The following is a 131,956-nucleotide window of genomic DNA, read 5'->3' on the forward strand; positions in this document are numbered from 1 at the left end:
GTTTATGCACATCCAATTTCAGCCCTAGGACCTGGCAAATGGTTTCAGCCATGTACACAAGCTCATTCTTTTTCTTTTGAGCTCTCTCTCTCGACGTAGGGAGTGCAGGAAAAGCAAATTTTTGGGTTAAAGGTCATTGATGTACTAATGAATACATATTTGTTATTGTTTTGCTCAATCATATCTCGTCAGTTGCGGTAAACATTTACTTTAACGATAATGTTGGATGGTATCAAGAACCTACTGGTTTGGCAATTAAAAAAAGAAGAGCATTGATAATTATTCAGTTTTCACAGAGTAATGTGGAGCATTTATCTGGTCTGTGACCTGTATGATCATAAATTGACTCTCTAGGTTTTGGACTGCTAGTTTGACCAAACAAAATACTCAAACATCTCATTGTGAGCTCTGTTGTGCATTTTGCATTGGTTTAGGCTAAACTAGTCTGTAAATAATTTTATATATCAAACTTAATACAGTAGGCTGCAGTCCTTTAAAGGGTTTATTATTTGTCAGGATACATGCAGGATTAATTAAAGCTATGCTTAACTAATATATTACATTTATAAACAAGTACATTTTAATATTAAGTAAGTCAATTGTTAAGATTTTTTTAGAAATAGATAGATAGATTGATAGATAGATAGATAGAAACCAAAATTAGGTCAAAAAGAGTTGTAAAATGACCACAAATCAAACAAATTTGTGACAAATGTAATAATATGACATAAAACAAGCCAAATGTAACACAAGTACAAGACACAAAATCAAGATACAAAAACAAAGAAAATGATCACAGAAATTAAAAAATAATCAACATGAAGTTTGTATTAACCAGAAAGAGCTGAAAAACTATGATAAAATATATTTACTAAGTAAAATAGGCCAAAATTACCATCATGGTGGTCATCACAGGCCAAAGGACTAAAATGAGACTACAGAAAGTTACAACTTATTATTTTGTGTGTGTCGGTGCAAAATTAGAAACATATTCAAGAAGTGATACAAAGTTATAGAAAGCTCCTGTTTGAGATACAAAACAGCAACATGTATATAATATATGCACTATGTCTCATTTTCACGTGAGAAGAGACCCCTTACACGTCTATGCTCAAGAGCTCAATGTTTCCCAATCATAATATTTGCATTACAGCTGAATATCATGTTGTAATGTGTGTACTATCCCAACGGATACATGTTTCTCTCTGTGTGTGTTTGTGTGTGTGTTTCACGGCAGTTGTAATACCCTAAGGATATACTGTTTCCACCTGACAACCTTACAAATTCATTAATTAAAAAGAAAAGAGGTGGGTGAGTCCTTCTGCTTTTGTGCACGTCCCCGTCACTGTTGTGTTTGCGGGGTCCTGGGTTCCTCCCTTCCCCATACTCGCACCCGGGGCGCGTACCCGCCCAGCGCAGTGTGTCCGCCAGGGGGCAGCTGTGTCTCGGTCTGAGGCTGCGCCGCTCCCGCTGCATCACAGAGAGGAAAATACCACCAGATGGCGGTTTAGGATTGCTGCTCTTCTCTGAAGGCGCGGTTCCGCTCGCACGGCCAATTTTCAATATAAATATACGAACTATATTAAAACAAAAATCGATTGTATATTTCGGAAGGTGATAATCGATTTGGCGATGGTTGTTAAAGGTGAGTGTCTTGTGTTTTTGTCGTGTTTTGTGCGGTGGGAAGGGAGACGGAACACAGATTAAAGATGGTGGACACAGACAGGGAAGACTGGTTGGTTGGGGGATGGGCGCTAGCGGCTAACGGAGGTGAATGTGCTTTCTCTCTCTTCCTCAGTTACATTATAGCCTAGCAGAGCTATTAGCTTTTGAGCTAGCCCCAAAATTTCGGTAAGACAACTTGCTAGAAGGGCAAGTGGTTGTCGCAGAGCCGGCCTCTTTTGCCATCATTTTCCATCCGGCGCAGGAGTTAGTCTTGTCAACAAATAAAGAGCCATACTGTGTGACGTGTTTTCTTGCTCTTTGCAGGCAGCATTCAGAGCATCACCTTCTCAATTACACCGCGTTATATGAATGTACAGTAATGCCTTCCTGTTAAGTGGTGCTTTCTGTGGTTAGGTTTGTCGTCAACTCAAATGTTACTTGCCACGTTGTTGTTTGCACTGTTCTCATCAGACAACTGTCAGTTCTGTTCAAAGCATACGTAGAAACACACAACGTGAGATATTAATGTGCACCCTGTTAGTACTTTTTCCTGTGTCAGCATCAGAATTCCAGCTTCTTGTCTTGAAGTTTAAGGACTTTTTTCCCTTGTGAAATAATTAACATGTTACATATTTCAATTTGTGACAACAAATGGATTTTTTTTTCATTTAAAATTGCAGGATTGAGTCCTGCATGTTTTTCTAGATTATTATGGCGCTTCTTTTTCCCCTTCCCGCCCCCTTCCGTGCGGGAAGCAGGCAACACTGAGCGGGGAAACGTGAGTCAACATAAGGGGGGATGGGCTCCACTAGTTTAAGCCCCAGCTCCCCTCTTCACTGACCCCTGTACAGCTCACCCTGTGCGGCGATGATAGCGGGTCAGGGTGACTCCTGGCAGTTGCATGAATCTTAGGTGATTGCATAACTGCTTTGTTTACAGTCAGCCATGTGATTTCTCATGTAGGCTTTCGTCCTGCTTCCCTGCCAACTTATCCTTTATCACTTCACAGTCCCTTAACCCAGTACTGCACAAATCACATTTAATTTAGTCTGCAGAGAAAGGTAAACATTGTGTTATTATAAGTTTTGCTTTAACAGTTTTAACCCTGCTTTTGTGTCAAACAAACAAACAAAAAATGCCTCTTTGTTAATATAATAAAAAAAAAAATCAAATACAGTATCCATTTTAAACATGTCACAAATTATTGTGACCATTTAATATGCATGTGGAAATCATATGAGGTTTCAGTTTTACTGACAGTTAACTTGTTCCTTGATATACACCATGTTCAAAGTATATCAAATTGGAAATTAGAGCCACTACCACAAGGCAAATAAAATAGCTAGGGTCCATGATCGCGGGCATATATACTGTCACTAATCATAAATGATGCCAACAGTTAGAACTAACAGTTGAGATGAGTATTTATGAAGTACTGTCTAATTGTTTATGCATCATGTCATGCAAATTTTCTGATTGGAACCATGTAAGTAAGGTTATTAAGTGGCTTGCTAGAAACTAGAAGCTTTATATTTTGTTCTTGAAACTTCATCTGGAGAAGGATCACATCTGCTGAGCATAATTATTGCAGCAGATTTTGTGATTTTGTGTGTATTTTGCAAATAAACGGAAAAAAAAATCACAGATGAATCGTTGGAATCCATTAGGGATCCTTTGGTGGTAACATGTCAATTGTCATTTTAGTAAAAAAAATGTACAAACACACTCACTGAGTGTACACCAAGAGGTTGACCCAGCTTTCACATTCCCAAGTTCTCACTTTAGTTGAGAATCCCTGGTGTCTCATGAAGTTCCCAGCCCTCTGGCCATAAAGACCCAAAGGATTCACCACCACATGTCTTGGTACCAGATAGCACTGGAGCAAAATTTCACAATATTTGTTAGGTGCTTTTAATATTTGGTCTCATCAATGTACATTCACCTCTGTTTGAAAGGCAAAACAAGTGCTCTGTTTTGCGGCTCATAAAGAAGAAATCATCTTTGCACAAAGTACTCTTAACAGTTCAATTTGTCATAAAGGATCCCATCTCTTTGATATTCACACAGTCTTCCTTTCTTATACACCACTCTGTTTTTGCCTGTGGCGTGGAGAATAAATCAGTTTGAAGCAGACATTCAGTGACATTTCTTGCTGAACACAGTAAAGGTAGCTGATATGTAGTGTCTGTCTTTTGTTGAAACCTTTAAATGACGTTAAGAGTGAACAGAAATTGTATATTTTCCTTGAATTACATGGCTCTTTGCTCTGGTTCTTCCTATTTAAAGCCAGTAAACAAAAATTAATGGCGTAATAGGACTCAGTAGTATCATAAACAAAGGGCAGTTTTTAATTAAAGGTTTTCGTAAAAAAAAAAAAAAAAAAGTCAATATATAATGCTTGCTTGTTTTGAGGAGAGCAGGTTTCAGCTATTATCTTTTTGCTGGAAAATGTTCTTCCTAAATAGGTCTTAATAGTAATTGGACACTAATTTTAACCTAAAAGTATTTCAGAGTTTGGTTTACTATCTTAAATAATTGTACATTTGCAAACTAAACATTCTGTATAATGAACAGAGCTATTTGACAGTAACTAAGCCTGAGTCTCTTCTTGCTCCACTGCAGTGTGCTTTTTGTTTGAGCTATATGCTTGTAATGATACAGCTCAGGGGATTATGTAATGGGTTTGACATTTGTCTGAGCTCATTAAATGGTGACCTTAATTCAAGATGCTGGCTATAGAAAAGAGCAGCATTTCTTGTTCATTCTGTTGTCCAGCTTTCGGTTGTTTCAGCAGTTACAGAAATGTCACAAAAAAAGCAAATATTACTGTCATCTGTCTTCATTAGTTAGTTTAAAGCTGTGCAATAAAACACAAGTCATGTAACTCATTTAAAAAGTGGATGATGAAAATGAGAATGTATATTATGAGAATGGCAGTGAATACAGAAAATTTCCAAATGGTGCCACCAGTTTTCCACCAGTTTATGTTTGGATTATGAGAAGCCATTGCATAGATTTGATCTACCATTCAGAAATGTTTTAGTCCACCAGTAACTCCAGAGGTATCGTGATAATCATTGAAAATTTGATGATAGAGATAGAATATAGATATTAGATGTAGATGTGATTTTCTTTTTTAAATATATGTGCTGCAATAATGCCATCATTTGGTTCGCACTTCTAGGAAAGCCATACAGCCTGCTTGTGCCAGTATGCAAACAAATCCACAGAACCCGGTTTAAAATAATTCTGCCACTTCTGGTTTGTTTAGGATTTGTTTAGGCTCTATTCATGATGATGATTCCTGTTGTGTTGCATCGCTATGAACATAATATGAAGTTGAATATGAGATTGCTGTGCTGCCACTTTATAAGTTAAAATCAGAAGAGGTAACCAAGCAGTAAAGAGAGAAAAGACACTAAAAAGTTACAATGCATAGTTTGTTTTTGCAATGGTTACTGTTCTATGGTAGCCCTGTGCAGTTTTACAGGTAGCACAGTGTGTACCTTTGGCAGCATTCAAAGCATTAGTTTTTTTGCAGAATCATTAAATGTGTTGTTTATTTGTAAAAGACTGATTAAAAGCATTTAGATCAACTGGCCGTAAATTAAACTGCATTACAGATGTTTGAGGTGTGCAGTTGAGGGCATGATGTTACATTTACTGATCAATACAAATAATGCCATTAGTTGTTCCATCATGTAATCTGTATTCAAGGAGCTGCAGATACAAAAGCCAGCAGAAGGAACCAGTTATCATTCACAGCACAATATGCAGTACAGGCTAATGGAGTATTAGAGAAAAACAAAAGTGAAACAAAACTGGATTTGTTTACAAGATGACTTTAACAGCTTTAACCACATTATTTAACATTTGTTTCCAATACCACTGTTTTTTTCCAGCGCACCTTGAATTATGATTTATGGTTATTGTCTGTGGGATCATTACATTGCATGTTTGAAACTGTCGGCGGTGTAAAAATGCGGAAGACTACCAACCTGAGCGTGGTAGAAACTGCCCGGCTGTTGGGAAACAGGGAAATTGCCTCTTGTCAAATAACACTGCAATGTAATGTTGACATAATGAGTCATATTACATGATGGCACCAGATAACAATGTCATCACCATGAGGCAAATAAAGCTTGTTTTTAGGGAGTATTTGTTAAAGCCATTGCATTCAACTGTCAAGTTGAGCACTAATGATATTAGGTGTGTTTTATCTGTGTGTTTCAGAGTGTTGTGATCTCTCACTGGCACTGCGGTGTGGCTCAGTGGTTTCTAGGATGAGCAGGCAGGCTTTACCTGCATCTGACATTAAAGTGTATTTTGTTGATGGCAGCTAAGGCATCTGTCACAGAGCTTTTTTGTTTGTTTATTTTTTTTTTAAATAGAGTGGATTTATTTTCTAAAGTCAAGGCACATTTTTGTCTTTTTAAGCCTTCTGTTGTTCTTATCCAGGAGCTTGCAGATACACCTTTTCTACCATTTTGAACCAGAAGCTAAAGCTTTAGTTTAAATATGAATAGTTTTTCACAGAGCAATGAAAACAGAAAGTCCAATAGTAGGTCCTGTTCTGTAGCATTTTACACATAGCAACTTCACTTTTCAGGAAAAAAACAACAAAAAAACACCTCCATCAATCCATTACTCTCCCTCCTTGTAATTTATTCATAACAAACAGAGGCAGCTCAGTCTCATATAAGAGTGTCCTCACACACATCAAGCTGGTGTGTGACAGCATCTTCGTTAAGGGTTGCAACCTCTGCACACATGAGGTCAGCCCATTTAGCCTCTGTTACTGTTTCTTGTCAGCTCATCAGAAACGGATAAACTTTGACTCCCTTTTCCAGCTCTGTGCTTTCACATTTGACATAATGCACAATGATGATCCCCAAGCTGAAAAAACATGACAGAGGCTAATGCCCCTGATTATCCATTTTGCAGTCAAATGGAAATTTACTGCCAACATAAAGAATACTTTCTACCTTTTGGGTAGACAAGGCTTTTTTCCAAAGAAGTGCTAAGTACTTGCACAGTAAATGCAGTTTTTGAGTCCTATGCAGGGTTGTTTTGTTAATCCTGCTACTACTCGTTCTTGCTGGGCCTGCATTCTCACAGATGCAGATAATTCACTCACTAGTTTCACTCCTTTTTTTTCTGCTTTTATCTATTAATATGTTAAACATATTTTCAAAGGAGAGAAAATAGCCAAGATGCTAATTTCACCTGACTGAATTTTTATTGTTTAGTCTTACTTTAATACTCATTTAAACTTGATTCATTGACACTATCACTGTGGGTACAGCTAGATAAGTGTTGGAGCTGGTGTTGCACGGGAGCCATAGTTTATTCTTTGACTATCTGCTCCCACAGTGGCAATGTATAACTCATCCACTCCTGTGGGATCCCAATCCCATTTCAGACCTTTTGCTCTTTATTTTACAGCCGCGCTCATTGCGATGCCTTCTGTTTACCGCACACAACCTATGTGTTTTTATTGTGACATTTTATAAGAAACCTTGTTTAAATCATATTTTTCTGATGACCACATATTCATTATCACTTGAAGTACCACTGCGTCATGTAATTTTCAGTGAGCAGTTGTTTTTCCAAATTCCACTAATGAGGTAATTTCACTTCCTTAATTTAAGACTGCTATTACTGTTAACTTGGTTTGACTCTCTGGTTGACAATTGTTGATATAAGCTTTCCATTGCCCACATGTGTAATATTCTCTTCTCTTCCCAATCTGACATCTAAGTGTTTTTAAAAACCTCTTCATTTGAAATATTTTACACCAAGGGTGCCCAAGTCTGGTCCTGAAAATCTACTATCCTGCAACTTTTAGATGCAACCTTTCTCCAGCACACCTGAATCAAATGACTGGCTTGTTACCAGACGTAGAGCTGAATAACATGTGGATGAGGGACTTCAGCCATTTGATTGAGGTGTGTTGGAGCTGGGGTGCATCTTAAAGTTGCAGGATAGTAGGTGTCCAGGACAGGACTTGGGCACCCCTGGCTTACACACTGAATGTGCTGATGTGCTACTTGAACAAAGAATTTGTGGTAAAAATGGCTTTGCACTGTTCCATTAAAAGAGATTGGAAAAGTAACATTTCTAAGACTGGCAACTATTTATATATTTTTTTTAATTTGGACCAAGTGAATTTATGTGGTAGCTACTAGACTGTTGTCGATGTTGGCTTTATATAAAAAAAGAAACCCATAAACATGGAATTTCATCTTTCAAGTTGCCTCATAAATAAGTTAATAACTATGACAAGTATATTTCCTTATACAATTTGTTTGAATTGTAAGCAAGATGAGCAGTCGTTAGATGGAAAAACATTTTTTTTATTTACATGAAAAGTATTAAATTCTTTGGTAATTTTGTATATTAGTTTCAAGAATCTTGTTTCTAGCTGCATTGCCCAGAATTACAGAATGATTGATGGTGTTGAAGAAAGTTAGATATCTTTTTTGTGATTAGTTGCTTGTACTGTAGATACTAACAGTACCATCATTTTTACATCCCCTCGTTCACCTCGAGATCTGTAAAACAAAACTCTGTATGAAAGCCTCAACCTTGAGGTTGTTCCACATAAGAACAGTATAGTCAAATATATAATCAGAGGGTAAAATTGACTTGGAGCAAGGATGGTAACAACATTCTTATCAGCAATTATGCAATCGCATCAGCACTTTAGGCTTCATTCAGGTCCCTTGTCAGGCTTTTCCTGCAACTCTGGAGCACAAAAGCTGAAAGCTGCTTCACCAGATAGTCTGTGTTTGTCATTTTCCTAATCCCTGACTGGAAAGAATTTTCTTTTTTTTTTTTAAACAATGTTTATCTGTATAGATGGGAAGGAAAAGTCCTGGATTTGTATTCAATTGAGAGGTGTGAAATGTATCTGTGGCTCCTCTGGGAGGGCAGTCTGTTATTTTATGAATAAAAGACAGGTTATGATGTATTATTGATTTCTTTTTGAGGCGTTAAAGTTTGCCTCAAGTTTCAGAGGCTGAGACTGATATCCTGCTTATCAAGACTTAAGAGATTTTTGTCTTGGAGATACGTGTATTCTTACTATGGCTTGGAAGGGATTTAATTAGTTATTTATGTTCAGTGCAGCCTGATCTAAATTTGGCTCCAGACCAGACCTGCAAATCCTAAAGGTGTCATTTACACAGGCAAGGTTAACAACTAGCCTTAAGCAAGAGGATACCACCTCCTCACCATTATCTGTGCCTGCCTTTTTTCTCAGCGATCAGTACGATTTGTCCACGGGCTCATTTAGTATTGATTTGATGGCTCTTGCCAAGTCAATTCTCTGGTTATGGAGGGGACAATGAAGTGGTTACCAAAGAATCAGAAATGCAGCAAACTGGGCTTGTAGATGCAAATATCTCACAGGTCTGTACTTTTTTGTTGTTTAGTAGTGCAACTGAAAATATTTTAATGGAACATTTTGCAATGAATTATACAGAAAATCCAGTGAGATGAAAAAGCTGTATATCATGGGTTCGTGGTTGGGTTAGTTTGATTATATCAGTTTCACAAGAATTCCATTGTTTCCCATGAGTGAAGATTTAATGATGAGACATTTGTTTTGGTTTTTTGTTTTCTACCTTGCACTGTGAAACATGTATTTACCCATCTGCTCTTTCAGCCTGTGTTCATTGGATTAAGAGACTAAGCTACATGCAGCGGCGGGCTCCAACAGATTATTTACCCATAAACCCTTTCTTATTCCCTACTGACTGCATGTTATCTCTCTTGCATTTTCCATGTACAGAGTATCTTTGCCAAAGACAGAGACACTTTGCCAAACTGCTTTCTAAATTCATTTACAGTTGCAGTGAAGATGGGGCTAAAACTATCAGAACACTAGAAAGAGCTTTTTCTGGTTTAATTTGGCTGTTTAAGGGCAACACATCACTCGTTAACAACATACATTATTTTGGAACTGGAAAACTTTCAGATCATCCCCATGCTAGTTTATATTTTACAGGTGGTGTTTAACCTTTCTGCTGATGTGTATCTGTTCAAAATATAGAGGTGCAGTGTCCAGTCCAATCTGGTTCTTGCATTTATTTGCAATATATGCAACTAAATCTTGACCCATAACTGCTTTTAATACAATACATATACAACCTTGACTCGGTTATGTGTATTTCCTTAATATCACCCAGTATAATACTTCCCAGAATGTCTGTTCATGATGGTGAAGCCAAGCAACTGGTTTTGTGCTCTGAGTCCGACCACACCTAAAATCTACAACCAACCACAAAAAAAAAAAAAAAAAAGAAAAGAAAAATGCTTCTAAAAGCTGTTTAACAAAAATAAAAATGCTCCAACTCTAAAATGGGCATCAAACTAAGGCAGACACCAAATAGTTTCAATTATATGTTAATATGTAGATTATATCAAACAGTTTAACCCAAAAAAAAGCAAAGATCCATTCATCGTCTTTCTTGAAAACTCAAGATAAATTTACTTTGCCAATATTAGTTTAAGTAGCACTGCAAAATTTTACATTTGACAAGCCAAAACAAAACAGTCTTATATTTTTACCAATGAAATGACTGATTATCATCATGTTTGCTAAATACAAGCATGTGTTCTATTAACATTCACTTTTATAGTTTTCTTAAAGTGGTTGCTTTATTAAATCTGTTGTATCTTCACCTTTTAAACCCTCAAATAATCTCTGGCAGACAAAGTTATTGTGCTTCAAATTTTCTTTTTATTAATCTTTTAACTTATATTCTGGCCAAGAGTTTTATTATGTTGAAACTGTTTTTAAATTAACATTCTACTTCAGTGTCTGGCCTTTTTCTTTTGATTCTCTTAGCTGCAGTCTATATCTGAACAGTCATTTTTTCCCCTCAGCCGGTTGTACATTATTGCTAGATAGCAGCTTTCTTTTTATTCTTTTTTGCTTTGACATCTGGCTGCACACATTAGCAAGCTTCTCCTGCTCCTGTGAAATCTTCGACATTCTGCTAGATGATTAGGAAGTAATGATGGGTGTGAGGACTAATGGCCTTCACTGGGACTGTGTCACAGTGTGTTTGTGTGTGTTGGTGTCCTGCTCCCATCCGGCTCTCTTTTTTTTTTTTTTTTTCCTCTTACTCTTTATTAGAAGTGAACGTGATGAAGACTGAAAATCTGGGCCAAGGTGAGAGAGCGCAGACAGATGAGAAAAACAAATTGGTGTGTTTCTACGCCGCTCCCTCTCCAGCAACACCCCCCCTCCCTCACTTGCACGGCTGCCACTTTCTCCCTCTTTCCCCCGACTTACACCTCCACCCATTTGCCCCCAAGCCCCCCTTCTTCACTCCTCACTCTCTCGGCTCCATTTTGAGTCTGCTGAAAGCAGGCAGCCATTGCACAATGATTGGGAGAAACATTAATTTCTTCCTCTCCTTTTTGCCCTGTTTATTTTTTTCTTATGATCTATTTATTCTTTTTTCACAGAGGTAGTTTTCATGAGATTATAGGGAAAAAAAATCTGTTTTCAGTAGAGATCTTATTAGTGTATGCAGTTCACACAGCATCTTTCCTCCACCCCTACTCTGCCAAGATCAGTCTTCGTGTGCGCCAGAATATGAGTATACAGTAGTTTGTGGCAACAACAGATGGATATGTGTGTGTTTTGTTTTGTGTGTGTGGACCATGCCTCTCTGTGTCGGATGGTTAATCTCCCCTGTGACATAATCATAATCTGGTTAAACCAGGCGGTCACAGTCAGCCTCAAGGCTTTGCTACATTATAAGGCCGAGGATCTTTGGTCTCAGCATGTATGGAAGCTGGCAGCATGATGAAATACAGTTATTGTCTTGGTGTTCAGCTCATAGCTGTGGCCCAGTGGGACCAATTGTGGTTCAAGCTTACAAGTCATACTCTGGTTAACCTTAATTGTTGAGGTTCTGTTTTTTTTTAATGTTGGTGTTAGAGGGGAGCTGTGCAGCATTCCTATTTGTTTGGACTTCATTTTAAGCGGCTACTTGTTCTCAGAATACAGACAGAATAATCAAAAGGTGGGAAACAGTTTCTCACACCTCAGTTAAACAGTTGATCACATCAAATTAATTTTAGACGGTAGCTATTGTTCAGTAAACCCGCCGCTTTCTACTTCCCCTGCATCACAAAGCAGGTGTAATTAACAGATATTGTACCAAAGGAAATGTTTTTCAGGCCTTTTTTTTTCCTCTCTTAGCTTGGCTTTGACATGATTTCATTTTGTTTTGAGCTTACAAGTATTAGTTTTAATCCACCTTCTCATGCTGCTCTGCTTTTCTGTAGACGATTTCTTGGAAAAGAATGTCAGAAAACACAAGTATATGAATATCCTGATGAAAGAGTATTTGACTTGTGATGCAATTTAGGTGCCAGCTTGTGATTTAAAGGTGATCCGTCTAAAAGATGTATAAATTTTGTCTCACACTTCATTTTTGTTGTTGGTTATTCATGCAGCATATACAAATCACATAGGCTGTTGTCTGCTCTTGTCTGTTTCTGTCCCTTTTTCCACAAACACATCAGTGGCAGTGTATTTCTTATTCTTTATTTCCCTCTGAACTGAAATATCTGGCTTCAGTTTTAATTGTATTTCTTCTATCACAGAAGAAATGGCATTTTGTGTTTCATCACTTAAGTTAGTAAATTAATCAGTCTAATCAAATTGGAGCCTTTTGAATTGAATCTGTAAAAAATTAATGTAACAGTATTGATGCTCAGCTGTACCGTGAATGAGCAAGAACGGAGTAAGTCTGGGAATACTAAAGCCCAATTTCCATAGCTCTTTATTTTATTTATTTATTTTGGGGATTTGAAGAAATGAAAAGGTGAAAATAAATGGTTTTAAAAAGAAAAATAGAAAATTTTACATTTAAAAAACAGACGTATGTGCTCACAAAGATTAAAATAACTCAACAGTTGATTCTAGTCTGTGCCAGCACATAATAAACACAAGACTGAGCAATATCCTCCCAGATATTATTCCATATAATCAGAGAAAAGTAAAATAGAATAGTAAGATTAAAGGTTGCATAAAAGAGCTCTCTTCATTTTCAATTATTATAAACTACAATTGTTTTTTTACTTCCTCAGGGTTTGGTCTGGACATTGATTCTCAAACTAGGGGGAAGAATTTAGCAGAGGAACTGATGTTTTGACAATTTGTAGTGTGTCTCAATTCAGTATCTGGATACTTTGAAGTGCAGATTCATCAGCTATATACGTCATCTTGGTGCGCCAAGCACTGTCCCAATTCGAAGGAGGCTCCTGATACACCCTGCAAATCTGCACTTCGTTTGGCCTCAAACGAAAGCTGCTGGTGATGCATCCTTCGCGGCCTCTTCCAGAATTCATTGGACCTGCAAAGTATTGTGGTTGCTTTGCAAAAACAACATCCACACAGGTCCCTGGTTCTTCGTTCCCAAATCACATGTCCAGCTCCAAAACAGGAAACCACAATACTCTGGAACACTCTTATTTAAATATCCAAAACAAAACACAGTTATTTCAGTTTCCCCTACACAATTTTGTAGACATGGTGGTTCTGTTGTACAGGGACAGCCGACGCTGATGCCATTGAATTTTTTTTTTTTTTCTTTCTAACAGAGACCAATCAAATAACAGGCACCATAAAAATAACACTGAAATTTCCTAGTCTGGGATTAATAAAGTACGTCTGATTCTAATTTAAATTATGATTCACTAATATGTACATCTAATGTGTCAGCGGCACAATTTGCATTCTGGCTGTTGACATTTTATTTTCCTTGACGTCTGAAAAAAAAATAGTTTTAAGGGAAATTCCCCCAAAGTAGCTCATTGATGCTAAGCTGCAGACATGCAGCAAGGAGATCCCCCTGCAGCTTGCTTCTCAAACCAGTCTTGCATGAACATTGTGGCATTGATGCGGTTACCTGAGCAGAGCTCTCTTCCTCGGTTGCCTTTCGCTTTTTAAAAAAAACCTCATCTGAAATTGCAACCATTGGTTAATACATTACGGTATAGCCTACATTGTTTAAGCTAACTAGTGTCAACTTCATTAGCCCTCGGTAGCCTTGGGAACATTTACTTAACTTACATAGCTGGTCGTCATAAATATCTTTATTGGAATATCTATTCAACTTGTAAAATCTAAAGCAACTTGTCAGCAGCTAGCTTTCCTCTCTACTGGACTTCACACGTAATAATAAGCTTGTAGGATGCTCTCAAAGTAAAAAAAAAAAACAAACAAAAAAAAAACTACAGAATGAGACATCGTCTTTTTTTCTTATCTTTGCTGAGAGTTGCACATGCGCAATAAAGTCCGTCAGTGTAAAAATATGGTGGCAGACGAGGGAGCAAAACGGCAGCAGAGGACGTCAAAAGTCTAGGATAACTTCAAAATAAATAAAATACACGTGAGATTTGTAAAGCAGACCTTGCGTACCACGGAAGTACGTCTGCAATGCTTGAACATTTAAAGAGGAGGAACATTGTACTTCCATAACAACCTCATGCAAGATTTCAAAGCTGAAAATGAAATAAGAGCCATTTATAATAATCATGAGATGCATAATCTACCATGATCTACCATGATCTACCATGCAGCTCCTTCCGTTGGGTTAGAAGATGCATTATAATATCCGAGGAATTTAAAATCTGTACTCATCCTTAATCTACTAGTAACCACATTAATCTGTAGCTTAAACTGAAAAACTCTGGCCCTCTCCTCTGAGTGATTTCTTTGCTTTACTAAATTTGGAAAACCTTGAGAGGAACATGGAAATTTATTCAAATTAGTAAATGTGTTCTTCTGAACATCTGAAATGTGGAGATGAAGGCCATTATGCTGCACCAACTGTCCTGCTAGTTTTAGACATTTTCCTGCACAGCACACTTGATCCATATGATAGCTTGTTTTCAAGTTCTGCCCAAGCCTTTTAATGACCCTTTAATAATTTGACTCAAGTGTGTGGCAGCATGTAAACATGTAAAATCTGCAGGACAGTGAAAAATATTCATATTTTTAAGGGGCTTGAAATAACTGAGATGCGTACAGAAAATAGTAATTGTGTTATTTAAACTGAATTAAAAAAAAATATATTTTAATTAGAACCAGTACTTAAAGGTCCAATAAATAATACTTAAATTCCCAGCAGCTGGATTTTTCAAATAAACAGATCCAGTAAAACCGCGTTGTTTACAGTGGGTCTGGTCCCAGTTTAACGTGATCATGGCAAAGCCAGTCATTCATGGAAACTGTTCAGTAAATGTCTCACTCATGAACAGTGGAGTAGAGCCAATCTGATGAGTTATCAATATTTTAGTACAAAAGCATTAACAAGCTAACGTTTATGCTGCTGTGGCTCTAACCTCGTTGCTAACGTAGATGCTAACATTAGCTTCATGTTACAATGACTGACCTCTTCAGGCGTATTTTAAGGTGGATGAAGGTGGATATGGTGGATCCAGCCATAGATGTTGCGGTTGGCTGGTCTTATTCTGGTCCCTCTTTATTAAGTTTTAATACCCAAAAGTTACAGCAGAGCTGAAGCCGCAGCTATGTTCACCTGTGCTGTTTGTCAATGATTTGATTGAGTACACGTGCATTGCGGACGCGTCTGTTTGTGTGATGTTACGTCTAGAGAAATGACAGCAGACAACAAAGCCATTAGATAGGAGATCGGACTGAGATAAGTCTCCTGTAAGACCCCAAAAAACACTATATTTGTCGCTACTCCTGCTTTAACAAAGAGGGTGCTAAGGGTCTAAATATAGCAACAGAGTCACTTATTTGGCAGCATAAGGGTGCAATGGGGGCAGGTCTACTTCCAGTATTTGCCCGGATTCACCTTCAGAAGTCTTTAGGAACATGTGAATCACTTTTTTTTTTCCAAAGTCAAAAATCAATATTCTATATATTGTGAAACCACACTCTGCTTTGCTCTCCCATATTTCCTTGTTCACTTGATCAGCTGAGCGACACTGTGCTGTGTTAAATGATGTTATCCGCCTGGAAACGTGTGTTCATGCAATATTACAATATTACATTATTATTGCAATATTACATTTTCTACTGGTGTCAAAAACTAAACCGGTATTACAACGAAAGATTTATTGCCCAACCCTACATTCCGCAAACAATATAGCCTCGGCTAAATCAGTGTCGCCAATTTAGCTACTTTGGTGCTATGTTTAGCAATTTTCAGACCCATCTAGTAACTCTATTTCAAAGAAGCGACTTTTTCTAGTGTTATTGGAGACTTTGGACACTGACGTGAAAGCACATTTCCTTCTCAATGAGCAGCGCTTCTGCAGGCCCCTCCCCCATCCATTAGCACGCATAGCTTCAGTCACAGTAGGATACATTCACCTCTGCTCCATGACCAGACTGAAAATAACGTGCAGAAGGAACTGTTTTCACTATCGCCAAAAAAGTGAAAAAGGGGACTTAGAAGGCAGCGTGACCAGAAAATATAAAAATGGATAAATACAAAAAGGAAAAACATCGGGCTAGCCTTCCCCAGATAGAAAGGGCTCAAGAAAGAGAAAGATTTTAAAAGGGATGCTTTAGTTGCCAGGGGGTCAGTTTTTTTTCCTCAAAGTTTGTGAACCACAGGGTTAGGACCACTGCTACCACAAAATTACAGTCACAAGCAATGCAGCATAAACTGACATCTTCCTTTGACACTATTTAACCTTGTTTATTTTCTTCAAATCACTTAGAAAGAATTATAATTTTATGCAGCTCTTAAAAAAATCACTTAAGCTTTGCTGGTGAATGGAAACCTGATATGCATCACTTCTCTCACTTCTTACTTTCTATCTTGAATAACACACTTCCTGCAGACACTCTTTAAATATTAACTCAAAATGCTGAAAGTTTTAAACCGTATTTGGTACTCTGTTTGACCCTCAAGCCAGCCTCACCCCACATCCCACCCCCACCATGATGTATTTTTTACAGATCTCAGCTTTGCCTCTTGCAATCAGATACCAGCATGTGGAAGATCTCCACCCTGTCTGATGGAGGATGAAGCATTTTCATTAGATAACATAGCTGGTGCAGGGCATGAATAGCAGAAGTGTTCTGGGATAAGTGAAATATTTAAAGTTGACATGTTTTACTAATACTAAAACTGAACTGTGCAGCCATACAATGTTCATACTGGGATGGTTATATTCAGTGAACTGTTGACTGGATGCTGGCAACTCGCCAGAGTGCTTCTAAAAATTGAAAAAGTTTCAGATTTGCATGTTTTCCTCTAGCGGTTTGTAATTGCAGGCACTATACTATTACATTTAATTAAAGGAATGCATCAGCTGTCACTTACAACCACTGATTGACATTAACAATGCTCCTAAGTCATTTCTCTGTGTTAAGCGTGTCTGTTTGTTATGCTTTAGCTCACCATCACTCAGTATTGCAGGCATATGCATATGACCTTGGTTCAATTTAAGTGTTGCCAAAAAAAAAGCTACAACTATTACATTTCTTTTAAACCATTAGTTTTTTATTAATTCATTTATTATTATTATTATTAGTAGTAGTAGTATTTCTTTGACTATGTGAGGCCTGGCTATCATACTGACCTTAGTGGTCTTCAGCTTTATTTAAATTAAATCCTTTTGAGGTCATAGACTCATTATATTAAGAGTTTGATGTGGATAATTGCCAGTGCTGAACCCGCTATTACATTCCATAAATCATCGTCTCCACGATTAACTCTTATTTGTGTCGCCAGTATGAAATATCACACAGCGTTCGCAGAAACAATAAAGCTAATTGGCAGCCTGTGCAGTGGTAGCTGTGAGAAATTTGGCTCTTCCAGTTCAGACTTACACATTAGGTTCTTGACTTGATTGCAGTTTGATTTTCTTGCTGTCACCTGCAGCGATGTACTTGATAACATCAGAAGTCTGAATGGCTATGTATGATTACAACCAGGTGCTTCTTGAAAAGTTTTCCTTCTACACATTTTAAGAGTTTCAGCACCCGGCCATTTGTTTTTTTTTTTTGTTTTTTGTTTTTTGTTTTAAGCAAACATGCATGCAGTCAAGACAGAAAGAAAATTTGCTGAGTCACTTTGGCCTCCCATCTAGAGGGCTCTCTTTCTCATTGTGTGGCAGTAGGATGACCTTTATGCCATGAGGTCCACCAAGATTCAGGTTAAAGTAATCTCTTTAAATCCACCCAAGCTTAAGTATTCCTCAAGTGGTTAGTATTTACCCCTGATGCTGGCATAGTACTCTATGGGGATAAATCACACAACAGCAGAGACACTGCCTCTGCCTCTTAATCCTTACATCTTCATTCTGCCAAAAAAAATGTTGTGTTAAAATTGCAATGCAGAGAATTCACAGCCTGTCAGGTAGGACAGGAGGATGTAGAAGTTGGTTTATTGTTACAAGTAAGTACTGGGGCTTATTTGGGTGAAATTCTCCTGAAGCTGAAAGTGTGATTTTTGATTAGATACTGAGTGGTAAACTGCCAGACTATTTTTATGAGATTTGTGCTGGATTTGTTTCTTTGGAAAATAACTTTGTAAAAACAAGTGCTTTGGAGGCGATCACGTCAATCTGTGCAAGCAAAATGGTAGATCAGTTTATAAGAGGTGATCAGGTGGCATAATTATCATACAAGGTGTGAAAAGTTAATCAGCTTCAGCCTAACCTTAATTCCCCATCAGCTCTAGTAAGTAAGTAAGTTGTTGTGGTGTAGAGAGACTGAATCTCTATCATGTGGCAGTCGGATGAAGCTTTGCTTTGCTTATGGCTGTAATATAAAAGAAGAATCCTCTCCCTCTACTTTAAGCTGAGTAGACAGGGTTCTCTGAGTGGACCTTTTACTTGTAGAAGCTTTGCTTTTAAGGTGATTGATTTTGTTTCCATATTGATTATTTTCTTTTTAGTCAGCCCAAATGGTGTATTATTGTTCAGTTAAATGTGCTTTTTCCTCCTAATTTTACCTGTTTGAGTTGACATGTTGAGGGAACATTAAACTTGTGATGTTTACAATGTGTTACTGGACTCTTTGCTATGTTGAGCAGAATTTCTTCTCAGCTCTACAAAAGTGTTATTTATTTAAAAGAAACTGCCCGTTTATGTGGTAAAGTTTTAAATTGATGAGTCAAAGCCTCGTATGGTGAACTCTCTGTGCACATCACTCTTGCTATGTTGAAATGCATAAAGAAAAGATATCCTGCATCTGCACAAACCTTGCAAGCATGCATGTGTGTAGTCTGATGATTCTTTACTTTTTTTATTGGTACATTTCTGCTTCTTTGGAATGAATATAATAGGTCATAGATGTTTTAGTGACTTTTGTTGACCTGCATTTTAAATAATTTGGAGTTCAGTTTTGGTAGTTTCACTGGTGTAAAGTTTGAATTTCTTTCTACTTATCTTGATGTTTTGGATCGTACCTGCGGTCTTCAGGGGCACCACAAACCATATTTGTCTAGTGGACAGCCTGATTTTGTTCTCAAAATTTTATTCTGGATGTTTTTCTTTTTCATCTTTTTAAATGTTTTTTTGCTATTTCTTAGTGTGTTTATTTCATATAAACAATTTGTATTATTTATCCCAGTACTAGTCTACTACACTCTGCTTTTAATTAAACATTACTGGCTCATTTCCTGTCATGTAATGTGAGAAACCAGGCTCTGCCCCTTCCCTCTTTTGTGTTATTAGTGAGTTATCTATTCCTGTTTTTTCACAGTATCTTTCAAACCCTGCGCTATTACAGCTCTCAGTGGTGGAAACATGGACTTGCTGCTCTACATCTCTTGAGATGATAGGCAATTATAGCAGATGCAGTGCAGGTTATGGCTGTCAGAAGAATCAGCCAGCAGGGACCCAACAGCAGGAAGTTGCATGTGGTGTATTGTGTGTGTGTGTGTGTGTGTGTGGCTGAGTTGGCTGTGTTTTTAGGAAGAAAAAAAATGCAGCCCTAGATTTTCCATTAAATAGACTAAGCAGCATGCAGCTGAAAGCAATAATCTCTGTATTCTTCCAACCTGTTAAATCCTCTGTGGTATCTTAAATCCTATTTATGGCAAAGAATGTACATTTTTTTATGCATTAAACACCTGCATTTTAGTCTGCACATTTTTACATGTTTTTGTGGCTGGTTATGAAAAGCACACAAAAAAGAATAGATTAATTAAAAAGCCCTTAAATCTAAAAAGGTTTTACATTTGCTATAAAGAAAAGAGAGACCTGAGATTTGGCAGAGCGGTGAAAATTTCTCAGAATGGAGAAAACAAAAATGGTACATTTTCATTGTTGTCTTCATTTGTTTTCCACACTTGAGATTTGATAGATGCTCTTAAATTTAAGTAATCTTTTCACTCTTTTGCAACAGCATAATGGTACCTGACATAATTGATGCCACCCAATATATAAATATGATTTAAGCTTCTGGTGGTGATTTTATTTTCTCTCTCTCTTGGTAAAATATGCATTGCATTTGATTGATTTTGATCAGTTTCACCCAATTGGAAATTTGATGTAGAGGTGCTGCAAATATGGGTATATCAGGTCTGTTTGAATGAGATAAGCTACGTGCATCCACACCTGTCATGTGCTACCTCTGAGAGGTGATGCAGGAGCACAGAAGTGTGACTGACTGTCCACTGTATGAGCTCCCTGTAGGAAAAACAAAAAGAATGTAAAATGAAAGACAATTTTTTTTTTCTGTGAATCAGTTGATGTACGATGCTGGGCAGTATTTTGTGACCATGTTTATCTTTGTCATAGTTCAGCTGTACTTGAAGTTCAGAGCTGTTACGATTTGTTTGGCTTTGTAGGCCATTGCCATTTTACTGTTATATTTTATAGTAAAACTAGTGTTGGTGTTTATTGTTTTGCTTTTAGCAAGATATTATATGAAAAAGAAATCTTGTCAAAGCTGAAAATCCCAGTGTACTTGATAGCTTTGGTTAAAGGTATTGTGTAAAATTAGATTTATAGGTTTATTGATTGTACCGACTGTAATTTAATTTACATTTTGCTATTAGTTTAGTGATATAAACTTAATGTGAGATCAGAAAGGGGAAGTCAGTTTCATAAGCCATCTAGCCATTTGAAGAACTTGAGTGGAGAATAAAGGCAGCTTAATTCTTCTTCATCAAACTGAAAAAATTAAACCATGAGCATTCAAATTAAACACATACATAGCTACTTTTCCCCTTCTTTTTAATGTTGAATTAATCTCCTCCAAATTCTTCTGGTTTAGCTGTATGAAGATAAAATTTAAATGAACCCTCCAGTCATCTGTCCCAGTTTTATGCCATTGGATGGCATTGCTAATGGAGCAAACCATATTTTATTTTTTGCTAAAAAAGGATCAGTCATTGGGATTGATATGGGAATTCAGTTAAAACCAGGGCTGGGTGATTTATCAATAAATCGAATCTTCCATTTATTTTTATGAAAATCGGCATTTTTTTCCATAGTTAGCAGCAGACTTAGCCCTCCCTCCACACCAGAACGGTGTTTGTCTGACAGATTTTCAGTGAAGTGACCCTTCACTCATTTCTGGGATTTAGCTGTACGTATAACTGCAGTGAGAAATGCTGCTCTCTACGAGATGCAGAAGTCAACTTAACCCATAAACCCAAGTTAAGAGACAATCTTCATCAGGGGAATTATTTCTGCAGTGGATCCTGTATGATAAGGATCAAGATGGAAAGAGATCACGGATGCGTTGTGCCGCATATTTCTATGTAAGATATGAAGTCGTTTATATGGTGGAAAAGCTATGACTTTTAATGCTTTATTTTTGCTGGCATTCATGTATATAAACGTTTTTAATAAGTTTACGTTTTGTAAAAGAGAAGAGAAAAAAAAAAAAACGATTAAAATCGGAAATCGGATTCGGTTATAAAAAATTAGGAGATTTTATTTTTAGGCCATATCGCCCAGCCCTAGTCAAAACCAAGCGGCAACCTCCAGAGGTGAAATGTGAAGCCTATGCGGAAGTGCAAAAAACTGCAGTTCACCCCTCATCTGCTAGGGGCTGGCTCCAAAACAGAGCAAATTCCCATAGACTCCCATGTTAAAGAGACCAACTTCACAACAGAAATAAACATGTTTTTAATGCCTGGTACAAAAATCCATATTAGGATTAATAGGTCAAAATTACCTTCATGACAACTGTGAGGGGGGTGAATTTTTTTTCTAACTCATCCTTTTGTATGTTATTTAATCTCAACCAAGATTTGCCGAACCAGATGCAAAAAACAGGCCCAATTTATGCTTCACATTTGTGAAACAGCCATAAAATGCCTTACCTTTGCTGTCTTGCCTCAAAACTTATATCCATCAGATTACAAATGCCGTTATTTTAATATATTTAAAAAAAAAAAAAGAAAAAGCAAACTGTTACTCATTGTCTTTTGGGACAGTTTCCGTTAATACGTTAATGGGATAGCGCATTAATGTGCCCCGCTGCACTGCCCCCGCTGCACTGGCCAGCCACATCATAGAATTGCTTGCTATGGTCAGTTGTCAGTGTCTGACAAAAGCTTTGTCTGCCAACTGATTGACATGATTTATCTTCAAGACATTGTAGTTTCAGTAGCTACTTTAGTTACTTAAGCTACTTCGCTAAAGCAGTCTACAAGTTACACATTACTGAGTTTTTTAAGCATTTTCTTAGGTCAGTTTCTGACATGCAAACACCGTTTATACATTTTGTTGCATTTAAATGACATTAGAGTTGCACACTTTGGAGATTTTGGCCATGTTTGAAATTGGAAATATTCTGAGTTACATGTATTGTTTGATGCCACCAAATTGTTGCAGGTAAGTTACAAAATATACATATTAATATCTGGACTTTTCATCCTGGAGTTTATTGGTACTTTGGTAATACCATGCTTAGCATCTGGTTAGCACTAGTTTCTGATACCCATCCCTAATCAATGCTGTCTACTTAAAAGGTTGATTTGAAAACTACTTTATTTTTATGTGTCACTGACTGGATCTGTAACTGGTCCCGTTCTGTGTTGCTCTCCCCCCTCACTGTGGTTCCTCCTGTCTCCACTCAGCCAATCAAATATTTCATCACTGCTGGGCTTATGACCCTCACTAGTTGCTATAGCAACAAAGGCCTGCCTCCCAGAGAACATGTCATGCATGTTAAGTGGCCCTCAGATGCTCACTCGTTGTCTCTGCCTTGTGCTCACTCACATACAGTACACACACAAATGCATGCACACAGGATAAAGTGACTCTGCAGATTACAAGTTAGCATGTGGTGATGTCTCAGAAACAGCTGTCATAACTGCTGTCAGACGTGTCTGTTTCAGCATGAGAGGCCACAGTTAGATGCTAAATTTCTTATGTGCACCTGTGTATAGACTGTACAAAGATGCAGTGGCCTTTGAAAATCTGACGTGAGGTCTTACACTGCTGCCATTACTACATCAAATGTCTTAAGTTTTCAGTCATTGATTACTACTGTATGTCGGCTGTTCATCTGAACACATTTCAATTAATCTCAAATTCAAAACTTGTTAGAAAACATTTTTAATATAGCAGATTGCCTTGCAATAATCTAAATTTCTGTTGTTAAAATTAAACTTCTGTTCTAGTATATATATATTTTGTTATAATTTTTTCCACAGCTTTTGTAATCTGATGTCAGTAGTAGCACTAATTATATTAATTGTTCATTGTCACATTTCACAGGATTATGATGTCCTTTTAATGCAATCCCTAATCCTTTATAGAATCCTGTATTTTTAGTTCATTTCTCATGAGTTGTTTTAATTTGGACTTCTTTTATTTGGCTGAAGGTTCACCAATATCTTTTTGTAGCTATGCATATAATGCAAGAAATGCTTGATGAAAAATAGTTTTTCATCCAACCAACTTAGAGTGACAGCTGATATTCTGGATTCATCCAGTTAAGTGTCCAAACCTTTTCCACTGTTGGCACTTTTCTTAACAAACCTTGCACCATATGCAGTTTATCACTGGTGAATAACACATTTAAACATTTACTTGTTTTGCCATAAATATAAGAGTTGTAGTATCAATTTGTAACAGCCTGTGTTGCAAAGATGAGCTAGTTCTGAACATTTTGTTCAAACATTTAACCCTGCATTTTCTATCTCACCTGCATGACTCCACCTTAGTTTACAGTGGTGACATTAAACCTTTTTTTGGAGAGGTCTAGACTGTGAGATTTTTTCCCAAACTTACCTGTCCAAAATGGAAATCTAACTGTTAAAAAAGCTTGACGGGGATTTGAATAATTGTTATTATAACTGTTGTGATTTGTGATGGTACATGTAATGGTATGCTAAAACATTGTTACCATGGATATACACTACTGTTCAAAAGTTTGGGGTCACTTCCCTATTGAATCCCATGGCAAAGTGACCCCAAACTTTTGAACAGTAGTGTAGGGATAAATAAAAAAAAACTATATTTATCCAGAAAGACATGCAGTAGCACTTGCAAGTGACGGGCTTTTATCATTTTTTGTTACTTGTTGTGTTAATGTTGCTGTAATTACAATGCACTATCTGGCATTTCTTCCTAAAATATTTATACTAGCAAATTATGGAATTTTAAATTTTTTAATTCAACTTGTATTACTATAAAATAAATAAATTAATTAAAAACAAACATAGTAATTGTCAGCTGCTTGGATAGGAGTACTTCAAATATTTACAGTTGAAATATTGCCATTATATTAATTAAATTGGAAATACTTCAAATAGTCTTGGCGCAGCATTGGAAAGTACAAATGTTTGAGTCAAGCAGCCAGCCAATTCTCTTCATTCTTTTTAACATTTCTATAATACTTATTTAACAGCTTAACAGTCATTTTCTAACTGTTGTGATCCAACATAATTTTGCCACTGAATTTCATTTACAGTAAAAAATCTGTTTTCTTGGCGAACTCCAAATAAAAGTTGCCTTTTTCTCCTGATCGTAGCCAACATGGAGGAACTTCTCTCATGTGGTGGGAGTTCTCTATGACATTTCACACATTTCACTTTGTAATCATGTTGGCTGTTTTTTTTTTTTCTTCCCTAATTAGTTCTGTTTTAGTTAATGGACTTTTTTTTCCCAGTAACTTGGCCAAACTTGCATAGTTGGAAGAACATTCAGAATCCAAATCCAGCTGATTGCTTTTTATCCTACTGCACTGTTAAAATTGAAAATACTACAGATCAGTGGTAAGACTTTGGTCAACAACTCATGAACACAGCGTGTCATTGTTAGACACACTCGGTGTAAAAGCCCAGCAACGTTTATCAGTATAGAAAATAACTCAACTACACAATACTTTCCATTTAGAAAAACACAGAGTTTATTTGCTCTGGGCAAATATTAGTGTTGGCCCCAGTTAGGGCTGAGATTTTAAACATTTGCCCTGTTACATCTGTTTGATTTCTTTCTAAAATTGGGATTAAATGTGTCCTGAGCTTCTGTTCACATATGTTTCATTAGTTTAAGTGAAATTGTACTGAGAGGCTGAGAGGTGCAAAGTGAAAGCCGTTTGCAGTCTCTATCTGGCCCTCCTAAAAACTGTAAAGCAGTTCTGGAGCCTCGCTGCAAATTATTCATAGCCTCCTGTTGAAGCTGCTGCAGTCTTATGTGTGTGTTTGTGTGGGTGTGAGAAAGCAAAGGGGGAGAGTACTAGAGTCTAGAAAATAAGGAAAGTCGGTGTGCATTGAGGATTATTTAGTTGTTGGTCGATAATAGGTCAGGCAGACTCCCAGAATATGCACTCACAACCGCAAAAACATTAACACACTCACACATCCCTTTTCTGTTTCTTCCTGTTTGGCTGAGGACTAAGAATAAACATGACGTTAGAATTGATTCAAAAATTATTGGCGTCAGTCCCCTCTGAGACATATAATCTGATAATAAAAAGGAAGAAGCATGCTAGGATAAGAAAACTCAGGGTTAGCCATCGGAATATAAATATAAAGTGTAGAGGGGTGATGGTGGAGGTGGATGTGGGGTTGGAGGGGATAGTTTGTGGGTGGCACTGTGATGAAATTATACAATAAATCCTGCTTCCTTGTTTTATATGCTCTTTATCACCTGAGAGTTCATGGATGTGGTATAAAAAGATTTTCTGTTTACTTATTTTTGTGATCACTTATTCGTCCCTCAGATGAACATTTTGTCTTGTTCAGCTCCAGCCGGCATTTAGAATAATATGAAGTGGGTTTGAGCTGCAAATCGAAATTACTCAAGATGATTAGAATAGATCAGAGGATCGTTCATCATCATCACCATCATATTTGGCCAGTAACAGATTTACTTTCATCTACTTCCCACCTACACAGCACAGATAATTTAGGATTCAACATTTACTTCCTCACTGCTTTCTTTTAAAAACCACTAAACTGGCAAGATTCGGTGATGTGAGGGTGGTAGATCAGTAATTGGATTTATCACAACAGTTTCATGTTTCCATCATTCAGGAATTGAGCCTTTACCTAAATATTTGCCAGCATGTAAATTCAAAGATTTATTTTCTTTAAACAGTTTACAGATGTAGCATCCCTGGGTCCAGCTTTGTGTGCAGAAGTTATTCTGAAAATAGTCTCAGAAAAAAGCTCTACATCTCTTACTTTTTTGCTGAAAATGAGCAGCAATGTCAGCAGAATCCGCATCTGTTTGTTGGCCTCTGTTAATGTAGCAAAGTTGTTGAAATCCATCGTAAGCTTGTGGACATGTGAGCAAGTCAAATCCAAACTAATGACACTGCTTTAAATCTCTTCTTTTAAGTTTAATCCTGAAAGTTTGAAAAAAGAGTTGTTTATGATCTCATATCACAACCAGCTAAACACTGTACAGGACTTCAGACTAACAATTGTAACCTAATAATTTGGAGACTCTTAATAATCTGATATATTTCTCACAGCTAAAGGACAGCCGGTGTGTTTACTGTATAAGTGTGTGTGTGTGTGTAGTGGAGCATGATGAAATGTGGGCCTCTCATGCCCGTGTCATTTCACACTACAAACACTGTGGAAGACAGTATTTAAATACACACTCTCTTAGCCTGCCCCCTACTGTTGCCCAGACCAACTTTCAAATACACATGCATACACTTTCACACACTCTGGGGAAAATTGACCCCTAAAATCCCTTATGGGTCATCAGAATTATGGCGAAACTGAGGTGGGTCTTAAACAAGCCTTAGTTGATTTTTTCCAGCCCATTTTTTTTTCATTAAAACCCAATTAAGCAGATTGGAGATGGACTTAAGGCAAAGGACTTTGTGGAGCATACTGCCATCTTTGTCTGAGTTGGGTATTGCTTGACTTCATCTTTGACACATTAGTTTTTATTCAGAACAACAAATACGGTTACGATTAACAAGCTGCAGGTTTTGTGAATGACAATCTTTTTTATCAGATATGACTGGATAGATTTTTTTTTTCCCCATTTAGGTTATAACTTAGGCTTCTCCCATTTAATGACATTTCTTTCCCTTATTCACCCCCTTGTTTCCACAAAGCCAAGAGGTATAAGCAATGTTATGCCATTATTCTCCTAATTTAGAATAGGAAGTATAAATTAAATTCATGTGCTGTTTTTTTTTTTTTTGTTTGTTTTGTTTTAAATCCTTGTGGTTTGTTTGACTTCTACTCTGTGTACAAATCTTCTCCACCTGACTGACAATATTTAGCTATTGTAGTTCTCAAATTGACCAGTTGGTGTCCTCCTTGCACCATTTTTCACCTCTACAGACTATTTTTACCAAAGTGAAAGATTGAACTGTCTCTGCCTTCAGTGACATATGACTTAATATCAGCTTCCACATGTATGTTAAAGCTGGAATCAAGCAAAATAGTTGTTGCAGATTTATTTCTAAATCAGTAATAATTCTGAACAGTGCCAATTGGCTTCAATGTCTTCTCTGTACTTGGCAGTATACCTGCATTAGTCTGTGTGGTAACTGGTAACAGGCTATAAAATGTCCATTTTCTTTATTTTACCAGGAGCAGAGGAGAGTTAAGTGCTGGCAAGTTGACCACAGTCCATCCGGGGCCTGTCGTCCCTGCCCTTCCAGACCTTTCCTCCCTTCAGACCTCCATCCTGCACCTGCATCTTCTCACCTGAATCAAACTCACTTCTGAAAACAAAACACAGGTCAACGACCAAGATGATCACCTCTGAGCTTCCTGTCCTACAGTGAGTGACATGCATAAAAAGCCTAATGTTTCATAATGAGCTTGAGTTAATTTGGCTAACCTTTAATTGGCTAATCTATGCATTCATTTTATCATATAGCTCAAATTTCTATTTGCATGTGATCTTACAGTGACACACTGAAAAATATGATTTTATGATAAGTCATTTTTGGCTATGTGTGAAATGCATTTGGATGCTTAAAACTCTAAAAATCTTCTCAGGGGTGAACGGTGCTTAAATGATATGGGGTACGCCCTGAATTTTTTAAGAACTAATATTTTTGAATGACTCATTACACAGTCTGCTGTTTAATCTGGAGGGATATGATGTCTATGAGTGTCTCAGGAACCTTGTCCCCAATGTTTTGGGACTGGATTTGCTTTGTGGATGAATAAAAGCCTTTAATGCTAATAAATGGTGTATTTTGCTTTTTCAGGGACTCCTCCAATGAGTCTGGGGCAACAGATGCTGTCGGCTTAAGTTTGAACATGACTGACATGGATGATCCAGAAATTAAAGGAAAAAAGAAGAGAGGGAGGCCTGGAAAACAACCAATGGTATGAGACTTTCTAGAAGTTAAAAACGAGACGTTGAGGAAAAGCAGGTTAACTGTCACACATGTCTGTATTTGTTAATGAGTTTGTACGCCTTTATTTTTCCTTAATGATTAATGTTTCTCACCCTACAGACATCCAATAAGAAGCCACGGAAGACACCGACAGACAAGACAACGAGCATGAGCAGAGGGCGAGGGAAAGCAAACGGGGTGGCTCAACATAACGGAGATGGGGGAGACCCTGTCACTCTGTTTGAAGTGGTCAAACTGGGCAAGAGCGCTATGCAGGTCAACTATTTTCATCAATGAGTTTCTTTAAAAGAAAAATGTTGCTTTCACATTTTTCTCTATTAATTATTGTAGAATATGTTGTCCAAGTTTTCGAAGTTTCTTTGCTTGTGTGAGGATACAGCTGATGAAAACAAAGAACCGAGATGTGGACAGTTCTCACTGTTGGGATAATGTGTGTTAACAGTCTGTGGTGGACGATTGGATCGAGTCGTACAAACAAGACAGAGACCTGGCACTTTTGGACCTCATCAATTTTTTTATCCAGTGCTCAGGTTGCAAAGGTGAGACAATACAGCCGTCTTTATTTAATTGTGTTCTGTGCACATGTCTCAGCCGACTAAAACAGCAAATCTGAATGTTCTGTAACCAGGCACTGTGAGGATTGAGATGTTCAGGAACATGCAGAATGCAGAGATCATCCGTAAGATGACAGAGGAGTTTGATGAGGTAACTGTGTCTGAAAGCTGTAAACACTGTCATTCTTCACATGTTGTGGAGAACTGATTATAGCCAAAATAATCCTGTAAAGTGTTTTTAAAGCTAAAAATGTCTAACATCTCACTATTTGGATGCATTTTTGTTATGTTAGAATATGAAATGTGGTGAACAGAGAATGAAAAATAGCAGTGGCTTACAAGATGAAAGAAGTTTTGACTTCCTTTATTGGTAAAAAAAAAGCGCTCTTAACCCAAAAATGAAAACAAAACGGAAGTTTCATTGTGATTCAAAACAATCCCTTTAACAGCCCCTAAGCCTACACACACATCTGCGACACAGATTTAAAGTTTAGGCTGAGTAAATCTGAAAACATGAGACCTCAAAGCCCAAATCTGACATGACCAATTTTAATTGCAACCTTAAGCTTTTGCACAGTTTTCCTGCTGTCTGAGCGGGAAAACAAACTAATTCTGTAACTATACCTCTGAAATGATTTATTAACACTCTGTTTAATGAAAGCCTGCCTAACCCAGAATCATGTCAATCACTCTGCTTTCTTCAACAGGACAGTGGGGATTATCCTCTAACCATGCCAGGCCCAATGTGGAAAAAGTTCCGCTACAACTTCTGCGAGTTTATTAGTGTTTTGATTCGCCAGTGTCAGTACAGCATCATCTATGATGAGTACATGATGGACACCGTGATCTCACTCCTCACCGGACTGTCCGACTCTCAAGTGCGAGCTTTCAGACACACCTCCACATTAGCAGGTATTCCTGAAAGCAGCAGATAACAGAAAATACTTTTTTCTTAAGTGTTCATGACCAAAAGAAGCTAAAAGTGTAAACCCAATCCATGACACTGATTGTGTCATGTTGTAAAACATAATAAGAGAGTTTATTCATATTTTCTGTCTCCTGCAATTGCGCAGTGTTATCTGAACTTGTTTACAGATGTTTTTAAGGTGATAGAAGTTTCCCACAAGGTTATTAAATATATATTTATGGCTGAGTTTTGTGTGTACATTTTTGTCTCTGAATAGCGATGAAGCTGATGACAGCGCTGGTAAATGTTGCACTGAATCTCAGCATACACCAGGACAACACACAGAGACAGTATGAGGCTGAAAGGAACAAAATAGCTGGAAAACGTGCCAATGAGAAGCTGGAACTGCTGCTTCAGAAGAGGAAGGAGGTTGGCTTGTGTTTTCATAGTGTGTTTTCACTGTGAATGCTTTGATGTATGAACGCCTGACTGCTGATATTCATTATATTTGACGGTGTCTCCATGGGCCAATACCATGGCCTTTTTTTCTTTTTCTTTTTTTAAACACAAAAAGGATGGTGTTTTATTTTATCTATTTTTCTAAGCTTTGCACTCACTGATGATGTTAGCTTAATTGTAAAAAAAACAAACACAAAGTAAATGTTAACAATAAAGAGGACAACACAGTCCTGTTTGATCTGAGCAGAGAGGAGACTGGTGAAGTACATTTAAAGCTGATTTTCTAATTTGTAGATGTCTTTAAATGGCCAGGGGATGTTGATTTGATCAAATGAGTGAACATTTCAAAGCGTTTATGTCCCTTTTATTGCTTGAAATGTTTTAGATTATTTATCTGCTGGATCTTTGTGCTTAACAGCTTCAAGAGAACCAAGATGAAATAGAGAATATGATGAACTCCATCTTTAAGGGCATCTTTGTGCATCGCTACAGGTACATTTACTAATTCATGTTTTATGGCTACCAAAAATTATTTAAGAATATTGTTTATTGTAAAAATATGCTCTTAAAAATGTATTTCTTTTATTTACTAGGGATGCTATTGCTGAGATCAGAGCCATCTGCATTGAGGAGATCGGTGTGTGGATGAAGATGTACAGCGATGCATTTCTTAATGACAGTTATCTAAAATATGTTGGCTGGACACTACATGATAGGGTGAGCACACAGTCACACAACCGTTTGTCCCTTCTGCTGGTTTTTATTGTAAGACATGGTTGATAGTTTTGTGCACTTCTCCTGAGTTGATTTAGGGTGTGATGATATTTACACAGACCTTAAGATTGGTAGATCTTACGCCCATCCATACAGGCTTTTATGTGAGATGTTTGCTCACCTTGGACCACATCTGGTTTTTCAGCAAGGGGAAGTGCGTCTGAAATGCCTGAAGGCTCTGCAGAACCTCTACACAAACCGGGAACTGTTCCCCAAACTAGAGCTTTTCACTAACCGCTTCAAGGTAAATGCAAGCAATATGAATAAATGATCTTTTTATGGCACTAAACAATTGAACTTTTGTTTTGTTTTTCTGATTTCTTTTGTGTTTCTTGCTCATTCCCGCTGTTCTTCAATTCTGTCTGTTTTTGCAGGACCGGATTGTATCAATGACACTGGATAAGGAGTATGATGTGGCTGTAGAGGCCATCAGGCTGGTTACACTCATCCTGCAGTGAGTTGCATTGGTGCTTCTCTGCATACCCACTTTGTAACATCATTTTATATTAGAACTGTAATCACATAATCATTACAATCCTCTTTAACAATAACTGACGTCAATGCACCAAGTTAGAATATGACATTAAGCAACATATAGTTTATCATGTCTTAAGTATGTTGTTCTTCAGTTTTTTACCTGCAGAGATCATCACATCTTGGATTTAAAGTTGATTCCACCACAAACCAATGCATTTACAAAGTCTATGATACATTATTATTCATTTTGACATTACTGTGCCTATGAGTGAAGCCAGTTTGATAACGCAGGGGCAGTGAAGACGCCTTGTCCAATGAAGACTGTGAGAACGTGTACCACCTGGTTTACTCTGCTCACCGGCCTGTCGCTGTTGCTGCTGGAGAGTTTCTTCACAGGAAGTGAGTCCAACTGTAACATCTTTTCACCTTTTAACTATGAGTGTGTCATGAAACTTTTCAGCTTGTCAGTGTTTCCACGTTATCTGATTTGCAAACCTTTCCCATCTCTTCTGTCAGGTTGTTCAGTCGACATGATCCGCGGGCCGAAGAAGCGCTGGCTAAGCGAAGAGGGAGGAGCAGTCCCAACGGGAATCTCATCCGCATGCTGGTGCTCTTTTTTCTGGAGAGTGAGGTAACACTTAAGATGAACTATGTACTTATGAACATACAGAAACATGCACAGCCTATCACAGTACACTACTCATGTTTGATTATTTGGTCATATTTATGTCCCTTTGCTGTGAGAACGGTAATATAAATCTATAAACCTGTCACATTCACACTATAAATACTAATGTCAAAATATTGTTGTCATGTTGCTCCTGACAGCACCAGTAAATTGCACAATTGATTTTCTGTAGCCACACTGTCAGAACTGCAGGGTTATAAATTGTCACTATTATGTTCGTGGGTGTTTTTATTTGTGTTTTCTTCTTGCATTAATTTTTGAGGACTATGTAGAAAACGTTTATTCAAAGGCTAACAAATATGCCCTTATTTCTTTTGATTATTCATCATTTGCTGTGTCTTTACTCTGATTTTTAGAAGATTTTCAGTAGTAGTTCCAGTGCTGCTACTGGACAGTTTAACTTTGAGTAGATTCAACATTTTCACTTATGGATCATGAACAAAAAAAGAATTAGTTTTATTTATTTTTATTTAAATATTAGTTTTGCTTAGTGGCCTGAATAAACCTGCTTCAAGTCTCTTCAGATGTGTTTTTGTTCGTGCAGCTCCATGAGCATGCAGCTTACCTGGTTGACTCGCTGTGGGAAAGTTCTCAGGAGCTGCTGAAAGACTGGGAGTGCATGACTGAACTCCTGCTGGAGGAGCCGGTGCAGGGAGAAGAGAGTAAGTCTCACACTTTCACATTCAATGCTTGTTTTCTGTGGAAGCCTGTAAAATGTCTCCAGGCTGCTTCACATGAAGAACATCATTACAGCTACAAAACTCCGAGAACACCGTTGATGATCTTCATCTCTCCTTTGAGCTCTCTCATTTCTTACATTAGTTGTTTTTCACAGTTTCTTCCCTCTCCGCTTTGGTTTTTACTCTGTTCCTCTGTCTTTTCAGTGTTGTCAGACAAGCAGGAAAGTGCGCTGATCGAGCTGACGGTGTGCACCATCCGGCAGGCAGCGGAAGCACACCCACCTGTTGGAAGAGGCACAGGCAAACGAGTGGGTCATCTATACACACCTTATCTACTCCATACTTGCTTATAGGGTTCATTTTGCATTTTGATTGAGTTGAATAAGGGGTGGAAAACTGAGGTGTGTAACTTTTTGGGTTCTATGTAAATTAGTATATTTTGTTTCTCCATTCTATTGTATTTTTGTTATTCCAGGGCTGCTAAGTTTCTGTTTCTTTAGTTTTTTTAAGTGATTTGTTACTATGTTCTCTAGGTACATCTGTTTTTAGCATAAGGATTTGTAATTTTTCTTTTTGTTTGTGAAGGTGCTGACAGCGAAGGAGAGGAAGACCCAGATAGACGATAAGAACAAACTCACGGAGCACTTCATCATGGCACTGCCAATGTTATTGTCCAAGGTGAGGCTTTTATTAGCTTCAGCCATCAGTCTACAAAGGCTCAGCGAGGAGCGAGCTAGTGACTAATGACTTGGCTGGAAGACTGATCTGTTTGTGGACAGAATTGATTGTGGTGTTGTTTATGTGGACTTGAGAGGTGCACTTGAATACTTGCTACTTTGGTCAAGTGTGTTGGCTTAATATGGACATTTTAATTGAGCTGTTTACCAACTGAATTTAGATTTATTGATTGGTCTCCCTTTTTATCATTTTCTTCTGTGTGCCTTAAACCTTTTTCTTCTTTTCAACTTTCTGTTTCTTCCTCCCAGTACCAGGCAGACTCTGAGAAGGTAGCCAATCTGCTGCAGATCCCACAGTTCTTTGACCTGGACGTGTACAGCGCAGGTCGCATGGAGAAGCACTTGGATGCCTTACTGAAGCAGATCCGGCTGGTGGTGGAGAAGCACATCGAGATAGATGTGCTTGAGGCCTGCAGTAAGACCTACAGCATCCTCTGTTCGGAAGAGTACACTATCATGAACCGTGTTGACATCGCCCGCTCCCAGCTCATCGATGAGATGACTGATCGATTTGCACACTCGGTTGAAGAGTTGTTACAAGAGGTACGAAGAGCCAAGAAGCAAGTTAGGTTTGGGAGGAATTAGTAGTGAAAAATATTTGTTTTTTATGTCTGATTTGGCAATAATATAAATCATTTGCAGTAATATGTGTTTGCTGTATTGCAGGCTGAGGAGGCAGACGATGATGATATCTACAATGTATTGTCAACACTTAAGCGACTTACAGCTTTCCATAAGTAAGATTTGCTCTTTATTTTATAACTGAATGTCTAACATTTCCTAAAAATCTTTAGGTTAATTTCTAAAAAAAAAAAAAATTAAAATGTTGGAGTTAACAGATACTAAGAGACAATAAAGTGATTATTTGTGTTTTAAAAAATAAAAGAAAACAGCTTTCACCAAGTTAATATGATGAAATCTAATGTATTTTTTGGTCCTGTTTCCTTTTTAGTGCCCATGACTTGACACGGTGGGATTTGTTTGGGAGCTGCTACCGGCTGCTGAAGGCGGGCATTGAACAGGGCTCCATGCCGGAGCAGATTGCCGTCCAGGCCCTGCAGTGCTCCCACTACTCCATCCTCTGGCAGCTGGTCAAAATCACAGAGGGTGTTCCCGGCAAGGTGCTTGAATCACCTCACACAAAATGCTTTAACACCACACACGCAGTTGTCAGGTTTATGTTTAGTCTGAGCATCAGTGGGGCAGAGGGACAGGCACTTATCTTTATTTCTACAGGAAATCTATGTCACTCAGACAAACCAAACTCAGGGTTCAGATCTTAATGTTTATTTTGTTGTACAACACAGGGGAAAAAAGGACATCTACTTCGACTGATGGTGCTCCTGGTGTTTTATTGATTTTTGTTAAAAGTGCTCATTATTTGGGACAATTTACTAATGATGTTTTTTCTATCTGGTGTGTTTGGTGTGTGCAGGATGACCTGGTGGCTCTCAGGAGAGTGGTCAAGTCTTTTCTTGCTGTGTGCCAGCAGTGTCTGTCCAATGTCAACACGCCAGTGAAAGAACAGGTAAAAGAGAAAGTATTTGATGTATGATATGAGCTTGACTGATGAAGGAAGCCTTCGTTTTGTTATCACCATGTCCCTCCAGTTTTGTTTTCATCAAAGCGTATTTGTGCCTCTTGCTCAGGCTTTCATGCTTCTCTGCGACCTGCTGATGATCTTTAGCCACCAGCTTATCTCTGGTGGGAGGGAGGGCCTCCAGCCACTGGTGTTCAACCCAGACAGTACTCTGCAAAATGAGCTGCTAAATTTTGTCCTGGACCATGTCTTCATCGACCAGGATGATGAGAGCCAGAGCATGGGTGAGGGAGATTTTTGTATGTCTTTTATTTGTTCCGTTCCATGTCCATCACATTTTTTTTAGAGCTAAGGAGGCTGAAAGGATAAGTAGAAATCACACAGAGAGGTGGCTTATCGAATATTCATGACATAAGTTTGAAAATTTCACCCTTCTCCCTGCCATTTCACTCCATTTCTGCCTGCGTGCCTGCAGAGGGAGATGAAGAGGACGAGGCCAACAAGATTGAGGCTCTCCACAAGAGGAGAAACCTGCTTGCAGCTTTCTGTAAACTCATCATCTACGACATTGTAGACATGCCTGCTGCGGCTGACATCTTCAAACACTACATGAAGGTGTGTACATCCGCGCTGACTGATAGAACTTGACATTACCCGAACAAGGAACTTAAACACCAATGCAAGGCTGAATATGACTGCATTAGGATAATGGTGACTTATTAAATATGAAAAACTCTACTTCTAATGTAGATTTTTCAAAGTGGTCATTTTTATGAGAAAACTTGTAAGAATATTGAGTGAAATGCGATGCAAATCTTCTGTATGTGCATCATTTTAACTGCTTCTTGTTTCTGCCTCAGTACTACAACGATTATGGCGACATCATCAAGGAAACTCTAAGTAAAACCCGACAGACAGACAAGATTCTCTGTGCAAAGACGCTCATCCTCAGTCTGCAGCAGGTGAGACACTGAGAGCACTGTTTCCTGTCTTGTACAGTGCACACCAGCATTCGCTTACATGCTGCTGTGTGCATGTGTTTGTGTTTCAGCTGTTCAACGAGCTGCTGCAGGATCAAGGTCCCAACCTGGACCGAACATCGTCTCACGTGAGCGGCATCAAGGAGCTGGCCCGCCGTTTCGCCCTCACTTTCGGTCTGGATCAGATCAAGACCAGGGAGGCTGTCGCAACGCTACACAAGTGAGATGAATTAATGAAAAATACTTTATGAGATCCTGAGCTATGTGTTCTCTTTGTAAACTAAGATCACTGCAGCTGTCTGTCTTTATGAAAGTTGGAGTTGTAGCTGAGATAGATTAAAAAAAACTTTACCATGGTGTATGTTTACCTATACCTGTTTACCTGTTTCTTATTTTCATACTGTTTTTGTCTCTTTTTCTTTTCTGTCGTGCCAGGGACGGAATCGAGTTTGCATTTAAATACCAGAATCCTCGAGGATCAGAGTTTCCACCTATTAACCTGGCCTTCCTGGAGGTCCTGAGTGAATTCTCCTCTAAATTAATCCGTCAAGACAAAAAGACAGTGTAAGAACTGCCTTACTTTCCTTCTTTTCAGACAAAACTAAAACTTTTTTTTCTCTTTCTAAATTCAACCTGATTAAACTGTTCTATGTTTGTGCGTTCCTCCTCAGCCACTCTTACCTGGAGAAATTCATGTCAGAGTCCATGTCGGAGCGTCGGGAGGACGTGTGGTTGCCTCTGATCTCTTACAGGAACAGTCTGTTGACAGGAGGAGATGAGGACCACATGTCTGTCACGTCAGGCTCCAGCAGCAAAACCGGCTCAGTCCGCAGCAAGAAGGGACGACCGCCGCTGCACAAAAAACGCATCGAGGGTGAGCAGGCAGCGCAGAGTTTGTCAGGTCTGGCTTGCATCTATTACAGAAAAGACACATGTTAATAATTACATACCACTGGTTTGCTGAAACTTTAAACTATGTGTGTGTTTAATTTCAGAGGAGAGTAGTGTGGAAAGCTCGTGGATGATGCGAAATGACACCTTACAGACACCAGGGGCCCTGCAGACTCCACAGCTCACCTCAACAGTCCTCCGAGAGAACAGACCAGCAGAACACATGCCGGACCCAGACTCCGAACCGGGATCAGAAAACGACTTTGTGCACAAGTGCGTTCATGTTCTTTATTATTAATGCAAAAAAAAAAAAAACGTATAATTTACACTGATATAAATGTTTTAAATAGTCTTGAAGCATAAGACAAAAGCGTCTTTCATTGTTTTAACAGTGATTTGTGTAAATCTCTGTTACTGTGATAATGTTCGGTCCGTTTGTCCCCAGTCCTCAGATGCAGATGTCGTGGCTCAGCCAGCAGAAGATGGAGGAGGTGAACAGAAAGGACCGAACGAGCATGAACTACATCAAGTCACGCAGCAATCAGGGCGTCCGGCAGACTGTGTAAGCTAAAATTTGCTGCACAAAGTGATGCTACAGAATATGTTACAACCAGTTTTATTAAATCTGGTTTTTATTGAACTGACAGGCGTGGGCTGATGGAGGATGATGCAGAGCCCATCTTTGAGGATGTGATGATGTCATCGCGGGGCCAGCTAGAGGACATGAACGAGGAGTTTGAAGATACCATGGTGATCGACTTGGTCAGTAATAGCACTTACTGTATGAACGGCTTTTAGAACGATTGTCTCTTTGCTAAAATCTAACATACCAGTTTCTCCTTTTCCTGATTTTTTTCTATTCCCAGCCACCATCAAGGAACAGACGTGAAAGAGCGGAGTTAAGACCGGACTTCTTCGACTCAGCAGCAATGATTGAAGATGAGTCGGTATGTCTCATCCTGCTCTTCCCACCCCTAAATGAGCACTTTTAACTTAATAACCATTATAATCACCCTTAATAGTCATAGTAAAAGACTAAAAGGATCTCTAGAAAACTTTAAAATAAATGTATTCATTTTATGACTTTCTCTTCCCTCTCCATTCTTCCAGGGTTTCAGCATGCCCATGTTCTGATCTGGAAAGAAGAAACATTCCTTGGATCTGAATATGGGGTTTTAGGATGTCTAACTTGGATCACCTGCCAATCAAACTCTTAAGAAGAATAAACAATGTTCAAGTACATATCTCTTTCTCTAAGACATGATGGAAGGATGCTTGTCAAGCGGATCTACTGATGGATCCCACAACAGCTGGATCTCACCTGGAAGCGAGGATCTGCTCGGTTGTTTCACCCAGCCTGGAGGTTCCACAATCTACTCTGAATTATTCAAGAGCTTCATCTTGCTCGTGTTCTTCCTCCTCCTTCTTTTCAGTCTGTCGGTTTAGCTCTTGTTAGTCGTGGCAGCCGGCCCATGAGCACTTGCAGTTTTTACAGCTCCCTGTTACACAGATGTACAGTTGTTTGGCTCTGCTCGGGGTCAGCATCACTGAGCGGCATGACGCTCTGTACAGTCCCATCCCCTTTTCTTTTGGTGTTGCACTTCAATCCTCCTGGTAAAATCCGGCCTAGAGAGGATGTCAGTACTAAATGTTCTATCTCTTTGCTCTTCTTAGCACCCACTGACCTCTTCTCTGTTTGTCACCTCCCGTATGTGGTGTACGATGTGTAAAGTGTTGGTGATGATGATGGTTAAGTAGTGGCACATACACACAGATGTCAACAGCTGTCAGCCAACCTGGAGGAAAAGACATAACTGTCTTGTGTGTGCTGTCAAAGCAGAGAACATGTTGACTGTGAAGCTGCATCTCCAACCAGTCTTTGACAGAACACCTCCCCACACACACACTCAGTAACGGCTTTTTAAAGTAAAAAGAAAAAGTAAAAAAAAAAACATATTTTCAATCCTGTAGCTTTAGTACTAAAGTTTTAAATCAAGTGTGTTTTTGTTTGTCTGATGTTTGTACAGTTTTTTTCTTGAATATGTATCTTGTTTGTTGCCAAATTGTGGCCTACATACTTAAAAGTATATTCCATCCCTGTCCTCCCTTTCACCTTTAAGTCATATCAAGACGGTTACCAAGGATACCAGCTTTTAGGTGCTGTATCATTTGATTGTAACCATTTCACAATTTAAGTATTGAAGCAGAATATCGTTTGTTTTTGTTTGTTTTTTTTCCATTTTAAAGGTTCAAACAAGTCACTTACATTTTTGCACCTGCCAACAGTGTTAATGGATCCAAGAGGTTAAAGATTTGGTGTTGTCATTGTTCATATCCAGTGCAGTGATGGATCTTTGTGTCTGACAGATGTGTTTGAATGTGTTTTGAATGTTTTCAGCCATACCTTTATTCACCCTCTTGTTGGGGTAATCAATCATTTATAACTTTTACTCACTGGCTGGATGGCAGTCCTGTAAATATCAGAGACAATTGGATCTTTTCTGCAGTGCAGTTGACATCAGTTGCCCTAAAATACTCTTAAAAGCCTGTTTTGTTTTGCCTTTTGTTTTTTTCTGTGAACTTAAATTCTTTTTAATAAAATCTGTAATCAATATATGATCCAGTGTTTGGGATTTTCCCCAAACCTCGGGGTTGTTCACCAGGGCTGCAACGGGTAAACGTTGTGTTTTTTGGACAGATTATGTATAAAATCAACCTAGCTGGCAAATTTCCTAAATTTCTACAGATTCTCTGTGACTTCAGCCTGATTTCTTTTGCATAGTTTAATTAATCACAACTCTTTCAATGTCCCACAGCTTTACCAGGAATTTGGAATATCTCAGAACATGAACACAGACAGGACGAGCTAACTTCTTACTCCAAGCCTTATTTTATTAAAGCCAATTATCTGGGGATAACACACATACTTGTCAAGTCCTTTTACAACTGTGTGTAGACTTAAGATCAACTATTATACGTGTAAAAGTAGTGCATGGTATTGAGTAGATGATTTATTTACAGATGGCAGAACAGAGGCTGCCACAGAAAGGCACAATTCCAAGTTGAATGATGGAGGGTAAATATACCAAGTGCATTTGAGAGCACAGAAAAAAAAAGCCTAAATACAGTACATGAACACCCTAAACACAATCAGGACAAGACACAACAGTAGTTTTCCTTTCTAACATGTAGTTTGCTCTTTCAGATACAAAGAAAATAACCAAAAGATCAACAACAATAACCAATATGGCCACTGCTGAAAGGATAATCTTGTGTATCTGAAGAATCTTTTAGTTTGGGTCACTTTAAAAGTTTTAGGTTTTGCCATCAACATTTTGCATATCAATAAGTTGTAAAAATACATGATTTGACTGTGGCTACAGGGCACCAATAATTCTTCCAAATCCAAAACACTTCTCTGGGTTTAGTTATAAACATGAGCAGTGAGGTGCCTTGAACAATTCTTTCTTTGGATGCTTTCAGTGGAGTGGTAAACAGTGAGGAGAGACAAATATGACCACTAACTACATGTGCTTTACAGGCTTCCAAAGTCGTCATTACAATAAACCGTTGCAGTTCATTTTAAAGTAAAATAATCCCACTGCAGGTTTCTTTACATAATGCTAAGGTACAGCCAGTTTAGTTGGGATTTACAGAGGAATGTTGGCGTGCTTTTTCCAGGGGTTGACCTGCTTCTTACTGGCAAGCACCTCCAGATCATTGCAGATCCTCTTCCGAGTGGTTGCTGGCTCAATGATGTCATCAACAAAACCTGAAACAAGCACAGTTCAGACAGATGTGTGCGGTTTAACCATGTAAACCAGATATTAGGAATTAGCATTGTCATGTCTGTTTCGCTGAAAGCAAATTTACCTCTGACGGCAGCTGGGAAGGGGTTGGCAAACTTTTCTACATATTCAGCCTCTGCTTCTGCCTGGTTGTCCTTCCCTCTAAAGATAATCTGAACAGCACCCTTTGGGGGAAGAAAAAAAAATACAGTACACACTGTCAACTTAAAGGGAAATGAATGTTGGGATAAATAGAAAGTATGAGTGTAATTATACCTTTGCACCCATGACAGCAACCTCAGCTGTTGGCCAGGCGTAGTTCACATCTCCCCTCAAGTGTTTGGAGCTCATTACATCATAGGCTCCTCCATAAGCCTGGGATACAAAGACAAAAAGACAAACCATGTTTAAACCTGCAGTAAGCATGTTTAAAAGCTCAAATTCCTGCAGCTGCTTTACAGTAAAAACATTTAAATGGAAATAAATATATATTTCATTATTAAGCATCTACAGGAGGTGGAGCATTAAATGGTACATTACTTTCATCAGGTTAAGAACTCCTTTAGGTTTTCAAATACATTTCTTCCCTCATTATGTTAACGCACCTTTCTAGTGATGATGGTAATTTTTGGTACAGTAGCTTCTGCATAGGCATACAGCAGCTTGGCTCCATGTCTGATGATACCGCCATACTCCTGAGCCGTACCTGAAATCCAGCACAGACGTTGGAAAGGGAAGATGGGTTTGATCTGAGGTGATATATTCTTAACATAGTTAACTTAATATTCTAATGGCAAAAGGCTGGAATGCAGCCTGTTTACAAGAACTGAGATATTTTCCAAAAATACCTGGCAGGAAACCCGGAACATCCACAAAAGTGATGATAGGAATGTTGAAGGCATCACAGAAGCGAACAAAGCGGGCTCCCTTCACTGAGGAGTTGATGTCCAAACACCCTGACAAAGAAGACATGCTTATTGAACAGCCAAAAAAAATCCAACCGAGTCTTTCCATTTGGCTTCTGTTTTTGCTTACCGGAAGCCACTTTGGGCTGATTACCCACAATGCCCACAGTGCGCCCATTCATTCTGGCAAACCCCACCACTATGTTTTTGGCGTAAGCAGGCATGATCTCAAAGAAGTCCCTCTCATCCACTATCTGAACAAATTTTTAAAAAAAAAGTAAACTTTTACTTCATGATGCAATGTTATTTTCATGTATATGTCATATTGTGCGTTTTTGCACATACTGTGTGAATGATGTCCAACATGTCGTAGGCTTTCGTTGACTCAAACGGGACAATGGTGTCCAATGACTTTACCAGGCGATCGCTGGAAAAATTTTGACAAAATGTGAAATACAAGTCAGTTTTGTATGATGTTATTATTGTGTCTCATTCCTCAGTGAGGAGAGGGACGTTCTAAGGGCAGACAAAAGATTTTTGCAAGCACATCACTGAGCTTCATTCTCAATGGAAAAAAGAGTGCAGTAGAAACCGGTTCTGATTTATTGTGATCTTCCAGTTGTTATGCAACGCTGCATTATAAACAGGCTTGATTCTGAGAGGAATCACCACATGGTCTCAGAAACACCTGAAAAGCCGTCAGCACTCGGTGAAGATGTTTCATCGCTGCACTCACAACCACAACTAAGAATCCTAATACGACAAGTATTAGAGCAACTTGTAACATAATCCAGAAACATTGCAACTCTCTCTGGGCCTGAGCTCACTTCAGATGGTCTGCACTTAAATGCAAACATTAATTTCTTAGGAGTAAACAAAAAGGGGAAACTCAGTGTTTTCATCACACAGCTCAGAAACCATTATCTGTAATGGTTTTGGGAGATGCACTGATGCACATTGCATGGGTTGGTTGCATATCTGTGATGCAATCATCAATGATGAATGAGATATAGAGCAGAGATCATCAACTCCAAACCTCTTGGGCCAGTGACCTACAGGTTGTCAATGTTTCCCTGCTGCAACACACCTGACTCAAATAAGGCTTGTGCAGAACTTGACAAGCTGTTGAAGGACCATTTCATTTGAACCAGGTGTGTTACAACAGGGAAACATGGAAAACCTGCATCAAACTGGCCAAAGAGTTCCAGATTTGGTGACCCCTGCTATAGAGGAACATATGTTGCCACCCAGACGACTTCTTTCTCATAGAAAGTTTCATGTTTCAACAAAAGAGGTTATCTACTGTTAAACAACTTAAATCCAATGTCCAACTAAAGTGAGAAAACATTTTGCTTTCCAATCTACTGCAGCCGATGTCCTCTGTTCCTAAAAACCTAGTGTTGTTATAAGAGGATGTTTCATCACTTGGTATTTTGTCTGTATAGTATACCATCTTTAGTTAAATACAGGATTAATAAATAAATAAAATATAAATAATACAAAGGGCAAATCATTACGTTTTGTTTCACAGTTTACACAGCAGGATGTTTTAAATAAATAAATATAAAAACTCTATGGCTGTTGGGTACCTGGGGTCATGGCACTCCCTGATGGGGGCAGGGTCCTGATTACTGAGCGGCAGAAAGTTAAAGAACTCTCGCAGGTTGAGCAAAGCCTCAACGTCATTCTCAAAAGCACGGTGAGCCACACCTGAAAGCAACAGAAAAGATGAACCCTTTCAGTAGATTATGCAGAATTTTGATCTAATAAGTAATCCTGCATCTGCTAATTTTTATTCGTTTAGAAAAGAAAGCACTGGGGTTTAACTCTGTCTTTCTAATGAAAGCAAGTGGCTGCAGCAGACGGGACATTTGCAGAACTCGTAAAAATCCAAATATTTAAAGACTCTGACCAGATACTGTGGTATGAGTTTTAGCTCCACCGAGCTCCTCTTGAGTCACATCTTCATTGGTGACTGACTTCACAACATCTGGTCCTGTGATGAACAGGTATGATGTGTCCTATACAAGAACAATTATCAGGTATGTGTGAATATGTGCATAATCTTACACACGGAACTCTCTTCAGTCAAACCTTCATACCACTTTACATGGTAGCATGGAAACACATTATTTCCTCTAAATGCAATTTATTTATTAAGCAGCCTTTTACCTTAACCATGAAGGTGAAATCTGTCAGGGCAGGGGAATAGACAGCTCCTCCTGCACAGGGACCCATGATGAGGGAGATCTGAGGGACAACTCCTGAAGCCAACACATTCCTCTGGAAAAAGAAAATGTTTTGTTTTCATTTTTCATCAACAGCAGATGAAAAACCAGAGTGACTGCCTCTAGCAATGATAAGTTTGAAAAGTTCTTCAACAAATAAACAGACCAGGAATATATCTGCATATCCAGCCAGAGACTCTACTCCCTCCTGGATCCGAGCTCCTCCGGAGTCATTCAGCCCGATGACGGGGGCTCCAACTGTCATGGCCTGGTCCATGATCTGAGCAGACATTTAAAAAAAATGATGAGCTAAAGTAAAGGAAACTTGTAAAAACTTATCAACGCAAATATATCCACAGAGCCAAAAACAGTCACATATTTTAATAGCTGAATGGAAATTCTGATATGTAACGTTTGTCTACCTTACAGATCTTCTGTGCATGAGCTCCAGACAAACTGCCACCAAAAACTGTGAAGTCCTGAGAGAAGAAGAAAAGCAGAAGAGAGAATATAGCAAGTGAAATTAAGCTCTTCGCTGATGCAGCCATGCATTATCTTGTGTACAATAACTGCAGACTGTACCTGGCTGAACACGTAAACCAGCCTGCCATTGATCCTCCCTCTGCCTGTCACAACGCTGTCACCAGGGAACTAAGCAAGATGCAAAGTAAAATCAATCAACATTTTTTATTTCCACTGTACAGGGATGATGCTGCAGATGTGACATGTTACCTTGTTACTGTCCTGTTCCATGCCAAAGTCAGAGCAGCGATGTTCTACAAACATGTCTGTCTCTACAAAAGACTCTGGGTCCAGAAGGAGCTCCATTCGCTCCCTGGCTGTCAGCTTACCCTACAACACAAGAGTTCAGTCAAAACAGTGTCTAGTTACTTTATCCACTACTTGTTTTTTCACAGGTTTGTTTTATAATTCTGGATAAGGACACTGAAATATAAAATAGCTCTCAGTGTTGACAGATATAATTCACTGCCACAAAGCCAGAGAGAATCGGCATGTTAGATTTCTATAACATATGAACTGGGTGACAGTGATTAACATCAAAACCGTTTCATAAACAGGAAAATCTGAAAGTTGCTATTAATCATTTTGGGAACCCCAGCACGAAACCCCGATTTCACTGTGTTAGAGTTGTCGGTCCTGGTATTTCTAATACCATTCAGATCCATTGTTATCGCTTTTTAAAGCAGAAAAAAATGCACACGTGTAACTCATACTTAGCTGACTTTACCCTTTTATGTTGTGCATCTATTCTCTTCTGACCTCCCCCGACGAGCGCAGCCTGTCGTTTCTTTTCAATCCTCTCCCTAACGGACAGGTGGCTGACAGAGTACCAGCGACAGTCCCGTTGGAGATTAATCTGTGGCATCGCAGCTGATGCCGCGCCATATTTCACTTGCGTTAAACTCCTGAAAGAGACCCTTAAACCATTCATTAGTCCGCAACTACTACGAGCGACATTGAAGGCCGCCATCTTTGCTGTGCGTGCTCAGGAATGACAGCGTGAGATTAACGAAAGGCAAAAACCTGAACCAATAGCGTACGGGGGGCGAGATTTCACAGCCAATCAGAAAAAAGACATTTCTTGACAAACTGAACATTGTAGATCTTCCCTGGGTTTTGTTTGTCAGGTAGATCGTTAGAGGTAAATTGGGAATAATAATAATGTTTGTTTGTTTATATAGGATTTATTTTTCAAATCTTTGGCCCATTTGTTCTTGGTGGTGAGTTACACGAGAAAAGAAACTCAGGATAACAGTAACAACATCTATCAATATGACATATCAATTAGAGAATCAGTATGAAAAAGGCTAGTTCAATTCTAATAAACATACTACTTATCAGTGCCTTTCTATCTAAATATACTATTCACAACTGAAACAACAATGTGACCCCATAAATAAATAGTGACATCAAATCAAGGATATATATCAACCTCAGTATCCACCAGCACCTTATGGAGCATCTGTTAGACATTTAAAATTTCTGTGATTTAATTCCAATTTTTAATCCTTTAACAGTAACAAGCAAACCAAACCACTTTTACCCTATGTGTTACAGTTATCATGGTTGTCATTATACGATAACTCCCTTTCCTTCAAGATAAAAATAATGTTTGACAGCAAGAAAAAGTGACGGAATATACGAGGAAGGCGCTTCGATAACGGGACACAACAGACCACTACCACTAGCCTTAGGAACACGACGGTAACCAGGGTAACTAATCCAAGTCTCGCGTGATGATCATGTTTGTCGAGAAGGGTAGACGTGAGGAAAAGTGGAAATCGAACGATTGATGCACTTGTAAAACGGCGAGTTCGCTATGTTTCGATCAACGTTCGATGAGTATTATAGTAAAACGTACCAAAATCTCAGACCTCTGGGTTGCACCTTGCATTTTGCACCTCGGTGTGAGGTATAAGACGGCCCAGGGGGTTTGTGATACGGTTGGCACCTCGTTAGCTAATTTGGCTAGCCATGCTAACGCTAGCTGGTTAGCTTTGTTTACATCAAGTGCGCCTGGCAGATTCTGCTAGTTAACTTTAAACCAGACTAATTTGTAAACGAAGCAGCGGCTCAACTTTCAGTTGATCGCCGACGAGGAGACAGAGTTGGGTAGTAATTGAGCTGCATGACTATAATCGACAATCTGGTGTGTAAAACGTTTGATGTACGAGGCTAACATTAGCTTCTCAATGCTAACCTATTGATCATGGGTCTTTCGACCATTCGATTTATTGTTACCCCGTATGCTGGTTAGCGGATGTACACTACTATAAATTAGTGAGCAAATGCTCCAAATTAGTCGAGTCTTTGTTTGTGATATGAAAGACGTCGTCGATAAGAAGTGACGACAACGAACCGGTGATGCTAACATAAGCTAGTCACCTGCCGAGCTAGCTAACGTGCGTGTGTAGTGATACTGCTTCACCATGTTCGTTGTCTCATAATGTCTGGAAGTAATTCACATTTCAGTCTTTCCAACAAATATTTGGGCGTCTAACTGTTGCATCGCCTGGACTCTCATTCCTTTAACACCCCACGACTTTGCTGTTTGCAGCCGTGTCGCTCTGAGCGACCGGATATTTCCCCTGGACAGTGTTTCCTCAAGGCTGGAGGAGCATACCGCTATGAATCCCATTAATGCAACCGCTCTTTATGTGTCTGCAAGCCGGGCCGTGCTGCAGTGCGACCCGCGGCAGCCTCACACCTTCGCAGAGATGTACAAGCTGCTACCCTTCTTCCGACAGTCCCTCGCATGTCTAGTCTGTGGTAAGAATCCTGAAAATATAGAATTACAACACATTGCACACTTTAAGTATTGTTTTTGTTGTCCTTGTTTTAATCTTACTGTAATATTGCCACTGTTTCCAATAATACATTTGGTCGAATTTATGTTGATACGTTTTAAATCTTTAATTATGACATGTATTCACATTTTCTGTGGGCGTGCTTGCGCTCTTGCAGGAGTATACACAATTTCTCGCGCTCAATATAGTGGTCTCCTTAGCAACCGAGGCTGAACCTCAGTCATAGTCCTCTTGACAAGACGGATGACTCCTCTGTTGTTGTGCTTGCTGCAGAGCCATGTGGTTCCCATTCATGCTTTATTTACTCACTGGTTAGCTAGTGTAATATCAAAGTCGACACAGATCACACAAATGAGAGCAATACTGAGGACCATGAAAGAAAAAATTCCTGACTTAAAGAAATTATGTGACGTAATTTTGCTCCTAATATTTGGCCTATATTGGAAATATTTAGTTGTTTGTGTAAGCCACAAGCAACTACAATATGAAGGTTAAGCAAGATAAAGTTGTCTGTTTATTTCAATACACACACACATGAAATGCAATTTCCTGTAAAGCTAGCATTTAAGTAATAATATAATAGAATAGACATTTTTCTTTTTTCAGATAAATCACCAAGCAATGCATGATGTCAGTGTCTGCACTGCAGTCTGTTTATTGCATAATCTACAAATGTTTGATACGTTTGGTATCTGGACAGTTGAGAGAGTCTATATCTAATTGTTTTCAAATGCTTTATCCTGAGTGTAAAATTGCAGCTTTATTAATGATTACTACTGTGAGGTGGAGTTGAGTACACATTATTCGCTGACAGCTGTTACACTATAATTAAGCCATCATGCATGCATGAAATTTACATTAGTCATGTTTTTTGTCTCAGGTAAACTGCTCCAGGATCCTATTTCTCCCACACACCCAGAGTGTCAGCATTATGTCTGCTTGGGCTGTAAAGGCCAGAAGATGCAGATCAGGCCATCATGCAGCCGCTGTAAGGACTATTGTTACTTCCAAGAGAACAAACAACTTTCTTTACTGGTTCAGTGCTACAGGAAGCTCTGTCTCTATGTAACTCATTCACCATTGCTGCAGTCAATCAGCAGCCATGTGGGAGGGTCTCCAGAGGTTATGGCCTTGTTAGAGGAGGTGCTAATATCACACAAAGAAGAGATGGAATCAGAGGATGCTAGCCTAGAAAAAGAAGATGTGAAGCTGTCTGCTCCTGAATCCCTTACCCCCACAGAGGCACCACCTGCTCCTGCAGAGCTGTCAGCTGATCCCCAGAGCTCCTCTTCTGACCCTCCCTGCTTCAATGGACCACAGGAATGCAATGGAGAAGCACTGGAGGACCTCGCTCCTTCATCCCCAGAGCTGGAAGTATGTGAGCTTGTGGAGGAGCAGCCACATGCAGAGCTGTCTGTATCGGATACTGCTTGTGAAGGTTTGGAACTGAGTCTGACCACTGTACCTTTAGCCCCAACACCAGGCACTGTGTGCTCACTCAGGGATGGGGAATCTAGTAGCAGGGAGCTGGAGGAGGGAGAAGTGTTGCTCCTCAGTGTAGAGGAGGTGTTACAGACTTTGGATCCACTTCAGCCCACGCGAGATTCTCTTCATGCACAGCCAGAAAGGACACACACTCACACACATGTGACCACGGACAGAGCACACACTCAGATGTACATACAACTGGATGCAGCCCACAACTACACCCAGATTCATACTGGCAGGACTAACACGGTGACAAACCGTGGTGTTCACATACACACCTCTTCCTTCAATCCTCCTCCAGCCTCTAAGCCCATGCCAGTCCGCCTTAACCGCAAGCGATCTCGATCAGAGAGTGACAGGGAAAAGGTGAAACCCCTCTCTATCACCTCTATCTTGCAGGGCCCTCCTTCAAAGGTGAACACTCCAAACCCTTCTCACACACTGCACACAAAACTACCCACACCTTCCAGTACTGTACCAGCACACACATACACGCTTTCCAATGGGGCACCTCCCAAGCCCAGCCGCCCTGCCCAGAACTACAATAAAGGTGCCAGGAAGCATGTGGAACAGAGCCCCAAGAAACCCCATGCCAAGGCCCGCAGTAGTGGAGGCTCCAAGGCCAAGGACCGAAGCAAAGACCAGCGACCAATGCCAGGCTGCCTGGTGCCCACAGCTCCTGTCCGACCTCCATACAAGAAGCCAGTAGAGAAGAAGGGCTGTAAATGTGGTAGAGCCACTCAGAACCCATCTGTGTTGACCTGCAGGGGGCAGCGCTGTCCCTGTTACTCCAACCGCAAGGTGAGACTGACCATTCAGTGGAATGCTATTGTCTTGTTTCATTTATATTTATTCTTTACAGAATAATTGATGTATTTAATCAGTACTTCATACACTTGAAATTTACTGCTATCACCATGTAATTTTCTGTAATTAACTTGTTATTTTATGCGAAATAAGTGTGAATCTTTGTTAATTTATTAAACCTGGAATGCCACCAGCCCAGCTGAATTTTTAACATAAACACTGCTAACTCTAACTGTTGGTGTAATTGAGTCTTTAAAAATCGTCCAAACCTAGCTTTTAAGACAACATTGTTGCATTGCAGAGTAACGTTATCCTTCTTCCCTAATCTGTCTTAGGCTTGCTTGGATTGTATATGTCGAGGTTGCCAGAACTCCTACATGGCCAATGGTGAGAAAAAGCTTGAGGCCTTTGCTGTGCCAGAGAAGGCCTTAGAACAGACACGGCTCACACTTGGCATCAACCTGACCAGTATCACAGCGGCCGCAGCGCTCCGCAATCCAGCAACCACCAGCATCCGCGCTAACACCCTCCTCAATGTCGCCACAGCAACAGGGACACCTGTCACAACAGCCTTCCTGTCTCCTAGCCCCCCACAAGATCCCAACTTTGATGACAGCCTGGAGCTGCTTATTGGATGAGAGGCCGGAACTCCAAAAATAGACAGCTTGGTGCCGATTAAATGTGATAGCTGATCATTTTTTCTGTCAGACAACCCGTACCTCCCATCCTCAGTGGAGGTAATCTAAGGCAGCTATGGGTCTGTCTGGTTTTGTAACCTGCTATTCTTCTGTGTTGGAAAATGCTGAGTAGTAAGACTAGCATGGGTGTGCCAAAGCCTCCTGTATTGTGCCTGTGCGCTGTTGTGTATGTGTTGCCTGTCTGTAGTTCAAGACTTATGCTATGTTCCAAGGATGTTCTGTACTTCAGAGGTGCTTTGTTTTTAATAGAGCAGAAACATACTCGAAGATGGCAATAGAAACCCATACCACGTTTTGTTTGTGTGCACACAAACATACATCCAACTATGTATATGCATGTGTGGATTTTTTTTCCCTCCAAAATTTGGTGCATAATGTCAACAACTGCAGCATCATAGGCTGCAGCATTTTTCCAGTGCGATTATTACTCCCACATATGTATAAGAAATGCATTTTTGGTATCAGGACAACCCTTACTAACCCTATATGTGTTAACACCTTGTGAACAACACTTCTAATGTATGAAGATAATCTGTCTAATACAAGACTGTATGCCTTTTCTGTTCCATTACTTCAATCAATCCAAGTACTGTCAGCTGTTAATATGTCTTAATGAACTTGACTGATGCAGGTATTGTACATTCAGCAAGATAATGTCAAAGCACTTGACTGACTTCATGATTTTTGTGTGTGTGCAGAAATTAAGTCTAATATCAGTTGGGATGAAGAGGGTGAGTTGTAAGCACTTAGACTGACAGCCCAAATTACAACTCCACCCTTTTTGGTTACCATAGCAATAGAAGAATTAACAAGGAGCCCCACCTGCTCCTGTGCACACAGTTGTTTACATAGTATTCCCATTACAGACTATACCTGTCTTCATAAAGAATACACCTGTTTTATTTGATTGTACATGACTGTTTCTAGATAAAACTGAAGCCATAACTTCAAACATTGGTTCTCATAAAAAGAAAATATCTGTCCACTGCAGTTTAGGTCCCAACTGATCAGAGACCAATTCAAGAGATTATTTTTGATACCGAGTGTTACAGATTTGGTACCGGTGTCTTTTTTTTTTCACAGTGAAGCGCTCTAATAATCCACAAGGCTGTGTGTTGTCCATGTTTGCGTTTACTGTCTCAGCTATAACTGTTTGTCCAGTCATGGTGACCAAAAAGACTGAGAAGAGGATGTGGGTTTACCACACAAACACCTTGGCTCTCCACTTATGAACCAAGAATTAGCAGGTGTATTACAGTATGATCAGTAGAAATGACCTATCTTCCTGTGTGTGTTTCAAAATGTATTTCTTTTGGGCATTACTTGAACCCTGATTAGTTTTTGGTATTTTTGTTCTTTTTGACGTTTGAATAAACATGTTTGAGGAGTGACAAATATTGCTAAAACATTCACTGCCATACTATGGAGACGTAAAACATGAATTAAAAGATAGTTTTTTACTTTTTCAGCTGTGTGTCGTTTTGTGTGCAAAGGTGATTTGGGTGCAGTTTGGTTGGGGATGAGTTTTGAATTATGTCCTATAGGTCAGGGTTACTCAATTTGTTCCTACGTGGCTGCAATCCAGCAGGTTTTCAATATAATCCAACACCTGAATTGATCCAAAATTGATCTAATAGCCTGTCAAGTTCTGCACATGACTTAATTTGAGTCAGGTGTGTTAGAGCAGGGATACATGGAAAACCTGCTGAATTGCAGCCCTTGTAGGACCTAATTGGGTAGTCCTGCTATGGAAGTTCCACATAAAAGTCAGTTTAGTATATCTAAAGGGTCATTTAGATGTTTCCTCCATTACAAGGAAACCTCTAAATATTATTAGGACATGATAATCTGGCTTGACATTCAAGACAATGCAGAAAAGAAATTTAAGCATAAGAACTAAATAAAATATGAATCTTCATTTAATTTACTATATTAAACATGTGAGATCTTGTCACCTGGTATGTTGAATTCACATTTTTACAAAAACGTGTCCAATACTGTCATTAGCTGGTAAGGACAACTTCTGATAGTTTCACTGCTCTCAACAGAGCATTCATAATATTTAGTCTGTAGTTACTGAACTTCTCCAAATGCAGCACACAGTCCCTTTTGTCGACTACATTCAGTTTGCAAACCTGTGTGAGGTTTAAATGTGACCACAGTTCATTACTGCAGTATATGCACACAAAATAAATGCCTCTTCGTTCTTGCTGTTCTGGGCCACTGCAGCTTAGTTTGACCACAGCCCTTCAGCTTCACAGTTCTTTTCTTATCCTCCAATCTTGTGGCTTAAGAACAGCCACCCATGCTTTTAAGCAAACCCCTCACACTTGGGTCCACCTTGTGATTTTTCCATTTTGGTCCTTAACATCTCCTTTAGCCCACCAGGAAAGCACCAAAGTAGCTCGCCCTCCCGTCCATCTCCATGGCGCTGGCGTTACTGACAGTGATGAAGAGGCGATCAGCAGGTTGTAGGAAGGCAGTGCCGGCCTGATGCAGAGAGAAGACGCCTGGCTCCGGACCCCGGGGCCAGCAGGCGCTTCGGGATGATTTCATCAGCAAGATGGGCCCAGTGTAGGAACTCATCTGTGGCCCACACCAAAAAACAACTATCAGGAATACAGCATTTTATTATACAAGTACATAACAGCAATTCAAAGGAATTATATTTTTCTGATATCGGAAATTAATAACTTTAATTCTTGCTTTTTCTTGAACACTAATTTTAATTTTGAGGGATGGCTTGCTTTTAAAGGCTGTCATTAGAAAATCCTTCTCCATACTTCAAAAGACTTCATTTTTCCTTTTAAATTACACTGCTGTCATATTACACAACTTCTGTGTGACAGGAATATTTCATTTCTGCTCATCCTACAAGTAGCAAGTGATAAAAAATCTGACTAATATTTAATAAAAAGAACCGCCACTATCAGTTCACACTTTAATGTGTAAATAAAGCCTAACCTTTTTATAGATGTACTGAATGAGCTCAGCACCCTCCTCCTGTGCTTCCCCATCTGTCTCCTCCGTGGCATAAAGTCTGAAATAAGTCTGGGCATAGATGTAGTAGAGGCCTGCCCTGGGCACGAGCAGCTCGCCTCCCCTCAGCTCCATGTTCTGTAAGAAGGATAGACCTCTCTGACCATCCCACGCTCTGATGCGCTCCCCAAAGTACCCCCTGCTGCTCTGCAAGCCTATAACAGCACCAATCATGAACACAAAGAAACACACATTAATTTACTATGTTGCAAGGCCTTTGAAACTGTAGGGCATGTTAAGTGCAAACAGTCATGTCTAATTCAATAAAAAACAAATGTTCACAATATGTTCAGTCTATAAATAGTGTTAGCAGATGTGTCCACAGAAGAGCAGATGTGTAAATGTTCAGCTTTGTGTTGCTATTTTATGTTCAAGTTTTTTCAGTTTCATTTCAACAGCCAAGCAGTAAAAAAAAAAAAAAAGACGTACCAGAACACGAACACAAAATTATCCAACATGTACTCATAAAAAAGAAAGATAGTTATATGAAGATTCAGAACTTGACTTTAGCTCCCCCCCTACTGGTAGTATGAAAAAGACAAACACAAAAGTTAATGCCGCTTGCCTGCTCCCCCTTATACATTTCCAGAACATTGTGTGAGTAAACACATGTTGAATTAAATGAGAAAGCTGCGTGTGTTTTTTAATGGCTCCGCTAAATCAAAACAAAATGCTAATGTGTTCTGGTAAACATTACATGGTTGGATACTTTATCACCTTATTACAGCAATGCAGAGGTACACGTCACAATTTGTTAGTACACTGTGATACAATAAGATGTGCAACAGAGAAAAGAGTGAAACTTTCTCTTTTTTGCCTGTTGATATAATATTGTCTAATGCAATGATCTTCTTTGGCCTTTATATTAGAAACATAATCATGAGGACTAACAAAAAATAGCAAGATTGCAACTTCACATGTTACATTTTAGATGATGTTTAAATGGTTAAGGCTCTGCTAAAGGCTGTTTCTCATTCTTTATCCATCAACTGTTTCTAAATATTGCATCTACTGCAAGTTATTAAAACTGAAAACATTTTAAAACCATCAAAATTTCTACATGTGTATTTTTATCTTCATTTCCTGGAGAAAAATAATCATTATAAAGGCAAATTGTTTTTAAAACACAACTACTTGACACTCCAGGTTATAATATGGCACATCTGCAGGTCCTGACAGACACAAATATGAGGATGTAACTGGATATGAAAGCAGCCTGGGATGCCCAGAAGCTAATACCTCACCTGTAGCCCCGGAAAGGGAGGGCTTGCATGTGGGTTAGAAATGATTCATTACAAATCTGCAATTTTGCTTTCCATGACTCTGCAATTCAAGCTCAATGGTTTGGCTCAAACTAAATTAAATTATCCTCACGCTCTGCCGATGGAGGATTTGTTGATGAGGAAACACCTGTCACGTGGGCAGCAACTTTAGGAAGAGGGACCCCTCGGACCCCAGGGCGCAACATAGGCAACACTCCAGTCAGCTTATCTGTAGAAACCCAAAAAGATAGAAATCACATTAAGGGCCATTTTAGTTGGTGAAAGTCACACATAAGCCCATTGTTAGACAATAATGGCATTGTTCTTACTTCTCATAGCAGTAGATATCTCCGTCTGGAATCTGTCAGCAATCTTCTGATAGAAAACAAAGAAAAGAGGAAAGGTCAGCAAAGTTTTAATCCATCATGCCCCAAAAGACACACGCTGAGTCAACCAAGTCAAAATCAGCAACATACCATCCCATCATCACTCTGTCAATATTGTGTATTTGCATGTAATTAATGAACAGATGATTCATCAACTTCTCAAAGTGATACATCATGGACACAAGAGAGTGTAGAAAGTTATCTGTATTAAGGGGCTCTTGTGTTTAAAAACAAAAAAGAAAGAGAAGGAGTACGGAAAAAAAATAGCCAATGATTTATGTCCAGGATGGATTAAATAAAGAAAAGTCAAACCTTCTCTATGTGGTAGTGGAGCTGCTGCGTGACCTGCCAACAGGGGTCGCTCTTTTTGTTCTCAGCCGGTGGATCCTCGAACCCTGATTGCAACTTCTCATTTATCAAACACGACACACTGCTCCGGGAAAAACTCTCCTGCATCTGTCATCGTGATGTGAAAAAGTACAATTAGAAATCATTTCAGTGTGGTATATAAATTACTTTATACTCGAAAGGAACAAATGGACCATAAATTGTTGGACAAAACATGCAGAATAGTCGTCTAAGGTAAATGTATTCATTTGTTTAAAAAAGAAAAAAAATAAATAAAACTTTCTGTTGAACAGTTGTTTAAAAAGTGGCTTGTGAAAAGTTTTAGAGAAATGAACCCACACACATCCACTATTTGTTTTTTGTTTTTTTTGAGAATTTATCCAAGCAAAGAACTTATAAGAGAAACATTCCAGCACCATCAAGATTTAACAAGCAGGGGAATGCTACACAAATAATACTAACATGGTTGTTTTTGCTGCGTGAACACAGCCTCAGCTTGTGACATGGTTTCAGACAGCAGAAAAAGCCTAAACGTAATACAGAGGAGGAGCTAACACAAGATACATGGAGAAATAATCTTTCTGTCCTTCTATTCCTTCATTATCTATCTCTCCCTGCCACCCTTAGTCACCAGGAACACAGAATATAACTTATATAAAAGTAAAAGAAAATGGACTGCGCCTATCCCACTAGCCATTATGCAACAGGTAGGGTACACCCTGGACAGTTAATTCATCCATCACAGGGCCCCAGAGAGACAAACCACTCACGCTGACTTCTAGGAAGAATTTAGAACCACTAATTTTACTAGCATGCAGGTTTTTGAACTGTGGCCTCCCACAGTCCCAAGGGGAGGACATGCAAACACAGAAACGTCCCAGGCAAGGGTTGAACTAGGAACCTTCTTGCTGTGAGGTGACAGTGCTAACTACCACACCACCATGCAGCCTTCAGGATTTCTAGTTTATAGGAAGAAAAATAAATAAATAAATAAACAATTCAAGCTGAGTATGTCCCCCCAACTAGTAAATGTACAGATAACATGCAATGACAGGATGATACTGCTAACAATAAACCTAAATAACGTAGCAGGGGTTGGCTCAGTGTTTTCTGCATGTAGGCTCAGCTTAAAACATGATAATGATGATGCATACCTAAAGCTAATCATGTGGTTTTAAATACCTAAACCCTAACTAAACAGAATGGAGGCAAAAAAAAAATAGAGTAAAAACAGAAGACAAAATGCTTTTGTAAACCAAGTTTGGTTTCTGTTTATACAAAAAAGAAAGTAATGTCAATTTTTTTTCTTTAAATAAATAAATGGGCAATTAAGTCTTAAGTGACCCCAGGTGTGACTGATTTGAGGCGGGCTGTTTACAGCCTAAGCCAATAAGAAGTTAGGACAGGAGTTTTCAAACGTCCACTTGTCACGTAGTGTGGAGATTTTCCACAACTTAACATTTGTTGCTTTTGGGTGTCACAGTTCACGACCCTTTCAGTCGGAACTGGTTTCATTTCCTTCCATTGTTTCAGGTTATCTACTCGCCCAACTTTCTTCTCGCTCATTGTCTAGGTTAAAGCATAAAGTCCTGCAGGGTTATGTCCCCCACATAGTTAACGCTTCCTGGAAAGAAAACCAAGATTTCTGGTGCATTTATCGAAGAAAGTAATGACGCTATTTCATAGCTGCTGTATGATTTTAGACCCACGACGACTTTTTAAAATGTAGCCCAGTTAAACAGGTCAAGTTATTACTTTTATGTCCCTGCTGAAGCTGTGCCACTCTGACTCCAGTATAACTATGTTGCTCTTTTAAATACCGCCATGAACTAGGTCACGAGAGCCCTTTTAACTCATTAACTCTAACATAAAACAAGTCAAACGCGTGCCTTACCGTGTTAAGGACCTTGTTGAAGTATATAAAGCTGACAGCAACCGCGATGGTCTGAAGGAGGATTGCAGCGAGTATTATGAGTCCGAGGCACTGGACAGAAATAGAAATGGCCATATCAGCACGCAGAAACACCTACAAGCCCAGAGAGATGAGAAAACACAGAGCAACAGGCAAGACTAGTTAGACCAAGTACTTCTGCCTTTCTGCTGGGAAACGTGACGGAGGGAGCAACACAGTGCAGGAGCTTGTAGGTGGAGCAGAGAGGAGTTATGAAGGGCCCCACCTTCTTCAAGATGTCACTGTTATTAGACAGAGACAGCCAGGGAGCGTTAATGCTACACATGGAGCTTCAGGAAGATTCAATGTGATGTGGGAGTTTTTTTTTTTTTTTAAACTTGCATATAATTGAATGAGAATGTTTATACTGATGAAGTGTTTTTAACTAATTTACCTCCTTGATGCATTTACTAGAATAGGCAGGATTGAAAGACTTGTTTAGTATCTGGATTTTTTTTTATCATATGATGTCTTTACAGATTCAACCTGATTCATTTACTCAGTAGTCCTTAGATCACTTTTTTTTTCTTCTTTTCTCGCTTTCAGGCTCCAAAATTATGATAAATGAGAGCAGCACACATGAGGCATTTGGGGGAAACATGAAGGCATGATATACTATTGTTTTATCGAGAAATGTTTGAGTCTTTGTTCACATTTCGTCCCTGTGTTACACTGTTAAAAGTACCAGATGAAGACAATGACTGTTGTGAAGACCCCACTCATGGAGCGACACTCAGTCCTCAGGACATCTCTACATGTCCCATGTCTATGCCAATATCAGAGCTGTTTTGATTGTATGAACTACACCTGCTTATCTACTTAGCTTGGCAGTCATAATCAGACATAAAGCAAACACTACAGGAAAGTTTGTAAATGATCAGCATCTGGCAGCATCTTCTCTTTCCTGTTATTGTGAACAAATCTGAAAAATTGTGAACCAGTTGGTGCCAAATGCCTTTGAATTGTTGTGGCTTCAGTGCAGACCTGTATAGTGTTTGTCACATGGGAGTCATTCAATCTGCAGAGCATAATCTTGAATAGTTCCTATCCTTTCCTTCCTTCACCTCTAACCCCTGCTCTATTGTCTGTGTAAGGAAATGAGAGTGGAGTTGAAGGAGTTCACAGCTTTTGGATGTGGATAACCCACCCAATAATCAAAACATGTTTTAAAACATGTGAAGCGCACCCATATCAGCATGCAGACAGCCTTAATGTTCCCACAATCTGCTGTTAGCAGCATATAAGTCTGGAAATGTAGGTAACACCACAGTTATCTGGAAAAAAAGTTCAGAAATGTAACTTTTCCCTTTTTGGAGTTCTCTGTATTGGTACTGATAGTAACATTCACTGCTTAAGCCTTCTACTTTCACTGAAGAGGTTACCTAATTCTGCAGTAAAAACCAGACTGTTGAGCTAAGGTTGAGTGTGGAGCTGACTGAATGACCTATTGCAAAATAGTCTATGCCTTAATAAATTAAATAGAGGAGCTTATTACTAAGAAATAAACTTCAGAAGAGGAGGTGATAAATTGCCCCCAAGTTCCCGTTAAGTAAGGTAATTCCCAGGCTTGCTAGAGAGAAGGAAAGGAAAAGGTATGTGATACTTGAAGACTGTTTGGCCTCAGGCATGGAAGATGACACCCTGGGAGACATGCCTGTCTATTCAGGTTTTATTTGTATAGCACAAATTCACATCAAAGTCATCTCAGGACAGATAAATCAATTCATTATAAACAATAGTCTAAACAAAAAAGAAGAAAAAAATAATAGTTTAATTAAGGAAAAGCCAAAGGATTGCATCAAATCTTCACTTCGATTCATTCCCCCATCCTTAGCATGTACAGGGCAGCGGTTGACAGTGGAAAGGAAAAACTGCCTTTCAATAGGAAGGAAAAACCTCCAACAGAACCCAGCTCAGGGAGATCTGATCAAGCCTGATCTTAAATATAAAGAGGGTGTCTGCCTTCCGGACCCTAACTGGGAGCTGGCTTCATAGGAATGAGGCCTGATAGCTGAAGGCTCTGCCTCCCATTCTACTCTTAGAGATTCTAGGAACCACAAGTAAACCTGCAGTCTGAGAGCAAAGTGATCTTTTGGGAATATATGGAACTACGAGATCTTTGATATAAAATGGAGCCTGGTCATGGAGAGCTTTTATATGTGTGTAGAAGAATCTTAAAGGCTATCCTAGATTTAACAGGGAGCCAAAGAAGAGAGGCTAAAACTTGAGAAATGTGATCTCTCCTGCCTGTTCTCATCAGAACCCTCGCTGCAGCATTTTGGACTAGCTGGAGACTTTTCAGGGCATATTTGGGACAGCCCATTAATAAGGAATTGCAGTATTCATATCTGGAAGTAACAACAGCATGGACTAGTTTTTACTGCATTGCTTTAAATGTCTTTAATTTTATAGTGGAAAGTAGATCATGGATATTCTCTCTTACTAAAACTATTTTGTTTGTGAAGAAACATATGAAGTCATCACCGCTGATAGTTAAAGGAATAAATGGCTCAACTATGGCTCTTAGTCTGACTACAATGCTGAAAAGAAACCTGGGGTTGTTCTTGTTCTTCTTCATGATGATGAATAATAATCCATTCTAGCCTTACGCACATCTTTCCTATTTACTATTAAACTTTCTTTCCAGACTAAGTGAGACTCTTCTAGACCAGATGAAGCCATTTACTTTCTAATTATCTTGATGTCAGTTTTGAAGCTCGAGGCTGTGAATTAAACCTGGTTATCTTCTTTGTTAGAGTAGCAACATTTTCTAGTATTGTACACATTAAAGCTGTCTTTCTGTCAACAAATTGATTAATCTGTGTCGGAGTAGAGCTTGGCCAGGTGTACTGGTGAAATTTATTTCTTAAATTTGGTAACACTATCTGACAAGCATCTACTGTAATGAAATTACTTCTCAGTTATTGTGTAGTCATGTAAACTCAAACGTTAAGAAATGATCAGACTGAACCGGGTTATGAGGAAAAACTTAGTTCTTCACCATCAATGCCATACGCCAGAACAAGGTCAAGAGAATCAGTAGGGCTGTGGAAATTTTGTTTAAAAAGCCAATTGAATTTAGTATAGAATTAAAGACAATATATGAGCTGCCATTTTCATCATCAGCATGACTGTTAAAGTCACCCAGTACAATTGCTTTATCAGAATTCATCAAGTCCAATAAGAGGTCTGAAAAATCAGTCAAAACTCTGCATTCAAAACTATATTTCCATCAAATTATTTCCTCCTATTAATATCTGTCGCTGTTAGGCCCAGTCAGCTGGTGACCTTTGACCAGTGTTAGATACACCCACATGCAGCAGTCTAACAGTTTTAATCCTCTAGCATTTGAATTTATCTGAATCGCTTCAGTGGAAGAGATAAGATGATTGCTTAGATTTAGCATACCCACAGCAAGGTAGTGGTTTGCTTAGTTTAGCATGATGACTGAACACAAGGGCAAACACATAGTGGAAACAGGGAAACAGAAAATTAGGGAAAAATAATTTTCTCTGGAAGCTAAAGCAGCTTTTTCCTGAAGCTAACTACTTGAATGCCCAAAAGAAATAAATGATGCTTCCTCCACCCTCCTCTGCCCTCCACTCCTATTTTTCCTCCCTAACAGCTTCTCCTCCCTCACTTCTTCTGAATAAAGTCATGGAATCTCCCTAAATTCCAAAATGACGACAACAGCTGCTCGTTGTCTCATATCTGAAACAAACATTTGTGACGAAATATCCAGCATAACACACACCGATAATTACCAAAATCTGTGAATGTAAAACATCCAAAACCAAACACTTTGGTATAAATATAGAATTTTTTCAATAATATAATGTAGCTCTATGTGGGTGTGCAGCTGTAAAGAAAATCAAAGTTGATACTGAATTAAATGTCAGTATTGGGGGGAAAAGATGTTTTTTTTCCATATAATGATAGTTTTCAGCTTTAAATAACTGGAATCAGAATACCACAAGCAACACATTTTAATAGTGTAAGAAAATAATTATTTGCTGCACACATGCAAGGAAACATTGCAACACACAGCTTGAGTAAATGTACTCAATTATATTTTACCTCTGTGTCACAAAAGCAACAGTGCCACTGTAGCAGAGCATATGAGGTTCACCTAACTGTCCAGCAGAGGGCAGTGTTGCACCAATTCTTAGTGCTGGTGATTGTTATGATCCATGAATGCAGCTTTTTTACTCTCCTGAAGCCCAGAACAGCAGCTCTTTGCTTCCATTATCCATGAAAATGAATAAAAACTAGTGTAGCTTTAAATGCAGACTGTGGGTAAATATATATTTCCTTGTGAAAGCACTGCAGAGCTAACATTCAAGGTGGATTTTTGTTGTATCAAACAACAGTGTTGTCAATGACTTTGTGGCAAAATTAGGATTACATGTTGAAAATAATAATTAAAACTTTTCATTATATTTCCAGTAGAAAGAAAATATATTTTAAAAATACTATATCTCATGTTTTATGCAAATAATTCCTAAATGTTAAGGAGTTCACATGAGGCAAAGAGATGAGTGGAAAACCAACATTTAATAAAAAAATAAATAAATAAATAAATAATGAATTATATTATAAGAATTTGTCTTTATTTAATTCTTGTCATCAGTATTAAATTTTGTTTTTGTTCATAGGAATGTAAATGTTTCTCAGTGTTCAGCAGACATGACTTTTATATGAAATCATTACATAAATGACAAGCTAATACATTCATGTAGGCTTCATTATTAATACATGACACTGTAGGTCGGAGAACAATGATAATAAAAAAGAAACAGGATGTGTGCAGCCTTTGCTTTTCTGCCTGTGCAAAGCCAATGCTGTCACTGATTTAAAAATGCATTAGTCTGACTGAACATTAAAGGTATTCACAGATAAAATAGTGACACCAATGGAAAACACAAAAGTCAGGTTGACTGCACACTAAACATGAAAAATACATCTAGATACAATATAAAATTCTGTTTCTTTGAAAGAATATTTAGTTTTTTTTAGCAAACAGGTCAAATTGATTCATGAGTATGTCATTAAATTTTTATTGAGCTGCAGAGAAGAACAAACTGAGGATGTTTGTATTCCACATGCGATGTTTAAAAGATGTAAAAATTTTATTTGGTAACAAAATGAGAAAACAAAGTCATGTGCATACCATTATAATCAATGCAGTATCATGTCCTGAAAGGGCTCATTTTTATTTGAAATGAGTAAAAGAAATGATGCAATTTGTCAACTGTCAGAATATTTTGTTTTATTATTTGTTACACAAGAAATCAACTTCTGAGATACAGCTGCGCCATGATCAGGTTACAATGAATGTGAATCATGTACATATTTTAGTTTAGTTGGTTATTTTAGTAAAATTAAGGGATTGCTGTTACAAATTATTTTGAGGGGAGCACACACCCCTTGAAAGTGGACTGTTGGTAGAGGCTTACCATTCAAAACCCACTGGGAGTGGGGTCATTCAAATGATGACCCCACTCCCAGAGGTAGGTGAAGTAATCTTAAACCACAGGACATAATTGTTGAATCAAAGTTATGGATCATTTAACCAACAGTTAAGTGTTGTGTAGATTTTAGTGAATGCACAAGTTTGATGCCTCCCAGTGAAAACAGCTGCATAATTCATCCATAAGTGTGAAGCCAGTAGCTGAAAAAGTGTTTTAGGTGATCACAGTTTTAGCTGCACTGATGCTTTCAGTATAAAAACTTGACATGTACTGAGAGTGGACATGCAGGCACGTGAAGGTCCTGAGCTTAGATGTTACATAGTTTTGGACAACAGGTCCATTTACAACAAGCCCTTTTATCAAGTCGGTTGCTCATAAAGTGAGGGCCAGTGCAAGCATGCAAAAACTCATGAATGCTTTTACAAGTTGTTCTGCAGCCAGCTGATGTAAGACCTGACTGCCTTCTTCCCAATATCAAAGTCCATTGGCCAGGCTATAAAGCTGAAACATCCGTGGAAGCCACCCTCATAGTGGTCGGTGGTGACTGAGACTCCTGCGTCCTGTAAGCGCCGAGCATACATCAACCCATCATCCCTCAGCACGTCATGCTCACACGTTAGGATATATGCACGCGGGCACTTAGTCAGCACCTCTGGTCCAGCCAAGAGAGGTGCTGCTCGTACATCCAGAAACCCTGGCACCTTCTTCAGGACCTCATGCAGTCCCTTCTCCACGACGAAAGGTTTGTGGTTCTTCTTGAACTTCTGAGGGAGCAGGGCGCTCCAGTCCAACCGTGACCTCAGCTCTGGGGTGTAAGCTGAATGTTGTAAGGCACTGTGATTGTTTGCTAAGAGCTGGGGCTTCAGGGAAAGGTCAGCGCCAAGGTACTGCAGCCAGAAGTGGATCATAACTTTTCGTGTGAGGATGGGCATGTACTGGTTCTGCAAGTAGGAGGGCGTGTTGAAATCCAGAGCCTGAAGCACTGGGTAGATCAAAGCCTGGACGCTGAATTTCACAGTCAGACTGTCATCAGTGGAAATCTGGGAAACCATAAAAACACACACAAAGCCTTGCATTTCACTTTCTTGCTTGACATTAACAAAATCAAAGAGATAGAGGAGATGGTTTCTGCATCTACCTCCTGAGCGACTGCAGCAGCCAGATTTCCTCCAGCGCTGTCACCTGACACAGCCACACGTTCCGGGTCGATTGCATATTTGGCCAAAACCTCTGGTGATAAGAAGTGTTTGGCAGCAGCGAGACAGTCTAAATAAGGGACTGGAAAGTGTACCTCTGGATACAAACGATACCTACACACACAGAGGTCTCAAATATTAATTCAGTGGTAGTTTAGAAAGTTTATACATCATTTAAAAGGTGATCAGTTAAATTCACACTATCATATAGAATGTGTCTCATAATGGAATTTTTTACAGTCTCCTTCAGCTATAAATATTAAGATTGTAGTGTTATAAGATGATACTTACTCCACAGAGACCACAACAGTGTTGAGTTCGTCTGAAACCATAAGGTTAATGGCATTGTATGTCCCTACCTCTGAAGAAGTGAGATTGGGGTAGAAAGAGGTAAAAAGAAAAAGGATGGCTTTATAACACATTTATAATACACACACCAGCTCAAGCCCTTTCCTATTTGACCAAAACATCATTTGAGCAGTCTCCAACTAAAGGGCAAGATAATTGTAATTATTTTAGCTTCAGTCTCAAAATCTACAGTCTCTTCTGGTGCAACAATAACACTTTTGTACTTACTGCCACTGCCAAAGGCCCAGCCACCTCCATGGAAAAACATCAACCCTCTCCTCAAATGGCCTTCCCCTCCAGCCGGAGGCTCATAAACTCTCACTGGGGTTCCAGCAAAAGTGATGTCGCTAACTTTCATTCCTGGCATGACCCCTCCACCTTGCTCAGAGCTCAGGAGCCACCTCATTGTACTCTCGTAGCCCTCTACTGACTGTCTGACTGACATGATGTAATGATCAAGGCCCAGCCAGGATTTCAAAGAGGCCTGAGGACAGAGGAGAGAGGACATTTAAATAGCATACGTGTCAGGAAACCACTGGCATATAATACATAAAGGGAAAGGAAAAGAGCAAATTATAGAACAGAATGAGAGAAAGGACTAAATTTATTTATCTCTTGTTAGGGATTTACATTTCACCCAGTCACATCTCTCCTCTTGCACAGTGTGTTATGGCCAGTGTCTGCCCTCTGCCCCACTCAAAAATGTCTCAATACTTTTCCTCATCAAGTGCCAGAAGACAATTTCTCAGCAGCTCAAAACAAGTCACTTTGTTTTTTGACAAGCAAAGTTTTCACTGAAACAGATTTGGCTTCAAATTAATAATTAATAAATAGAAATGGAGAAAATAAAGCAAAACTTGAGTATGCACTATTCAAAAGAGCTTTACTGTCAATATGGTCACCACCTTTCTTCTTCAACTAAGCCTGAAATCCTCCTATGGAATTAAAAAGAAACCTTTAGGAAGACAGGAAGAGTAGTGCTCGTTTAAAGACCACTTTAAAGGTTACAAAACCCCATTAAGTGCAAAATATACAGAAATTATGGTAACCTATTTTTGTGCTTTGTATAATAGAATTCAGTCATGTCAACTACAAAATTGTGTCTGTTTTTTAAATAGTGCCATCTAAAGGCCTTGTGGGATCACAACCATTTGTTATTGGTTTGTGGCCGTTCTCCTTGTGCACTAATATTTCATCAAATATTTCAATTTATCATGTACAATAGATTATGCATTGCTTCAATATTCTGCTGTTTTACACTGAGAAAGGTTGTTCTTGAGTTTTCTTTTCTAAAGTTTTTCAGTGTAGTCTTTGCCATACTGGGACATACCTCTTCCCTATCTTGACTTCAAAAAAAGACACAGAAAATGGATAAAAAGCAACATGAAAAGTTGTGTGCTTTTAGAGTATTGGGGTCATAAAAGCAGCATGTTGGCTTCACTCTGTAGCAACAAGTATCTGATGTTTCTGTTCGGGTACAGTTTGACTTGCACAATGTCGAACAAAGGTGAGGTGCTGGAGTCCACTGTCCTTACAGGCCTCAATAGCCACACCTTTCACTCTTAGCCATGATAAACATTTTTAGCCATTTCAAAATCACACTCTTGCTACATTGAGCCTTTTATACAGTTTTTTGACATTTCCTCTCAATGCGAAAATAATAAAATAAATAAATTAATTAATCAAAATAAGCATTTCATGATACAGCTGTGAACAGACATCCTGGTATCTAACAAAAACAAGAACTGTGAAATACACTTTACACAGTGTCTGCACACAAAAAGCCATTTGAGAACTTGAACTTAAGGTTTTTCATCATGTACTTCATATAGTTCTTTGTTTTCATGAGCATTTATTAACATGTGCTTTGAAAAAGCTTGCTTAATATGCACATTATTGCAAAACCTTTGTTGTGCAATAAATAAATAAATAAATAAATACGTACATACATAAATAAATAAATAAATAAAACTGAGCACCTGTTAATGACAAAGGTTAAAGTCCAAGTGTGTGTGTGTGTGTACAATATAATACACACTGGTTCTGCAGACTTGTGCAAATGAATGAAAGCGACCCCCCTCTGTTTGATGCAGTCTTGCTACATTGCACGCCTCATAAAACACTTTTCTTTTCTTACCAGTTGCATGACTGAACGAAACCCAGCATCAACCACCATCAACTTCCAGGGCTCCTCGATAGCATCAGGCAGCGGCATGTAAATGTAGTAAGCAACCGCTAAGGTTAACAACACAGTAACAACAAGCGGCTTCAACCCCATCTTCCCCCTCTGGTGTCTGACAGCTTAGGTATCTGTTTGGTCTCACGCGGACGTTTGTGATCCTGGTAATGCGATGCAGCTTTTATTTGACAGAGGGCTGAAGTTGACACAAGGAAGATGCTGCAGCTTAAACACTTCCGTTGAAAATGTAAGACTTTGTTTAGCAAAAATATATTAAATGCCAAATAACTGTACCTAGCCAGTAAATGTTCTCATTGATAAAAGCAGCTCATGTATTTTCGAATCTAATTCTCAACCAAACTCAAATTTTCAAATCATTTAATTATTTTTATTTTATAGTTTTATTTTATTTCGAAGGTTTAGAAGCTGAACGAGTTGGTTTCTGGGAGTTTGAGTTTTCTTGACCTTAAGAAGATTTTTTTTATAAAGCGTTAATGAACGCAAAGCTGTAATACATTTTTGATACCACGAGGGGGCAGCATAGAACTGCAGAGTGATTTGAACAACAAAAACAGAACCGAGTTTATTCAGTTGATGTTAATTAAGACACCCTGTGATTTGAGCTCGATATATAACTTCAAGTCTCTGTAGGAGACAACAGCTCTGCATGGAGCTAATGCAAGTAGATAATTTTTAGAAGGCATACTTTATTGTTTAACGAAGTATAAATTTCTCATCTTAGTAGGGGAAATATGTTATTGGCCCCTAGCTATAACTCAAATGGAGAATGCTGCAGTTACATGGTATGCATGATAAACCACTGAAGCGACTGTGACACCCCTTGGCTGATTGTCAAGACTGGTAAAAAATCTGGGTCATAGTCCCAGAAAGGCAAGCGTCAGCACAGTACAGTGAGCAATGACTAAGACGACAGCATGGGCAGTGCAGAGTCCCGACATCACCTGCCCTCTTCTCTCTGAGCACAGACTTTCGCTGATGGCTTTGTATGAGAATGTAGACATAGATCAGACTTGATGAGGATCTGACCCTGAGGAGAGCTGGTTTTCCAAAACATAGTAGCGAGACTATCAGACCATGTCAGATTAGCCCCTGGAGGACACAGAGTGGACCACAGCTGTCAGGATTACATTTGTTTTGTTTACATTTTATTTTAAAGAATAGTTGTTAAAGGAAGCAGAAAAAATCTGCCCATATAAAAAGTACCAGACTTCACTAAGCTGGGCCTCCTTCTAATGTTACATGTTCACATTTCTGTTCAATAATTCCATAAATGCAGATTTTTAGGGAAACAGAATGCAGCACATGGAAGATATGCATCACCAGCAGAGTGTGGATCATGCTGAAGAATTGGTTCAGCAATTTTTTTTCAAAGCCAGCAACCACATCTACAATTACTTGTGACGCACAGAAGTACAGACTCTTTGCAGTCATCTTAAAACCCTTAATCCTTCACAGGATCAGTAGATCACACTCATAAGCTCACAGATGTTGAAGTTGATCACTTTTCACAAATCCATCTGAATCAGGGGTATCAACTGGAGGCTTAAACTCTAAATATCATATATGCACTTTCGTAAATGTGTGATTGTATGGCAAAAAAAGTGTGCATTTAAGCTCCCTCTGCTTGCCCCCTCCCTCTCTGTTGTGTGTTGGCCTGGCGTCTCCCTGCAGTCTGTGGTATGGAGGGCAGAGACAGGGCCCCTCTCTCTTGTCGCTGGCTGGAATTACACTTATGGTCATTTAACTTGACTTAATGCATGAGGCAGAAATGGAGGTTTTCCATTTCAGGCAGCCCCCTCTTGTTACTAAGAATTACAACAGTACCTACAGCTAATTGCTCACCAGCTAGTATTCAAAGTTTAAAGGTTCTTAACTTGTAAAAAAAGAACAAATCAGAATGCAAAAGTTGTTTCACAGCTATTTGATACAAGTTAGAGAACGCAAGCCAGGAGAGACTCTCAGAGACTCTCCTGTCCTGATAATTTATGACTCTGATGTAGCTAATGTGTATTTAAAAACAAGAATGTCTGCAAACACGTCGGGAGAATAAATTAACTTTCGGGAGAATAACATAAATATAAATATATAAGTGTGTGTGTGTCATGTGTGTGTGTGTGTGTGTGCTTTACATAGAGGCTTGAAAGGAGTGATTTAGGCAAGTAGCATAACTTCTCTGACCAGGCACATATGACTTAACTGTGTCCATTTCTTGGCCTCAGGGAGTGTAAATGTAAGTAAAATCAGAGTACATAATCTCTGTGACCAAAGGAATGCAAATTTAAACTACTAAGACAATAACCAACTTAGATCTGTCTGTATCTGAATGATCAGCTTACTTGTTTTTCATTTAAATGATAATTTCACACAAGTTACATAAGGATGAATTGCCTTGGGTGGCTGCATGCAAACCTACACAGAGAGGACAATAATATATTGTGGTGTACAGAAATGTCATGGACAGAAGGCCAGTTGGCGTTTGCTATGCTTCAGCTGCAAATGCTATTTCTGAAATGACAAACCTGTCGCTCTATTGTTGAACACAAAGCAAGGTGCCATGTCGGAAAGAAGAGCAGTAGTGGCTCATTTTTGTGCAGGATGGCCCTTTGTTGTTGGTTTAGTGTATCAGGTACACAGTCTGTAGAATAATATGCAATCACTTTATCAGTTCTAGTTTTGATACATTTTAATATAAAACATCTTGAAATCCTCTCTGACAGATACCATCACTCCTCCACTCTAAAATAACTTCATAACAAGGAATTAAAGATGTCCAAATAAGGGGTTTGCACTTTCCATATAATGTGGTATTATAGTAAAATTAAAAAATAAGAGAGTTATATATAACTGTAAACAGACAATGGGGGACATTGGTAACTCGTATTCTGCTTAGTCTTTGCTTAGTCATTGCATCCACGACACAAATAACATCATATCTTCTACTTAAACACCCACACCATATGTCCAGAAGTGGTGACAAGCTCTGACTAATGATGATTTAGAAATGAATGAAAACCTCGGTTTTACTGTAAATCAGACAGTAAGTGCTGATCTAGTATCTGCCAGGAAGGCTATTAAGGACTCATTTAGTTGTGAACGTAGGAAAAGGTTTCACATGCTTTTTATTGTTAGACCATTTCACTCCATTTTCTGGAAGACTTCTCCCTCCCTTGTATTACTAAATCTTTCCATCGCCAGCTTATATCTTGTTTCTGTCAAGCTGAAGTTTTCCACTGCTCCCTGGGGGGATCCTTAAGAAGATGGATGTAGTAGTCCTATGTGGTCTAGAAGCAAAGAGTACATTGGTCTTTACCCCACAGTGTGGAAAAAGCATCAAGCTGGTAGCCGGCCTGGACAGAGAGGGGTGATAGGTCAAGTGTCAAACTGATGTGGACAACTGCATGCCTCAGCCCTGACCTCTGACCTGAGTCTGCATGAGGACGCTCATCCACTGTTCTTTTCAAAAGAGAAACAGCGGTTTCATCGAACAAGCATTAACAACCTCTGACTGACTCCTTGATGGACTCAGGCAAAGATAAACAGCCATTTTAGAGGCTTTATGGCAGAACATGTGGGGCAGCATCTGTGATCAAACTCACATTATAAAAGATGCAGATTAGCGTGCACACTCACAACCTCCCACTTCCTCCCAGGCATTTTCAGCCGACGCCCCAGCCCACTCCCATGAGCCTCTCTCTGGCCTAAATGCAATCCTGATGTTCTGTTAACCAAACCCCACCCCCACTCCTTTCTCCAGAATCCCCTTCAACCAGAACCAAGGTTGTTAAATGTAGTTTTTGCACTCATCCTCAGCTGCTGCAGAGCAACGCTGACAAGAGGCAGCTGTTGCGGTGGCGAGAGGGTGAGAGTGATGCAGTCGGCAGCAACCAGAGAAGATACACAGACACTCTGGCATACGGTAGGGGTCACCTCCAGAATTGCACATCCACTTACAAATTACTTGAGCGATAACCTTTTTTATCAGCTCCTCAATCTGTGGTTGAGGCCTGTGGGATTTCTTTTCACAAATTAACATGCAAGGGTGAAAATATTTGGACACAGCGGCAGTGGAAGACCTTGGCATGTTAAGAAGCTGCAGAAAGTCTGCATACAAGCTGAAGAGCCTGCCTAGAAGACAGGAAAAGGGTGTCATGTTGTAGAGGAGCCGTTTAGACAGCTGGTATCATGTAACACTGTAATAAAACTCTTCCCCCTTTTACTATCATTTCCCAGTGGAGAAAAAAACCCAAACTCCCAAAGAACCAGAGATGCAGAGTTTGACTAAACTGCTGATCACTCACACGCAAACATACATGCGCAACCATGCATGCTCTCCTTGTAAAAATACAGGTGCAGTCAAGGATTTTTATTAACTTTGGTTCAGTAATAAGCTCGCCTCAGCATGCCAGATTAAGCCTGTATAGTTGAGATCAGGTCCAGGTGTCTGATCCTTGAAGCAAGTTCTGTATACGTGTAGTTTATCCATGCTGGTGTGCAAGGTGCTGAGTGACACACCCTGTTTAATTTTGTCAGCATGTGTCAGCACCCTCATTGCCTCTTCTTTTATCCCTCCACCTTTGTCCCTTCTTTCCATTATTTTCAGCCCTGTGCTGCAGCTCTTTTTGGAAATTTTGGTCAAATATTTTTCCTTTCGTGAGGCTTTGGCCACAGTTCTGCTCTTCAGATGACCCTCTTTTAGCCTTCACAGAGCTTAGTATGACTTTTTGGGAGCCATAGTCAACTTCCGGTTCTTTATTAGTCTCAAACAGGTATCCAAACACTTAAATGTATAGAAATCAGAAGACTTATTGGTGTCTGTGAGGAAAAAGGGTTCAAATGGAGTTCTAATCGGCAGTTCACATACACTACATGAACCTTTCCCTCTTAAGCCATTTGAATCTCACATAATTTTGTCCCCAGGAAAGTTTCCTGGCTTAGTGTTGCTGTAATTCACATACAAGGTATATAAGTAGTAAACAGCATCATATTGCATAACTGAAAATAAATTTGAACAATGTATATCACACCCTCAAGCTATGCAAAGCCTTTTTGAGGTCATACTATGATTTTAGATGAAGTTACATGACTCAGAACTTGGGCAAACGGGTAAAAAAAAATTATTCTCAAAGTGAAGGACATGGGTTGCTTGTATAGGTACTAAGAGTAATTTTAATTTTTCTAGTTTTTAACTAAAAACTGACGCCATAGGATGCGTTGGTGGTCAAGAAGGTTGGTGGTTGTAAAGCAAGTCTAACTTTGATGGAGCAGAACATTTATTCATGCAAACATGATGATTTTATGTAATCACCTTCATTATCTATGGGCACTTTCTTTCCCTGTTTAGCTAATGCTCCTCCTTTAGCTCCTCTAAATGAGTGAGTATTTATTTTTACCCTGTGGGCTGAACAAGGTACTTTCACACACAGAAACACTCACAGAAATAGACACATGCACGCACTAAGTGGCCCGACATGTCATGTGATGCGAACCTTGTGATAGTTGATGTTGTTATAGGAGACACATTCCAACAGGATTTAGAGAGGGATCTTAGGTGTGAGTGTGTGTCTGTGTAAAAAACATCGCAGACCATCCATCAGCAGGTCGTACTCTCATTCATCAGCATGGTAACTTCACACCGTTTGCAACACAACCACAGACTTCTTCTTATTTCAGATACTTTTGCCCCTCATGGGTCATCGGCTAAAACTGTGGCTTCAATGATCAAGTGGAGCCTGCAGCTCTGCTGTCTCTTCTAACGCTGATGAGGTTTCTTCTAAGCCATGGGGCACAGAGGGCACACATGTGGAGTCAAGAAGGAGTCACATCTCAAGTATTTGTGTAATTTTTTATCATCACAAGATAGAGGAATTTTTTAAAAATTGTCTGAGGGTTCTTGACCTGAAGGCTCAGTGCAGGTGTTACTGTCAGCAGCATGTCAGAGCTAAATTCAACTGACTGGTGTCCATAGAAACACAGAATTTGAGCTAAGAAGTCTTGCAATTTACTCATTTCGTTGTGTGTTGTAATTATACATTCTATCATGGGTGAATAATATAATTCTGGTCATAGAAACAGGACTACAACTCAAATTTCACTTAAACTAAAGATGTCAAGATTAATAGAATCTTCTGTGATGACTGTTCGCTGTAGGCTACAGTTTCTCTGAATTTATTGCTGGCGTAGACGTCTAAAAGCTACTCATTAGACCTCATGCCCTATAATAAGAGGATGTTTGTTGCCGATTTGGTGGGAAACTGTCTACTCTGCATGTGTAAGTCTTTAGTAGTGTCTGGCTGGACCTATGTATAGTATAAAAAAAAAAAAAAAAAGAAGAAAAAGATTCACGATCCTTCTGAGAGGAACTTTTGTCTTGTATAACATGGTGGAAATTGTGATTGTTATTTGAATCAGTGTGCAATATGTAACCACATTAAATTCTTTTGGAATGAATTGGTCAATGGATAACAAGCCAACTAACAACTTAAAAAAAGGTGTAGTCCCACTGATGACGTATGAAATTCAGATGTCACCTTTTTTTTTGTTGTTTTTTACTTTTTTGTGTGTGATTTTGCTGCCTGCAGGCTGGATGAATGACACCCTGGCCTTTAACTTAACCAACCATTTTATGGCATTAAATGACATGGCAAGTCTTTTAGCACAAATGTTTAAAATAATCAGGGTCCAATATTTCTTATAGCAAAATACATTGTTTTCTTTCCCAGGGGCACAGGCCCCTGAAATGCCACCCAAAAAGTAGACAATCAGTTCTAAACAAATATTCAGTGTAAATTGACCTTTATCTGGAAAAACTTCTGAGGCCCAGTTGCAAGTGAATTCAGCGTTTAATATACAGTATTGTGCTCTACATCAGGGATAACCAGTTCTGGTCTGTGAGGCCAGTGTTCTGCAGGTATTGGATGTTTCACTACAACACCTGATAAAATAAAATGGACCTCCAAAATCTTGTTGTCAGGTTCTGCACAAGTCTGTTAATGACCCAATCATTTGACTCAGGTGTGTTGCTGCAGGGGCACATCCAATACCTGCAATACTGGCCTTTGAAGACCGGCGTTGGTGATCCCAGCTTTACAGCAGCGCTACCAAATTCTTGATCATAAAGCAGCATTCATGCAGCATTATCTTACCAGCTGTCTACATGAGTGGTAAAAATTGTCCAAACTATTTAAATTTTATGAAGAAGATGCAAAAGTCAGAAAACCACCAAGTGATGACTGTTTACAGTTAAAAAAAAAAACAAGAATTCTGAAGAAATGCCAACAAAACTTTTGTTATCAGTGAAGTGTAAGTATTTGTGCAGCTGTGACTAAAGTGGCACTATGTAACTTTTTGAGCTTAAAAATATGTGGTTCCAACTCATTTTTATGGTACAGTAATATTCATTATGTAAATTCCTGGAGCCGATGTTGCCCAGCAGCATCCCGAGGCTGAGAAATCGCACTTTGGAACTTTTGTTTCAGGGTTGCCAGTAGTAACAGATGAATTTCGCTTTATGTACCGCGTCACCAAGGACTGGATATCAATGCACTGGCCCTTGAATGTGTGCTGTGGCTGATTCAACAAAGAAATGTAAGAGGACATGACAGAAGAGTTGAGGAAAAGAAAGAGATTAAGGGACAAAGCTCCACTTTTTGTTTTAAATTTACCATTTTAGTTATAATAATCAGTTATTTCCTGTAATCTAGATCATTTTTTAAAAGGTCTCATTTACATATGCTCCCTTTTCCCACGTCTGTGCCCTGCCTTGGTTCAGTTCTAGTTGCCTTTCTCTAAGACAAACTTATGTAAACTTGTGCAGGTTAGTAGCTAACTGACTGTTCCACCATGGTTCCTCTTTGGCTGGGATGTGGGTTTGTTGAGTGGCTATAGCATGATGAAAACATCTGCATTTTGTTGAGCGTTTTTGTTGCTTTGTGTAAAATTTGATCCATGGATCCGTACGATTCTCACAAAATGTTTGGGTTTAGGTTTATTGATTAACTGATCTCTGACAGTCTGTCATTTAATTCCAAAGTCTGACTATCAGTTTAAATGACTAGATTGACTTTGTTATTCATAAATTAATTGTTTTATTTTCTGTTAAATCTGTCCATTTACAGGATCCGATTTTAAGTGTCAGCAAAAGTTTTTATCATTTTTTTTTTAATAGTAGAGGAAACAAATTTGCATTTTGTATTCTATACCTAATCTGCTTCGACACAGGTCAAATATTAAATTATTAAACTGGAATTTGTCCTCCTATGGTAAATGAACTTTCTATAAAGTTAAAATTCATTTGTTATATGGGGCCCGCCCACAACGGTCAAGTGCCCGCCCTGGAACTCTGTCCGGCCCATCAAAATGTTCTAGACCCGCCCTTGAAAGCATTTTGGAGTTGGAAAATGGAAACACAAAATAATTTATCATGACCCATGGTGTGTCTAAAAGATTTGGGGTAGTCTGCTGCGCAACAGTAACAAGCCGTAAAGGTAAAATTTACTCGGTCTGTCACTCTCCTGAAGCCCCCGCCCCGTCGTTCTGTTAATGGGAACTCCCCCTAAGTTCCCTGGTTCTCCTCTCTCTCCTCATTCTCTCCATGAGCTGTCACACACAAACACACACTCGCACACACACCATACCCTTACACGCGTTCACACACAAACAGCCGCTGCGTGTTGAAGCAAGCCTCTGCGTGCTCTCTGCGCCGTTCCCCGGTTACCGAGAAGCGGCTGTTTTAATTCTGCAGTCTACGTCGAGCCCGGTCGTGACAAGAGTTTGGACTCGGCTGAAGGAGGAGTGAGCGGCGGTAGAAGAAGGTAGGCGATGCGGGACAGCTCCAGTCTTTTCTCCGCTCTCTGTTTTGAAACTTTGCCGTGTGATTACAGCCTTCCTTCCCGGCTGTGTTGTGTTAGAAAAGGACGTCGTCGCTTTATTTTATTTTATTTTATTTTATTTTATTTTATTTAAGATAAACAGAGCGCATTTATATTATAGAAGTGTTTCTATATGCGCGCGCTTAGCCTTGCGTGCATGTGCGCGTGACCTTTAACACTGGGGGGGATCCTCCTGTTGTGCAAAGGGAAGTTTGGAGATTTGGAGACTGTAGTAAATCATTGAGGTGGATTTAGGGGTGGTGGGGTGGGCGAACCTGAACCTGCCGCTGCAGCTGAGCAGCTGGAGTTCATGTCAGAGAGAAAGGTCCTGAAGCTCTCAGGTAACTTGGTTTCCAGTAAATATACTTTCTTCTAATTTTGCAAGTTCTCTCACTTAAGATGTTGAGACCCAGGGCAGATGATCTGTCGGTGCATAATGCAGCAGAGACGTAGAGTTTGGATGTTTAGAGAAGTTTCTACAAATGTTCTGCTTATAATTGTTCACACTATAATAGTATAATTAATGGGGTTATTACTGAGACTAATTCAGCTTTGAGTGTATGTGTGCTGCATAATTGGAAAACCAGTATGTAGGTGTTCGTTTGGATCTCGAGGGCTCTGTAACTGCATTTAATTAACATGTTATCTTCACTGCTCCAAAACATAGATACCAAATTAAAAAGAAATAAAGCTTTACAAAACAGAGATCCACTTAATGTTTAAAATACAAACAAAAGTGTGTAGTTATTCGCACATGGTGCTCGAGAGTTTTTGTCTACTGTTGATATGCACGCATGTCCTTCAACCCTGCTATAATGTGTTGCTGTGTGCACACATATGTAAGTGTGCATGCTGTGTGGTGATATCCTGTCAGGTCCTGTGAGGTGGGGGTCAGTCACAGGGTCTCCCCTCTGGAATGCTCCTAGAATAGATGTGGCTCAAACACTTTCAGAGACATCTTCGGTCAGATTAATGTCTTTTTCTTTTGATGGTCACCAATGACCTCTGGCCTTTGATTTCATATCGTTACCATCAAATTTATTGTAGCAGTGGTGGCATTTTGCTCCCATTTAAAGGTGTTTCAGTCTACTTGATGGACATAATGTGTCAGAAGATTTGTATGGTTCCTCATTTGATTTCAGATCCATCCTTTCTGGCTTTGTATGTTGAAAGTGCTTTTGCATTATTTATTTTGGAGCTGATCTTGTGCAGTTCTGTGTGTGTTTGCTGATTCATTCTTTTGCTGAATCTGAATAGCTTGGATATTAGAGTCTATTAGTCACTGCACATCACCTGCTATTGTTATATTTTTTACGAATTTTTCAGCACCTACAGATTCTTTATTCCTTGACAATGACTGTCAGTGTGTCACCACCACAGATGCTTATGAGGATACATTTCTGAAGGACCATTTAGCATTTCACACCACCCAGTATTTATCATATTTTTGCTGTGTGGCTTTTCTTCTTCTTGTTTTACAGACAATAGAATGTGCAAGAATGAGTCAGAGAGATGAGAGCGACTAATGTTCTCCTGTTGCTCCCTGGCCTGTCCAGAGGAAGTGTTTGTGAGAAGATGGATGCTCTAACATGTATGTGTGTGAGAGAGAAGGAATGAGAGGATCTTGTCTGCTGTAACTCAAGCCTGGCTGGAGACACTCACTTTTTGGAGGGCCACAGAGTTCTCTTCATGAACTGTGGGGAACGTAGAAGTTTGTCTTCATATATGTGTGTTTTTTTATAACACTCTCATTTATAAACACCAATATTTTCTTAGCTGTATGTACATGAACAGCAATATTCTACTCACTGGCCTCTAAATAATGCAGACAAAGGTGTATAAATGCTCATTCATTCAGTCTTGTGAGATTCAAACTTGGACAGAGCAGATCACACCACTGTGCCGTTTCTGCATTGAGGATATTCTATCAATATTTCCATGATACACTGATACCATGATACAAGGTTTAACAGTATACCTTTTTGGGAGCAGTTGAACACCTTGATTTCTTAGCGTGCAGGATTAAGTTTGTGGCATAGGCCACTTCTGCCATTAGGAATCGGGCGCTTTAGTTTCTTTCATGGTGCTATTGTTGTATTACAGCATAGCATTTTGATGGTTTCCTAAGAGAATTTACATATGAATAAATGACAACCTGCCCAGCCTACCACTAAGCACAGCAGGTATCTATGAGCTTGTGGTTTCTCAGCCCACTCATCTGTCTGTACTGATGTGTTTGTGTTAAAATTAATGCAAGGAAGTAGATGAAAAAGGCATCTCATGGTGTGTATTTGTGTGAGAAAACAAGATATATACATGTTACTTTTTGTCATGGATGGGCTGAACAATGCTTTCCTGCTGTGAAACATGATGTCAAGCTACCTCGGGGGCCTGACGCTACTATGTGTGTAAACTTATCCAAGAGCCTCAACTCACAAGGGGAAAATTAGTAAATTCACACCTTAGGGAGGGAAACAGACACTTGTGTGTTTGCATCCTCCTTCCATTAATCAGTGGTAGCTGTGGTTTAGAAACTCCTTTATCTTAGTTTGCCTCAGAGATAATGTTGCCCTTTCCTGCCCCGATCTATTTAAAAAAGGGCCACAGATACCATTTTAATCCATTTTTATTGATGGAATATTTTAAAAAGTGCAGTTCTCATCTTCTCCTTTTCAGACCAGTATTGTTTGTGTTTTAAATTCCCCACTTCTGCTCCTCTTCCTTCACCAACACATTGCGGACGAGGTTGTTATGTGCTTAAATTTCCAGATAAATTGGCTGATAATCGTCTTGTTGTTTCTCTGCTGGTGTGGGTGGTGGAGTGGATGTCTGTTTTGGAGCTGAATATATCTGATATATCTGTACCCTAGCATTCCCGCAAACATGTGCGTCTTTTCACGGCTGCGTGTGGCTCCCAAGCTTGCTGTGTTTTTGCATCTGTGGGTGTGCATTCATGCATGATGTTAATCTTGGGGTTGATCCATTTCTCACATAGCTGTAGAAGGACAGTCAATGCCTGCTAACAGTATCCCACTGGAATACGCTGGGAGTGTCCTGCTGTAATGAAGTAATGACTGTGGTTGTGGTGGTTAGTGTAGACAGATGCAGATTGGATCTGTGGGCTGAGTCACAAAATACAGACTCATAACGTTCAGTTTAGTTCTTGCTCATGTCAAGTCTTTTTGAATCTGTTAAAGTCATTAAATGCAGCCTTGTTGCCAAGGCAAACTCAACAGATTATTTTTAGATTTAGATTATTTGTGACACTTCAACAAAGACTTTCAAATCATCAGGCTTGTAATATCTTGCTGGAAATGGATGGATGGATGCTTTTACAGTAGCTTTTTTTTCCTGTTAAAACATTTTTCCTTATTCTTGGCGAAGGTGTAAGGATGGAAAACAGAATTTTGCTTTAGGACAAGTAAGTTTTGCAATTTTGCTATGTATAAACATAAGAGACATTACTTGATTTAACATCTCCAGCATGACTTTAATTCAGAAAAAAACAATTATATAATAATTATATTTAAAAACACTTAATTTGAGATTCACATTAGTCTTCATGTGGTTTTAGTCTAGTTCTTGGGTAGGACTACTAATGTCTTCTGCATCTGCAACTTTGGAGCAAGTTTTTTGACTGGCTGAGAAAATAATCCTCAATTTTTCTCCACATTTTGATTTGGAGTATTCACGTTTATGACCGGGGGTTGAATTGGGAAATGTTATGTGGTGTGGCTTTGTGGCTTTAGTGTTCCCATGGTGCACATGCATGTGTGCCTCAGCTACAGTGACAGCCAAAAATATTGGAACAAGCAGAAAACATCTGCATCCACATCTTTTACTCGTGTTTCTGCTATCTTGTTTGGAAACAGTGATAAAGGATGCTTACTGCAGATAAGGCTCCAAGTTTTTCTGTTTTTCCAAAAGAAAGAGCAAACCTTTACATTCTCCCACCACGAGCCACAGTCTAATTAAATGTGTGTTGTCCTGTTGGTATTTTTCTTCACTTAAAAAGCAGGCCTACTTCTATTCATTCAGTAGATGCAGATCTTTTGTGAACCTGTGAATGCTCCATCAAAACAGACATGAAATAACAGGACCTCAGTCAATAAAAGAGATGTGTGGTGGGAACTGCTTGATCTAACATGGACACACACCCTTTTTATTTAAGTCAGGAACCTCCCTGTTTGTGTGGATGTGTGTGGATGTTGTGTACCAGGCTAATGGCTTCTGTTTGACTTCTCACATTGATACTTTCTAATTGATTCAGAATCAGATTTATGATGAAGCCTGTGCTTGTCTATCCTTGGTTGTGCAACAGTCGAGCACACACCCATGTGGACACACATGCACATACACAGACACACCAAATTTGTGAGTTACTCATCGCTGCAGCACAAGGCAGTATTGTACTTAGCTTCATGGCCTTTTTAGTGACACATTCATTCACATTTCCTAGCAGCATGTATGTCTGTGTGTCCGTGTTTGTCTGTGGGTGGTCGTCTCATATTGCATGCAGTGCTGCTGGCTGCTAAAAATGAAGACGTGACAGGGAAAGTGTGAGTGTGATAGTGAGAAGTGGATGCGTGTTTGTCCGGGGGGGGGGGAAGACACACATGGAGCTGCATCTCTATGAGTTGATGTATCCCAGGTTTTTGTCATTACATACCCGTTTCCAGTAAAAACACTTTGTCCAGCGTTTCTGTTGGGTTTCTTACAGGTACGGGTAAACTACATATCACAAAGCCCATTTTGCAATAGAGAAAGGTATGAAAGTTAATACAGCATGAGCTATGGTGCCCCCTCTGGAATTGAATTAGGATTTGAGAGGCAGGAAGTTTGTGATCTTTTCATTATTTCTTTGAGCTTTGAAAGAGAGTAGCTCAGAGAAATGAAGAAAAAGAAGTTCACATAGGGAGAGGGCTAGAGGACCATTTCAAAGTTAGTCATCATATAGGAGGCTAACATCACTGTTGAAAACTAATTGACTGTTTTTAAAGTCTAAAGGTTTGGGAGTTTTTTGTGTAGAACTCCTATAATTATCAGAACCTGGTATAAAAGTGAGGCAAATGTTTTTGTATCATCCTACTGGAACAACATACAGAGTTAAAATATTAAACCAATACTAAAAACACAGCTTAGTTTTATTATAATATAAGACAGTATTCACTATCTTTCAATTAATGTTGCAAGTATACACAGAAGCTTCATGACCAGCATATTTTAATAAAAGGTTTAATAAGATTATAGCTAAATTAATACTTGGTTGAGTAAAAATTTGTGAAGCACATTTTTAGATATGTGGAAAATATTATTTCCAGGAATACAAATGTCAATCTAACATTTAAAATAACCAAATCCAGGAGATGTTACCTTCATTATAATTTTTGTATTCACATAAAATATTAGGTCAAAGAAGAACTGGGATTTTATCATTTGCAGATAACTCAGGGTTTCCTCTTAGTGTTGCACAATGTAAGATCAGAGTAATGTTTATCTTCATCCCCTAAATAACTTCTGTGATGTGAGTAGGAGAAATAAAGACAAAACAATAATGTAATAATATCTGATTCTAGTGTCATAGAGTCGGTGCCAAACAGAATAAAATAGGAAACAGAAATAAAACCAAAAAGGTAAGTTGCTGAAAAAAGCCCAGATAAAGTCTTGAAATCGAAAGCATCCGTGTTTGGAAAAGAACCCAGCTCACAATGGTGTGATTCATACATGAGTGAGTGGGAGGTGGACTGTGCCCAGTGGCCTCTCCTAACTACCTTTAACCACTGAGATCCACCCTGGGAAAAAAGGAAGTAGCAGAGAAAAAAAAAGAGGAGGGAGGATGAGGGAGAGGGGACGAAGATTAGTGGGACATGGATGAGGATCCGGACACTTTGATTCACAGATCTCCCATCGTCCCCCCGACCCCTGCTGCTCATTGACTGGCTCTATTGTAGCTGCTGTAAAGTGTGCTGATTGGCTGGTTGGGTCTGAATGTCACTGTTTCTCATCTGCGGGCTCTGGAATTTGTGTGTGTGTTTGTGCACATTTGTGTGTGATGAGTTAATAGCTATCCATTGAGTGGTTGATTGTGCCTTGTTGTCAACACTGGCTCTCTTTGTCCAGACTGCACACGTTTGACGAATACGCACACACACATCCACACACATCTGAACATGAACAAGGCATTCCTCCAGTGGCAGAGAACTTGCCAAGAAAGAATGAGAGAGAAACAGAGAAAGAACTACCAACACCATTCATAGTCATCATGGCAATGTGGTTCTTCCTGGCCCGAGTTCGAGACATGAATGGGTCTGAGGCTAAAAATATTTTATTACAACTTTTTATGATCATTTTACTCCTCCTGCTCCTTTCATTGCCTCTGTCCACTTTAGCACTAACACCAGAGGAAGCCTGTACTGCATCAAAGTGGGTTTAATTGAATTTGGGAGTTTATAATGTAAGAATGTGGCTGCTGTTCTTCAAGGTGTAAAGTTATGCAAGAAAAATATTTGGGTAAAGGGTCTGGAAAGCAGTTGCAAGGGAATAAAACAAACTAAATTACCTTAAAGGTCTCTCGTTCCTATCAAACTTAAATAAGTCTCTGTTTGAGTCCATATGGGGAAGCTGGTGGATTACTGGGTGAAGAAAATCCTAGGACATGTCGAGAGCATCTGAAAGGTTGGTGAATATCTGTTGCTTTTTGGTGTGTTAAGCTCAGTCTGCACTGTTAGAAATGCTGATGTTACTGTCAGTTGATTCAGCTTGTTGCATCAGCATTGAGTCTATCCGTGAGAGAAATCATTCTGACTGGCAGCCTATTGTATGTGGAGAATCAATTATTTTGCACAATAAGTACAGCTTCTGCTCATTTTCTTCTCTCCCTCTTTCCTGTCTTCTTCCATAACTAACAGGGACTCCCACAACAAACACTTCTTTGTGTTTTTTTTATCCTTGCAATCCGTTGGTTTTGCTTGTTTAATACCATAAATGGACCTCTGCTTGCTTCTGTGCTGGAGTTGTGCCTTCTTGGTGAAACACAGATGGTACACCCTAGCTAGTGTTTAGATATGATCTTCATAGTATGTTCAAGTGCTATTCTTTTAGTCAAATAATGGCACCCTAAGGAGACCCAGCGGGGGGTTGGGGGGGCTTTCACTGCTGTTTGGTCTTGTTGGTTTGGTGTAAGAACACACAGGAGTTCTGAGCTGAATACAATTTAAATATATTTTATTTTAACTGTATGATTTTCTTTTGCTATTTACTCAAGTTTTTGCCATTTTTTTTTAGGTTTCTTCAACAAAATACTAAATCAGAGCAGAGGAAGATAATGTCTGCTCCCCTTAAGATTTCACTTGTGCTTCCTTCAGAGTTCACTTAGGAGCAAACATTCTTTGGTATCGTTTTTATGTGAAGGACAGTCTTGCTTGTAAAGATAGCAGGCAGAGGGGAGGACGGCTTGAAGGGAGGTCATGAGACAAATCCAAACCTGTGACATCATAAGCTAACAGTGTGAACCTTTGCATGTTTAGACAGTGGGATGTTCTGCAAGATCCTGAACTATTTAACAGACAAGCTGACTAAGTGACATAGGCTAATGGTTGCTTCTTAATGGTTGGTAGACCATGGAGCTGGACATGGAGAAAGATAGGAAAAAAACAATGGAATAATGGTAAGGAGTGGGTAAATGTTAAGGAAAGTCTGCAATGAAAGATGTCTTGTTACCAGGAAAACAAAAGAAAGAAGTACAGACAGAATCGCTGGGATATGATTTGATCTACCGTTGGGAATTTGCCCCACCACAGAAATACCTCCATTGCAGCATGAGAAAAAACTGGAGAGACTATTTAAGGCTTTGCTCCTGTTTGTTATGCCAGCCTGCAATTGAGGCCAGAGTATAGGTTTTGGAGAGCTGTTAGTACATTAACATGTGAGCTGGGAGGAGAGGAAGAAGAGGAGTGGGAGGAGCAGTCTCTTTCAAGGGGGTAGAGATGACCCAGTTGCACCAGTTTGCCCTTTCTTGTTTTTTCCACTCTGTTTAATCTAAACCCATTCAAGAAGCTTTATTAGCAAGATAAGATTGCACTGACGTTGCCAAGACTTAAGTGCATCTCTCCTTCTTTCTGGTTGGATGGAGGTGGAAGTAGGTTGGTGTTGAGAGAGGAATGACAGCCTTTATCTCGGTCAGTAAACACAAGCTAAGGGAGTCCCATTGTTTACACTGTGACTCCCCACTCCATACAGACACACTTAGAGGACATCACACACACACACGCTGATGCTCAGGGATGTGTTGCACATGCAAAATCCTAGTCACGTATGCAAAGGCACACGTAGATGGACACGTAAGTAGACACATGCTGCAAAGTTGTGGTTGGACCAGCTTGTAGTGTGTGTTTATATGCGTGTGTGTGGTGGAGTGTTGGCAGCCAGTAGACAGTGAACTGGTCAGAACTGTGCACACTCAAACTTCCCTCATGCCTGCCAGTCTGACCACTAGTGGTTCTGTGTGTGTGTGTGTGTGTCTGCTCCACGAAGCAGTGGACTTTACTGCAACTGAATGTACCAATAAACCAGAGATAATTCCATGTTAGATTCCTTTCTGCCCATGGGAATCTGCTCATTTTATTTTATGACAGCAGGAAAATATTTAACATGACGTTGTCGGCATTTATGTGTCTGATGTGTGTTTGCAGCTCTTTCGACAGAAAGCAAAGCAGTGTGACCCCTCATTTACTGAGTTGTTGCTGCTGCTGCTGCCTGCTTCCTGGAAGGTAAACTGCAGGAGCAGTTGCATTATTACAGAAAATACAAGGAAGTGAAACCTTCTGAGTGATTTTGCAGCACAGTATAGCCATGCAGTGACTTATTAAACATTTTCTGCAACTCCATTTGCAGCAAAAACATACAAACAAAAAAATAAATAAAATAAATAAAACTCTTTTTCATCCTCTTTGTTGAATATGAAAAAGGTTTGATTGACCTTTTATAATTTGAATTTAGTTGCCTCAGTCTAAACACATGCACAACTTCCCAGACTCTGGCGTGTTACCCTTTTTCTGCCCACCATCTACCTTTAGCCACATCCCTGCACCTGTGATAATTAAATCTATTTCTTCAGTCTATCAAATTGGGCAGCTCTTGTATTTGACATCATAATATATTTGTAAAAGACTCTTTTATGTCCTTTCTTTTGCTTTTTGCTCTCATCAGTGTTTCCTCTGTCAGGCTTATTTTGTAACCTCTCCTTAGCCAAATAGATGTAATCCCAAGCTCTGGAGTTTTTATCTCCACAAAGGATGTTCTTTTTTTATTTTATTTTGAATGAATGAGCATGTCTTTGTTACTTAAAACACTTTATTTTCTCAGCATTTCTGCTTTAGGTTGTCCACATTAGCATAATGGGAGGAAAGGGTGAGGGTTTTCTTTAAAATTTTACTTTACGTAACACATTATCATTGACAGAAAGCTTGTATTCCCATACTTGATATTTTAATTTCTGTGCCGTTGAAATATTAGCCTAATGACAACCCAATGAAAAGTATTAACAGGAGATTGCAATGAGATATTGTAACTCGAAGGGATCCCCAAGCTGTCAGCAAACCTTATTTCTTCATCCTACCTTCACCTAAAATGAAATTCGCACATCAGATCTACATTTATAGAGTGGGGAAGGTTTCTGCCTGACATTGATGTATAGTATAATCACTAATCTGCAAAAAAGGCCACAGTTGTTCATTTCTGTGGCCTGGAGTTTCTTTTCTAGACTTCGTAGCTGTAGCTGTTGCCATGGACTCACAACCAGAGGACCGTTCATTTTGGCAAAACAGACAAAGACTGGGCACCAACAGTAAATAGCCATAAAATAAATAGGTCGAGTCGCCCTTAAGCAGCATGTTGAACTCGAAGAACTCCAGCACTCGAAGAGCTGCTGCTTTTCCAAGTGCAGATGAGTCAGTTGATGCATGAATGTGAAGGAAAGCTCTGCCGGAAGCAAGTGAACTCAACTCACCTTTAGAAAGAAATGCAAAAGTTTTTAAGTTTCTTTTTAACAATACAACAAAAAGGCAAAGCCCTAATAGTATGTTGAAGTTACTAAATAAGTGACCTTTTCATTACTTTGATCATGGGAGTTTTCTTGTGTGTATGTCTGTGTGTGTGTATGTGGCATGTCTGTTATATGCCATCACTTCCTATGATTGTCAGTGTTGCATCTTTATAGTTTCCATAGTTACAGACATTGCTGGATCCCCAGACATGCACAAACAGCAGACAGAGTTACACCGACTGGTCGTTAGAGCAGAGTCATGCAGCTCACCGAGACCCAAGAAATCCTCAAACAATGTCTTTTTTTTCTTTTATTTGTTCTCTTGTTTGGATGTGTTGGAGAGACATCAGAGACACTGCCATGTCTCTGCTGAGTTAAAGCTACAATTTAGATTAAATCTTACCAATTATATTAAACTTAAAGTGGATTCAGTTGAAAATTGCACGAGTTTGAGATAACTGGTGTCATGGTAGTTTTGTAATTGTGCAGAGAAATATCTTGAAATGATCAAAAGCCTTTTAGTTGCTGTTTGGATGGGAGGTTTACCTTTCTGGCTGTAAAGATATCAATATGTGGAATTGTGTGGACTCGTGATGCTTTTTTTTTCATACATTCAGGAAGCCTGCTTATGAACTGAAATCCAGCTGTTTGGAATAAGCCATTTTAGATGTTCTTTTTTTTCTGACGTTTTAAGAGTTTACTCTGTATCCCCTTGACAGTTGAATAAGTTGTTGTTCTCATTTTTCCACTTATTTAGCTTTTCTGGAATCAGGCTCAAACATGTAAAAGGATGGAGAGCAATTTTACAAGAGTTTTGCTGTCCCTCTTTTTTCCTCTCCCTGCCCTTTCCTTCCCTCCGTCCTCGCTGTCTTTCTGCCTTCTTCATCTTCTTATCTGGTTTCTAATCTGTTCAGACATACCTGACAGCAGTTTTTCCCTCTGTTTCTTTATATCTTCTTCCTCTGACTTCTCATCTGTCCAGGTAGCCCCCCCTCAGGGGGATGAACGCCAGAGATGTTAAGCCTTTGATCTAAACTCAGTCACTGGAGCTGTTAGTGTGCATTCAGTATTTATCCATTAAACAATGCAAGAAATGCTGCACATACCTGCTTCAAAGTATTTATTATTCAGACTCAGATACTTTATTTCTGGAGACTTGTCTTTTTTTTTCTTTAGAAAGCCCATATTATCTAAGTGTGTGTGTAAGTGTGTTTGAGTGCCCCATGGCTTGGAGAGCTAAGATGTCGTAGTTTGATATTACTGGCTGTCTTTCATCAGTAAGGTGATTCTCCTGCAATGTGTTTGAACTGAAGTGAATCAAAGACAGCTTGTTGTGCTACTGCAGCTGTGCTCACATCACCTGCATACTGAATTTACTGGCCCTTTTTTCCCTTTCCATCTTTCTTTCATTTTTGACATCTCAATAGATTTCTGGTCTTTGTTCTCTCCTTTTTTATCTTTTTTTTTTAGGGGTGCATGATGTGGATGCCAAATTCCTGTTGATCACTCTTTGATCATCCAGTGCCACACTGTACAGTAACGTATCCATTTCTGCCTGTAACGAGTTGACAGTTTTGCAGACGTTTTCTTTGCACTTACTGTACAGTTATTTGCTTACTGAGTCATGAGGGAAGGATATAAAAACAAAGAGAATTTTGTACTAACAAAACTGCTACTTGAAAGATTCCCACTCGGTTTGTCTCCAGTTGCTGAAACTTTTTATTAGTCTTAAAGGAGCTTTTAGATTGGGTCGTCTGCTTATTAAAAGATGTATTTTAAGAGCAGTCTTTATTAAAAAATTGTTAAAAGAAAAATACATTGTGGTAATAATTTCTGATGTAACTTTTAAAATAAATTAAACATATTTTATCAACCTTCCTATCGTTTATGTGTTGTGGCGCTAACACAAAATTAAGCATAAGGATGCATTCATTTTAGTTAATTTATCAAGGGATTATATTAGTAAATTTTGAGTACAAATCCATTGCAAGACCAGTATTTCCTTTTAATTTGTTTAAGTAACTTACAAACCAAGTAGAATCACTGGTCCTTCAACTCTGGTTTTGTGTTGGATGGTTCAAGTGTTGTACTTGTATTGTCTTAGAATTTAAAAACTTTAGCAAGATTTCTTCATTTGGGACTTCGATGAGGTTTATCACCCCAACTTTTGCATATAATTTCACTTTTCTTAGGTCTAGTTTACCAAGTTAATTTAAAATGTTTAATATGTATAATAATATTTAAAGTAGCACTACAAAAATCATGTCTCTAGTTTCTTTTTGTCAGACAGATAAGAAAAAGGTTTTGTTACCTTAACATGTTTAGAGTACATCTGTAGTCTTCCTCAGACGGTTCACATGATGTTACTGTGTACCATTAACAGAGATGAGGGATCATACAATACGATAATGTCATCTTGCGTTTCTATGATGAATCAGCCATGGTGTGTGTCCAAAGCATCCAGTATGTAGATATTTAGTTGCTGGCATGTGATAAGGTGCCTTAAATCAAAACACAGCTGTCACATGATGCTCCAGGCTGAAGCACAAAGTTGTCAAGTCAAGTTCAGTTTCTCAGCATCGGGACGCTGCAAGGCAATGACGGCCCCAGGAACCTGCATCATGAATAACGATGTACGGTCAAAACATGCCACAAGTACAAAATTTTAAGGACCAAAACTTGGGCAATATTGCTCTAAAAACCCTCTAAAACATGAAACAAAGTACTGGTGGAAAATCATTATCACATTTCTTTTATAAGAGAACTATACAACTATTGATGAGAATTTCCTGTTAGTATGAAAGCAGGAAACAAAGGAGGTCCATGTTCCCACTTCTGGGGCACAGTGAATACAACAAGATGTGAAATCATTTGAGATAAAGAAGCTGAAACTGGATACTTCTACTCCAAGCCTCAACTGTGAAGTATCATCACCCTGCAAATCTAAACAGCTCACTAAATAAAACATTTTTAACTCTATCCCATCCCAAACAAAGTGACAGAGTTGTGTTATGTTGGAGTTTAATTAGATGGTTGTCACGTCAGATACCCAAACATTTAGTCTGAATTACATATATTTGCACACCTATAACTAGGGCTGGGCAATATTTTGAGATTTTCAAATATATAGAGACTTTATCAGACGCAATATAGAAGGATGGAATATCGTTTATATCGAGATAGCTTGTTTTGAGTTAAAAGCATATTTTCTTTTGCATTTTGTACAGCTGTATTTTTGTTATGGTCATTGAAAAGTATTTTTAATTTATTTTGTTTTAGGAGCATTAAATTTAATATAAAGGTACTTTAATTTCAGTCAGCTGTTTTAATGCACATGTGCTACTGATCTTTAATAAAAGTATATTTAGCACTGAAGGCTGTAAATTAGAACTGTCTCTTTGGTTACTTGACAAAAAAATGTATATATATCGAGATATAAATCGTATATCGTGATTCAGGTAAAAAATATCGAGATATAAGATTTGGTTCACATCGCCCAGCCCTACCTATAACTAGATGCATTATTCCATCTGTTGTTTTTTATATACTGACTACTTAATAGTCTTGATTAGCTGTGGAAAGTAGGATTATTCTCATAATGTGGCTCCATTCCATGTTTTAATCAGACTGTGCTTTTCTTAAAGTGAGATTATATATATTAGAAATGACATGTTTATGGATTGGGATCTCTGATTACACTTCACTTCACACAGGTGTAAAAAAATAACTTAACCTTAAGTTTTTATACTGTTTGACCTTTAATGATCTGGTGTGATTATGAGAATTGATTGAAACAGATGGCAAAGTTATGCTCACAGACGTCATGGGGAACACAGAATGGCAACATGCTACAAGGTAAAATCATCTACAATTAGAATAATGATACAAACCCATGCTTTGGCTGACCCGGTCTTTACTTTTTGATTGCATCTTGATTAAAGACCAAGTTTGAAAGCATTCATTTCAGAAACAGCGAACTACATGTTGACAACATTGATGTGGCCCATGCTTGTAATTACTGTGTAATTTCATCATGGTAACGTTGTGATTAAGCAGCAATTTACTGGTTTATTTGTAGCAACATTGTATAGAGTTTCACAATAGAAAGCAACACAATCCAGTGAGAGGCTGTGTGGCAGAGCGCTCATGGGAACCAGAGTGGCTTTTAGTGCTCAGGTCCTCAGGGACAGCTAGGATTGTGTTGTTGTTGTTGATAAACTCACTCCCACAGCTTCAGGGCCAAAACACTCACAGACACACCAACACAGAAAAAGTTCCTGCTTATGCTTACAAATAATCACATATCATGAAATCATCAATGGAAAATACCAAAATGGCAACTTTACTAAAACTTTAAAAATAACTTTTTGTTTTCCATATTGAAACTCAATAAAGCACACGCCCTGTATGGGTTCATGTTTGTGTTCACATGCCCTGAAGTTCAGGCACTGTTCTTACAAGCACGCATGTGCACATAGAGATACACCCAAACAAAACCGGAGCTCAGAGATGTGGATCAGTGCCAAGAAACTCTTAAAAAAACATATTTTAGAGATCCTTCCTGCCATCTTTTCTCTCTCATCTTTTCACTTCACACAAGGGAAATGTTTAGTCACTTCTTCTGTTCCTCAACTCGCCTCCTCCTTTTTGTTCTTGCTTTTAAAATCAGCTCACAACATGTGATAAAACCAGATGACTTTTTTATTACCAAGCAACTTGGAACACACACCAGTGTTTCTCAACTTATTTTGTGGCTGTTGAGACATTTAATTAAATCAATATTTTGCTTCTTAACTGTTATACTGCATCGCAGATTTGATAGGTCTGCAGGTCCATCTGAAATAGTGATTTACCAGATATACTTTAATGGGAAAGTGTGTCCAAACTTTTGACTGGTGTAGTTTTATTAGTTATTATTTTATTTAGTTTTTCAGTGTTATGGCTTAAAGTGGGGTAAATTACCTTAATGTTAAGTGTTTCTAGACGTTTGTAAATCTAGTTCAGTCAGGAAGTGTCAGATTTTCCATGACATACATTTGGGTTCTGTGCTGACTCTGCGACTGATGCTAACCCAGGAAGAGACTTTCAGAGGTTGGCCAAATGAGTTGTAGATCAGTCATAGCCAATAAAGGAATAATGTGATGAGCACAGAGCTGGAACAATAAAAGTTTCCTCAGTAATAAAGCATGTTTGGGATAGACTCGAGTTATGAAAGACTATATGAAAAGTGCCTTGTTGCTAGAACTGATTCCATGCCCGCAGCCTGTTAACAGTGGTTGCCAGCATGTATTGATCTGATTCAACTGAAGAATTGAACAAAACCAGCATTGGTAACGGACTTGTTTATATTCCCTTTTGTATTTTTCATGCTATGAATTTAACAGGATGCATTTCTTGTGGAGTGGATCTGTTGTGCTTGCATAGTCGTGCAAAATGCTTTTCACCTGTTAAGATGCGATGGAAGAATTGGGTTAACTAGATCCTCGAATGAAGTATGCATTCCCTCTAATGTCCAACAGAAGGGTAGTTCTTGTAGATGAACACACATTACTTTAAAAAAATTCAGATTTTGGTTGAAATGTACATAAAATGAAAAAGTTGATGCTACACTGATGAATACAGGAATTTTAAGTACATGCAGTTGTACCAGTGGTGGGTAAACCCTATGCAACATAAAATGTCAATACCTCAATAACTTGTCATGTGTAAGGTTTCATCTTGGTCTGATGATGATGATGCTGGTCCTTAATGGAGAGGACTGTACATGTTGTCATTGAACCAGAACATCTAGTGGTTGATTGATGATTCAAACACTTCTTTTTTAGTCGGGGTTTCATCACTTTGTTAGAGAACAGTGTGTTGTGCTTTAAATACCTAAACAAGTTTAGAGAAAGTCAAGCTAATTCTACCTGTTAAGTTTACAGTGCATTTTAGGTACATTGTGACATCCAAAAAGCCAAATATCCATAACTTTATGTGAGCAGTGTATGTCAAATTCTTTGGGGAAAATGACTCCTATTGTTTAGTTATTTGTAATGCCAGTAAACATTTTCTTTATGAGTTCTTGATATGAATCACTGGTATGATGTCCAGTTGAAACATGACATCTATTTTGTGAATAAAATGGATGTATGATGTGGTGTATGATATAGGGCCAGACCACATTGTGAGCGGTAACTGCTACCCAGTGTGAGTTGATTGTTTTTCTGGTTTTGGTGAAATTGTGACTTTCAGATTTTTAAAAAACAAGATGGTGAGTATAGAAACTTTTTTAAAAATTATTTTCTTTCACCTTTTCTGTGACGAAACAAAATTTAATAGAAAAAACTGCGACTGAATCCAGGTTACTTCTGCTTGTTGACTAAATTCTTGAAAGACTGGCCAAATCTCTAATGATATTTGTTGTTAAATGCAGCCCAAATCTTTTGCATTCATTTCAGCAACACTTTTATCTACTTATAAAAGAAGAAAATGTCCTTTTCCCCACACGAATAACAATGCTTGAACATCTATGTGCAGCAATAGTCACTAATGTATGTCTTTCTGCTCATCCTAATAATTAAACAGCACATTTTATGTGTTGATAAAAGTGGCAGAGGAGTTGAGGATTGAATTTGAGTTTTAAGATTCACCCTCCGGCATCGCAAGCTGTGAAGAGTGACCATGACATTGAAGGAAGGTATGTAAGGTATCTATCATTTAGGCTGAATCAGGGGAATGTGGGCTACTCTACCCGTCGTCAGGACGTCAGGACTTATATATAGGCTGTACACTTCAGGATGCCAGTATTGCTCTCAGGATATGCTCCTTTTTTTCTCCTCTTATGTATGCAACACACACTTAAACCTTATTAATCATGCACTAAAACCTTGTCAGTGTTTTTTCATAAGTCATGTTGTAATGGCATCCACGTAGCCTTTTCTGTCTTTGTTTTTGCTTGTCCCTGGGAATCCAAAGCCTGTCTTTTTGTCATATTGAAGAGATGATGATTGATTTCAGATGTGAAAAGGAAGCCATTTTCAATACAGTTTTGCAAAGTTAAAAAATTGACCTTTTTTCTCTTTTATTCTGGTTTAATATCTGGTCCTTGTGTTTGTAATCCTGTTGTTTGCTGTTTCCATGTAGACATGCAAACGTGTAATTAAGTTGCTGTGATTAAAGGTGTTGGGAGTTCTTCTGAAAATGTCAGTCTCTTCTTTTCTGCATCTTTAAGCATGATGGACTTTCCCAATTTCATTCGTTTAAGTCAGAATATATCCTCTGTTAAAACCCAGAGTCTTAATCCCAAACAGTGCAGCGTGTCACAAGGAAAAAATGAGAGCAGAGAGAAGATGGGAAGCTTTTAGAAGCTCGGACAAATGACTGATGCCTTTGAAATGAGCAAGTATTTCCCAAAAGAAGATGAAATCACTGGACCTAAGTTGACACAGAGGCCCAAGGCTTTTTCAAATGGATCATTAGAAGTCAGAGCCCCCCTCCTGACTTCATAATGAGGCTTTTCGGAAAGCTGCTTTTTAGTTGCAGACTGAGGGGTGGAGACAGGGTGAAGATCGAAGCCAGTTTCCCAGAGGTTTACTGACTCCTAACTTCAAAGGCCAAAGCAGTCACACTGTAACTGTTGCTAGAGGAGCCAAATCCTTAAAGATCACAAGTGTGTGTGTTTGTGGTAGGAGTCAAAATGCTTACAGTCACACAAACACTAATATCTTCTGCTCTTTTCTGAGCACCAGATTGTTCAAACTGATTGTCAAACTTAATTTATGCACAAATATAACATGCTCTTTTCATCCACTGTTTGCAGCTTGTGTGGGCGCTTTATGTGAGATTCATGGACCTTTTTTGCTGCAATCTGTTCATATGTAGGTGTCGGTGTGCGTCTGGGTCTGGGCAGCATTCAGCCTTTATTGTAAATGTGTGTGTGTTGGCATATATGTATTTATGCAACAGCAAACAGATGTGAGGCAAGGGCTGGGAAGTGTTGGCAGTGTACCGACAGGATGACTGTGTGTCTGAACCTTCCCTGTCTGACTGGAAAATTTGGAATTATGGTGCCGACTGCCTGTTCACGTTATATGGAAACATATTCTCCTACTCATATTTACATTTATAGCATTTACTGGAAGCTAATGGTAGAAAGAAAGACACGCACACACCTACTTGACATATAACATTTACTGCCTTCTCAGATTTTATATGAATACGAAAGCAGACACACACACACATGTGTACACTTAATTACAGAGACATGAGCCAGTAACGGATGCCAGCAGTATACTGCATGCCGTCATACTGATGCTTACATGATGCATGATGAATTTGAGAAATGAACACTTAGCTTGAAACCCTTATGCTGGTTCTGAGGGTGTGTGTGAGTGTTGCACAACTCTTCATAATGCAGGGCTTTTACACTTTTACTCCTCTCCTCTAAAACACATCAGAAACATATTACAAAGCATGCCATTACTCGCTGCTTTTTCAGATTTACCTTTCATCTTCTTTTATGTTCATTGAGTAGATTTATTATGTGTTACTGACAAAGTTTGAGACTATATATTTGGACTATAGGATATAGAACATGAGAATATTCCTGTAAAGGGCTAAAACTTTAGCTTTCCTGATGCCGATTGAATTTAAGATTTGAAGAGCTTAGTGACATACCCAAGATGGCTGAAACACCACTGGCAAAGATTCACATGCAAGAAATATCTAAAGACAGATGTCTCTATTGCTTTACAGACAGATGAAATGAGAGTGTTGATGGAGCAGGTGGATGGACTGTAGGGGAAGAGATTAAGAAACTAACAAACTCTTTGGATGGAAGGCCCGTGGTAGACATTGAAAAATAGGGGGGCTTTACCTTTGAGGTTCAGTATCATTCTGGCTCAACTGAGAACATTTGAATTGTTCCTTCATGCCTAACACAGTTCACACAGGATATATATCTTTAGTTCAGACTCTGACCTCACTGTCATGCTCAGAAATAGGTCAGTAAGTCATTATAATGATTAGGATTCATCCTTTGATAACACTGATTATCTGCAGGCTCCTGCACAGATCAACATTGACATTCTAGTTGGAGATCCAGAAGAGATATGCTATCAACTGATGATGTAGCCCGTAGTCTAAGGCAGATATGTGGGTTACAGAGGTTCAGTTAAAAATCCTGTCCTTCACTTTCAGAACTCTTATTGCATGTTCAGTCATTACATGTAGTGGCTCCATTGTGGTGCATAACATGTCCTTTAAGTAGGGCTGTCTCCCAGAAGAAAAAAAAAAAGTTGAGTTTCATCTCCACAGTTTGGTCTTGTTTTCAAATTCCATCATGCTTCCTGTTTTGTAATTTCAAAGCACATTTTCTCCTCTTCCAGGAAATGCTATGTACATGGCTGCACTTACGAGGCTTTGAGTTTGTGCCTTTTCACAGCCACTTACAGATGAACTGCTAATGCTGCTCTATAATTGACAGCACTGTTGGCAGGCAGTATCATCGTGCGTGTGACTTGTCCGCCTATTGGTCAGTGTGTTAGTATGATACATTGTGACAGTAGTCAGTGCAATGAGTCAGGCCTCCAGCCAGTTTGAACCATAGTCACAGCACAGCTTCCCAACTCTGCTTTTGAACTGCTGCTATGCAGCTATAATGAGGGAATGTTCTTTTTTTAAGTCCAACCCAAAGGAGTGTGTGTATGTATGTGCGCATGTGTACATCTGTGTGAGTCATACACTCTGTAGCCATTGTCTTTGTATGCCTGACATGCTGGCTCAGTACCAGAAATCTTGTTTCCCTCAAATGACAGGAACACACTAGAAGAAAATATTTGTCTTTGTTTGTGTTTGTGTGAATACATGTGGCTTTACTTTAGTCTCACCTGAGATCACCTCACCTTTGTGAGATTTGGCTTTCCAGACTGGACAGATTGTCAAAATAGTCCCTGCTTCCATTTGTCTGTGTAAAGATAACAGCAGAGGCAGGGAGTCCCACCCCTCTCCTTAGCTCTGTCAAGTTCTGCTTTTACATTATTTGTGTCTAATAAGCCATACTCAAGTCAGATCATGTAGTAAATCTTTGCCATTATTCTGCCGTATTATAAACAGATGTGGAGCTGCATGCTGTGGATACATGTAAATGTTGCCTGCAGCTATATTTGGAAGACAGACAAAACAGCCTCACCCTCTCCTTCTTTTCTTCTCTTTACACAGTCTTTGTTTGGGCCAAACCCAGTTTTCTAACTTGGATAAACAAGATATTTCTTGCTTCTTTTTTATTGTGTTATATTGCTTCTTCTTCTTGCCTTAAATTCCCTTTCATATACCATCCCCTTCTACATTTATTCCTTACATGCTACTTCCTGCATTCTATAAAATTCACCTACTGCTAACCAGAAAATGGACAGGTAGTATCTCACTAAAAAAGCAATATGAGATGATAGACACTGTCATCTCTGAAATGCTTTACCTAGCAGTGATAATCCATTTTGAGGAACACAGAATACAATCTCAACAGATGCAAATTGGAAGGCATTTGTCAAAGCACAGCCACCAAAAATTGTAAAGGAGCTGAGTAATAATCAATTTTACCATGGTTTGCAAATGTATTTGTTTTATTTATATCCACATATATAATCACATAACATCCTCTGATAATGCTACCTTGCAGAAATGAGCGTTATTCATTCATTCATTCATTGAGACACCAATGTCTCAAACAGATGAATTAAGATGTTGAAAGTCACCAGCAAGATATGCCTACATGAAGAATGAAAGGAGAGAAATGAAGAGATGACTCCTGTATCTATGCAACTTGGTTAAAATTGAAGCGGTGTTGATTAAGAGAAGTCAAACGAAAAAACGGGAAAAGGCAAGTGCCTAACATGAAAAGGCAATTTTTCTTTGTAGTGGAAACGCTGGGTGGGCGATGGTTGAGGTGTAAGTAAGTGACTAATGTGGAGCTGAAGGTGTTAACACGGCCTATGTCTGTGTGACACACTCACAGACAGAGAGACTAACAAACATGAACCCCTGAGATGAAAAGGCAGCCGGACATTTGACCGTAAACAGCGACTGAGGTCACATGCACAAACACAACTCCGAGAATAGACACTAAACAGCAGGGGAGAAAATAACCCAGTAACAGAGGATGTGGAGTGGGTGTGTATTTGGGTCTCTGCTTGGCTTTTTTTTATGTGCGTTTGTGATAAAACATTTATTTTTAGGGTTTGCTCTGCTTAGATAAATGAACAATCCAGTACCTTCGGTTTTGCTTTCATCCCTAACTGTAATGAATCCAATAAGTTTTTTAATATCAGTTAAATCTTAATGTGGTGCCTTTATTACTCCCACAACAAACACTAATTTATTTTTTACGTCTGAGGCTTTGCTCAACTCCAGATTTAATTGAAGGAGGGGAGAGGAGTTGAGGGAGAGTGAGGCAGGTCCAGTTTTACAGTTTAGTTTGTATGTCGGGTTGTAAATACCTTCTAATAGGTTTACAGCATGTCATGGCTGGCTTTTGGTCTCTGAAGATGCGTTTGCAGCATTTTTAATTTAAAATTTAAAATTCATTGATGACTTGTGTTCAGATTTTCTGATGTGAATTAAAAATTGACACCTAAAATAAAAGTCACTGTAGGAATATGTTGGATAACAGCAGCCATCAGTTCTGGCCTAAACTGACTGGTTGAAATGTTTGGGAGCAGCATCACGAAGTCCTGATTTGGATGCGGTTTTGTGTGTGTGTGTGTGTGTGTGTGTGTGTGTGTGTGAGATAAGTGGGAGTTAAGTCAGCGGTAGTATGGATCATGATGACTCTCCTCACTGACTCAGTGACGAAGGGCCAAGGCGACAGGGGTTTGCTGTTAGAAACCCTAATCTGCTCCTCATATGACCCTCTGATGGACAGGGACAGCCGTCATCACACACATACACTCACATACTTACACACTTACACAGCCCTCAGACTAGTTAGTCCAGCTTCTGCTCTCCAGTCTAAACATGCTCTTATATGGATTTCTGTGAAAATTGGGACTTCTCTGCTCTTTTTCTCATCATAAACACATAGTGCTGCTGCCTACATGTAATTGTCCAGTTAAGTCTACAAGACACTATGTTTTCACATCCATTAATGGTCCTTAAGAAGGAAAGACATGTCTGGCTGTGACATTGTATATACTGTACATCGCTAATTAAATGGTGTTAAGGTGCTACTTTAAGACATCCAGTCTGCTTTTCCAAGAAAGCCTGAATGTAAGGTTTCTTCTGGGAACTTCAAAGTTGTGACATCTCTATGTCCACAAGGCTTCGTAAGGCAATTGTAGAGTTTTATGTGCAAAACTGGCCATTGTAGTCTATTTAGTGCCCTTTCTGACAGAAACTAAGCTATTGACAGTTTTATCCTTGAAATTAATACTATTTATTGTCTATGACCTAATAATTCTCTAACAATGCATTTAGAGTAAGCCACCTGATTTTTAGTTGTAGACATGTAATGGTATCAGCTGCTTTCTGAGAAGACTGGTTTCTTGTGCTTGTAACTTTAAATTTAGGCCTTTGGTGTTAGTTATGACTTACCTGTTATACAGTACCAGTTTTTCCTCTCCTTTTCTTCTCCTCTCTTAGTCACATTGTTGTCAGCTTTTGCACAAATGTGTTATTTAAGACACTGTCATGTTGACCTGCAAGACAAGAATATTGTTTATAGGTAATTCAATGAGTCTTTCATTGGTTTCTCTTTGACAGCTGAAGGGAATGGGTTGATTTTTGTCATTTTACTTTGGATTTTTAAATACTGTGCTCCTTGAGAACTCAACTCTGTAAATCATTAACCTGTACAGCATAAATCAAAGTTAGCATAAGCAGAAATGGAAAACCTCACTGCTGCATGTCACTTCCTGCTGTCTTGCCATCTGTGCTCGGAGTGTCCTTTATTTACACCGAGAAGTTGTCAGTTTATTTGTTTACATAATGGACGTGTGGTGTGAGCGTGCAAAAAGTGTGGATTGCGTGAGTCTCGCACTCAATGTGAGAAAGATGGCAGCCTTGCAGTGATTTTTTTTCTCTGCTTGTTGGAGTGTAGAGGCTATAAGCAGAGGTGTGCTACATTTGATGCCCATAGTTTATACGTTTGCAAAGCTCAGTAGTTGCTTAGTTAAAGTCAGCACAAGTTTGTCTGGTTTAAAATAAGAGTAAACATAATAATTCTTTTTCTTTATGATGCTGGAAATGGTGTGTCAGGATGTCTTTGGTACCTGGCCAGTGGCCACTTGCCCCAGATGTAGAGTGATCAGGTGAAGATGCTGATTCACCATTATTTGCAGGGGTTGCTGTTATGTTTGGTTTCACATATGTTGTTTGAGCAGAAGATTGTTTTTGTACCCATTGAATAATAGTCCCGGTTGGAGCAGAAGCACTCAGGTGTCACGGGAATATATGAGGTCAGAACAAGATGTTCATCTACGATCAGCAGTGGGATGAGGGAATTTGCCATGCTACTATTTCTGCACTGCCTTGGCTGTAATAAATACTTCCCAAACTACTCAGATTAAAATCATGTGAGGCAATGTAAGGGTTCCTGAGAAATCAATAGATCATTGGCACCGCCTCATTTAAGTTTTTCCAAACACAGATTGCTAAATGGGGATGTCCAGAAGGTGTTTTTGGGTCCATTATCTGAGTTTTTGCAACTCCAGTTTAAAAAAAAAAAAAAAAAAAGAAAATCAGGCACACTTGTGCCCTATTAAAAAGGTGGAGGCAGAAGTAACCAACCATGAAAGATATCTAAATTAAATACTTCTTTTAGTTAAAATGAAGAAAGTCACCATCCCTCTAATGCAGCCTTATTTCTAGTCAGAACAACAGGGAAGTAAATCCACACTTATATTTCTCAACACTGCAGGACAGAATGCAAAAAATGGATGTGAGTAAACCATAATAATTATGTAGTTCCTTATGAATAAAAACTTATACAACAGGCTGCATTTTCTACATTCAGTATCTATGCTTTTTAAAAAATTATTTCCACATGGGATTGGCTTATCTAAGTTTACACTAAGCTTATGTTTGGCAAGTGTGCAAAATCATTTTATATAGACTCTGTGATGGCAGATCCTCAGTTTAAAGGAAAAAGAGAAGATCTTTAGTATATACTCAACTTTGGAAGTTGGAAAGCTTTCCAAAACAGGTGTAATATTTCTTGTCAGAGCTGCAGGCCATTAGTTAAAGTACACTTTCAGGATTTTTAATGAGATGCATTAAAATGACTGTTGAGAATTTCAGTAAATGTGAAGTTTAATGTTGGATGACTGCTCTGAAAATGCTTTAGTTATTTAGAACCTGCTCCACACCCCAACTTTTCCCCTTGTCCTTAGCTAAAGTAATGATTTTAGATGTGTGTGTGTGTACATGTGTGTTCAGCTGCCTGATTTCCTGTTGGAAGTGGTTGCCTTTGGGTTTGGATTGTAGGTGGTAGCAGGAGTGAAGTGTTGGCTGGCTGAAACCAGGTCAGCTGTCTATGTGCATTATGTTAGATTTATTTGTCCTTTGTCTACTCTGCCAGCGTGATTGCTTGCGTGGGCATGTGCATGTCTAATGTCTGATTTGTATGAATCCGTGTGTATTAACAGAATGCAGCCAAAAGCATGATATTGCCTAAAATGGGTGTTTTGAAGGAAGTTGAAATGCGGAGACGAGGTCATGACAAGCTGCTGGCAAGGCAGGACGCTGATGTGTGTATGCTTGCAGGTGTGTCCCTATACATTCTTAGATTTGCATCATGATTTTTATCTGTGTGTGAGCATGGTACGGAGATGTGACTGACTGGGTTTCAGCAGTCTGATAATTGTGTGTATGCTTGCAGAGATGCATCTCAGCAGCAAGTTTTAATGTTTTAAAGCCGATGCCAACATTCTCTCATGTGGCCTACAGTGTTGCATATTTACAGCATATTTTTTCTGCCCTCTGCAGTAGAACAGTGGGGTTGTTTTCTTAGTGTGTTTGTGAGATCAAGACTGTGTGCTAGCCTTATAAGGTTAAGCAGTTTCTACCAGGAAAAAGATAAGAAAAGATGAGTCATGTTTTCTCTCTTCAGCTCAGAAGAACAATAAACATCCTCTTCTCTGCCCCCAGTATGTTCTCTTAGCAGCTTTATTGTGTTAATGTAGTCCTAAGGGTTGGTTTTGTTCCTAATGAGGTGCTGAGCTATTCACGTGGTCCACTTGCCTGTGACATGCGAAGGCCCTGGGTGAACAGCTGGTGCAGCCCTGGAGGTGTTAGACTGTAGAGAAACAGCGGTGCCATCACAGCCTGTAGAACAGGGGTTGAGCTATTTGTTTTATAATGAAATGATGAATAATAAACTTCAGTTTTATCTGAAACAGTTTGAAAATGCTTAACAGCTATCCTGAGCCTGATTGGATGCAAACACTCACTGTAAAATGGATGGACAAGTTGCTAATTCTCCAGCAAATTCTGTCCAATTCCTGAACTTGCACCATGCTGCTGTAATGTATGCTTGTGACTGACACTATTCAAAAATCACAGCTAGGATTTGTTGCACTAAAATTTATAAAATAAGTAATTCAATGGAGATTTTTAATTTGAATGATTTTAAATGTGGATGTTATCATTCATTCATCTTGGCTTTGCATGTAGTCCTCTAACTATCCTGCTACATTAATAGTGTGTTACACCAGTATTGATGATAATTCAAAATTCATTTAAATAATAATAATAATGATAATAATAATAATTTAAAAGAATGAGGTATTAATATCATAATGATATTATCTTGAATGCTTCTAGCAATTGAAACAAGTAGTGGAAAATCAAATTTCATGGCAGCCCTAAGTTATAATTTATCTTATCCTGAAAAGGCAGTTGGATCACAAAGCAGCCAAAGACAAGAGTGTAAATCAAAGTAGTAAGGAGTAAAATAACACTGCAGTAAATATTGGATCTTGATCCACAATTACACATTGTTCCTGGTAGGGCAAAATAACAGAAACCACATTAATCAACTTCTGTCATAACATCAAGATGAACAGCAGCCATGCAGTTTTACCCCCACATTTCTGCTCTCTGTTTTCATAATGAAAACTATTCCCACCTGAACCTGAACAGGACCAGCCGGCTTGCAGGCTGCCCCATCCAGCTCTAACTGCTATTCTGACCTGTGAAGACCAGAGCTGTTAATCTGGGATGCGTTCTACGAGGCCCTGCAGATGTAGTTTCATCTCAACAGCTGTGTGTCTGTGTGTTTGTATCTCCAGAGCTCAGTGATTTGTGTTTTCAGCCTGGGTCTCATCCAGACAATCATTCTGGCAGACATAACAATAGAACCCCATAAGTATCTGCCAGATTCACACACATGCAACCTCGACCCTGAACCGACTGTAGTCCGTCATGCACTTTTTGTAACGAAATTTTTACATGTTTTTGTCACTTACCCTATACTGATAGTTGGCACTTTTTAGGGACCATTTGTTTTAAAGTGTTTCTTTTCCCTTCTTTTTTTGCATGTTCACTTCTTTTTCCTGCTTTTTCTGAAGCTCAGAGACAGCAGAGCAGACTTTGGGGCTGCTGTGGACACCAACACCTTAACCATGACTTTGTCCTTTACTGCTAGATATCTTCTCTAAATCTTTGCTTGTTCTGGCTTGTGTACAGACATCTGGTTTTCATAGAAGCTCAACCTTCTGTGGGACCTGGCACTGCTCTTTTTTGCTCAGCTCCCCTTCTTAACTAAACCTAATGGCCTTGAGCATCTGGCATGGAAAACAAGAAACTCCCTGCTGTATTTTTTTTTTCCTAAGGTGAGTGCATTTAGGATCTCCTTGATGGTCTGATTATTAATCGGGCCACATTTCTTCTTTCTCTGGCCATTTTGTTTTCTTTGCAGCTGGAGCTGTCAGTAAAATGGCAATGACTGAAATATGGCCTGGACTCAACAAGGACATACTTGTAGCTCGCCTGCCAGAGTATCTGTCTGTCTGCACCTTTTTTCTTTCTGCCAGGAACTGGCAGCTAGATGGATGATTGATTATGAACAAACCGTGATTAGGAATAAGTTTGAATTTCTCAGGCAAACATGTAGTTTGTGCAAAGTGTGTGCATGTGTGCACACACTTTAAAACTGGCACTTGGAAATCAGAATAAATAATTCATTTAAGTATTACAGAAGAAAGCAGAGAAGTGGGTCAGTCCTGCAGTTAGCTCATTTGTGAAGATCAAAGTGTGAGAGAAAGCAATGATGACATTGATGTTTTAAGTAATGAAGAATATTTAGGCACTCTTAAATGATATTTACATTTAACTGCATTTGCACTTCTCAAAATCAGTGTTTATGTTTTTTAGCATGTGGCTGTGTTTCCTTAGCATTCATAAGATACACAATATGAATGTCTTCATTCACCAGTTAAAGCAACAGTGTTTAGTCATTCATGCTGCTTAGAGTCATGTTCCCCTCAGCTGTATTCAGATATGCCCTCATCAGTTGTGGAAAGAGCCATGGTTTACATTCAACATTTGACATCTGTGCAAGACTAGAGAGTACATTATTTACTATATATCCATTAAATTCAGTAGAATCCTATCATATATCATGTAAAATATCTTGTCATATCACAATAATAAGTCAAATCAGCATGTCAAGTGTGCTGCTGTTGTGTTCAATCAGGCGATGGATGGGAGCAGCTAAAAATGTCATTTTAACTGAATGATCAGTGTTATAAACAGTATATTTGTTTATTTATTTAATGACATTATGTGTCCAAAAAACAGGATGCCAAATTATGAACTAGTTCAGCTGTATGCCTCTATGTTAGTGAGACTGCAACACTTCAGACTTGTGCCTACGTGAAAATGAGACATGTAAGTTGGATCAAACTAAGGAAGATTTCTGTCCCAGATTTTTGCTAAAAAGCACCAGGGTGTTCAATCATATATGATGCACAAGTTCAGAGCAGTTGAACTTCTTTTGTAGTTGCTCTCCCATTCCAGGACAGAAATCAGTACCCACAGAGCCTCTAGTCTTGCTTTCCAGCTCTGTTTAGTATGTGCATGGCATTGCAAAGCTCTATTCTCTCTGATCTCAGTAGCAACCCTAAAATTATGTGTCAGAATATATGTGTATAAAGAGTAGTCTAGTACAGACCTGCCCAGTTTCCTGGAGTTATGTTTGAAGTTCCTATTTGGGCCTTATTTTTCACAAAGACCAACTTCCCCTGAAAGGCCCCATGACTCTTTACTGTGTACCCACTGTCAGACACACATACGCAAACAACATTCCTGTTTTATTGAAGGAGCACAAGAAGTGCACAACTTCTTTCTGTGCACGTTTGCTTGGCACATCCTCTAAATTTTCAATCTGTTTGTATAATTTTTTAAAACACTGTAAAGGTTAGTGCATATTAATCAGAGCTTTTGGGGGAGCCTATTGTTGTACGTGCACCGCAACTTCGCAAGTCACATGCATGTGCATTTCTATTAGTGCACGTAGCCTGGTCAAAAATTTGCTACTACTGTGTGCAGCTTGTTTAATCAGAAACAGGGACGGAAAGTTTGTTTAACAACCACAAAAGAAAGCATATGAGGTGTTTGTTGTATGAACGCTAAAAGCACACAACAAACTAACAAAGCTGCTGTCCACGGTGCTGAAGGAAACAACGGATCACCCGTGTTATTTGGAAGATTTATTTATCAAATTAAATAAATCAACAAGCACAAAGCTGATAAATGAAAGTTATTGCTTTCAAGAAACATCAGGAACCTTACTGAAAAATTAAATGTAACCTGGAAGTGGACTATTTTATGGCTCCCCCTTAAAGTATTAGCTGAATGTCTTTAGGGGAGCCAAGCTCCCCTTAGCTCCCCTGTAATTTCAACCCTGATATTAATATAACTGAATTTCTAATAAAGCTACTTTCATCTCATTCACACATTTTTTTGTTTTTTGTCAAAAGGCTATCAAAGTAGTTACTGAAAAGCAGCCCGAAACTACATGTAAACTTACTTAAAGCTCCAGACTGCTGTACTGCTCTGCTCTGATATAACCTGACTTTATAACTGCAGATGACAAAATCACCTTTCAACTATCTTAAATTCAATGTCTGTGTAGTGAATGTTACATGTACAATGATCTCCCATGTAGAAAATTAGAGTTGACACAGTTAATGGTCGTGTGATGTATACTGGTACAAAGATGGTGCACTACTGAAATTTGAACAATAGCTTGACTCAACTGTAGGTAACTGTGCAGACTAAAACATGCACCTAGTGTGTTTGTACTTGAAGTCAGTTAGTTATGGTATTCTTTCCAGAGCAGATTTTAGGTATAAATCCACATTTTTGAAATCCAAATTTTGGCTTTAAAGTCCAGTCATTGTCAGTTTAATCACCCATAAAATACATAAAACACATTCCTTCCACTAAATCACATCGTGGAATGTGTATGTATTTGTGGATCTCTTTGATTTCTAAAATGTGTCAGAGAGCCATGCATGGACATGTAGTGTCTGCGCTTACATATGTGTGTTTGTGTGAGGACGTTGTTCAGTGTCATAAACACCGTTAGAGTTTGTTTACATGCTCACTATCAGTTTGGGAAGGTGTTGTTTACCAAGATATACACACAGCTATTCAGAAAGCCCTCAGCAAGGCGGAAGGAGCGTGAATATATCTGTGTGATTATCATCATACAATAGTCTATTTCTAACTGTCCACATTTAAGTGCAATTTGCCAGGAAATGTAATTTCCTGCTCAACACTGACTCAGCAGCATCCAGCTGTTGTGCATGTGTTTGTGTAGAAAGGAAGGTAAGATAAAGAACAACAGAGAAATTACTCTCTCTCTTAGGTTTCACTTCTTTTTTTTTTTTATGCCCCATGTGCCCAAATCCTCATCCTTGCAAATAATTTTTACCCCCCAACAAGCTCACCCATTATCCCTGCTTCATCTTTTCCACACTTGTAAGTAGGAGACTCCTTTTCCATAATATTATTGAGATACATTCATGCTCACAGTTTGAGTTGTAATTGTCTTTTGCTCTCGCTCTGTCTTTCTGGCATAATTATAAAACCCATGCATTCCTAAGTAAATCCCTAAAACCTTGTTATTTACAACCGGATGATGGTTTATTGTATCAGTTTAACGTTATCATAACAAAGCAGGCAGATGATGGAAACTACTCAGTGTGTTCAGTAAATGTGTCATTCTTCTTTTGAACATGTTAATTTAATGTCAGTCTAACTGAGCAACCATTATTTCAGCACAAAGGCAGTAACAAGCTAACGTTTAATGATGTGTCACTAAGCTTAACAACATACAAAAGAAGCAAAAAATGCTGAATAGGATGTAGGCCAGCAGTCAGAAAAATGTGCAGCTTAGAGCAAATATACCTACATAGAATCACAAGGGTAGAGATGAGGGAAAGGAAAAAAATACAGAGGAAGAGAGCAGAGGTACTCAATGCATCATGGGAGGTCCCTCAGCAGTGTGGACTGCTGCAAAAGGATGGCTTAGGGTCAGGTGAATTTACTCAAGGCTTTAAGCCTTTTATTAAAAGTGAAGAGGGTGTCTATCTTCAACTCTATAATGGGAGCTGTTATGGCACAAAAAGACCCTGATAGCTGATGTCTCTGCCTCACTTTCTACTCCAGCATAAACAAGAAAGGCTGCACACAAGGACTTAAGTATTATACTGTACTATTAGATCCATAAGAATCAATGGAGCTTGCTTGCAGGTTTACTATGCAGTGTATTGTCTTTTACATTCTTATTTTTCCTAGTATTTAAAATGTTTGATTTATTTTGATGCTCAAAGTTGCATCTCCATAGATCTCTTCTGTAGGGAGATTATTATTTTGCATGTACAAATCTTACTAATCAGTAGGTCTTTAAGTCTAGAGGTCAAATTTAAAGTCAAACTGTGATGTAGTATATTGGTATGCATTCAGATAATGCTTCCATCAAACAAAATGTGAACTTTGATAAGCTTTATTTATATATGCCCTGCTCAGACTGCAAATCTGATGCCAATAATGCCAATATTTTGCAAATACGACCTTGTTTTTATAGCTCTGCCAATAAATGTATGTCTTTAGTTTTAGTTTTATGGCCGTGCCGCATTTTGTTTCAAACTTGTAAATTGTTGTCCACTTGTAAAGGCTATAAGAAACTTATTTATCTATTTTTTTCTTTCTCTGTCTTCTCTCCCCCCCCCCCCCCCCCCCCTTTTTTTTTTATTTATTATTTGTTGGTTCACAGGTTGTGTCCTGTCTGAAGCACACACTCCTTCTGACACACGGCTGACAGCATGAGACGGAAGGGCTGAGAGAGTGTACAAGACCTAGAGATCTTAGGACTCACCCAGGCAAAAGGAATTCTGTGGTTGGTCCCCTGCTATTCTGCAGCTGTGTCGGAGTCAGTTAATGTTCTTCAGCTTTGCAAGTAAAAGGGAGTTCCTCCTATGTGTCATTGCACAGTGAATGACTCCAGACCAGGGCAATGTGAAGCCTTCATTGGCCTCAGATAAGGCCCCTGGGGCTGTTCTGTGGAGTTATTTGTGATCCCCCTGCTGGATCTTCCGCTGTCACCATCCTCCATGGCTGTCATTAGTGGCTAATGAGCGGCTGCTAAAAAGGAAGTGGAGAAGGTGCCCGTGGAGAGAGGCGGAACCGTACAGCTGTTATTAAGAGGCCCAGGAATCTCAGACAAGATTCAAGAGAGCTTTAAAAGCATGAAGGGATATGAACTTTGGACTTTGTTGTTTTAATTTCCTTTTAGTTGTCAATTGCACTTTTATTTAATTTGGTGTCAGCATTTAATGTGTGGGGAAACTGTCAAAAAGGACATTTTTCAGCAAGATGATTCAGTATTTAAACATAGATTTTCCATTCTCATACAAGTGAAGAAACTAAATTTTTAAACTGAGTATGAATTTTTGTTTTTAAATAATTTTTTTTAACCTTCCTATGACCTGAGGAAAATCTGTCACCATGGCAGCAGCCTATCGTGTAGTTGTTAGCAGTGTCAGCTGCTACAACAGTGTGGTGGTGGACCGACGTACCCACTCCCATGCTGTGCACTACTGCTCAGGGCCATGTGGGGCACTGTCCCAAGGCCTTGACTGTACTATTGCACATCGTGGCACTTGCTCTGAGCTCCTTGTTGCCCCTGACCCTTCATATACTGATTTCAGCAGCTCACCTATACACTCTCGTAACATGATCACTAAGCAACTTCCTCACCATAGTAAACTTTGTGTTTCTATGGATACTACTCATAATGGTGGTCTTGAGAGGGCGGGCAGCAGTGGTAATTTGTCTTTAGGGGAGGACAGCCCCACATGGCGTGGTAAAAAGACCCCCAGTGGTGGAGGATCGACTGGGAACTTGAGCTCTTTTGGCAGCTTGAAGGACATTACTGAAGAGGCCATAAACCTGGCCAGCGGTAAGCTCAAAGAATTTTCTTTTGACAAGCTCCGCCTCTCCTCCTCTAGCCATGTCACCCTCCGTAAAGGTCGGAAGGTTCGCCCTGATTCTTTTAGCCGTCGGTCCACTGACCTGGAGATCATCTATGGCCACTTCAGCTCCAACCTAACAACAAACACAACAAATATTACCATGACAAATGGCATGACTTCTTCCAATGATGAGAACCTGCCGCCATTTGTGTTAGGGAAAGGAGCAGGAACCGAGGAGCCAAAGGTGAAGGGCAGCTCAGGCACGTTGTCAGCTGTCACAAAAATGGGTGGTGCCTCAACAAGCAGCCTCTCAAGTATTGCATCATTGGACCAGAGTTTGAACACAGTGGCCTCCTTGTATCGCAGCACGCTAGGAGAGGAGAACCTAATTGCCCGTCTCCTGGAGAAGACGCGAGCAGAGGCTGCCACTGGGGGAACAGGTGGGGAGGACATTCGGGCCTGCCTTGACATCCTACTTAAATGTTCTGAAGACCTAAAGAAATGCACTGACATCATCAAGCAGTGCATTAGACGCAAAGCTGGCGGGGGGCCAGAGGATGGAGGAGCAAATCCTGACAGTGTCTATCGAGCTGTGATGACCCGTCTGAGCTCCTATCTGAAGAGACTTCCTCTAGAGCTGGAAGGGATTGGAAATTTAGGAGGCAGTGGACAGGGTAGTCAAGGAACACCTGGAAGCGGGCACAGTGATCTGGCTGAGCTGGTCAACACCCTTCACTCCATCCAACAGGGACCCTTCTCTCCAATATTTGGCAATGAGCAGCCTCCTCGTTATGAAGATGTGGTGCAGTCGCCCCCAATCCCAAAGACTATTACACTCTCTGCATCTTCAGCGCCATCCTCTGTTTCATCTTCCACATCTTTGAAATCAGATTCCATCCATACCAAACCAGTCCAAAACTCAGCTCACTCAAAAGCTACTCCACTTACCAATGGACTGCTACATCCACAAACTCTGTCTCCACCCTCCATCACATGCTCTCCTTCTAGTTCTTCTCCAACACACTCCCCCTCTCCTCTTCGTACCTCCCCAACACCGCCATACACACAAACTCCTCCAGCATCCCCCATGGAAGTGCTTTATATAGAAGAAGAGGAAGCAGATATGGGAAAGACCCCAGAGCGCCTCAACAATTTCCAAAACAAAAATGGGAATATGTTGGGGCAGCTTCTGCACCAGCCTCCCACACATCATAGCTCTTCAAATAATTTGCCAGCTAGCTCTGGCTACATCCCCACTTGGCCTATGTCCACCTCATTAACAGTCTCAACACCTAAAGCTACTTCTCATAGAAATGATGACATTGACAAGCTACTGATGGACTTGGAGAATCTGTCTCAGAGTATGAGCCACCCCAGAAATGCTGACCCTCCACTTCCAGCTAAGACCAGGAAGAGAGAGGGAGGCCAGAGGGTCACCTCCAACGAATCTTTCACTCAGCCCAACATGGCCCAGTTCCAAGTCCAGAAACCAGTCAGCCACCTAACCATGAATGGTCTTAGTTCCAGGGCGCCCCAGAGTCTCGTTATTCCCCAGGGAGAGAGTCCTGAAGCCGTGGCTGGAGAAGAGGAGGAAGATGGAGCTCTGTTGTTAAGAATTCTAGAGAGCATAGAGAGTTTTGCCCAAGAGCTGGTGGATTCTGGGGCAGGGAGTACAGGGAGTGCTGAGAGGAAATGTGGAAAGGAGCAGGAGGTAATGAGACTCCTGCAAGATACACTGGCCACTGCTGGCAGGGCTGATACACCTGTGGAGAACACAAATCCACCAGCTGCTTCAACTGCTCCATCCGGAAACACAGATATAGTCCTGGCTATGCAAACAAAACACACCCAGGCAAATACACCAGCAGTTTCATCTGCACCAACACCCATACCTGCAGTATCTGAAGTTGAGTGCGATGCAGTTGCAATAGAATCTACTTCTAAACCTACACCTGAACCATTGCCTACACCAGCTTCAGTTCTAGATAATATTACAGAAGTCTCCACAAGTGAGGTTCATACAGAATCCACCCCTGCACCTGAAGTTGCTGCAAGCTTCCATTCTTCCACCAGCACAGATGAACCTACACCTGTGGTCTCACCTGAAGCTCCAGCTGCAGAAGCCACAAGAGATGCTGCAGTAAGCGTTGCAGAGCCTGCTGCTGTAAAAGACGCTGGTTCAACCCTTCTCATCCAGCAGACTCCAGAAGTGATCAGAGTAAGTGATACACACTCACAAATACACAGTCAAATAAGCAATTAGAGATATAAACATTTACAAAACTCTACCGCTGTTCAGTGTTTAAGCTTCATGATAACCCTTCTATTGACACACTGACTGAACTGCATTTTCAGTACTTTCTATTAAAAACTGTTGATCAGAAATAGCAGTGTAGGTGTTTCAAGGACTGCAGTAATTTCTCTGACTGATACAGAAATGCACTACATTTAGAAAGAGAAAGTCACCACAGGTATGTGGATTGTGCAGAGCTTCCGCAAACTGTTGCCAGGACACTGGCGTGAATTCATGTTAAGTGGAGCTGCACATGAGTTAGTCTTTGTGTCAAATGCTGGGGAAAATAATCTTTTGAATCACTGGGTATGAAACACTTTATTGTTGCCACATTAAAATGCATTATACAGCATCATACAGCCCCATTAACAATATTTGACTTGCATAAGTCAGTTTGGTGGTTAGCCCTGATTTCTGTCATTGTGACATGTACAATGGCAAGAATTTCATTACTCCTGTTGGGGTTGATGCTGCTCTAACCGATGGGCTGTGATGATTAGTGTAATTAAGTGTAATGAACATGTTGATTCAGTTTTCCTATCTGGGCTTGAATTAAAAAGGCTGAAGCCATGAATCATGGAACAGAACACCTCACTATGTTAGGAGTGGCTCTTTGTTGACTTTTCCTGGTCTCTGGCTTGTGTTTTGTTCTATGAGTGTGTGCATGTGAGTGTGAGTGTTGTGCTGTCCTCACTGGAGAATACTTAAAGGTAATTTTAGGCTGTCAAGAAGAGAGAGAGAGAGAGAGAGAGAGAGAGAGAGAAAAGGAACTGGAGCATGTTTTTTTTTCTTTTTTTTATAGTGTGTGTGCGTAAGGTACTGACAGTGCAGTGTATAATCTCTGAAAGTGATTACCTCAGCCAGTCACTGCTGTGGGTGTGGATTGAGGTGATTATGCATGACAGACAAGCATACAATCCCACCAAGACAAAGAATCAAATAATTTCTATTGCCAACCTCCCAGTCATTTGTTTAGGCTTTTTTTTGGCAAATTTTCTGCTTTTCCTGCATTCATCCTTCTCCTCACCACACTCCTGCTGTTGTTTTTATGTGTTTATTTACTGAGCTGCGTAACCTTATGCCCTGCTGATATGTAGGGCACCTATTTATGAGGTTACCATGGTAGCTGCCACAGTCAGAACGGAACAGCCAGCAAACGCACACATCATTACACAATCTCATTCCTCCTCCGCCATCCGTCTGCCAGCCATCCTTCCTCTTCACTTTTTGTGTTTTTATGTTTCTCTGCTGCACTTTTCATATAATCTCATGTCACTCTTCCTTTTTAAATTCTATCACTTTTTTCCCCCCTGTGTCCACTTTTGTTTATCTTTGTGTCCTTTCACCTATGATCAACTAGGAAGTCCTTGTTGACCACCGTTTCTCTTCCTGGCCTGTGATTGGTTATGGTGATATTTTGGGAGAGTTGAATTAGAGTTGTTGCTGTGTGGAGGGCAGAGAAATCTAATGAGGGGTGCTGATTGGAGCACAGCAGGAGCAGGGAGGGAGGGTGGCGCTGTTGGCACACCAAGTGTTAATGGTATCTTTACCCCCCCTCCATCCCTGGTAGAACTAGGTGTGAGGGAGACCTAAATCTGTCCACCCCTCTGTACTATGGCATCCCGCTAACAGACTCACTGTCGCCACAGTGTAAATGGACCTGCACATGAGTGAGTGTGAGTGTCTGTATGTGTTTGTAAGGATGTGCATGTTTTAAAAAATACTTCATACATGGTCAGGTTTTTGTCTGTATGCATTTACATATCTGACCATGCATGTGCACGTACATATAGATAAATAGATAAATTACAGATGAAAGAGTCCCAGTTGGTGAATGTTAGTGTCACACCGAGTGTGTGATTGTGTGTGTACTTGTTTGTTGGCCTGTGGGTAAGTTGACCCAGTGCTACTGTGGGTCACAGCTGAGTTTGGGAATAGCTCCCAGACACCCAACACCGACACTGGCACTCTTGGAATTATGCTAATATTCCTCAGCGCCAACCCCGCCCCCTGCCTCAGTTACACATTAAAACTGCCACTCAAACTGTAAACAAGGTAAGCCCCCTCTGGTACAAGCAAGCAAATGCCCTTGCACTATCACACTGTTTAGCTTACACAGTCAACCTTGGGTATTTGTAGTTGTGTTTAGCTTTGCGCCTCCATAGCTTTGATGAGAAGTTGAACTAAGCACTCTGGGATGTCGCCAGCCCTGATCAGTAGCATCTCCCTCACTCCTTTCCAAGTGTTTATTGTTGATTCTATTGCTGACACACTAATACAAGGCTTTCTGCACCTGTCAGAACATACCCATTAATCTCCATGGTGACAAGGATGCCAGCTGATATAAATCAGAGGCAAGGCCATATCCATCTGAGTCAGAGCAGGGAGATGTGGTAGCAGTAATACTGAGATTTGAGACAACTCTGTTACTTTGTAGTGCATGGGGTCAGTGGCTTCTTTCTCCTCTTCTCTCTGTTTTTTGAGCTATATAAGAAGACTATTTTTTGACATGTACATTTTTGTTTCAGTCCAGCCATTGGTGACATGATTTACAGACACACATGCACTCCTGGCTGTATCCAGAGCTGCCAGTCTGATGGCTTAATCAACCCTCTGCTGATATGAGTGTTTTTGCCAACTGCTTGGGAAGTGTTGCTGAGCTAAAATAGCGCCAGTCAGTTAAAGCTAATTTCCGTGCTTGCCACCCCCCCATCCTCTGTTAACATTTTTTTTTTTTTTTTTGGTTCAAAACAAGTAAGAATGAAAGGAATTGCTTGTTCTCCATAGCTGCAATGTGACAAGACATTATCTGGACATACTAACATATTACTCAGATGTATGTGAAGTCAGTCTGAAGAGAATCTAGTTAAAATGTCACACAAAAAAAGTCCAAATTAAAAGAATAAAGTTGGCATGTAGTTTAAAGATTAAAGTTAAAATGTTGAGAAAATATGCAATGTTTCAGGACTGCATAATTTTAATTAAATCAGACTAGTATTATTACACAGTTTTAAGATAATTCTATAAAATATGTCATGTAAATGAAAAAAAATTGCATTGGTTTTTTTAGAAAAGATTTCTGTAACAAGCTTTTGTGCGTGCCATAGAACACAAACACAATGTGTATTATTCTTCATATTAGTACTTCATTAGTTCTTGTTTAATCTTCACGTAACACAAAGAGGATATGTAGTATCAAAAAGTATAATAGGAAAGTTGAACTAGTTGTTTTTTTCATAAATCTGTGGATAACAGACAGGCATGCAGGGTCTGAGAGGCAGGTGTTACCACAGCAACAGACCCAACATGTAGTCTGATGATGGGGTGAAGCCAAACACTATTGAATGCAACTGTACGATAGCCTACAGTTGTACCACTTCATCAAGTCACATTCACGTCCCATGGATGCCTTACTGGCATGCAACGTGATTTGTTAGACCAGGGGAGTTTATTCTCAGTACTTTGAGTTAATTATTAACTACTTTATTCATTTTCTTTAATTAACAAATGCAAGTAACAGAAGTGCCATACATCTTTTCTGATCGCGAGCTTCATGTTGTTTCCCACCATTTTTCTCCTGTTGTTACTGTGGTTTCATGGCACCAGCTGCCTCAAACCTTATTACACAGTTAGGCTTATTCACATCTGAAATAGCAGTGCAGTTTCTCCTGTCAGTCACACACTGCTGGCTTTTTCTGGCCATTTTTATCCGTCTGCAGAGGAAAGTAAACTATTGACCTTTAAGGCAGAAAATTTGCAACTTTCTTAGCTCAGGAACTGAAAGGTTTGAAAGAGTGATAAAGTAAAGGAAATAACAGGAGGACAGGAAGGCAAGATGAATGAGTGTGTGTGTGACAGCGGGGGGGGGGGGGGGAGAAGTCTTTTTTAAGGGGCTTGGAGAAAAGGGGAATTTTCAGGGATTAGAATAGAAGAGAAATAGGTGAAGACGGTAAAATGGGGATGAGTTAGACTTGCCGTGCAGAGAGGAGGGAGACATTATTGACGGGCCCTGCGGGGTACAGTTGTTGACTCTGGGTCGGCAGTGAATGACATCATTTCTTGGCTGCTTCCACAGGAAATAAGGTCACAGCAGGAACCTTGGCCAAGTGTGGAAAATTGTCCGTTTGAATCTAGGTGCGAACACAAAGATGAATGCATTCATTTACACACAGACACATAAACACATACAATGCATTTCCACACTAAGGGATGGGTTGCTATGCATGTTGGGAAGTTTCCAATACAGTTCAGGCCATCAAGGTTAGCCTAGACAATGAAATATTCTCCACTCTGCCTTTTGATACTCACATAGAAATAATCACACTGAAAACTAACGGGGTTCATTAACTTTACACACACACACACACTGATTTTTTTGTTTTTGTTTTTGTTAAGCCACATCATAATTCCCCTCTCCCAGTGCAAGCTTGGATATTATCCAGGCACTGTTTCCAGTGTCACGTGCTGTGTTGGAGTGTGTGTATGTTTGCACAGATGTGATCATACTGAGTTTTTTATTCAGTCACTTTTTCTTTGAAAAGTCAGAGGGAGTTACAACTGCATAACTCTTGTAGCCTCCCTCTGGGTCTCCATGGAAACCACCACAACATGTTTATAAGCAGTAGGTAGGTAGTAACTGGTGGGACTTCCCTATCCCAGAATATCAGTTGTGAAGTGTTATTGGCTGATGGAGACTCCCTCATAGACTCACTACACCAGAGAGATCAGACAGAGGCTTAATGTTTTTAGGTTTTGTGTTGATGTAGGTGCGGTCGGCTTTGTGTGTGTGAGTGTGTCCTTGCGTGGTTGTGTATTTGTCTTTGGCAAACTCTTTCACATGGAAACAATGTTCCAGAACATCATGGCTGGGTAGAATCATGGGTGTCGCCCACCCTACCCCTCACCCATCTCCTTCCAGTTTACTTATTTATCCATGCCCCTTTGAACTCAACCTCTACTCAGCTCCACCCAAACTGAGTCACGTGTTTTCATCAGAAAACTCCCAGAGTGATATGCTCTCACCAGTCAGCATGAGTGGGAATCAAAGCCACAAAACCACAGCAGGACTAAGTTATTAACACATACATTAGATCTTGACTAAGGTAAGGAGGAAAGCTGAAAGTTAGGTGCGTCTCATCTGTAAGGCTTTAATGATGGATAGTTCAGATGGTGTAACAAGCAGAGAGCTGCTACCCTCTAGTGACTCAAGCCTAAATGAACACTGCAAACAAACTTCACTCCTGTTCACCGAAGTGAAGAGGGTCTGTAGCTCCATCTGCAGGGTAATATCTGAACCAACATAAGTGTTGCAGGGTTTTAATCTGTTTTCACTGTTTTTTATTTTTACCATTTGATTGCTGAGAACAAAACATAGAGCTGAAGAATCTGCTCTTTGCTAAAGCAAGGATACAATCTGCTATTGTGTTGGGAGACCAAAGTGGTACAATATATTAGATTTAACAAAGATGTGTTTTTAGAGGCCTTTTTCTATTTGGTGATTTTAAACTACTAATGTCACAGCTTTTATGCAAATGCTTAATAAATAAATTAGCTAATAATGCTACAAAGATGCAGCAAAATAGGGACTATCTTGTGGAGTGGTTGCCTTTTCTCTGCTAACATACTTGTCTATCTTAAGTCTTTTATTTAAAGAAGGGAAGCATGAGTTAATTTGCCTGTTTACAACATTTTATAGCATTTTATTAACAGCCATTGCACTGTAGCTCCAGGACCAGTAGTCAGATACTGTAAATACTGTAGCTATGGGAAGGGTAACACAAAACCTGCACCTGCAACCATCTGTGTAAAAGTAAAATGAGAGGGAAGGTTTGAAGTTTATGATATTAAACATTAGTTAGATTTCTTTTAGCGATGTGCTGATATACTTGTAATATAACTTATACATTACATATAAATTTTATGAGTCTTGTCCTAGAGTTAAGTCTCTATTGCTGTGATTGTAACAGCACTTCAAATATTTTTATAAATTTGTGTGGAATTACATGCCATTCATTTCATATGCTTGCAGAAATGAGAAAATAGCAGCACATATGCTGTCAGATTAGAATATTTATTGTTTAGCACTAGCTGCATCACTGGCTGCTTTAGTATTTTAGTATTAAATGTTATTATGACAGGACAGTCTCTGCTTCCACTCAGACACTTGAAGCAGCTGTTTTAACTACTCCCATGTTGTCTTCCTCTGATGCGGATGTGAAGTAGACCGTGGCCAGTACTGATTCACTTCATCTATCACAGAAGCAGCACTTGAACTTGGTTCATTCTTCCGATTTTAGAGAGGAGGTTCCTAAGGTAACTTTATTTGTGTGTGTGTTTATGTGAATGTGTGTATGTGTCCTTCTTGAGAGGAAGTGAGACTGAGAATCAAGAACAGAAGAGCAGCAATGTGAACTGTGTTTCCTGCTTTTGGCACTGCTGCCCTGAAAGAATTCCTCCCACTGCTCTATCCAGGGAAAGGGTTATCGCCATGGTGATGGCATTTGGCAGCACAAGTCTAAAGTGAGTTTGTGTATAATCACATGGATGGGGAGGGGTAGTAGCTTGTTTCGTGTGATATCAGGTTGGGATTTAAACTTTATTTGTCTTAACATTAAGCTTGTGAATTTGGTACATTGCACAATTACAAATCACAGTACAGAAGTTACAACAATTAGTTCTTAAAATATTTGGACACTTTTTCTTTATCTATTTACTAAAATAAAAATAATAACAATAATAATAAAAAAAATAACATAGAGCAGGGTGCGTCCAAAGGGGCTGGGTGTCCTCTAGCTGGGTGGGTTTCCGAGGCAGTGCCCCTGCTTTGATGCTTGCTCGGTGTGGGACACAAGCTGCCCACTGGACCCACTTTTAATTGCATCTCACTATCTTAGGATAGACAAAAACAAAATAAGCTAAAAAATATTCAAACACAGGCGAAGCATGGCTTGTGCGGGATGTTGTGTGGTATTTCAAGATGAGGGGGCCGTGGTGGGGGTGGGGCTGTCTGGGGTGATCGTGTCGGTGTACCATCGACCCCATAATTGAGCCTGCCTCCAAAGTCTTAGATGTTTTTTCATGATAATGACGATAATAATAATAATAATAATCATAATAATAATAAGCTGTTGATGTGGTTCTGCTGTGGAACAGTGTTCATTGGACACATAAAACTAAGATCAACCTGTAACCAAATGACTGAGACAAAAGTATGCCAAAGCATCACAAACCACACAGCATAATCTGCTAAGCATATGGAGGCAGTGTCATGGTGTGGGTATGCGTGACTTCAGGCACAGCTGGGTCATAGTGTTTATTGGTGATGTGACATAAGACAGAAGCAGATGGAAAAATTCAGATAATTCTGTCCTTTCAAATGATGCAACCTTGACTGGGCAACTTCAAATGGAAAATAACCCGAAACATGCTGTGAAAGTACCCTGGGAGCTGATGTCAATCTGATCCAGGTGCATTCCATGTGAAAGAGACAAAACTATGGGCAAAAAGAGCCAAAAATAAACAATTGAAGACAGCTGCAGTGAAGGCCTGGGCTGGCAAAGCGCTGCAAAGGAGGACATTTTCTGCTGATGTTCACTAGTTCCAGACTTCAGTTCAGATTTTCAATTATTTATGGTTAACTCGTCCATATTAAGTTTCTAAATTCTGAATGCTTTTTCCATTTGAATTTCAATATCCCACATTTTAAGAGTTATTAGAAAACTTCATCTTGAAGATTAGGGTGCAAATTTTCCCAGACCTAATTATACATTTAATTACTTTGTATTGCAGTTTTTTTTCCCCCAAACTATGGAAGCATCATTCCACATGTTTTGCATTTGTGTTTCATCAACTACACACTCATCTATGTGTGTATGAAGTCTGCCTGGTGCCTGAAACAGAAATAAATGTGAAATCAGTGGCTATATTTACATAGATAATTTTACACACAGCCAGTTTCATGAAGCAGGTGTGTAAGTGTAGTTGTGTTTAGGAAGTTATCATGTTCACACTATTTATCTACTGTTAGAGACAGGAAGGAACAGTTCCAGTTAAGTCCATCCATCAAGGCATACATGCACACTTTCACAATTAAACCCTTGAGGAGAACTTACGTACATGTCAAGCATGTATTTAACAGTTGGATGAGGGCAGCAGTTGTTCCCGGACAGCTGACCCTCTGTGCTACTCATCGTGTTCTTATATGATCTGTGCCGACTCGCCTGTTTCTGCAGCAGTGGGGTTGCATTAGGTGTGAGTGGTGAGCAGTAGAAAACACACACACACACACACACTGTTCTTCCTCATCTGCTTGCTATACTTCCATCAGCTCTTTTGCTCTATCTTCACATTCCTCACTTGCCTTTTGTCATCCTCTAGCAATACTTTTGGGGGAAGGCAAGTTAAGCTTAACTACATTTGACATTTTCTTAATAAATGAATTCTTTATCTTTTCTTTGAGTAAAACCTATAAAACTTAATTTCATTCTAATATTACATTTAGATCATGGTCTAAACCTTAATCCTTACTGCACATTACCATATAATAACTCCTTATATCTTATATGTTATTTGTCCTTTTCTCACAAAGATGATGGAAAAACACTTCTAAAAAAACACCTTATTATGCCCACTTTATTAAAGTGTTAAACTAATTAAATAATAATAATAATAATAAAAACACTATAATGAAATATATCCAATCTTTAACCTTTTAAAATTCTGCACTTTTCACCTAAAATGTTTTTATTGATGAAAGACTTGTTGACCAAATATTTTACTGGACTACTTTAACTGGACCCTTGCTGATGCAGCTGAACCATTTCTGTTGCAGTATCATCTGCTACTAGAGTACAGTATGGCTTCAAAGGTAAATTCCATTTGTGATTGGTCTGAAACAAGTCTTTGCTGAATCTACAGTTATGATTGTAGCCTCAAAAGGTATATATAATTTAATCTCAGAAATCTTAGCTTTCCAATGGTGTATAACATGTTTAGGTATTTGATAGGGAGACAGTAATAAAAATACATATTTATTTGTCATGTCCTGGACACATTGGACATTTGGTACAATGTGTTAAGATACAAGGTTGTTAAGATTGTCAAGCTGTCAAGTGTTTTTTTTTTTTTATCATCTGCTGTAACTTTGGACACAAACGTGTCAGGCACCTGTCGAGCCAGGTCCTTTAAAGATTCAGGGTTGTTCATTGAAAGCATGTCAGAGAGTAGTCTACTCTGGTGACATGAAAACAACCTCTGGGACAAACTGTCCCGTTAGGAAGGATAGATGCAATCAACAGCAATGCAACAACACACAACAAAAAGGCTTGTGAGACAAAATGAAGAATTAGTTTAGCAGTTAGCAATGGTTAGCATAATCTCTTCATTGAAATGGAGTTGTGGAGTTTGCATGTTTTTCCATTGCTGGTGTGGCTTTTCTCTGGATGCTTTGGCTTCCTCGTACAGAATTGTGGTACAGTGCAATGCTCAGTGCTTGTACTGTTAACTTTAGACTAGTTAAAGCTAGACATGATATTTAACTTTAATAGCAATTGTTTTAAAAAAGATGGAGGACGTATTTAATATGCAAGGAAGGGCAGGTTTTAGGACCAAGCGGATGGATTTTGAGGAGGCAGGATTGCACTGGCTGTCAGTCAGGCAGGAAAAGAGCACACAGCTGCCTAGTGGCATCTGTTCAGGCTCCCTTTACACACTTGCACTTACATACACACATATAGTATCTCTTTATACAGAGATCATAAATGCAGAGCTACAGTTTGTAAGGCTGTGCAGTGTGTTCAGTGGTCAGTATTAGAAAAGTTGAAATGAAAGGAAGGAAGGTGAGAATGAAAAGAACAGCTGAGTGATTCGTGAGATTGTGATGAGAATCTTGCTGCTGAACGTGAGATAGCAACTGTCTAATGTTCCCTTCTGCAGCTTATAGGTGAGAGGCGGCTCGAAACAAGACAATGTGTTTGCAAGTGTGTGTGTGTGGGATAGGTATGTGACCTTGGCTTCTGTGTAGAGTCCAGTTGTTCCAAAGAATTCAGTCGAGCGCACAGGGAGCTGAGGGGAGTTACCCAAAAAACACAAGGTGACTCACTTATTTTTCTGGGAACATATTCACACACATGCACACATACTGAACTTTGGACACATAGATGTTGCTTGCAATGTAGGCAGTGAGTCAGAGTGATGAACTCCATAGTGATTATTGAGCTCATGGAGGATGAGAATCAGGCCATCGATGGAATAAACATTATAGAGATGTAGCCCTGCTTAGGTAAACAGGGGCAAAGACAACAGGAAAATATTGAATGCTGTTAAAGATCTGGCAAATAGATTAGTCTGAAACATTTTCATCTAAGAGCAGTGATGTATTTTCACTTAAGTATATCCCATTTTTTACTGTAGAGCCCATTATAGCACTAGAGGGCACTTGATTCGCCACATGTGTTGCTCTCAAAGACAAGGAATCCCCGCTCGTATCAAGGAATTTCAACAGTTCCCTTTGCTTTCACATTCAGCAGCTATCATTGTTCTTGTAGTACAGTATGTGTAAAATATGTTAAATGCCATGGTCTTGGACCAATTTAATTGGACAAGTTTCAAATACGTTCTGAGGGGTACCCTCTGTCAGTCCATTAAGGCTTCAGATTGGTGTCGCTTGGCACTGAAGGGGTTCTTGCCTGGCTTGGCAAAGCTGGGAGGAATTGCTTCCTGTTAATGGCAATAGTCATACGCTGTTTATAGCCATATCAGTTATTACTACAGATGTAAAATGATCTTAGAGTGAAAATGTATTAAGATGTCTCTTAATTGAACTGACACACAGCATCTCAAATATCAGTTATATATATATATATATATATATATATATATATATATATATATATATATATATATATATATATACACTACCGTTCAAAAGTTTGGGGTCACTTCCCTATTGAATCTCATGGCAAAGTGACCCCAAACTTTTGAACGGTAGTGTATATATATATGTGTGTGTGTGTGTATAGATAGATAGATAGATAGATAGATAGATAGATAGATAGATGTAATCAAGAGTGGCAGTCATGGAGTTTTAAAGATTTTGGTGTTCAAAAGGGAATGCTGCTCAAAGCCTCTCTGAGCCTGTCCTGTGGAAATTCTCCATGTCAGCAGATCGAACAGCAGGTGCTTTGCCTGCTGATTCATCACTCCAGCTCAGATTTCCTCTATTAAAATATTTTACTTCGTTTACTTGTCCTACCCACTGACATGAAGCACCAACCGAAGCTTCCTGTCCACCCTAAAATTATTTCAACCACTTTGAGTTGTAACTTCCTGCTGGCTAACTTTAGTCCCAGGCAGGGACTGAGGCAGGGATGGTCGAGATCCTGAAAAACACTACAAACAGAAATGCAACATGATTGCATCTCCTCCCCACCAACCCACCCACCCACCTCCCTAAAACTCAGGGCAGCCAGTTTGCTGTGTGTGTGTGTGTGTGTGTGTGTTTGCGGGTGTGTGTATTGCTTGATCCCGGCATGGCTCATGTTTCTGAGTGCAGTTTGTCAGATCCCAGCTTGGAGCAGCAGGCACCAGTGAGGCTACACAAATATATACGTCCAGAGCTGACATGGGGACAACCGTAGGGTTTCTTCCCCCAGAGAGAAGCTGCAGTTTGGGATTACAGTTGGCCATAAATTAGCGTGGTTTCATGGTTCTACTTCCTGTTCTGCACTGTTGTACAGGACGCCTAAAGAACACCTCCTTGCACAGATACACTGCTGGATTATCGCCCTACAGGACACAGCTTTGGAGTTCTGTGTATACAAGTGGAATTCAGAGAAGAGGTGATTGTCAGAAGACATTTTTTTGAGGATCTCATGCATATGCTGGATTTTCCGTTGTTTTTTTTAAGTGTTTTGCCATTTTTGGGGTCACTGGATATAGAAGCTGTTGTGTAGGCTTCTTCATTACAGCTCTTTTTAGTGATTGCTTGATCACTAAGTAAGCTGGTCCAGCCGCACTCGCAGTGTCAGTAGCAGCGTCGGTGGCTGTATCTGGTGGAGGGTTACAGGTCTCAGCCCCCACCATGATGATCAAGGAGACGTCGCTGCGGCGGGACCCTGACCTGAGGGGGGAGCTGGCCTTTCTGGCCAGGGGGTGTGACTTTGTCCTCCCCTCACGCTTTAAGAAGAGACTCAAGTCCTTCCAGCAACAGCAGGTCAGTCAGTTCAACAGGCAGGGTGGAGATGGTGTAATCGTGAAGAAAATGCAAGCGCACAACAAATATCAAAATATTTTTGAAAAAAGAAAAAGTTGTTTAAGTATATTTTGGACAATCTATTATTTAATTTCTTTAGTGTGTGTTATGTTAAATTATGCAGATGTTAGAATTCTGAAACACGCATACAGTAGATGCATCTTGTTGCTCTCACACACACAGAGTTACATGCCTGGGACGGCAAACTATTTTGAGGCAGATACTGGCAGGGTATTAATAGTGCAGAAGGTGCAGGAATGAGTGATAGAATGAACGCTGTGAAGGAAAGGACCGCTACAGCTGTTCTGCTCAATACACACAGTATGGAGGCCCAAGAGAAGTGAGCTCCTTCTGGAGCTGCACTGGGTTATAATTAAGCAACGGTGTTGATTGATTTTTTTATATTCTGTGTGAAAGTTTAATCCCACCCCTGAACGACAGCACATGGGTCGCGTATTGGACTCGACATGTCATCTCACCTTTCATTTATGGTAGTGTAAATTGTTGTCATGTGAGTTTGGTTGTAATAAAATAATTCTGCTCCAAGCTTTTCATGTGGACTGCATGTATGGATGCTTTTTTTTTTGTTTTATTTTTTTTGCTACATGATGTGAGTCTTGAGTTGGGTTGCAAATATAAAGAAAGCAAAATGGGCGAAAATCAGGACTTTTTTTGAGGTCTGGAGTTCTTAGGTCACAGTTTTGCTCAATTTGTTTTTTTGTAATGCTCACCAAATTTGTATTTTCTTATTAATGTACATAGAAAGGGATTGGTCAGGCCATAGTCTTGTCTGTTTTTTTTTTTTTTTTTTTTCTTTTTGTTTTATTAGAGTGCCAGAGACTTCGAACAATAAACATGAGCCCTATATTATCTCTGCTTTACTTTTGTGCCACCTGGAATTTTCTTGTCTTTGCTTAAAGTAAAATTCCAACTACTTTGTTTGGATAATGTGGTGATGCAACAGATTGCAAAACAAGCCACTTGTTATTCCGCAAATGTTTGTCGCTTGCTGGGAATTTCCACCATGTCACTTATCATACACAGAGAGTAAAGTTGTTGTGTACTGTCCACAGTTTTTTGGGGTAAATTAGTTCAGTTACTAAAATAATAACATCTAGAATATCTGGACCAAACTGTGTATATGTATGAATATGAATCACAATAATAATCCAATTAAGAGATTAAGAGATTCAGTGTCTCTTAATCAAGGGAGCCCTTGTCAAGAAACTATTATTGCCTTTACAATTACACATAGTTTCAGTCTCTCTGGATCTCTACTTTTAGGTCCAGTCCAAACCAGAGAAGAAACCAGGGACACCTCCGCCAGCACCTGCTACAGCCACACCGGCTCCCACACCACACTCACCCAGCCCTCCTCTAGCTCCTGCGATAGTCACCCCTCCTCCTCCGGCCATTAACATTCCCAGGTTCTACTATCCCCGTGGGCTCCCTGCCCTGGGCCCGGCTGCCAACCACGACGCAACCATTGCTGCCATTGAAGCAGCCTTCACCGAGTTCGAGGAGGAGAAGGCTGACATTTATGAAATGGGCAAGATTGCGAAGGTTATTTCTGCTTTTGATTTTAATAATGTTGACATTTAATTTGCTTTGAAGAGAGAAACATGGAGATGAAAAATCTTGATAAATCTCAACTCTACCAAAATGTTCTTTTTCAGTTGATAAAATGCTGTTTGGTGTTTTTTTTTTTAAATCCCTTTCTGCACAAAAATGTGTTTTTTATTGCACAGTGATGGTAGCTTTACCTATGTTTCTGTTCAGGTTTGTGGGTGTCCACTTTACTGGAAGGCCCCCATGTTCTATGCAGCAGGTGGTGAGAGGACGGGTTTTGTGTCCGTTCACTCGTTTGTTGCAACATGGAGGAAGTAAGATAAACATCATTTTCATCAGCCTAAATCACAACTATAATCAGACACTGATGTATCTTCCAAATCCTCACCTCTCTTCTCCTGCAGGTTGTTGCACAGTTGCCATGATGATGCATCAAGGTTTATTTACTTGCTAGCTAAACCTGGCTGTAACTATTTGGAACAGGAAGACTTTATTCCTCTACTGCAGGTAGGTGTCTTATTAGCACAGCTGAGCAAATCAAACAATACACATTTTTGTGCTAATGAATGTTCTTATGACAGACTTGTGTAAATAAGTTTAGATTTTTCTATCTTATTTATGTTTGTCTGATTAGGACACTGTGGACACACATCCTGGGCTTACGTTTCTAAAGGATGCACCTGAATTCCATTCTCGCTACATAACAACGGTAAAAAATGAACTGGGTGAACCTGTTTATTTAATTCATTCAAAAGCTATATCTATATTTCTGGGTGGGTGTAATGCAGCTGCAGCTTTGTATAAAGTGTTTTTTGCTGTAGAACAAAAAAATCCTGCAGCAAACAAAACATCAAGCAGTGTTACACTTTATTAATCTGCCTTTTAGTCTCCCCTTCAGTTGGATGCCCCCAGAATACCTCTTTTCAAGTAGCATACAGATCAGGTGCCCAAACAGCATTAGCCATCTTGGATCTTGCTATGTCCATCAACTCCACAACAGAACTCATTTTGACCATCTTTATCAGCTGGCTCCTCATTTAAATCTGTACCCTTATTAAAGCTGAGGACAGGTACATAGATACACTGGTAAAACATATGTAAAGAGTTGAGATAAAAGAGTGAAGAATTGTGTTAAACTTTCATAAAAGCTTTTTAAAAGCATTACAAAAATAACTCACACCTATAATACAAAAAGTAAAACTGTACTTATAGTGGAAAGTTTGAGGTGATATTCAGTTAATGCATTTAAAATGCTGTGATATAATACTTTTAATTGAGTCATTAATAAGGGTTTTACCTGTGATACTTAAAGTAAATTACTCTGTACATCTGTACTTTAAAATTGTTTCAAACTGAATTTTTACTCATAGTGGCAATTTTATTTACTGTGCAAAACATTAAAGAGTCTCATCAGCGTTCCTATACTCACAGCAAAAAGTGCCTCTGTGAACATCAGCAGTGTAACATTAGAGTGTGTGTCCCTGTGAATGTGGACTGAGACAGCTGCAACACGTGCTACAGAAGTCGAGGGTTTGCTTCACAGAAGTGCAGAGATGCTTGGGTGCGTCAGCGTGCTGTGATATCACGGAAACACTGCTGCCCTCCTCGCAGCCCATTTGCAGTTGAGACCCCAGCCTGCCACATGCCCATTTTAAGACACTTCCCCTTTAACATTGGTCAGATGACCCTCTACTGTATGAGACATTAGTAGCCCTGGGAGGTCCATGTACCAGGAAATGGTTGCTAATCCGCTCTTTGCTGAACTAAGTGTTGTGTTTCAAAGACAGGGTGTTTGGACCCCTCTGGTTTCCATTGCATGCTGGAGACCTGTCACACTAAGATTATGAATGAGGACAAGGATATTAGTCCTAAGTGCATCTGGCAAGACAAGGACTTTGTTTAATATCTCTGGAAAACGGGACTCTGATGATCTCTATACAGACTGAATGTTATTGTCAGTCTGAGAGCCCCAGTTTTTTATGTTGACCACCTTTTATGTTCACACAAATACCAGGACTTGTGGAATTTAGAGACTCTTTCATACAATTTTAAATTAAGTTTGGAAAGGTGAGGTGATTACTTAAACTTAACTGAGATTATTCAAAGTGATCTTTTATCTATTATCATTTTCACTGCACAATTTTTTATTCTTTAAGGACAAACAAACTGACTTTTCATGAAAGCAGCAGAGACTATTGCCAAACAAACATAGATAACATTAGCTTATATGGATTTAATAGTTAACTGTAAAACTGACACTTAAAAATTAGGAACAAAGTGACAGATATTAGAACATTCAGGCATTCAGTGTATTATCATAACAGAAGACAAAGAGAGTCTTTGCATGAAAAATGCCCAAAGGATTAATGCCCTAAAACACTTTTGATACAATCAAAGAACGTAATGTGTAAAAAGAATAACACACTACACTGTGTTATTGTTAATTTAGCAATTATTAATCCAAATTACAAAAGCAGCATGTTAATGAATAACTTCAAGCAAAATTGTTCTGTGTGAAGATTTCAGTCTCTCACTCCACTGAAGAGGAATCTCTAACCTCTCTATCATGTTTCCATTCATGGAGGTTTGTGAGTTTTTGTTTATGAACAGCTTTATTGAGGCAATCAGGTTTGCCAAGCTTTAGCTGTCAGACAGCTGATCTCACATTTGACTTTAGAATACTTTGTATACAGAGGAGTTCATAACTCTATTGAAACTGAAAAAAAAACACCCAGACCATCACTCTGCCACCGCTATGCTTGACAGTTGACATTAGCTGATAATCTCCACTTTGGACCAAAGAGGATGCATTTTCTTCTTCACATCATTTTAAATCGCCACTTTCTTCCATCCCTTCTCAACTATTTCCTCTAATTGTGTACTTTTTATTTAAAAGATTTCATAGCACATCTAAATTCTGCACCTTTCCACAATTTAAAATGTATTGATCTTTTTTTGTCCTCACAGGTGATCCAGCGGATATACTACATAGTGAACCGCTCGTGGACGGGTCGCATCACCATGATGGAGATGCGCAGAAGCAACTTCCTCCAAACTCTGGCTCTGCTGGAGGAGGAGGACGACATCAACCAGATTACTGACTACTTCTCCTATGAACACTTCTATGTCATCTACTGCAAGTTTTGGGAGCTGGACACCGACCATGACCTGTACATTGATCCCAAAGACCTGGCGAGATACAATGATCATGGTAAACTGCTAATGATCCACTGATTTGAGTCAGTTGTGTTGCAGCAGGGAAAAGGAGTTGGTGATCACTGATCTAGAGCTTCAAAAGAAAAACATCAGCAACATCTGTTTGCATAAGTTCCACACTGTCTAATGTTAAATGTATTTCACTGCTGTGTTACATCACTGCTTGGCCACAATTCAATTCCCTTTAAATAAGTTTTGGCAAATATTAACTTATTTCTGTATGTTTTTTTCTCATTTTCTGACAGCATCCTCAAACAGAATCATAGATAGATTGTTCTCAGGGGCCGTTACTCGGTAAGTGGAAACACACCTTATAAACAAACAGAGAAATGATTACTTCACCATAAAAGCAGTACTGAATGTGAGTGCCTGTTTCTCTTGTTTCCAGGGGTAACGCTGTGCAGAGAGAAGGCAGGATGAGCTATGCTGAGTTTGTCTGGTTCCTCATTTCAGAGGAGGACAAGAAAAATCCTACCAGGTATCCAGCAGTTTCTCAGATGTGTGTGATTGAACATCTGTTAAAGCATTCTCAGTTATTTTGTCATTATTATTTTGAAAAATGCTCAACTGCTCCACTTACATTTCTGCTGTTGTTCAGTTTCACAAGTTTTGGTGCTTGTATGCTGAATATTCATGTTTGTCATCCTGTTTCCAGTATAGAATACTGGTTCCGCTGCATGGACGTGGATGGGGATGGTGTGTTATCCATGTTTGAGTTGGAATATTTTTATGAGGAACAGTGTGAGAGGATGGAACGGATGGGCATCGAACCTTTGCCTTTCCAGGATTTGCTCTGCCAGATGCTCGACCTGGTGAAACCTGAGAATCCAGGTCAGACATGTTTGTGTTTTCTCATTCAGTAGCTACAATCTGCCATCACAGCTTATATCAGTCTGACATCTTAATGTGTGTTTCCTCCAGGTAAGATAACCCTGGGGGATCTGAAGCGCTGCCGAATGGCTCACATATTCTTTGACACGTTCTTAAACCTGGAGAAATACCTGGACCATGAACAGAGAGATCCATTTGCTGTGCAAAAGGTGCAAATCTGCATTTCTTACATGTAATCTTGTGCAGGAGCAGAGTTTAAGATAAACAGTTAAAAAATTTTCTAAATATAACAATTAAATGAATGAAAATTTAGAGACTGTGAACACATAGTTTAAAATGTAACTAATAACTGACTTACTGCTGGTTTTAAAGCTTTCTTCCTTCTGCTTTAAAGTATAAATCTTTCTGTCTATACAGCTTAAGAACACTGAAATTTGAATATATTGTTTCAGGACATTGATAGTGAAAGTCCAGAGCCATCTGACTGGGATAAATATGCTTCAGAAGAGTATGAGATACTGGTAGCAGAGGAGACGGCGAATGAACAACTACATGAAGGGTACACACTCTCTCATATCTATGTTAGCAGCCTAAAATTGATCACATAGTAAGCATTATGCATTATGCTAACCTTTTCATAATGTGTCATCTTCTCAGGTCATTTGATGATGACTATGAATCAGAGGAGCTTCAAGTCCCTGGAGATATTGGGAATAAAATGGACAAACTGGTCATATCAGACTTGTCAGCATAAAAGTCCACACCCATTATACAAGAAGACTTTGCTATCAAAGACCCTGGACTCCCCTCATAATTGAGATTTTACATCTCTCTCTGTGTGTGTGTGTGTGTGTGTGTGTGTGTGTGACCATAAAACAGTCCTGTTCTCTGTGTGGTGCAGTAATGCATCAGTATTCACCCAGAAAACCAAAACAATGTCACTGCCTACAGCTCTTTGATCCATCTAAGAGAACAAAGCCAGTGATGGAGAGAGAAAAGTTTGTGAGAGGCTCTTAAAGAAAAAAAAACTTCTTAACCGTAAAATAACATGTTGTGAATTATCTACTGATAAATCTGTAAGAAGACAATCTTTTTTGTTAATGTTTTAGTGCCAAATGTAGGCTGACAGGTAGACTGTCAGTTACACAGACTTTAAGCTGAAAAACGAGTTATAAAATGATAATAAAGCTGCTGCCTTTGAAGATTAACAGTAACCAGTCAGCTGCTCAGATACATGGAGTGCATGTAGACACTGCCCTCAGAAACATGCTGTCCGTGCAGCTTGTCTCTGTGTTTCTTGTAAAGGAAGTCGTTAACACTTGAGTCCCCTCAGGGAGAGGTCATGTAACAGTTCGGGTGGTTGTATCAGCACCTCCTCTCTGTGGCTGGTATGCGCTACTGCATGCCATCACTGGAGCTGCGTGGTGCAGGAAGGCTGAAGAACATTTCCACGTTTCAGTTCAGCTCACTGCACAGCCTGAGCTGCTCTATTATTAGTGCAGCATTATCAGCACTCTGTGTCTGGACTCCATGTCTGGAGTCATGGACTGTGGCGTTCAAGCTCTCTCAGTGAGATTACAGTGGGAGAAATGCATGTAAAGAAGAGGCAAGCTGTCATATCAAACTCTCTGGTAGGGTTGTCCAAACATTTCCACTTGTAACATCGGTAATAACAAAATAGATGTGTCTAGGGTTTGTCCATTGTTCCTGCCTGTAACATGTTTTCCTACATCCTTGTTTTCTGGCATGCACACTTTAACAAGCAGAAGTGTAGAATAGAAACTTTAAGGCTTAGCGGCAATAGTCAGAGAAGAGTGCTAACATAACTCCATCATACAAGCAACTCGGGATTATTGCTCATTGCTAAAGAGGAAAGGGGCTTTTTAAAAAAAAGGAAAAAAAACTATTTTCTGTAACAATCCCATTTCACCCTTTATGTTTTAACCATCTAAAAATTAAGCTTTTTTTCACTTTTTTGTTAAATGTGTACAGTGCATGGTAATAACTTTGATCTGTTATTGTTATTTAAGTCAAAATGTTTGTTTTTCTCTGTTCATTTGCTTCTAAAGCAAAATTTGTGTATGGAACTTCCTGATGTCTATTTTTTTACTGTAGCTCACAAAATCCACATCACTTAAGATGCCTCTGAATAGATTACCTAAACTAGAAAAAAAACTCATAACTTGTGGTATCCCACCAGGATTATTTTTTTTCCTTTTGCTTATTAGCGATGCTGTATGTTTAATATTTCAGCCTGCACCCCATTACATTTAAAAATGAAAAATGAATGTCCTTTCAGTATTAAAAATGGATTATCAGACTTTTTCCTTCTTCAGTTTATGGTTTATTTTAAACAGTTTTTATCATAAATTCTCAACATAATTCTAAAGTTTGGTCGCTGTAACTTTAAGTAGACCACAGAACAAGTTGAATCTTGAAATCTGTAAATAGAATAAAAAGGCAGACAACTGCAAGGTTTGATACCACTAAGTTGTTTTTTTTTTCTTCTTCTTTCTTAAAAGAAAATCTCATTAAGCTCCATTATTTAATGTGCTGCACTCGCAGGGACAGGTACCTGTGTGCACACTCCACCCACTGTAAAAGGAGCATGTGTCAGCGTATAAATCACTGATTGAGAAGTGTGTTTTTATGAGACTTTCTTTGTGTAGCTATCAGTTTTAGGCTGCTGGGTTTGTGTGTGTTTGTAGTGCTCGTGTTTGGAATTGTGGCCTCAGATTACCTGGAATATACCTCCTCTGCCAACACCTACTGTACACACACGCACACACAAAGGAGTAAAATCTTTATGGAAAGGGAGAAAGAGAGTTCCCCTCTTCTGCTTGAAACTGATTGTAAATCTGTCTTACTGTATATTAAACTTTAACAGCTGTAATGATAAGCCATTCTAGCTATAATAACCCTGTTTTATTTTATTTTATTTTTTTTAGTGTTGTGGCTTGTATTGCTGTGCCACTGTGTGGCTTGGGAAGGGGGGTAAATTATGTTAGATGCGTGTATATTTGTGTTTTTGTAGTGTGGTGGATTTTATCCACAGAAGTGGATTAAATCTTCTGTCTCTTCCCAACCTGACAATCACAAAATGATATGAGATGGATCTCATACAGAAACCTTCGAGGCTGATGTTTCACTGCCGGGGTCACACACATACACACTTAAACACCCAGACAGTATTTACAAAGAACTTTGAAAGACAATGAAAGACAACTTTTTAGCTCTATGCAAAGTGTCCCGGTGCTTACATGACACACCGTGCAAGGAGAGAAGCCATGTAGGACTTAAACTCTGATATAAATCTTCACAGGGAAATGTAGAAAAAAAAGACTTATTTTGATTTACTTCTTCTTGCACAGGGGAGACATGAGGATGAGATGGATTGCTAATTGTGCTGGTTGTATTGGAAGGGTTGCCCTTCTTCCATCCTTTCAGTTTCTTTTTATTTTCTTTTTCTTTCTCTCTCTCTTTCTGTCCTTTTGTCATGTCACCTGTTACTTGTCTGAAGTTTAAAATAAAGTTTAATAAAGATGTTTCGAGAAAATTCATCTTCTTTGCAACTTTTTTTGGTCATCTTCCCTCAAACACACACATACTACATTTTATCCACACTTACCTCAGTCAGCTATAACATTAAAAACACCTGCCTCATACACAATGAACCGGAGAAATGGGGTGTAGGGCGGCCAGGCTAAACACTGGCTTGTGTATTTAGTCGTGTTCATGGACTGCTGTTGCCATGAGGGTGTGTGCTTGTTTTTTCTTTTTTTTTTTTTTATTGAGGTGTCATCCACAGGAATGTCAATGCCTGAGATTTTCCAGCAAGGTGATTACTGTTTCTGCTGTTCATAGA

At 39.3% G+C, this 131,956-nt stretch overlaps 6 protein-coding genes across 9 annotated transcripts; 3 read left to right on the plus strand and 3 right to left on the minus strand.

The window, feature by feature from the left end:
• The first annotated feature begins 1,494 nt into the window (after positions 1 to 1,494).
• On the plus strand, positions 1,495 to 39,739 carry stag1a (stromal antigen 1a). 2 transcript variants are annotated; one of them, XM_041972943.1, is made up of 32 exons: positions 1,495 to 1,645; positions 27,657 to 27,849; positions 28,286 to 28,406; positions 28,538 to 28,693; positions 28,881 to 28,977; positions 29,067 to 29,143; positions 29,700 to 29,904; positions 30,177 to 30,328; positions 30,777 to 30,850; positions 30,952 to 31,075; positions 31,278 to 31,376; positions 31,507 to 31,586; positions 31,901 to 32,008; positions 32,126 to 32,240; positions 32,842 to 32,959; positions 33,182 to 33,285; positions 33,563 to 33,655; positions 33,964 to 34,257; positions 34,381 to 34,451; positions 34,667 to 34,835; positions 35,150 to 35,242; positions 35,364 to 35,538; positions 35,730 to 35,869; positions 36,115 to 36,216; positions 36,306 to 36,454; positions 36,670 to 36,798; positions 36,906 to 37,135; positions 37,230 to 37,398; positions 37,571 to 37,687; positions 37,773 to 37,887; positions 37,992 to 38,072; positions 38,236 to 39,739. In XM_041972943.1, exons 2-32 carry the CDS (start codon positions 27,821 to 27,823, stop codon positions 38,257 to 38,259), a joined length of 3,810 nt encoding a protein of 1,269 aa, XP_041828877.1. In that variant the 5' UTR covers positions 1,495 to 1,645; positions 27,657 to 27,820; the 3' UTR covers positions 38,260 to 39,739. The 2 variants fall into 2 exon arrangements, with proteins under 2 accessions (XP_041828877.1, XP_041828878.1); XM_041972944.1 differs by having other exon boundaries at positions 36,906 to 37,108.
• A 257-nt stretch (positions 39,740 to 39,996) lies between these two features.
• Positions 39,997 to 45,700, minus strand: pccb (propionyl-CoA carboxylase subunit beta). Its single transcript, XM_041972946.1, has 15 exons — positions 45,296 to 45,700; positions 44,779 to 44,898; positions 44,629 to 44,697; positions 44,469 to 44,525; positions 44,213 to 44,326; positions 43,991 to 44,101; positions 43,731 to 43,839; positions 43,408 to 43,528; positions 42,164 to 42,245; positions 41,949 to 42,072; positions 41,762 to 41,869; positions 41,519 to 41,619; positions 41,190 to 41,288; positions 40,999 to 41,098; positions 39,997 to 40,897 (listed from the first exon to the last, which is right to left on the minus strand). Exons 1-15 carry the CDS (start codon positions 45,536 to 45,538, stop codon positions 40,776 to 40,778), a joined length of 1,680 nt encoding a protein of 559 aa, XP_041828880.1. The 5' UTR covers positions 45,539 to 45,700; the 3' UTR covers positions 39,997 to 40,775.
• Positions 45,701 to 46,309: 609 nt separating this feature from the next.
• msl2a (MSL complex subunit 2a) lies at positions 46,310 to 51,836 on the plus strand. The gene is made up of 3 exons (XM_041972945.1): positions 46,310 to 47,337; positions 48,256 to 49,664; positions 50,006 to 51,836. The coding sequence occupies exons 1-3, from the start codon at positions 47,196 to 47,198 to the stop codon at positions 50,306 to 50,308; spliced, it is 1,854 nt and encodes a 617-aa protein (XP_041828879.1). The 5' UTR covers positions 46,310 to 47,195; the 3' UTR covers positions 50,309 to 51,836.
• Positions 51,837 to 52,274: 438 nt separating this feature from the next.
• LOC121631853 (tumor necrosis factor ligand superfamily member 10-like) lies at positions 52,275 to 57,532 on the minus strand. 2 transcript variants are annotated; one of them, XM_041972948.1, is made up of 6 exons: positions 57,298 to 57,532; positions 55,368 to 55,511; positions 54,999 to 55,041; positions 54,782 to 54,898; positions 53,333 to 53,562; positions 52,275 to 52,954 (listed from the first exon to the last, which is right to left on the minus strand). In XM_041972948.1, exons 1-6 carry the CDS (start codon positions 57,409 to 57,411, stop codon positions 52,745 to 52,747), a joined length of 858 nt encoding a protein of 285 aa, XP_041828882.1. In that variant the 5' UTR covers positions 57,412 to 57,532; the 3' UTR covers positions 52,275 to 52,744. The 2 variants fall into 2 exon arrangements, with proteins under 2 accessions (XP_041828882.1, XP_041828881.1); XM_041972947.1 differs by having other exon boundaries at positions 54,999 to 55,044; positions 57,298 to 57,531.
• A 5,332-nt stretch (positions 57,533 to 62,864) lies between these two features.
• Positions 62,865 to 66,721, minus strand: LOC121631322 (neutral cholesterol ester hydrolase 1-like). The gene is made up of 5 exons (XM_041972153.1): positions 66,507 to 66,721; positions 64,598 to 64,853; positions 64,313 to 64,382; positions 63,964 to 64,135; positions 62,865 to 63,865 (listed from the first exon to the last, which is right to left on the minus strand). Exons 1-5 carry the CDS (start codon positions 66,645 to 66,647, stop codon positions 63,245 to 63,247), a joined length of 1,260 nt encoding a protein of 419 aa, XP_041828087.1. The 5' UTR covers positions 66,648 to 66,721; the 3' UTR covers positions 62,865 to 63,244.
• Positions 66,722 to 75,174: 8,453 nt separating this feature from the next.
• Positions 75,175 to 131,651, plus strand: ppp2r3a (protein phosphatase 2, regulatory subunit B'', alpha). 2 transcript variants are annotated; one of them, XM_041972056.1, is made up of 13 exons: positions 75,175 to 75,379; positions 106,735 to 110,150; positions 123,760 to 124,038; positions 124,255 to 124,358; positions 124,449 to 124,551; positions 124,679 to 124,753; positions 127,012 to 127,255; positions 127,506 to 127,554; positions 127,649 to 127,738; positions 127,916 to 128,091; positions 128,182 to 128,300; positions 128,544 to 128,650; positions 128,749 to 131,651. In XM_041972056.1, exons 2-13 carry the CDS (start codon positions 107,466 to 107,468, stop codon positions 128,843 to 128,845), a joined length of 4,128 nt encoding a protein of 1,375 aa, XP_041827990.1. In that variant the 5' UTR covers positions 75,175 to 75,379; positions 106,735 to 107,465; the 3' UTR covers positions 128,846 to 131,651. The 2 variants fall into 2 exon arrangements, with proteins under 2 accessions (XP_041827990.1, XP_041827993.1); XM_041972059.1 differs by lacking the exons at positions 75,175 to 75,379; positions 106,735 to 110,150 and adding an exon at positions 121,551 to 122,436.
• Positions 131,652 to 131,956: the final 305 nt, after the last annotated feature.

The sequence above is a fragment of the Melanotaenia boesemani genome, chromosome 20 (genome assembly GCF_017639745.1).
Source record: "Melanotaenia boesemani isolate fMelBoe1 chromosome 20, fMelBoe1.pri, whole genome shotgun sequence".
Taxonomy (NCBI): Eukaryota; Metazoa; Chordata; class Actinopteri; order Atheriniformes; family Melanotaeniidae; genus Melanotaenia; species Melanotaenia boesemani.

Coding starts and splice junctions, on each gene's coding strand:
- LOC121631322 (XM_041972153.1), bottom strand. CDS start 66,647: ATGGGGTTGAAGCCGCTTGTTGTTACTGTGTTGTTAACCTTAGCGGTT. Junction 64,136..64,312: donor ACTGTTGTGGTCTCTGTGGA/GTAAGTATCATC, acceptor CTGTGTGTGTAG/GTATCGTTTGTATCCAGAGG. Junction 63,866..63,963: donor CTGCTGCAGTCGCTCAGGAG/GTAGATGCAGAA, acceptor ATGGTTTCCCAG/ATTTCCACTGATGACAGTCT.
- LOC121631853 (XM_041972947.1), bottom strand. CDS start 57,411: ATGGCCATTTCTATTTCTGTCCAGTGCCTCGGACTCATAATACTCGCT. Junction 55,045..55,367: donor TCCACTACCACATAGAGAAG/GTTTGACTTTTC, acceptor GTTTTCTATCAG/AAGATTGCTGACAGATTCCA. Junction 54,899..54,998: donor GATATCTACTGCTATGAGAA/GTAAGAACAATG, acceptor GGGTTTCTACAG/ATAAGCTGACTGGAGTGTTG.
- ppp2r3a (XM_041972056.1), top strand. CDS start 107,466: ATGGCAGCAGCCTATCGTGTAGTTGTTAGCAGTGTCAGCTGCTACAAC. Junction 127,555..127,648: donor TTCTCAGGGGCCGTTACTCG/GTAAGTGGAAAC, acceptor TCTTGTTTCCAG/GGGTAACGCTGTGCAGAGAG. Junction 128,092..128,181: donor GGTGAAACCTGAGAATCCAG/GTCAGACATGTT, acceptor TGTTTCCTCCAG/GTAAGATAACCCTGGGGGAT.
- msl2a (XM_041972945.1), top strand. CDS start 47,196: ATGAATCCCATTAATGCAACCGCTCTTTATGTGTCTGCAAGCCGGGCC. Junction 47,338..48,255: donor CCTCGCATGTCTAGTCTGTG/GTAAGAATCCTG, acceptor TTTTTGTCTCAG/GTAAACTGCTCCAGGATCCT. Junction 49,665..50,005: donor CCTGTTACTCCAACCGCAAG/GTGAGACTGACC, acceptor AATCTGTCTTAG/GCTTGCTTGGATTGTATATG.
- stag1a (XM_041972943.1), top strand. CDS start 27,821: ATGATCACCTCTGAGCTTCCTGTCCTACA. Junction 31,377..31,506: donor TTTTCACTAACCGCTTCAAG/GTAAATGCAAGC, acceptor CTGTTTTTGCAG/GACCGGATTGTATCAATGAC. Junction 32,241..32,841: donor TCTTTTTTCTGGAGAGTGAG/GTAACACTTAAG, acceptor TTGTTCGTGCAG/CTCCATGAGCATGCAGCTTA.
- pccb (XM_041972946.1), bottom strand. CDS start 45,538: ATGGCGGCCTTCAATGTCGCTCGTAGTAGTTGCGGACTAATGAATGGT. Junction 44,899..45,295: donor TAGATGCACAACATAAAAGG/GTAAAGTCAGCT, acceptor CTTGTGTTGTAG/GGTAAGCTGACAGCCAGGGA. Junction 41,099..41,189: donor TTGCTGTCATGGGTGCAAAG/GTATAATTACAC, acceptor CTTCCCCCAAAG/GGTGCTGTTCAGATTATCTT.